Source organism: Thunnus maccoyii, chromosome 3 (assembly GCF_910596095.1).
Source record: "Thunnus maccoyii chromosome 3, fThuMac1.1, whole genome shotgun sequence".
Classification (NCBI taxonomy): domain Eukaryota; kingdom Metazoa; phylum Chordata; class Actinopteri; order Scombriformes; family Scombridae; genus Thunnus; species Thunnus maccoyii.
In genome coordinates, this window is record NC_056535.1 from 6,532,560 (window position 1) to 6,676,738 (window position 144,179).

Sequence of the window (144,179 nt, forward strand, 5' to 3'; positions counted from 1 at the left end):
TTAATTGCACCAAAATAATATCTCATCTCTTGGTTGCTTTTAGATACATATTTGACTCAACAGTTGAAATTTTGACACCTGAAAGTGTTTTTAAATGTGCCTCGGGGTGTAACATGACCTGCACTCCAAAATGTAGCCACAAGAAAGATTCCCAGACAGCTGGCTACTGGACGAACTGAACTGAGCTGCACAAGATTGGGCCAAAAAAGAAAAACATTTAAAGCCACATCAAGATATACAATGAGACATTGTAACTATCCACAACATGGTTCAAGGTTCTAGTTCCTGCTGTGGACTTGACCATCAGATCATTAAATTAAAGATTAATTTAATCTTTAAACTGTAAAGATACAGTTTGGGATGATACTTCATACTGCAGCATCATGATGCTAAAAGACATGTGAGGATTTTGTTTGTGGACACCACATCAGCATTCAACATCATCGTAGCAGAGTTGTTCCAAACTTCTCCAGCTGACCATGTCTGTGCCTTTGTGTATCGCCATCTTCACGGCACTCACTCCTCTAATTTACAGACGACACACCACTTACTGACATTTGAGATAAACCTACAAACTGACATCAACTACCAAACACAAAAACTGTGTCTTTTAGGTGACGTATTCTGTCAACTCCACCTTTATGTGTGTATTCAGTTTGTGTATGAGATAAAAGTCAAACAACATAACAGATGCCACCACATCCTTGATCATTTTGGATAAAGATGATCATTTAAGTGCTGAAACAATGCTGCTGGCTTAAAAATAGCCTGGTCGCCGCGCAACCAGCCCACGGCCTGACTAGCAATGTGGCAGTTGCTAATTTCTCTTCCTCTTATGTGCTCCTTGGTGGGTATTTTCAAAAAATTATTCATCCCTTAAAGAGATATTAAACGAGATATCATGTACACCATTTTGAATTATTTATACATTCCTCATGCCTCTTAGTTATTAGTGGTGAAACTATAGCCAGATCAATAATCAATATGCCACAGTGTGCATTATGTGTTGCTGCAGTGGTGTCACCTGCCTATTGTTTCTTGCATTAATTATTACTTAGTAACATACTGCAGGCCTCATTCTACTAGTCTACTGTATCAGCAGTATTCTATTTTTGTGTTGCAGTCTGTGCTATAACTTCTACTAGTGCACCCTCACATTTCATAAGCCCTGTGATCTTAGTCTAGGACTGGGCCTGCTATGCACTACAGGCACGTGCCTCAAATGGAGACAAACATGGATCTCATGCAGCTGAAAAATTCAGATAGACTACGGAGGTCCAGTTCCACAAACTACTGTCCTCAATCCTTGTCTATTACAGTGTGGATCAGCTAAGCTGGGCCACACATAAACCTGTCAGCTAAAATCCACTGGCTGCAACTTGTTGTTCATCCACAAATGTTATTTCTGTGGCCACGGAGCAAAATCATCTCTCACTCCTCAAACCTTGGCCAAGAACTCTTCCAGGCCCTCCAGTGGGAAATGCCTCCGGGCAGAACCACAACATTTAGACACACTAACAGCTTCTTCCCCCGTGCATCTGCATTGCAGAATACTTTACACACACAACACTGGACTGAAGCAGATAATGTTTGCTTTCTAGCATGACTTAAAGTAAGGGTACTGTGTTCTTCTTTGATATCAGAATCCACGGTTTGCCTCCTGTCTCAGACCAACTATTAATATCTTAACAATAGTTCATTTAGAATAATCATGATTTTTCCCTAAACTTAACCAAGTACTTCTACTTTCCTAACCTTAATCATACTGAAGTTGGATATTGTAGGAATTTTTTTTTTTTTTAATCCAGGGTTTTAAAGAATCATAAATTATTCACAATATGCTGGATAAATGGGTTACTAGCATCCACTGTCTATGCCAGGTCACTTTCACCACCTACCCAGTGCAATAACTAACTGTGCAATATGTCACACATGTATTACTGTGTACCACTGTGTGATATTACTGTATGTGCACTGTGCCGTATTGTAACTGTTGCCTTAAATAGCTTACTCACACACATTCTTGCTCGTCAGACTCTCATGCTACTCACACTTGACTCTATTTTACACCTATACAGTACTTTTTTTCAGTGGAGCCAGATTGCTAGTGCAGACAGATTATTTGTGGCAAACCGCATAGTTTGCTGTGCCAAGAACTTTAAACCCATCATGGGCTGATGGTCTTTACGAGTGGAGCCAATGACTGAAGGCAACTGCTGCCATCAATTATGGGAGAGAAATTAAGTCTAAATTTCCAAATTCCAAGCACTCTGTAATACAGAAATAAAAATATATATGTATACATATAAAAAATGTGGAATAGTGGTATCTCTTCACCACTATAGCCATCAGAAAATTAATTTCAAGTTCCCTCGTTTTCTCACATACATCATTCTACAACACTGGCTTACTTTTTTTTGATCAAACGATATTTGATTCTATGCCAAGAATGTAATTTTACTGCAAGAGGCCCAGATAGCAAAATTGCTGTGGCCCAGATCCGGCCCACACCAAACACTTTCAGCACTTTCACCCGGCCCACATACCGCATGGAATGATGGCACTTGGGTGATCCGCTCCTGTTTCCCAGAGTTCTGGACCACAAGCAAGCCGTATGTCAACCAAGAACAAACCAGATAAACCAGGACTTGCTCACATCCAGAATATACATACTTGAGAGCACCGCATACCAAAAAAGGCTCAAATTTGATTTGGGATATGTGGGCCATTTCAGGCTCACATCCATTTTGTCTGGGCCAGCAGTGCCGCATCATCGCTTGAAGTGGCCCACTTCCATAAGCTATCCAGGGGCCATGCCAAGTGTATGCTAGAGGAAACATTACTTGAAATATTGTAGAAGTCAACTTTTATTGATGATTTTATTGATTACATCACAACTCTCAACACTGACAGTTGGTAATCAAAGAAATTAACAAGCTGACACTAGTTCATGTACCAGCCATGGCATTTTAAGACATTGTATTCTTTGTTCCTCTCTGGAACAAAAGCTGTAAATGTAAAGAATAAAAGTTATAACCAAAATAAGAAAAAAATAAGAAGAATAAAATAACACTAAAATAAAAAATCCCACTGGGCCTGCATCAGGACTTTTTGACATACCTTCAAACAAAAGTTTCTTTTTAAAGATGTCCCACCCATGGGTTTTGTTGTGGAAAAAGTTTGTGATACGTATAAAATAATATTCAGCCATCATTAATGTTCTTGTTAGGAGTGGTGGAGGAAGGACACGTAAAGGCAGGAGTGATCTAAACCTGGTGTGTGTTTATTTATAGAATATACCAGATAAACAAAAGCAGTTCAAGCCAAAAAAAAAAAAAAAAAAAAAAAAGCCAAAAACTTCTCAACAGAATATATAGAAACTCATCAGTAGACCAAAATAAAATCTAAGCTAGACCCATGACTTGGGCAGCTAGCACATGCTACAAAACAAACAAAAAAAACACCTGAGAGCTTCTATCTTTGCCTTTTTTACAGGGAGCCCCTCCTCTTCAGACAAACCAAAGTTAAATTACAATCAATTAAGTCAAAAATAACCTTTCTAATTAAAAACAAGATGGACAATTTCTACCTGTTATTCTAAGTGTCCTAACATAGAAAACATTGACAAACATATTGTTTGGGGTACTTTAAAAGACTAATTCCCCAAACAATGAATAATCCCCTGTGTACTCCAACCCACCTGGTACAGTCTGGGTTCCCCTACTATAAAGTCCTTTGGATTCTCCCACTTCCTGTTTGTCAGTTTGGATTCTTGGCCAGCAGGTAAAATGAAGTGGAGCACATGGAGCACAACTAATATTTGTGTACTGAAACATAAATGAATGTAGCATAGAGACCTGACTACAAGGCAAAGAGTCGTGTGATGGTAAGTTAGTCTAATTATACACTTAGAGCAAAGTCTATCGTGCCGGCTTGATGGAATAAACTCAAGAATTTGACAATGCAGTGCATGTTTGGCCAGAGTGCAGCCCACTCTACAGAGAGCATGGCCTAGCACCATGACAGTTCTGATAACTAAGTTTTGATTTTAAAATAACAAACAAAAAAACATTGGTTTTGTACAAGAATGAAAAGTAATTAGTACATCACTATCACTAGATAGGCAGTGGTATAGTGACACAAGGACAAAAAAGTAAAGAAACATGCTGCTTCACCTGAGAACTTACAACCCAGTCACCAGAGGAAAACGTTGACATTGAACGTTTCTGCAAACCACAGAAACGTTGAATATATACGTTTCAACACGTGTATTACATATCATATCAACATTTCTACAAACATAGCATATTAACATTGCTAACAGTTGAATAATGATGTTTTATGGTGTGACAACGTTGTGGTTAAGGTCTGGTTAGGTTTAGGCACAAAGACCACTTGGTTAGGGTTAGGGAAAGATCATGGTTTGGGTTAAAATAAAAATAAAAAATAAAATGAAAATGGCTGATGTCTCACTAAAAAAAGCTGGTTTTCTCGCCAGAAAAAACGGCTGCAAATGTCCTGACGTCTCGCTAAAAACACTTGCTTTAGTCGGTTGAAACGGGAAGCGGACATTGGTTTCGGTTTCGAGGTGGTCTCAACCATGTTTTCTGCTGATTTCCAACTTGCTGCTGCCAACAAACTTACTAACCATCCACCTGCCCCTCCTTCTCCTATATAGGAAAGATAAACTCATATAGATCACATGTGAACTACGTCTCCTTAGAAATGTTAAGATGATAATATTTTGGAAATGTTGATATAATACGTTTTGTTGACATTTTGATATGATACGTATTGTTGAAATGTTAATACGCTACGTATTTCACGTGTTGAAACGTAGATATTCAACGTTTCTGTGGTTTGCAGAAACGTACAATGCCAACATTTTATTCTGGCGACCAGGCTGGAACTCAACAATGAGCACTGGTGACATTGTTACCTTTGGAGGACGTAAGACTTTATTGATACACTTTATTTCTTTGAAACTATGTAACCACAGAAACCACCGAGAACACATGTTGTTCAGAAGCTAATTGAGGAGGTCTGAGGTTGCTCCAGAGTTGTGTTGAGAAGCTTGTTCTGGTTTTAATTAATACCGGTGGGCCTCCAAAAGCTTCTGAGTGAGAAGTCATGGATGACGGGTGCTTGATGAACCATAGAGTTTCAGAAGTCTGCAGACAAAAGCCAAGTGTATTGATATTTTGGTAGAATGGACTGCATAGTGGGAATATACTGTATTGATGTTTTGGTTGTTGTTGGTATTGTTTTTTTTTAATTAGCAATGTTACACTGCCCACTGTCAAACACCCATTATCTTTTGATGAATTGCGTAATTGAACACTCTCATTTCAGTAATTACAGCTGAGCCCAAAGCATTTAGCGTTTGAACTCTGTCTTTGGTCCGTGTTGGTTCCATGTGGTTTCTTAACAGACAAATGTGCTGTTTCCAACACAGTCAGCCATTCCATTAGCCTACCATTATTGAGATTAATGTTGTTGTGATTGTTATTACCTGTAACATTGTTACGGGCTGAGAGTGGATCGGTGTGGTGGGGCAGTCTGGAGTGGAATGCCTGACTTCACTGTGAAGCCTGCGCGAAGTGTTGGAAGACATCTGTGACGGGACTGTTCACTTGTTAACCCTGATGGCTGACCCTGACACCCCACCAGCGAGCCAGGTTTCTACATTTCTACATCACTGGAAAAACCCATTGGCAGAAGAAATAATTAGTTAAATTCGTCATTTGTGTCCAGCTGTGCAATATTGTCTTAGCTGACTTTGGACTAGATCACTCAGCTTTGCTAGAGGAAAATGTTTGAGATGTCTGTCTGATCCGTTTCTCTTTTTCTCTCCTTCTTTAGTTGGACACCCAAATTGTACTTCTAATGGAATTTTTTTTTTCAGATTAAATTCTGATTAGAAACAAGATAATTTAATTGCCACCGCTTATAAGGCTGCCTACTGCTTCTGTATCCTATGTAGGAGAGTGATGTATTGGATTCTTGCAAGATACTCTTTGAATTCTTGTTTCTCAAACTTTCTTGCTGAAGCTACACATACCGAGCCGAGATCGTGGATAAATAGATACTCTCAGCTTACAGAGAGCACTGAGGCCCGGGGGTGCGAATGTGCCTTAATAGATGGGTGGTGATATACATAATATTTCAGTTTTGACAGCAAATCTGTTCTTAAGTTACTGTGACAGCCACTCAAATCTATGCCAGAAAGCTATCAAATGGAATAGATTATTCCCTGCATCCCCCGTCTACAAACCAGACTGAGTGGGGCATGACACAGTTCATCTGGCAGTGGTTTATGGGGTGGCATGCTGCCAGGGAACAAAGGCCCCAGCTTGGCAGGGCCATGTGATGGAACAACGGGAACATCTTCATAGCTCAACCTTCAAACCTGTGCAGGTAAAGAAAAACAGCTGTGCTCATTCACAGCCTCAGACGATCGCAGTCTCACTCCAACGTGAAAACACAGCTGCTTATTGTGCTCAGCGCTGGACTGAATCATACCAATTAATGTCCTCATGTTCCTTCCTTCCTGGCAAATTTAGATGAATGCTGCCATCGGTTCTCTCTTGGAATCGCTGAACGTCTCCGAATATCAGTATATCAACATCTGCAGAAAAGGCCATGTGTAATCACTGAGAGGCTCTTAGCTTCATGCACTATTTATATTTCTCCCTGAGAGGTCTCTGCTCTTCCTCGCCATTCATGGAAATAAACATCCAGTTCATTCCTTTTGTACTGTAGTCATGATTTAACATGTCCTATCATTGCCTGTACAAGGCAGTTTCATTAACATATGACAAGACATGACAAAACTTCTGTTTCATTTGAATTCAGTCCGATTCAATCCAGCTAAAACTTAATTGGCCTCAAAAGAAATCTAGTTTGCAGACAGGGTTTCTGTAGAAGTAGGAAAAACACAGTATAAATAATAAAAAACATGGTCCAAATGCAAGTCAAATTAAACAAAATAACTAAAATTAATGAGAAATGCTGCATACTTAAACAAGCATGGGAAGCCACATCCCTGCATGTTCAAATGAAGCAGTTTACAAGAGCCAGACTGATTCTTTTAGTCTTCTGTTAACACCTACATTTGCACCCAAGTGCTTTCAGTGCAGAAGGGAAAAGCATTAGTTTTCTTCACCATCACCATACTCCTTGAAGACTTACTTACACCAAGTTCCCCAATCTGTTTATTACTGCCTCAGAGAGAAAGCAGCCAAAACATAAACAGGCTACTTATCAAATTCAGATAAAACTAATTTATCATTGTCCCTGTTCCTGCAAAACAGTAGGAATGAAAACATAAGACACAAATGTGATAAAATGTCTATCTAAATATCAAAATATGCAAGCATGTGGGAAGAGCAGAGCCCAGGGGGGAGAGTGAGTCGATGAAATGTGCCGCTATGAGGACACTACTGACCCAGATAGTGAAATGTGTCTGTAAGGAAGCCCAATATCCTGTTCATAACGGTCATATCTACTTGACATGTATCTGATTTATCATTTGAGATAACATCTGGTTTCTCATATACCGCAACTTAAACATTTTATTTATCCCTCAGAATTCGTTTCAGCTCTTGATAAAGTTTGCAAGTTAAAAGCTCTTTTCCAAACTTCACCGACATGTATTTTCTCTCTGCATTCCATCTTTACAATCTCCCTCCTCTAATTCCAGTGTCTGCCTGCAGTGAATTACTTTGTCGAAGGCTGCTTCAAGGTGTGTAACGGCTAATGTTTTCCAGCCAGTCTAATTTGTTCACATTTTATCTCCATCTTTATGCCTCCCTAACCTCCTAGCCCATTTCTCCCTACTTTCTACTCTTTTTGCATTTAATAGGGATGCAGCGTTTGATCGGCATGACTCTGCAGCACTTCTACAGTTCAGTGGTCATAGAATGTTGCTGAAGTTCATGCACAGGTCAGTGAAGCAACAGTGTTCTTAAATGAGTTGAACACGACTGTACATAGCCTAGAGGCTGAGACAGAATAAACTCAATCCGTTTTGTTTTTTGTTTTTTTTGAGGAAATGTGAAATATCATGAATTATGCTTCCCTACAAAGGAAAAGTGCAGTGACATATTATTTTCACCACTTATCTGGCCAAAATTGAGTTCTTGAAGTGTTTTACTGTACGAAAAATGATGCCATAGAAATGAATAATTTTCATGAAGAAGTATGTAAAATGTGGAGTAACTTTAGCTAAAAAAAAACAAGCCAATCTGCACTAAGTGCAGTATAGTGTAGTAACTGCATTCTGTCTTTTTATTGCTGCCCCCACTGCAGTTACTACATGTCTGGCATGGTATTCAATCTGTCACAGAGAGACAGTTGACAAGACAGCTAAAGCAGATGAAAGCTAGCTGTGAGCAGTGTTGCCGGCTTTGCAATTTTCTCACTCAATCAAAAATAACTAGCTTACTGCCGTCTGAGTTTTTTAACTCTAGGATTCATGTAATTTTGTTTAAAGTTTTGTAAATTATATATATTTAAGTGTGTTAAACTGTAGATTAATTTATTCAATTGAAGATTAACATAACTACACCATGAACTTTAAGTACAATCAAAGTTAAAATGGACAGGAAAGCTGAGAGAGAACATTTTTTTGAGATACAGATTCTCTCCTTGAAGCTTATCCAAAGGCAGAGTGCAGTATCTGCATTTTTTAGGTATTATGTAGGTTCTACGGCTTTTTGGTAAAATAATCTGCCCTAAAAAGCTATAAAATTAACTTTCTATCTCTTATGCACTTTGACAGCCAGCCTGAAACCTTTAAAACCCTTTTTTCAACTTAACTTGCTCTGTAGTCACTGCTCTCTGCCTTTGCAGGACATGATTTATAATGATTATAATTTGGTGATGCTACAATATTAATATATGGCTGAATAATATTTTGCCATAATAAGTGAGTGGCTGCTAATAACATACATTAAGCATCATGTAATAAAAAAAATAATGAGACTGTGTAATTAAAATAATTAATATATTGACTGCCTGGGGGCACCAGGCCTATGAATTCACATTTTGTAAGTCCAATCAGTCAGTGTAGCTACAGTATATAAGATATATAAAAGATATTTACTATATGTCCCCTTTTCAGAAAGTGTGTCTGATTCTGTAGCTGCATAGACTTTCATTCACTTCCTCTTCGTGCTGTATATAGATGTTCTGTATTCCCAAAGATAACTACTGTATTTTACACAATACTGAATTAAATTTTCATGACTACAACATGTTCCAGCATATATTGTGGCCAATTGTTGGCTTAGTAGTGATGAATAATTAATGACAATTAAGCTGTTTGCACAGTATAGTGTTATTTTACAGTTTGGCATCACCTGTTTTTCAAGATGATAAAGATGTGGTTGCTTGTCACATGATTCCCTCTTGTTTTGGCTTTTTCACATTTCTAACTGAGATCATAATGAAAAAAAATTTGCCAGCAATAATCACATGATAAGCACTGGGGACTGTTGTGTCCCAGATATCCCGGTTGTTTCTATATTACAGGGTTGGAGGGTCATATGCCTCTATCAAAACAAAGTGTAACAATATACAGTAAAGCAGAGGTGATTCATAGCTTCAACTGCACAGATTAAATAATTCAGATGTACTCAAACAAATAAATATGAGGCAGTTCAGTGAGAACTATCAACACTCAACAAGGTTTAACTGAGAGTGGAAAAATACCATAGACACTGATTGCCCAACCACTGCAAACAAAAATGAAATAAAACACATATATTTATACATTTTCAGATGCACATATTCACTGACAGAATTGGTTAGTCAATGCAGTATTTGGAAGCACGATGTGAGCATTCAGGCTATTGCAACACCAAACAGAGATTCAGTTTTCTACTAAAGGAAAAAAACCCAATGAGAGGCATTGCAGAATGTGACGGAACAGTTGTCAGACTGTTGTTTTGCACTGAAACAAGAGACTAGACATCACTCACAGCAATATTTCAGTATTTTAAATAGACATCCTGACCATTTTTGCTGCTTTACAGTATATTGCATGCAGTTAAGTGAGTACTTATAGACCAGACATCACAACACAAGACAGTGCTTACCAAATTTCCTCAAATAGTGGCCAGGGCCTTTATTTACTTCAACTACAGAGGGTACCAGGTCTTTATTGGAAGCAGGCTTGTATTAGAGACAGGTCTTTATTTCTAATTCCCTCTGTTTGATAAGTATATTTGCTCATATTTTAGTACAAAACTTCCTTGTTTTCTGATTTGCTTCCGTTTGATCTGTTAAAGTTTTGTCACTGCATTACCAGTAATCCACTTAATTCAACATGCAGAACAATAATTCTAGCTCTTGAGTTCCACCCGGGATGTTTTGGCAGTGCATCACTTAGCTGTTGTTAGCGGTATGTGGGTAGCATGCTCATGGATGTGTGCTTGCCAGCTTAGCCAAGTTACCATAGTTACCCTGATTACCCACGCTCATGTAGTGTCACTGCTGTCATTATTATTGAAGTGTGCCGTTATCACCGTATATAAACAATATCACCCCTCCTCCATCCCCCTCCCCCCTCCCTCTCTGTAACAATCAGCTTGAGCAGTGATTCTCAAAGTGGGGTCTGTGGTGCTCTGCCGGGGGTCTGTGGGGTTTTTTTGGGTTTTTTTCTATAAAAGGCTTCATAGTTCAATATATAGTATTTTAATTTTTAAATCCGAAGTAGTGGCTGGCTGTGACCAGTGGTCAAAGGAGCGGCTGTAAAACGGCGGATAAACACATTTCATTTCCTATAAATTCTTCATAATAAAAGTCCTCTGTTATTTTGTTATTTAAAAGCTTTTAATACGAAGCAGCAAAAGTAGGAAATGTTGTGTTTTCATCAGCAGTAACTTAACATGACACAAACAATAAATAGCACCGCTAACTAAGCAATAAACACCTTTCATTTCCTAAAAGTTCGCAGTAAAAGTCTTCCGTTAGTTTGTCGGTGGAGAGCTTTTAATATGAAGCAGCAGGCCCGACTCTGGAGATGGTCCATCTCGGGCGTAGTTTGGCGAGTTTAAACTGGTAACAGAAACGCAATTCAACACGGCATGGTTTGACTTGGAGCAGCCAAAATTGTCAATGGAAAAGCCCTATTATATGCCTGCAGTGTCTTGCCAATGAGGCAATGAAGTCTTTCAAATTGAAGAGACATCCTGATACCAAGCATCCAGATTACATAAAAAAAGACTGGTCTTATTTTTTTGGGAGGAAGGGTGAGAACAACTGCGTCTGTTCCTGCTAAAGCACAGCGGGCCCCCTACCTGGTAGCACAGAGGATCGCTAAGGCTCAGAATCCCCACATGATAAGGGAGGAGCTGCTGTTCCCTGCTGTGGTGGAGACGTGTGATGTGATGGTGGGGAAAGATATGGCTGCCAAAATGAGACGTGTACCTCTGTCTAATGACACCACCAGATGACGATTTGAAGACATGTCTTCCGATATCAACTCACAACTCCTGGAAAGATTGAGAGTGTCTAAATTTGCGGTTCAATTGGATTCCACTGATGTCTCCAGTTCAGCTCAGCTCATTGAGCTGGTTTGTTACCCGTGGGAAGAAAGGATTCAGGAAGATATTTTATTTTGTCAAGAGCTGACAGGGTGAGCAATGGGTGAGGGGATTTTCAGTGTAATAGATATGTTCATGGAGACTGGCAATGTGAGTTGGGAGAATTGCATTGCAATTTGCACGGATGGGGCAACTGCCATGACTGGACGCAAGAGTGGGGTGGTTGCTTGGGCCAAGGAGCATAATCCAATGATGCTAGCTACCCGCTGCATGGTGCACAGGCAGGCTCTGGCGTCAAAATCATTGAGTCCTGAGCTACACTGTTCAGAACACCGTGGTGACTGTGGTCAACCACATCATATCTAAGCCACTGCAGTCCCGTTTATTCGGCCAGCTCTGCAGGGAGATGGGCAGAGGACAGGACACCCTGCTGTTCCACTCAGAGCTGAGCTGTTTCTACCATACAAAAGTGCTACAGCAGGTGTACAAACTGCGCTCAGAGCTGTGTGAATTCATCCAGAATGACAAGCCTACTACTGCAGTGCTCTTCTCGGAACCCGAATGGATCGCACAGCTTGCCTGCCTCACAGATGTATTCAAATTCCTGAACGAACTCAATTTATTACTTCAAGGCTGATATGCCTCTATCCTGGAGGTAAGCGACAATATCAAGGCAACCTGTGGCAAAACAGAGATCTGGAGAGGGCAAAATGGCATTAACTACATGCTCCCCCAACTCATGGAGTTTTTGGACACAAATCAAATACCAGCTGAGATTGTGAAAAATTCAATCGGTTCACATCTTGCCTCAGTGACTATTTCAATGACTATTTCACTGACGTTGACACAGGTGCCTGTGATTCGGTGCGTGACCCCTTCGTTGCCCGTATATCAGTGCGGAGTCTCAGTGGAAAAGCAGAGGAGGAGCTGCTGAACCTAGCATGTGACTAGACGTTAACAATCTAATTCAGCCTAGGGGCACATGTGGACTTTTGGCCTAGGGTTGAACGGGAGTATCCAGAACTCGTTGCTGTTGCCATGCAGATGTTGCTCCCCTTTCCACCCACATACCTGTGAGTCGTCATTCTCAGCGCTGACCACCATGAAGACCAAGTCCAGGGCTTGGATGGGAGTGGAGATCGACCTATGTGTATGCCTCTCATCTATTTCTCCATGGATGGAGAAGTTGTCCAGCGAGAGACAAGCCCATCCCTCACATTAATGGTAAGAGGGCGCTATCTCTCTCTTTGTCTCTCTTTCTCTCTCTCTGTCTCACTCTGTGTGTGTGTGTGGGGGGGGGGGGGGGGGGGGGGGGGGGGGGGGGGGGGGGGGACTATATGTGTGAGCAACAGAGATGTCACATGTTGCATTTATTGATTTAGTTTGTTATGTGTGTCTTCACTTGCAGAGAGAAGCAATCAGCTTCATGGACAGTCTTTCATTACTTCAATAGTGTCCAGAGCTGGATGCCAAAACAAAATAGTGGTTTGGGATTGTAGCAATGTTGCAGATGTTTTGCAACTACTTGATACATATGTTGCAATGCAGGCATGTGTTCGGTTTGTTATAGCCTGTATTTACTGATTAGACTTTTATCATTCATTACTTATTTACACAAAACGATTTCCTCTCTACGAACAATTTCATAGGCCCACTGGCATAGGAATAGGGGGAACAACGAGACTTTTTGTCCCCCCACTTCCAGGTGTTATGGTAATAAAATGCTAACGTCTAAGCCAGGTATTACAGTCACGGCGATAACGTCGAAGCCTACTCCAACATGTTGGACCTTTAAATCCAATCATAATCACAACACAGAGGACCATGAGTAGCCTATTATGGCTGCCAGTTCAGACTAGTTTAAATCATTTGACCACCAAATACAACATTGTGCCCTATTTTTTCGTGATAGCGCAATGACGAGCTCAAGCAGCACACGGACAGTTTGGTATTGTGGTTCCCAGCGCTGCATGCACGGTGAACTGCCGGGAGGAGACGCGCAAATACGCAGCGCTGAGAGAGTTGTTCGTGTTTTTGTAGAAAATGGGTCTTAGAAGTTTCAGAATTACGTCTATTTCTGGAGCAAAGTCACTCCGCTGCCACTTTGTGATTTTATCAACACGTGCAAACTAAATACTTGCTATAAATGTGTCTGTACTGATCTGTAAATGAGTGATTCTTACAGTATCTGCCGTCCACAGCTGTTTATACTGTATGAGAAGCTTCTTCTTGAGTTCATTAAATCTCTGCAGCATCTGAAGGCAGCAGGACTGAAATGTTGAAAAATCTGCAGCCTCTGAGATGCTGCGTCAGAGCGCAGTGCCGTTACGCACATCAGTTCACTGTATTTACCTTCATTAAATCGGCTGAAAACCAGGGGCCAGATTCATAAATGATGCATATCAACAAAAAACATGTATACACCATTTCCCACACATAAACTGGTATTTATAAAAACAGAATGTACGGTGAGAATGTGCGCACCTCACACATTCTTCAGACCGTACACATGTTCTTCTGAAGCAATCGGAGGGTGATGTGATGAGGTGGAGAGGAAATATAAGCTGAGGCAGAATCTTTCAGTCAAACATTGTTTATGTTGATAACCAGCTGCACTGATTGTGTGGTTGTTTTTGCGTTTACACTGAGATTTGTAAAATGCCAATCAAAGGCTCATTTAAAGGTAACACTGATTAATTACTTTGTGTGAGTAATTTTATCATTCTTTTAATTTACCCAGGAGTCAACATTTTATTTTGCTGTTAATATTATTTTTATTTTATCCTTAGTTGTGACGCACCTTGTAAAGTCGGTTTAGAGATGAGCGCTGCAAACTATGATGAGATTGCTCAGATATCACCGATGAGTTAACTGTAAAGAGCCACACGGCTGTGCGTAATGGTCATGCGTAATGACAGCTGTTCCGCTGTTGGAGAACCTAAACTGCACTTTATTTCCAGTTAGTTTCACTGGCAGGTGCACAGACTGGTGGAGCAGGCATCATGTTGATATGAAAACAGCTGGTTCAGGGTGTATCTTCATCCATTTATGGCTCATTGTGGGGGTGGAAATCAGGCTCGTGCACGTGCGCCCTGTTCCCCAATGACTGAGTTTTATAAAACAGAACCATACGTACGCACAGCTTTATAAATCTGAAGAAAAGAATCCATCTTCATTTTTCTAGCTTTGTGCGTACACACAGTTTTAGTCATAAATCTACACAGTTTTATGCATCTGGTCCCACGCTTCTGCAGAATAACCACACACACCTCTACACACATCAGCTTGGTCGGTTATAACTCATAACACTAACACTAACTGTTTATGAATGACACGTGGGGTTAGCAGCTCATCAGCCTCTTTTCCAACTTTCTTTTCAACAAAAGTAGCGTCTCATATTTTATTCAAACGCTGTTGTGTAACATTAATTGATAAACTATGTGACCAACTATGTGTGTGTGAGGTGAGATGGGCATCATCCAAAGCTGGATGTCCCCCCACTTCAAAACTCATTCTGGCGCCGCTGCATAGGCCTATCACATTCAAGTCCGAGGCTAGGCCAGTTATTGTTCTTTTTATGTCTTTATTGTTTTATACTATTTATATTTTATATATTTTATATTTTTTACTGCATATTATTTAAAATAGTCGTAATCCACATTTTATCTAGTCTATGTATGCACAAAGAGTGAAAGACTTTGTCTTGTGCGTGTATGTTCTGAAATGCACCCTTTTCTCTTGATTTGCCTCTGACAATTTGTTTAAGTGTAGTGTTACTTGCAGCTAATTGATTGATTGTTTTATACGTATTCTATGTTGAGATGGTATAAATATTTTTTTATATGTAATATCTTCGTAATATCTCTCTAATACATTTCTCCTGTGTTGTTCTTTCATATAACTAAGACTACAGAAGTGTAAAAAATAGGCTACATCAGATTAATCTAAGGGACTTACATGTCAAGTCAACCTTTATTTATATAGCCCAAAATCACAAATCAGAATATGCCTCAGGGGACTTCCATGAGGGGGTCCCTGGCATATTCTCTATCTTGTAAGGGGTCCTTGGCTGAAATGAGAATCCCTAGGCTAGAGGACTACACATGTACTCATAGAACTGGAGTTACATCCAGGTAACTACTATTTATGCTTAACCGGCATGATCATGCAGGCGCCAGGAGGTCATCCACCCTTGCTTTTTCCCTGGCCTGTTTTTGGGGCTGGCCTTTATTTGTTTGTGTTGACCACGCCCCCAGTCATTATCAGAGACCTGGCTTTTAATTGACGACTGTCTTTTATTTGAGGAAATACAGTAATATAACATGTTAGAAAAGTTGTTGCAACAACACAAAGTTAGCAGTATATTGTGAGTGCCAAAGTGTTAATGAGGAGGATCGGGACAAATGCTGGTGGGTTTATTTACTGTGGGCTAACTAACATCATTGAGTCTGGCTGTAGCCTGAGGTGATAGAACTGTGCACTTGCAGTCTCTCTGTCTTCACATACAAATACAAACATATAAGTAGAGGAGTTAATGAGCGGCTCTTCTCCAAAGTGGTTCAGTGCAACCTTGACCTGCATGACATTCCTAAAGTGGGTATCTAATCAAGTTTGGCAGCATTCAACACATCAAGCTGAAAATGGATCACTGGAATAAAAGAGGTGGCACTCAGAAGATATGGATTAAAAAAAACAACAACAATGAAGCAAGATGCAGACAATGATTGTGTGGTTTCAACAATACTTGTCCACACAAAGAAAGAAAAGGGCACTCATACACACACTCAATGATTCAAAACCAACAGCTGTCAAACAACAACACTGTCTCTCACAGCACAAGTGAATAATCAAAGCAGTGAAAACTGTCCATTTTACGAATTAAATGACTCATTCTCAGTTTTAAGTAATTTATATTACAACTTGGACTTCCAGAATTATGCTGCCATGCAACAAAAGAAAGGAACTGAATTAAAGTACATTTTCTACTGAGTGTCAACCGCTTAAACAAAGACAGAAAACTGTCCAGAGCAGCAAAGCAAAGAGGAAAGACCAGGGGCCACATGCATAAAACTCTGTGTAGATTCATGACTAAAACTGTGTGTATGCACGAAGCCAGAAATATGCATAGGCATTCTTTTCGTCAGAATTATAAAGCTGTACTTACACCCTGTTCTGTTTTATACATCTTAGTCATTGTGTAATTGTACGCACGTGCAGCCTGATTTCCACTCCCACTGTAAGCCATATATGGATGTAGACACTAGGGGTGTGCCAGAATACAAATACATTATTCGACAAAGCACAAATAGTGGATTTTTTTTTTTTTTTTTTACAAATATTTGTTTCATACAAATATTTTAAAAATGATTTGTTTTTGGGAAGAAAAAAAAACCATGTTAAATGCCAGCGCACAGGTCGGTCACATCACTATCTCAGTCTCTCTCCTCTGCTCCACTGTTACATCTATCAGCAGAGTCACATCCACCTGCTACATGACGCACATTTCCTAATTTGGACATCACTCCCAGAGTTGGGGGTGTTCCCCAGAGATAAAGCTGAACTACTGACACAAATGAAGTGCTCCCAAGGGAACACTTCATGAACACTTATTGTAACACTTTAATTTTCTAAAATTAAAAGCGTAATAAAAACAAAAACAGGGTTTTTAAACCTCTTTCCACTTTTATTCAAATACAAATACAAATAATTTTGCTGCTTCAACAAATACAGATACAAATACAAATACTGGGCCCTCTGCACATCCCTAGTAGACACTCCCTTAAGCAATCATTTGCATATAAAAATGCTGTTTGCGCCACAAGTTATCAGGCAAGGCAATGAAAAGAACATCAAAGAAGTGACAGAGACTATCAGCTCTGTAAGTTCTGAGCAAAGAACCCTGGCAGAAGTAAAAAAAAGGTTTGGATTATAAACAGGAAGCAAAAAAGCCCATCAGTCTACACAAAGAAAGCATGAGGGCAACAGGAGGAGGGCCGATGTTACAAATCAACTGGTTTTCCTGTTAACTTGTTATCTTTGTAAATGTTGGATGTTTCTCATGGCGACAGCAGATGTTCCAATCATGGAGAGGAAATGTTGCTGACCTTGCAAATGCTTGATTGTGATATTATTATTATTATTACATTATTATATCACTCATTATTCCATAGACTAGACTATCCATCTGATTAATTCAGCTTATTGATGGTTTATGGATCTACCAAAAATGTTTAACTTCAGAGGCGCAACAAACTGGGCTTGTGTGGCTGCTATCATTGCAATAACAGTGGTCACAAGTTAAGCAGAGGTATTTTAAAACCCAAAGATAATATACGGTTGTTTTTGCTTCAAAATAGGCTGTGTGTTTGGGTATATTGGTAGTGCTCAGTGGTGTAGCACAACATACCGTAAGTTTTCCTTTAGATTTAACACCTGGTGTCGAAACCCGGGTGGGGAGTTTTTATTTTGAAGAAAATACATTAAAATATGGTTAAGAATATTTCTGATCCCACAGTTTCATTGAACTCCATTAACCATAAACTGAATTAATCAGATGGATAGTCTGCTGTCGCCATGAGAAACTCCCAAGGTAACCAGTTAACAGGAAAACCAGTTGATTTGTAACACCAGCAACCCCTGCTTTATCTAGTGTGGATAAACACATTGCTTCTAATTTGGGCCATTCAGCTTTGCATGGAATTGTTAATGACCAGGAGGGAGACACAGACACACAGATGGAACATGGTATGTTGGTTGTTTTATTAAGATGGTTAAATTAAGCTCGACAGAACTGTTTATTAAACAAAATGTTCCACAGCTTCAGGCAATGACCATTAGGGATGGGTATCATTAGGATTTTATTGATACTGATATTGATGCTGATACTGCTTATCGATATTGCTACTTATCGATACTCTTGTTGATACTACTTTCCATAATTTGGTGCAAAAATAAAGACATGATATGAAAAGTTGTGAAAAGATTCAAGAGTAATTTAATTATTACTTTTTTGTAGAAATAACTTGAATTGTTTCCTGAGTTTCCTGTATGTATAATAACGAAGCTGTGTGATTTAATAACTAAAGACTTATTTTTATAACGATAGTGAGTGTTATCTTGAATTGACAAGGTTGAGACAGTCACATTTTTAGTTTGGCATATCCCATCAGCATCAGAGCCGGAAGGCTGCACTGAGGACGCAGGTGGAGCAGCTGCTTTGCTAAAGCAGTCAAACACGCTGCACTGCTTCAGATTTAAAGAAGTATGTGTTTCATAAAGTTGCTGATGTTATCCCCTTTACACGCAACGACCTTTTGCAGATATTGCATTTAGCTGCATTTTCATGAATTTGAGTAAAGTAATGACTGGAGAGCACAGAATGTAAACACACAGTTATGCAACGTCAAACGTAATCACCTGATGCCATCAGCTTTGTCATCATTAGGGGACTAGGGAATTTGAAAATGTCAGCTATGTTAGAATGAATCAATTTTACATAAATTCCACTAGCAGCACTGTTTGTCTGAGAGCTTATCAATATTTCAGTACTGACCAGTCAGGAACCGGTACCAATTTAGTACCAGTTCTTGATACTCATCTCTAATGACCACAGTGGCTCCCCAGGGACACAGGAGATGGAGGGTGAAGAGGCTGCATCTACGGCCGGTGCCAGTGCACATGGGGAGGCTGCTTCCACTGCTTATGCGCCATCTGTGCCATCGCATAACCCTGCAGGTCAGTCTTGGATGCGTGTCCTTCCAGATGCTGTGTTGGAGTAACAGAGAGACATTATAAATGCAATCGACAATGTTGCAATGGAGTTGAAGTTAAAGAATAAACTTTTTTATGAATATTGGATGTTTTCTATATGCTTTGAATTACACACATGAAACTTTACTAACCTATTGTCAATGCATCACATTAAGACACATGTCAATAGGTGTTTGAGCTTGCTCATGTGGGATCCCATGATTCTGATGGTCATCAGGTCATGGGTGCTCAGGGGGGAAGGGAACACCATTCTTTTGTGCCACATTATGCAACACAGCAAAGGCCTGGATAATCTTGCACACCTTTTCTGGCTTATATAATAATCTACAGCTAGATGCATCCAGGCACAGCCACCTTCCCTTAAAAAGGCCAATGAAGCATTCTACAGCAGAGTGAGCACGGCTATGCACTATACTGTAGTGTGCTTGTTGCGCCGTCTGAGGATTACTAAAGGGGGTCAACAGCCAGGAATGCAGCGGGTAGCTGTTAACCCCCATAAAAGATAAGCACAACAGATTTTATATTGTAGACTGCCAAATCTCAATATTAAGCATGTATTTTCACTGGCACAAACCTTACCGAGAAGCTATCCATCCTTTACTGCACCAGCTTGCTGTTTTCTCCCAATTCTGCTCTGAGAGAGTATAAATGAGTCATGGGCAGGGCCTTGCCATTTAGCTACAACGTTTGTTAGCACCATTTGCGCATCACATATTATCTGGACATTGACAGAATGAAAGTGCTTTCTGTTCATAAATACATATTCATCCTCCCGAGGTGCCCTTATAGCAACGTGTGTGCAGTCAATTGCTCTGATCACGTTTGGAAAACCGGACATCGCTGCAAATTGCATTTTGATGTCAGCCTGCCCACCCACATCATATGGGAATCTGATGTATCTCTGATTTAGATTAATAATGCCATCCCACACTGTGGGCTTGACACGGCTTAATGTTGACTGAGTTGTTATCCATCAGCTCCCTCTAAAATGTCCCTGTTGAAAGGAGTCCAAGCGCTGATAAAACCTGAAGACAGACAGAATTTGTGTGATTTCTTTGGGTCTGGTGCTGTAGAGCTGGACCCAGTTCCTCACACAGCTCAAGGAGAACAGCCCTTGGAAGCCTAAAGAAGCACATGAGCCAATTATCATTATCCATAAAAATCTGAACAATCTCTAAATACTCGTTCTCATCTTATAGCCGCATTGGCAAGGTCCTCCAACAACACCAGAGCTGCCATCCTTGTCACGACCATTACATTAAGCACGGCTGCAGCTATTTATAACACCCACAGTGTCAGCCTCTGCAGTAATGTCTTAATTATCAGCAAACTGAGCAATTATTAGTTAATTAAAATTGTATCGAAACAGTTTAATAAATGCCTCATAATAAAGGATTAGGATATAGGATAAAACAATGCTAGAGGAAACAAAATAAGAAGAGGCCTGATCAAATTGAGCACACAAACAATTATTTACAATACAGTTCATGAATTGAAGTTGACTATTTTGTTATATGTTAAATTCTGTGTCGCCTTACTTTGCATTTTCACTTCACTGTATCACACTTGGCTTGCTTTAGAAAACCGTATGTTGCATGGTCTAAAGAAAGCATGAAGCGACACATTCTCACCGTACATTCTGTTGAAATGGTGTATGCATGGTTTTTGTGCGTACACATCGTTTATGCATGTGGCCCCAGGTTGGTAGCTGAATCAAAGTGTTTTTCCTCTGTACATGGGCCATATTAGAACATTTCAGACTCAGCTTGTCAGACTCTGCTTTGCTGTATGAACAGTAGGTAGACTTTTATCAACTTCAGAGGTACTTTGTTAGGTGCAGGTGTTCTTACTGGGAATCCACATCAAAAGCGAGACGTGAGCAGCGTGTAAGTGCAATTGAAGCGTTCTGTCCATTCAATCAACACCATCTCCTAGCTGCGCTCAGCCGTCTCTGCCCACAGCTGTCTGTCAGCAGCAGCTCCTGAAGAGCTGAGAAGACAGCTGAGGGCCGAACCGTCTTCACCAGGCTGACTGGTTTTTATATAGGCTCCACGGGAAGAAATATGCAACGTTTGTATTCATTGATTCATATGTTTTATTTCCCTGCCCGCTGCAGTGAGCGAGGGGAATGTGCCTACTGTGAAACAAGCAAGCTCATAGGCAGACTGGGAGTCTTGATCAAACAATATAGATACTGTTAATAGGTTCAGAATAGACTAGGACTTGAAAAACGTGGGGGTCCCGGAGTGACATGCATCCCACGTGTCTGTCTCTGAGTCAGTGTGGATTGTTACATTTGATACAATGTATCTGTCTCTGTGAGATGTGTGAGTGACAGATGTCAAAAACGCTTCTAAAAAAATGGTTTCTATGTGGATTAGGTTAAGCTGCGCTTTGTGCGTAATTCTTATTATAGAATTCTGAATGTTAGCATGTTACAGATATGTTAACATATGTTGTGACATCAAGGTCTGCTTAGAAATGTACACATTTTAAAGTAAAAAGCATTTTTAGTGGACTTTCAATATGTTTTTTGCCTTGCAATTGTGTCAAACACATGGTTTTCCTGTTAAAACCCAAACTTGTCAGTGAGAAAAACCCATATTTTCATATTATATTTGATTACTGCATTCACAGATCCCACAAATACAGTATCCTATCACTGCTCACACTACATGTTTCTCCATCTATTTAACAGCTCAGTATTATGTATATATCTATATGTGCATCGATATATTTAAGCCATATTAATTATTTTACATTTTCTTCGTCTGAAACACTATCAACAAATAGTCAGACTAATATCATCCATGGCAAATGTTTCTCTTAAGTTGTTAAAGAAAAGGTCTTTAGCCAACTGTGTCTTTAGTACATTACAGTAATAATAGTTTTGCTATACGTATTACATTGTGATCACATTGTGTTTTATATACAGTATTTGGATTTTCTTCCTCAGCAACCTTTGCACTGTATAGGCACCATCATACAGTGTATAACAATGCGGCCTTCTTTTTCTTTGCATTTCCTTTCTTTTTTTAATCTTTCTACTTTTTCCACTTGTTCCACCTCTGACAAGTTCACTGTAAGGTGCAACCCACATCTCTTCTTTTTTTCTTTGCAACACATACCTAAAGTGCACCAATAAAACAAAGTGTTATTCTCGCCAGTGGATGTTGTTATACCCCTAACTTTAGAGAACTGGCAGTAACAACAATGAGAGCAGTACTGTATGCTGCCAAGCCCGGAGCTTAAAAAACTCTCACTGGGAATCACTGTACAGCTTCAGGTGAATTTCATCTTTCTGATCACTTTCCACTTGTTTTCTTTTCCTCTAACTTCTCTCCTCATGCAGTATCCTTTCATAAGAGCAAATTCAACTCAAAATATGAAGAGGGAGAAAGCGTAGAGCAGCATGATCCTTTAATAATTATACATATTTCATTTTCTTTCCATGTGCCGAAGAATGTCAGAGGAGCCAGTCAGTTACAGAGCAGCATGGGAGTCATATTTAAGAGCAGCAAGCTGGATGTTCTCCAGCCTTTTGACCTTAGCCAATTTTCAACTGATTTGCATATGTTTATGCCAGCATATGGCTTCTTAAAGAATTCCCCAATTTGGTACAACAGCCCTTATCAACCCAATAGTTTGTACAGCAGTTAGGAACACACGGAGTTAGTATTGGAAATGCACTGCAGAGGAACCACAGTGATGCAATTTGAGTCGAAAATCTCCCAGCTTCTTCTCAGAGTCCTAACTGAAACCAAACAGAACACATGTCAATCAAATCAGTGTGACTCACTCTTTCCATCAGTCCCTGTTTCTCCATGTTTATCAAGGATCATATCACAAGACACTATGTAACTTTGATCTTTCCTCATCATAATCAAATATAGACTTTAGTATCAAGTATCAAATATAAGCCAGAGGATTGTTGCACCTCCATGGTTGCATATAATTTAATACAATATTGATTCATCTTTAGGGTAAAAATTGAGGCTCGGGTATTGCCCACAGCTTACTCACTGGGTCTGTCCCAATTGCCACATGTGGTATTTGCCAGTGGGTGCCAGCGTGTTGCTGGTTGCTGCCAACAGTACCCAAGAGGTTTATGAGAGCAGCCTGGGACACGCTTGGGTAATGAGGCCATTCTGTCACTCACCAACATACAAACATGGCTCACTCAAAATTCAGATGCTGTGTTGGTTTCAAAAATTTCTGCACAGAGAAAAAAATAAGTCACATATACCATACAGTATGACATATGATGTGAAAAACACATGTTAAGGAGCTAATAAAGAGATTTAATTATCTAGAAGCATTTGTGTGTACTGTACATAAAATAGAATAATTGAAAAAAGTATTATATTTAATAATTATGTTGATAATATTGATATTCTTATCTGCCTCATCAAGTACAGTATATCTCGATATTACGTGAACCAATCTGGGAATGTTCTGCCCTAACTGTGTAGTGTTTGGACATGAGTAATAATATTTATACTAAATCCAGCATGACATAAACTTCACCTTCTTCATGTCCATTGATTCTCAGTTCTAAAATCAGCTCATAGATGCATCACTGTCAACAACTGGACTACTGTGGCAACAGTACACTAGCAACACATTTTTAAACTGTACAAAGTCATTCAATGTCCAACAAGGATATGAAAAACTAACACTCGCTTCTATCCATTCATATGCACAGAAGTATTTTAGGTGAGTTTAATTTTTTGTTTTGACTATTGTATAAATGTTTTTTTTTTCTTTTCATAAAAACTGCCTGATGATTGACACCAAATGGTTTTAGTAAATTTTCTCTCTTTTTCCTCACAGTTAACCCTGACCACAATCATCTCATAACCTTGTCCATGTGGTTACTATGGTAACCATGATGACAAAGATCTCTCAATCTTAAGGAAGTAATCACAAAGCGAGATCTTTTCCTAAAGCTAACCAAGTGTTTTTGTGCCTAAACCTAACAATACAGGAACTATAGCGTTATCACATCATAAAACATTTTTAATTTTTCGACAGTGAATAGTAACAGTTAGTAAAATTTGAAACAGGCATAGACAAATGATGTCCTGGCACTGTTGATAGGGTGTTCAGATCAGAAAAAGCTTGTATGTGTCATTCTGGAGTGTATGTACCAAGGACGTATTCTGTCATTTCGTTTGGAGGACTTTGTGATTTGGGGTCCGTTTTTTCTTGGAAGGACTCCTGTTTTCTGTCATTTTCAAATGCTGAAATTTGACATGAATAGGTTTAGAGACAAAATGTTCCCATACTCTGTAGAAATGTGGCAGACTCTTTTGGTATTTAGGTTCAGATTCAACAATAAAGGAGGTCTAGTTCTGATTGGCCTTCAGCGTCTTTCTCCAGGACACTTCAGCAAGACTCTGAAACTGGTGCTCACCTGTAATCAGAATGGTCTCATCAGTTATTTCACCACTTTAATTACCCATGGATGCAGGTAGATTATTGGCAGTGGCGGTGAATGCAGTTGCCTCATATCTCTGCTGACTTTCAACTGTCATCTTTCCAAATACTCCCCCCCCAACCCACCTCTCAACAACCAATAAGATACGAAATGACCTTAATTAATACCATTTCACCTCCTCTATATTTTCCGTCAGTCTCTCTTAAAACCCCTGTGGAGTTCTCCTGTGCCCAGAAACATTAAATATTCATATCTTCATCATTTTACTATTTAAGTCAATCAAATGGATTGCGTCAGATAAAACTAACAGCAATTATCTATGCAGTGATAGGGAGATTTATTTAGTGTGATGAGTGACAGTTGGTGAAACATGAGGCTGAATGTCTGCCGCTCTTCCTCTTCCTAGTGCTTATTTTTTATTTATTTATTGTCTCCTGTGCTTCTTTCAAGGCTCCCCTTAACTTGAAAGAGAATTGCTGTCACAGCTTATGAAGAGTTTTGAAAATGAAATATCCACTTTTAACAAAAAATTACACTTACTCTTTTATGGGGACTGACACTATAAGAATTACAAACTGTAGGGTCATCCATTTGACTGTTGTAGGATAAAATGACTGAAAGAGCCAAAGAGGCAGCTCTAGTTTTTATTGGGATTTAATGATAATGAGTCGCACATGTGTGATTCAACTAGTGCTCAGGTTATTTGGATACACACGCTTCATACACTGCACCAGATCAACCTGAATCCAGGCTATATTATTTCCATTTCTTATATATCAGAAATCAGAGATACAGTGGGTGATTTAATTGTTTGTGCCTCTCCTGCAAGAAGATGTTAGATCTCTCCATTGGGAGAAAATCTTGGTCAGTTTTGTCAATTGACCCCAAAATAAGAGACCTCAATCAATTATTCAGTACAATGGTGAATTATATTGGTAGTCGGTATCAGATGTTTTTCAGTATTAATGCTGAAAGGTCTGGTTCACTTCCTTATGCATATAGTTCACAAATAAACACAAACATATGATGGATGAAATGAGAAAAGTAAATAATATATAATAATATATAATTCTTGAGGCCTTAATGTTAATGGAGATCATTTGGCAACAACTTTATACATTTCTAGATACACTCCAAAAAAGAAGGTATTATAAGTGGCAACATTGCTCTGAATCGGCTAGTATGACCTGTCTGTATGCTGCTGATTTAAAGCTTAGAAAGGATGTGAACAGGTTCAAAATAAGCCACAAGATACCTTTTAGGTGTAAATAAACTTGCCCTAAACGTGGTTGTGAAAGGCGACGTGCACAGCTTGGGTACCTTGTGAAGTGCATCGGGATGTTTGTAGGAGCAGACTGTGGAACAGACTGGTTGCAATAAACTGCAGTAGACATGTGCAAGAAACTCCTCATGAGATTTCAAAAAGGACAGGAGGGTGTGAGGTGTATACATTTTTCAAACATGTGGTTGAAGCAAAAGTGAGTTTCATACTGAAAATGATGTGAAATCAAACAGTTTCTGTGTGATCAGCTGGGGTGCGGAATCTTACCACTACATTTGGAAACTGGAGTTTACAGTATGTAACAAGATTTTGTCAATTATGTGAGTTAAATTAGATAGAAAATTGAATGCACTTTGTTTTATATTGTCCTTTATGACATGATCTATAAAAGTTCATTCAGTCGAACTAAAGAAAGATTTGTTTTTGTTGGAAGACTGTGAAATAATACAAAGTCTTTGAAATGGACACTTTTACGCTGTCAGAGGTTTAACAGATGTTTTCCTAGGGTAGCTTTTATGTTGTGTTTCTACTCTGTTTCTTTGTAAAACATTTATTTTCCCTGGTTTAGGAATGTGTAGGCTACAATTATGTGTTCTACAGCAACGATTGGTTGTTGAACATAAAAGTCAGTTGATGGAAGTCTTTTTCAATATGTGTCATAACTGTGTGTCATGTTATCCAGTGTAGATGGGACATTCCAATGGTATTGCACTCATATGCAGTACATACATTTCACAAGACATAGTTTTTTTATGTGTATGTCCACATCCCTGTGTTCAAACAAGAGCCAAACAAAGCTCCCATATATTGAACCATGCTTTTATATATTTTATATGTGAAGTGTTGAGGAAATTATGCACCAGCAGAATTACTGTACATTTAAGACCTTGAAAGGAGCTGTGAAAATACTCACAAATGATTTCAGATGCTTGCATCATGAAAACAATGAAATGTAAATCAGGTGACACATATTTAGAGACCCATAGGCACTAAAGCACCTGTCTAAAGCACTGCAAGCTTCAGAGTGAGGTGGTCCCATTCACACTCTTCAGAAACACTCTATGTGGACTCAGTTGGACATCTAATAAAGATGATTATTGATTATTGATTATTTGATTTTTTTTAACCCCATAAAAACATCTTTTGGGATATTTTAAAATAAAAAACAAAAAACAACAACGTTTTTACCGACTAAATATCAGAAATCAGGTTGTTTGGTAATTGTGATAAATGATTGAGTTCATTTTCAGAATGTTCCCCTGACTCTTTCTTTCTTTCTTTTATTCTAACCGGATATGATTTCCAAAATCTTTCTGCAAATTTCCACTTGATCTCTTCTCTCCGTAACACTAAATATCAAGGGAACAAATGTGCACTTACTTAAAGCCGAGGAATGGCAGGTGCCTATAGGCTGGTGGCGCATTACTGTGTGTGTGCTGCGATGGGTGTTTTCACGCGTCACCAGTGGGCGCTTCTTCCTGCGCACAAAGAGAGCAGAGCCCGGGGATGCGCACAATGTGAATCTCCGCTCAGAGGCACCGCTGTCCTCTCTGCTTCTTGGCAGCGTCTCGTGGAGTGTAATACGAGGAGGTCGAGGAACATCCCGGTGCATAGCGCGTATCCTCCTCAGCCAGCAAATTCACCGATTTTGGAATTTACCGAGGCAGAGGTTACTCCTGTTAGTCACATCCTCAAACACCGAGGGACGCACTTAGACGGAGCACAATTAAGTGCAGAGCGCAAACACTACTGGAGCACAGAGCAACCTCTTCTTTTGGCTTGTGAGAGAAGAAGAGTTGCTGTGAAGAATGTTATCCGCTCATTAGAGCCCGAAATAACACATCTAACCGATAGTGGAATTACAATCAAAGCAGTTTAATGAAGAGGAAAAAAACTGCATCCTAGGACAAGTAAGTATCCATCACATCCATCAACTATCCATCCATCATCCAGCATGTTCGCGCGTTATTTTCCTGCTTTTCTTTTTAATATCTACTAAACTGCGTGCTGTCTAGTTTGCTGCCTTTGCTTTTGCAGATAAATGCAACTTAATGTGACTCATGGAGCAATATAATATAACCTATAAAGCTATAACCCCGTGGTGAGATGTCTTTATCTAATTTTCTATAATCGGGGGAAGGGGCACTGAGCAGAGTGTGCATGCTGATAGTGGTCACACATGCATGATGCTGATGATTGCGTTTTTAGTCGAGCCTCAAAAATGGTTCGGAGGGTCCTACTGGGAATATTACTGATGGGGCTAATTTCCCTCATCTAGGACAAAGTCCATATGGTGCTGCTCTGCTCAGTCACACAGAGAAGCACCATCAGGACTGTACGCCTGGAGAAAAGCTCTCCAACTTGTTAAAGGCAATTTTTTTTTGTCTCTGCAGAGTAAAAGAGTTTATGTGGATTATTTAAATACTGGTTTTATGTTACTGAATTGTATTTGTAAGCCATCTAATATCTAACCATGCTGATATTTGTCTAGCATCTTTTTAAAAATCCTCACAGGATTATATAGTTGCAGCCTACAGGGGAGTGTTATTAAAGACATTATCTTAACAGCTGAGCTCCACTCTCATTTCTCTGGAAAACCAAATATTTGGCCACCAGTGGTCTGCACACAACTATTTTTTTTTTCCACGCAGACTGCAAAAGGACAGACCCAGCAGCAGGAGAAAAACACTCAGCCTGCTGCATCTTCAAAGTATCCTGCTATTCAGCAGGGATTGTAATCGTTCCCCCCTTCTATTCATGTTTATTTATAGATCCTTTGCACATATTTGGAGAATAACAAGCAGTAGCCAAATGAGAGGTGAAACGTGTCTTTGAAGCCATGCAGCAAATTATTCTATAACGCAGTAATATCCAGCATGGCAGTGCAGGGATGAGTTTGTAGCACCATTTGCTTTGAAAACCCTTTTGATTGAACTAGAGTGGCAATTACATTGTACAGCCAGTTTCTTTCCGGAAAGGCTGTAAAATTGATTGAATAGCACATAGACACACACCAAAAAAGTAAAGAGCCTGTGTGAGTGTCTCCTGCTCCTCATCCTTGACCTCCAGTTGTGTTTGCAGCTGTATCTAGGATGAGGGTCTGGGGATGTGCCTGGCTGATGATGGGGTTGAGAAATGGATCGTTGCTTCCCTCTCTTTTAAGTGCACTTACTCTCCTGCCCTGCGTTAGGCAGCAGCTGAGGGATGCAGCCGTGTTTAACATCGGAGGGAGTCACTGGGGGCGTCCTGCTGTCTTCCAGGGATTCAGTGATTTTTCGCATGAAAATACACAGCTGTATAAGGTCTGAGGAGCGGCCTGCCCAGATGTTTAGTTGTACTATGGTAAACAGATATTTAATGTATTTTAAAAACGATGTGAAAAGAGGAATTAGAAGTGAATGAGAAATGACAGTTTTTATGTATTTTGTGTGAAAAAACATGTTGAGTGTTAAGTGCTATAATGTCCCTGTTTTTCACTGGAGTGGCACATTTCACACGAATATTTATTTTCATGGAGCCCCGTCCATATTCAGCATTCATACCTTACTACAGCCACAGTCCTAATCATGCTGTCTTATTCATACATGCAGTGTGACATGTCAGTCACACGTGTGAAGTGGTTACTTTTTTCTTTTTTTTTTTAGCCTGGCTGCTTGAAATGAAATAGGAGAAAACACCTCAAGAGAGAATATGCATTCAACCAATTCTTTCATGAATGTTAATGTAACAGCTGTTGAGATTGAGTTGTGGTGGGGTGGGTGGGGTGCAATTGAATGAAATGGCTTCATATTTGAAACCTTAATGCATAATTTGTCATGGGAAGCATCATTCACTCACCTAAGATGATGCGTAGTTATGACACAATCGATACAGAACAATTACTCCTTTGCTCCTCTTTTCATCAAGTATTTCGCTGCAGCCGAAGCCGTGAAATACAGATATTGTATTGTAAGCTGTGCCTTTATTTGTTAATCACTCCAGTTATTTTTTTAATCTTCCCTGGCTCATGTGAAATAGACTTGTGCAGGTCTTCAGTCAGTCAGAGTAAATCAGAGGCATCAGTGCATGGTTAATTGTGAATTCTTCATTCATTGGCAAAACCACAGAGCAGCTGCGTGTTCAGATTGAGTCCGTCCTTGGTGGCAGATCCTTGTCTCCCAGGTTCTCTTGCTGAGTGATTTAATGGAGATGGCAGCACATTGTCATTAAAGACAATAACTCAGTGGGAATGAATGCATCATATACTGTAGTGAATACATCCTGCCACTGGTCTTCAATTTGAAAGGAGTATGAGGGGTTCTTACAATATCTGATATATCTGGTCCCTTCAGCTCTGTGTTGCTTGTGTGCTGCATGTGATCTGAATACAGACTTTGAGTTTGCACACCCCTACGATAGAAACTCTCTCCTTTCCTCCCTCCCTTATTAGATTCTTTTGCAATTATGCTGCCCTAGGGGGGAGAATGGATGCCTTTAACCACCTCTCCTATCAATTATGTGCCAAACAACAGCCCCACTAACCAAGAAGTCATCTCATTTACTCTGGAATGCGTTTAGCCAATGACTTCCATTATGTTTAGCTTCTGTGGAGGTGAAAGTGTGATGCCTCATTACATTTGGCAGAGCAATCTTTTGCTCATCATTTCAGTTGAGAGAGCCAAGAGAGAAAATGCCACCTCACCTTTATCGCCACAAAGCCCAGGAGGAGTTGCTTTCAGTTTTATCAGTGTCCACTGTTTGTTTCTTTCTTTTCCTTTTGAAATTATTAAAGGCTTCAGCTAATGAACATTACTGTAGGGTTTGCCACTGATGCAGGCTTTTCAAGGTCAATAGTGGAATTTTTTCCTTTAATTTGAGCATTTATTCTCCCGAAAAAGACAACTCTTCAGTGTGTTCCCTTGAATTATAACTTTTAACTGTGACTCAGCTGAGAGCCGCTGAATTTCCTGAAAGCAGAGTGACACACCCTTCTTAAACGGCGGCTGGAAAACTGGCATATATTGGGCCCTTTAACAAAGCATTAATTCAGAAATAACAATTATATGAGGAAAATGTTCAAAAAATGAAAATGTCAGTGCAGGTTTTACAGACTGCAGGATAAAGCTGCACTCAGAGAAAAGTATCCATCATATCAGTGGAGACACTGCCATGAACTGTGTAACATCCAACTTGCAGAGAAAGTCTTTTCGAGGAGATTTTCCTCTCAGGATCTTGGAAGCTTTTTGGACTGATGGGTTGGGATGACGAGGTTGGATCCTCCAGAAAGCGGATGGCAGTTAATACTGCACTCGAACTGAAAAATGCAGCACACATTTTTTTTCCTCCAGTAGAATCTCAAACCGTGTAATCCAATGTGATGGGTTTTTAGAGTGGCAAAACGCCCCCTAAATTTTGAGAGACACCAGGAAATCCACTCTGAATCTCGCTGTGCCTGCAATTACACCAGATGAAGAACAATTACTGGCACCAGGACAGTTGAGCTAAGCCAACACTGGCCATTAAGTTATGATCATGCAAATGGGATGATTTATCCTCCCTGTAGATTCTACTGTGTGGCTGCTCAGCACCACGATGCTGCTTCTTACTCCTCCATAAGATTATGTAGCAATGCTTTTCATGTCAGACCACAGCCACAATCCTACAGTTACAAGTTGGTGAAACAAGTGAGTGGTGGTATTTAGGTCTGTTTCAAGTATTCCAAAGATAGCCCTGGGTTAATCCGCACAACAGGGTAGTGTTGTAAGGATGAGGGGTTGGGTTGAATTCTTAATCCTGAGAGGCGTATCAGTTTCCACTTACTGTGATGTAGGTCAGAGCTTGAGCAAAGCCCCTCCTGTGCCACTGATACTACAATTACAGTCTTAATGCTCCTGGTTCCACCTCCATATGAGAGAAGTTTTAAAGGCCATTTAGGTCATTGATCACTGGTTGGATGGGTTATCTGAAAGAACCCATTATCTGAAAATCCTCTACTTCGTTACATTGATTCAGAATTCTAGTATTGCCATGCAACAGCCCAGCTCTTTGATTTGCAACAATGGCTGTATACTAGAGATATTAAAGGGGTGCTCCAGCAAGTTGGTATCATGCTTCCACAAAGTTGGAGAAGTCACAACAGACATAATGAAAAAAAAAAGTCCAAATGGATGCAGCAGAGGTTGAGATATCCTGAGTTTTAGTCCTTTGTATGAGTCAAGCTACACAACCAATGGATTTTAGTTAATGAAGTTATTCAAAAACCGTAATTTAATGACTTGTTACATATCTCATTTAAAGCGTTATTACAACACTTTACAAATTCCTCGACAACTTTTTACATTAGGTTAATAAGTAATGTAATGAAACGTTTCTTTACATAGCCCCGTTCCGTCAACAACTCCAAAGCAACCATATCCATATGTTAACATGTGTTGAAAGAGAAAACAAGGCATTGGAGGTTTAAACAAGCAGCCAGCCTATTATTTGAATGTATTATTTACTAGGGCTGTCACTTTTTCAAAAAGTCAAGTTTGAAAAAATTGAAACATATTTTGTTAAAATTCATATGAATGCAACTCACGTAACTTCGCTGTAGAACTGACGTTACATTCATTTGTGGTGTCTGTGCTGCCTCACTTGAGTGACAGGTTAATGATACTGTTAGGTAGGTGCGTTTTAAAAAGTCAGCAAGTTTCCACATATTACTTCTCAGATGGTTTAGCGTCAAGATTATCCATTGAGCATGACTCTCTAGTAGTGTTTGCAAAGAGAACAAGATCAGTGACTTTTAGGATTTCAGTCAAGTTTGAACTGTAGTTTTGAATTCAGATTATTACAGAGCAAATATTTACTTGATTTCACAGATTTGAATGGTAGTTTGAATTTTGAATAAAAAATGTCCCAGTATTTACTGACCATTACTGACCAACAGCTAGCTTACCCACGGGTGACTGCCCACAAGCCCTGTCCTGACAGTGAAGCTGCGTGAGAACTCCGCTCCATCTCTGAACCTACATACTAAAATATCTCCTCTTTTCATTACTCTCCACTGGCTTACTGTTGCAGTTTGCATTATGTTCAAGTCACTAATGCTCACCCACAGAGTGTTGCACTAGCACGGCACCCACCTACCTGAACTCCCTCATTCAGGTTTATGAGCCTTCACTACGATCTGCAAATGAACCATTACTAGTCCTACCTTCACTGTGAGGCAGGAAATCTAAATCCACACTCTTCTCCTGTGTGCTCCTGATGAGTTACCTAATTGAAATTGGTCAACAGAATCCCTTTCTGTCTTCAAAAATTGCTTGAAGACCTACCTCTTCTCAGAGTACCTTCTCACTTAATATGCCCTCTCTCTTTCTCTCCATCCCTCTCCATCTAGCTTTTTCTTTTTCTAAAAAAAATTAATTTGCCAGGCACTCATGTGTTATTAAGTGTTATGTCACTTATTCTCAAAGGCTTCACCTTGATCCAGTGTGGCTTGGATTATACCTCATTTGTATGTCAGACAAAAATATTGGACAAAAGCATCTGCCAAATGAATAAATGTAAATGTAAAAAATCACTGGGCCAAAATTAAACCAATTTGGGTCAGTATAGCAACAGTTCAATACTGGGTTAACTTTACCCAGTATCCATGGATACCTAATAGGTTTTGACTTAGTATTTGTCCTATTTTATATAACCCTGCTGGGTAATATACCCAAACTAAAATATGGCCTCGGTGCGAACTGTTATAACTGGTCCTCATGTGTAAAACTGGTGGAGCGCCCTTTTAAATAGATAGACAAATTTTTATCATCTTGCCGTATTTTTCATTTATATTGCAGAACCCTATAGGTGAAAATGGCATGTACCATATTTATTGTTTCAGTATGTGACCGTCTCATATGTTCTGTTTATCTAAAGGAATATGTTGCATTTGTACAAAAATGAAAACAGTCATTTTGCTTACATTCAGTCGGCCACCAAATCCTTTGTTGAAGTATGAAGTGGCATTTTGTGGAGTGCCGGTATACACAGTCTGCCAGTTCCTATTATTAGTCAAATAGGGAGAGAGAAGTATCTTTTGAGGTCAATCATTTCCTTCCTCACTTTTCTTTAAAGCGGCAGAATTGAGCTTGTTAGGCGGGATGAGAAACACGCAAGGTAGAAGAAAACATACCCATTTAGCAGCTGTTTCTTCTTCTGTGCCACCTGGTTGTATCCTCAGGTTTTTGTCAGCTGTTTTACCCTATCTCTTCTCACTTCCTCAAGATTCACTTCACATAACTCCCAAATAATAAGAACCAATTATGTAACTTAGAAGTGCTATAATCGTGTTTTTTGCTGTTGAATGCTTGTCGTATTTGGATCAAAATGTCATATTTTAATCACATCCATAATTACTTTCCCTTCAGATTAAAATTCTTGTATTCAAGGGGGAGCATTCCATTCACAAGCAATTGGATGAGAGTCTTATTAGCCCCCAGCAACTAAAGATGATGTTACCATGGAAACAAATTGTTCTGCTATCAATCACTGGATGCCTTGCAGGTAAGATATTTTAACACGTATTATATTTGAGACTCACTGCTCTTGTTGTCATGGTTTATGTCAAGATAACATCTCTGCTAATAAATGTGTATTTTCCAAAGCATATTCATTAGTCAAGGATATTAGTGCTCTTCTTTTTTATGTTGTTCCACAGTACCTTAGACTAAATGCACGTCTCTGAGTTTAGATGTTAAAAATAACATCACATTGTTAGTAAGAAGTATGTGTATGCGATATACAATTTTATCCATTAGTGAGGTAGAGACAGAATCAGAACAGTGGTAAATAACCTCAGAAAACCTCTTCTTCTGGACCAAAAAGGTTACACTGATTAAGCTGCAGTCATTACATGTACAGCGTTCTGGTATGATGTCCTTCACCACTCCCTAGAGCAGTGTCCTGCTGCACATTTACAGTACGCTGTCAGGGACAACTGGGAGTCCAATCCCATTCCTGTTTATGGCCTGTCCAGATCATTATCGGGATCCATGCAATGAATCCAGCCCTGCATTTTAGCACAATCTACTCGCCTCCGTGCTTCACTCTGCCCTTGTGGCCGCCTGGGATTCAAGCAGCAGAAACACAGACACTCCAGCAGAATGTCAACCCTTGTTCAAATGACATTGTAAATCCCAATGAATGTTATTCAAATTGGCTCATGGGTAATTCACGCCCAGCACTCAAGGGAGCGAGATCCGAGCAATCTCACCTTCCTAACGGACGGCGCATGTTTTTAGCAAGGCTATGGTTACTGTCCATAGGTGCTAGTTCTTATTCAGTGTTCAGTGATCATACACTTGAAAACTCTCAAAAATCACTGCAGCTGATAACACTCATTATGACATCTGAAGTGTCATGTTGTCTGGCTCTGTATCCCGGGACAATGTGTCAACCCCACAAAATACAATGACAACCTTAGATGTTAGCCTGCATGGCATTTTATTCAAATTCACATTAGGGAGAGGCTGTTGAATTAAATAAAGGCTGTAGTGAATTAATTTGATGTTCAAGCCATGATGTGATGCCAGTTGTTTGATCATTTATTAGTTCCACAATAATGTTTTCTGACAGTGTCAGATTTCGCCCAAATTTCACAATATTTAGTTGGAGGGTGGTTTGGAGCTAATTGTAACATCTCCATATTTCTCAACAGCCACCAAGAGTTGCTGTGATTTGTTGTCATATCTGGTTTTTCAATCTATCACACAATGAAATATGTGTTGATTCCTTGACGTATTACGACTGGTTAAAACCATGTGTAGAACTGTTAGCCACATGCTGCAATCTGTTAGCAGTAGATATTAATTAGGCCTACTCTGGCCGTCTGCTGACTCTGCTTTCATTTATACCAGATTGTGTTCCACATCCTTTCCTTTTAAGCTGCTGGCAGATGAGTGCATCCTTATGGCCTCAATTAACCGGTGCATGTGGAGTATGACATAGAGGATCTAAAAAAAGATAACTCTGCTTTATTTATCAGTGCTGTCACTTACAAGGAACCATTCATTACCGAGGAAACGTGAAAATTGACTTTCTACTTCAGTACTCAACTAATTGTAGACTTTAGCCCTCATCTTTAGTCCTCAATTATTATTAACTATTATTAACATTAGGATACTGTTTCTGGCAAGTAATTAACAGGAAACAAGTTTAATTGTATCACTCAGTATATGTGAGCTCTGTGCAACCGCATAAAATTGTCCCAAACTCCCAAGCCAGTTTAATATTTACACAGTAATTACATGCATTGTATGACATATTTGCAGGATTATTTATTTAGTTGCATTTTTACATGGGAGATTAATCACTTCTTGCACGCTAGCAACAATATGATGATATATCATTATGATAAAGTGAGAAAGAGTGAGGTCTGGCATCATGGAAATCAGGCTCCGTATGCAAAGCTGGGGTAAATACACATACGTGCCAGTGTTTGTTTGTTTTTTTCTTTACTATTTCAAGTGTCAGGCTCATTTGAAAAATACAGTAGCATACAATGAAACAGTTACCAAATATATCTGCATTAGCAGTTAATGTCACAGATAAGTGGGATTTACTTTACTCACAGCGAGACAAGCAAATAATGTACACATAACATCATGGGAATAATCCTTTGTATTTATTTGCTTGTCTTTGTAAATAACAAAACTGTTCAGAGAATAAGAGTTGCACATATAGTGTATTAGAACTAATATACACAGAATGTGAGAAAGTTGCTGTATTTCAGCAAGATTAACTATTTCTCCTCCCACTACTTATGATTTTGCTGAATTCTTCCAGTATTTTCTCTTAAGGTCAAACAGACAATTTCCTGGCTTGTACTACTACAGACTTTCTCCCCTTTCCCCAGCCTGTACAGAGGATGTCATATTTCAAGGGCCAAGATGGAGGACAGAGCCAAGTGACCTCATTTTACCGATCAACTCCCCAGACCAGCAAGCTACCATCGCTTGCGAGGCAGAAGGGAGCCCTTCTCCGCAGTACAGGTAAATTACCACATCAAACGTTACATCCCCCACGAGCCTCAGCTAGCCATCTACCTGCGCTGTGCTCTACATCCGCATCACATGGTGAAAATCCATCGTCTCTTAATTGCTTGTGAATCTTCATTGCTGCTTCCACGGAAATCAAAGATGGCGCTGATAGTGTTGATTGCTATTGATTTGTTAAAGAACAACGTTTCTGGACATAAATGCTCAAGAGAGATTACACACCATCCAGCAAAAAGACAGGCTTCAAAGAGCTACTGCTTAATTGAGCATCCATTTCTAATTGAAAAAAGCTTATCTATTTTCAGCCTGAGCTGTGATGTAGAGTTAGAGTCAGGGGCCTGCTACTGTGGTTGATGAATATGCCAACTCCTCTGATATGAGTGAGGTTAATTTTATTAATGATAAGATTTAAGCCACTGTACAACTAAAGCTGATGATTTATAATATGGTGCATGGCTTAAGAAATTATTAGGAGAGAAAAGGAGATTCCAGCGACTCATTTGCACCGTAGATCCTTTGATATCTCTCTGGCTATTCCTGGGCGGTGCAGGGAGCCTGCCTGAAAATGGCAGCTGGCGGTGTTTTTTGTGGTAGATTGTGTTTCGGAGCTTGGTCAGCACCATGTAGATGCACAGCAAACAGGAGAGAGAGGCAATAACCTTGTGAGTGACATTCTGTTAAATGCTTACATTTCCTATAATGTGTCTGTGCTGAAAACATGGTCCAGGCACAGCAGTTGGGAGGGGGGCTATCATTATACTTGTTGTGCAACCTGAGCTATTCTGAGGATAAAGTAGAAACCATCACTTGCATTATTTCACCCGCAACTTAAGGGATTCTGACATTCACTTGTGTTGCTCAAGAAGTTCTCTTTTCCAGGTTCAAATGGTGATGTTTTCAATATTATCTGCAACTTTCCTTCCAGCTGAGTAAGCTGAAGTCTGACATAATATTACAAGAGCAGTTACAGTATGCACAGATTATTGTCATAATAAAGCTGCATTAACCAATATTTTATATGAACAGTGGATCAGATGATGATGTGTAATGTGGAAGGAGTCACTGGTAGTGACAAACCCACAGAGAATTATCTTCAATAAGTCTCTTTCATCTCATTGTTTTGGTTTTTACGGCCTGCAACTTTAATTTTAAATTTTTTGTTAATGTTTTGGTTGAGAACCGCTCTCATCAACCTCGTTTCCAGCAGCAGGCACCTGTTTTGAGTTAAAAAGCTCTGATAAGCTGACTGATGAACTGCTTTTTGCCCCACACCAACAGCAGACAGACAACATTAGAGAATAGCTGGTGAACATATAGCATTTAGTGGTTAAAGAGTCAACCTGTGGCAACCAAAACAGAACTAAAAGGAGATCAAATATTTGACTCATTCTAACCTGTAGTTAAGACTATCATAGGATATATCACTGGATGTGTAAATAAGCAATAGTTTTGACTTTAAAATCAGAGGACTGCAGTATATAGGTTTAGTTGTTCATTACAACTTAAATATTTCAGTCATACCACGCTACAAATTATGCACCCCTCCTCTTTCCAGAGCTGAAACGATAAGTTCATTAATTGACTAGTCGATTGTCAGATCTGCAACTATACTGATAAGCAATAAATTGTTTCAGCTTCTCAATTGTGAGGATTTTCTTTAACTTATGTGATATTATATAGAATATCATGTTTTTAAGAATATTTGAAAAGAAAACCATTGTAACAACATCACCTTAGCTGTTCGGATATTGTGATCATCATGTTTCACAAAATTCTGACATTTCATAGACTAAATGATTATTTGTTAGATTAATCAATATAAAAAAAAAATTGTAGCTCTCACTCTTTCTGTTGCTCTTATTTCAGAGTTGTTGGGGTTTTTTTTACCTCATCCTGCTTCTATAGTTAGCCTTATGGCACCTGTCTTATTTTTTTTTTTATTTTCTACCATTTGGGGGAGACCCGGCTGCTGTTTGTAGGACAAAACAACACATATTTCACACTGCTGATATTCATCTAGGTCAGCATTTCCACTGCTTGGAGTCAGTGCCCTCAATTATGAAGAAAAAATCTGAAACCAGGTTTAAAAGGAAGGCTTGGTGTTTGAGTGAGCAAACTCTCACCACTGTGGATTGACATTTCTGGAAATGCTTTTAAAGACACAAGATTCCTGCCCTTAATTTTACTTAGTTGAAGGAGTTATATTTTGAGCTTTATTTGGGTTGCATCAGTTTTTCTGACACTGATTGTCCTTGACTTGTTTCCCTTCGGGCAAGGACAGGACTGTTTTGTCCTGATGAAAAAATAGAAAGCATACATTCTTGGCAATTTATTTCACTAACACTGAAATTAGAACCTCAAATGTCCTGTGCAGAATGAAAAAAATGCCTTTAGGAAGTGGTCATGCTGTGACTTTCACCAGACTCTGAAAACTATGCATGGGCCTAGACCCTGCAAATGAAGAGTATTTGTATAATTAGATGTGCCAAGAAAGAGGGTATTACATTCAGAGCTTTACACTTAATTTCCTTAGTTACTGCTGCTATTAAGAAAACTTCATCCATTTGGTTTAATATCCATACAGAAAATTGGGCCAGACAATATTGAATTTGTCAGAGCAGTTGATGTTAACCCTTGCTGGGAGCCTCACACATGCCTGCAGCATCTAGCAAGGCAGTTCATTCAGAACGGGCTGTTTCAGCTTTCCTGTATACCCCACAGTTATAGATGTACCATCTTGACATCCATCTTAAAACAGTTACCACTGTTAAAATATGAGTTTAGTCATGCATTATCTGGATCCATTTTATTTTCAGAAGGGGTATATTTTATGAAGTGTACTGCATAGTTGGTAGTAATGCTAAATATGAGTAAGAGTAACCTATAGTACTAGGTAACAGTGTAGTATAGTATAGAATAGTATAGTATGGTAGTGGCACATTACTTGTTCTGAGAAGTAGTCTAAGACTGACCATGTCAAATGGCTCAATTATAGATCTTTGCATAGATACACTGTGTAGTATATCTTTATAGAAGTGTATACTATTGCATAAAGAAAAAAAGGCTTAAAGGATATCACTGGTGTTATTCTATATGTTTCTTATTGCCAACAAATCCCTTGAAAAGACCAAAACCAACAATATGCCTTGCAATACTTTATGACTTTCTTGCCCTCTCTGTGGCACTCGGCACCAAGCCCATTTGTTCTTACTGAAGACATTTAAAAGGAGTCAAAAATATAGAGTTTTATTTTTTTTTTTTAAAAAAAAAAAAAAAAGCTCAGTGAATTTCTCCAGCATAGCACTATAGTTTTTAACAAACATTTTTCAGACAGAAGTAAATAGTGCATTTGTTGATTTGTCGGGGACTATTTTCAGTTGTAGACACATTTGGTGCTCAATAGCGGGCATTTACAGTTTATGTAGGATTGACTCAAAATAAATTACAGTGTGTGTTCATGTTAATGTAGGAATATATCAGCCAGCGTAAAAGTGTGGCTCATACAAAAGTTTTTGGACAATAATGGAGCTCTAGGACATAAAGGAATAAGATATATTAGGTTTTGGATACACAGACAGTACTTGTTTGCAGGATTAATTCATTATTGATTTTTGTAGAATTTTTGCAGGATGTTTTGACAATAAGAAACTCATAGAATATCACCAATCCTATCCTTTAATTGGGGTAAATCATTACTGGTATCTCAGTATTGGACTGTCAATCAAAGAACAAAATGCTTTACTGGCTTTACGGACTCATCAGTTTGCACTAATGCTCAGCAAGCATGGAAAAATCAATCACTGAACAAGACTCAGCAGACCAGAATGCATTGCAGACTAGCATTATGGAAAATTCAGGAAACCACTAACTGAAGAAGGCATGGATGATGAAGAGTGGAAACACCTTAAATTAAACATAAAAACGTCCTTATAAACCTTAGTGATTATTCTTGTATCATAAGCTGCAGTGAGTTCAGCTGGCTTTTCTAGACACTGTGATGCTCCCCTCCACCTTCATCTCACTCACTCTGACACGGCAAATATACGAACAGGAAACCTGACAGTTCTCCAGTTGACAAATAGTCCAGTGTAGTGCCAGAGCACACTCCAGGGCTCAGAGCTGTGCGTTATGAATACACCTGTCAATGTGTTTACTATGAATCTGCTGTAACACAGGATCAAGGGCACAGCAGTGATTGGAAAGGGGGAATAAAAAAGTACTCCGGCTGGTGTCTGCTATCATGTAATGTGACTTCAGGCAGATGTATGACTCTACCTTTGTTTAGGGGTCAGTACAGGGTAAAAGGGACATAAATAGAACTGAGAGGATGATTTGAAGATGTAATTTTTTTTGTTATGAATTCAGTGGCAACATAGAGGCAGATAACAGCACTGAATCTAGAAATTGTTTCAAATCAAATAGATTTTTACCTTTTCGGAGGTCATTTGTCCTTTTACAAGGTAGGCTAATGAGATCCTTTTAAAACCAACTGGCTAAACTCTAAATAAAAACTATATTTCTGCTTTTTTTTTACTCATGGATGCATGTGTTTATTTTATTTTACTTTAATGTTAATAAAAGCTTCATATCCAGACTATAAATTGTAGTTATGAAAGGCCTTACCAAAAATGTTTGTGACTGTGTGCATGCAGGTACAAAATGTATGTCTACACTGTGTGCACATGTTCTGTGTCTCTGGTAATGTTTCACTAATTCCATAGGATTTTATAAGCTGATACACACAGATACACATATACACACACACACACACACACACACACACACACACGCACAAAAACACTCACACTGATACAGGGTGGTTTTAGGAATATTTATTATGTTACATTTGGCTTGAAAGTCAAATGAACATCAATCTGTTAAAAAGCAGCAGCAATAACCTACTAAACATAATTGAAGAGAGTACCCTGGTCAGCAGTTGAATCTCCATTACCAGCTCTAAGCTCTGCATGTGCGTGTGTGAAGTGTGTGTGTGTGTGTGTGTGTGTGTGTGTGTGTGTGTGTGTGTGTGTGTGTGTGTGTGTGTGCGTGAATGCGAACGGTATGTGGTCTGTGTGGTCACTGCCGTCTCTGTGGGTGTCTGGCCTCAAGGAGAGCCAGGTGAGCCAGTGCTGCAGTACAATCCCCAGTCTATTTGATGAGAAGAACTCATGCAAAATTGATGTGAACCTCAAGGTCACGGAGAGTTCATTCAGAGCATGCTCAGATCAGCCTGCGCCTGCAGCACACCACAGCAAATGGGACTGTTCTCCTGGACTTACTGTAAGCTTCTCTCGTTCTGGTGTGGTGTTAGATTCAATGTGTCAGTTTGGGTTGTGCTGCCATTAAGACCTTTGATCTGCCTGCTGCACCTTACTGGTTTACTGATGCGGCTTGAGTTTGGGAAGGAATAGTAATGTAGACAGAGGATAAATATTGCTAGGATGGTTGGCCACAAGTTGCAGGAAACTAATTAGTGATTATTGTTATAGTTGCTTTAGTTGAATTTCCTTTATCAAAAAGAGTGATGCATCGCCAACCAAGATTTATCAATACCACTTTCCAATAAAGCTCCTCATAATAAAGGGTTTTAAGTTGTGAGTAGCCAGGTTGTGACTGCTGTTTGTCCTCCATCAGCATGACACTTGATTTGTCTCTTTAGTTCTTTAATTCATATGAAGACTCCTCTAAATCCATTATGAATGATTTAACATTAACTTATTAACGTTTATGACTGCAGACTCTGATTGCAGAGAGAATGCTTTATTAACGACTTATTAAGATTTCTGAGTAACTTCTGCTGTCAGCTTATCAGAAAGTGAGAAACTAATAACCCTTTATCAATGACTTATTGACATTTAAAACCAAAGACTTGATTGTATTTTATATTTATACCCATTTATTAATTACTATTTATAATTACAGATGACTTATAAATGTGCAGTTGGCTTATTAGACTTATTATTTTACCTTTTATGAATGACTTATTAACATTTAGGACCGCTTACTTGCATCCCACAAGTCGATGTTATTAATGTTTTATAACTGATCTATAAAGATAGTAGTAAATAATTTATTAACCCTTTATAAAGACTGCCAGATGAAAGCAATGACTTGAGAAGTGTCTCAAATAATTTTTTGATTTTGCCTTCTGACACACAAAATAGTTCTCTACATAGAATACCCTAGTGGGTAGTGAATAGTTAATAGTGAATGATTTCTAGTACGGCTATAATCACTTGGATTCATCATTGAGGCGTTGCAAACAGACTGAGATTGAGACAGATATTGATCCTTTCTTTCCAAATTGAATAACAATGCTGTGTATTATCACTAATGGGAACATTGTACAACCAGTAGAAATGTCAAATTTCAACATATGCACAAAATTCTAACAGTGCACCAAACAGCAGTGAATGACCACTCCTCCAAGAAAAGGTTACATTTCACACCAGTAATGTTAGATTGTTTTCCTTTCTTGTCCCCTTGTTAATAAAGAGATTAAAGACCGCCTGTAAAGATGCTGCAAACAGTTTGTTTTGCTGATGTTTTTTTCACATATTGTGATGGTTCACATTTTTTTCCACTTACCTCACACTGCCACCCTGTGAGAAGTTGCCAAGTGCAGGTTTATTTTTGTGTTCACAAGCGGTCAGTAATGACAAAGACTGAAAAAAAAAAAAACTAAAAGGCAAAATGAAACTAGCCCATTAGCTCCTGTTTATGCTTCCTTTTCTGTGTTCATGTGACAGAGGTAAACATGGGCTTTCTGATGACAGGTTCCCTGTGTCTTCTATATCAAAGTCACCATCTGCAGCAAGAGCAGGGAAGTGGTTTACTGATTGTGTCGACGGTGCAGAGACACCATCACACTCAGCCAGCTGTCTGCTCCAGGGGTGTGTGATCTGTCCATGCTACCCACCTTCCTCTCCCATTAAGTTCAATCATGCTGGGTGGCTGCAAGTATAACTAGCTTCCCATCCCTTTCCTTTTAACCTCCTCCCCTATTGCACATACAATAATCCTCCCTTTGGGACAAACAGAGCAGGAAAAGGACAACTGAGAATTCAAATCAAGACATACAAGAAATACTTCATCTAAAAACACTGTAATAGTAAAATGTGTGTTTTATTTTAAATGCTTACACAGTATGCATGTTCATATACTGTATATTCTTAGAAACATGAGCTTTGTCATGACAAGTATAGAACATTTAAAAGTAATATCACTGTTGGAACAGTGACAAAATCAGTCAGATTAAGTGACTGGCACAGACTGTAAGATGAATAATGCAGGCTACAAGATGAAAGACAGCTTTGTCTTTTGTAGTCTGTCAGGCAGGAAACTAGGGAGAGCCATGACTTGCTTTAAGACTGTGCGAAGCATCATTCTAACTGCCTGTTAGTTTGCCTGGGAGGAAAAAAAAATATATTATTGATTTTCTTCTCCTCCTTATCATTGGAATTGTCATTTCACAGACCTCTCTCTGTGGCAGACTTACACACAGCATTCCAACAACGCTTTGTTTCTCAAACTCTAATAGAAAAAGTTAAAATAATCTTTCATTGTTGCTAATATTCTGAGATAAAGTCCTGTTACCCTCTCTGCTCCTATAGGTATCACATCTCCTTCAAATATGTCACCGTCAGACTAGATTTCAGTGATGGTCACATATAAAGTAGTTTCATTTTTCAGTATAAACATTATTCAGTCTTTTGTCTGTGTTGGTAGCTGTGATTAATAGTTGTCACTTCCTGAACTGAGCTTGCATGACAGAGTATCTTGTGACCTTTCTTTGAAGGAAATGGTCTGTAGACAATGCAATATGAAAGTGTCAGAAAGCAATAAGTCAACAGCACAAAAGCACAAACATAAACTAATTAGAAAGCACTCAGAGAGTGCATAACTCTGCCAAGGCTGTACAATCCTTTCCTTTTAACAATACAAGATATTTAGACATTTTTAATCTGCATTTGGATTCAAATCCACATCAAATTTCATCCGGAAGAGAAATGCAGTTGTGGGATTCATTTTTCATTCAAGTAGTGATTGATGAACACACAGAAAATAGACTTAGAGTCTACAGCCATGCTAGCAGCTCTGTGAGGTTGTACTGAGGCACAGTGATGCTTTGAGCTAAATGACGATGCTAACATGCTAATGTTTACCATGTTCACCATCTTAGTTTAGTGTGCTAACAGTTGCTAATTAGCACTAAACACAAAGTACAGCCGATGCTGATGGAAATTAGTTTTGGTCGCAAACTGAAGTTTTGGACAAATTTAAATGAAGTCCTGATGGTGCTACATAAAATGATCAAAGTTACAATTCATCCTGGCGGGGAGAAAAATGTCTGTCCTGGTAGTCCATACCATAGTTGTTAAGACTTTTTACTCAAAACCTCAAAATGTCCACCTTTTGGTCGCCCCAGAGGAAAAGTCAAGGGATCACCAAAGTCATAAGGATTTATCCTCTGGTGATCATGAATGTCTGCACAAAATTTAATCCATACAATACACATTGAGATATTTCTGTATGGACCAAAGTGGTAGACAGACAGCCCATCCCCTGAGCCATGCTGTTAGCATAGTTAAAAATAAGCAAAAATTTTCAAAAAGCTCACTCTTACTGTGAAACATAATTTCCTTGATATCTACCTGGCCTAAATTTACCCTAACCTTAATGAAATCTATGAACATGTTATTCAGATATCCTCCTGAAATTTCCATCAAATGTCAATAAAATGTGTTAAAAATGTATTTAAAAAAACAGGTTTTTGAAATATCCTTCTAACTTACAAACAGGATCAAAAACATAACCTCTTTGGTGGTGGTAATTAAAACTGCAATGAAATAAAATCCACTTCACTATGCAAGTAGGAAAATCAATGCTCACCACTGCAGATTTCCTCAGTTTTGGAATTTTGCCCAAATTAAAAAAACAAAATACTTAAATCAAGTCAAAGAGGTGAAAACTGGTAGCTATAGCAGTTCTCCATTTCATTTGTCCCCCTAACTTGCTGTAAGGGAAATACACAGCATTCACCTTTCTCTGTTAATATTACAGAACCCTACTCTTATTACTCACCTTTATCTTCTCTGCATGACGTGGGCGGCCTGATCGAATCGATCCCTGTGATAAATACTGTGAGCGTGCATCTCCAGGGGGCTCAGCTACTGATTGTGTTTGCGTTTTTCTAGATGGTCACTAAACGGAACACTCATTGATCTGGGGAATGACTACCGGCGTCACATGTCTGGGGGCAACCTGATCATTAGCAACCTGGACAAGGACCAAGACACCGGGATGTACCAGTGCACGGCCTTCACCAAGTGGGGGTCTATCCTCAGCCGCAGAGCCAGCCTCCAATTTGCATGTAAGTGATCCTACAATTGCTAACATGTTTCTGGCACAACTCTGACACAGTTATGACATTCTGGCATCTCTTTGTATTTGCTCTGTATTGGTCTGACATGCATGTAATATGGTTGTGGCCCAGGCTTTCTTTCTTTCTTTTTTTTTTCATTTACTATTCCGATTTCTCATTTAGATTGCCTGGGAATAGATTTTCGAGAGGGGAAATGGTAATCGAATGAAATGTCAGTTGCAACAAACACAGTGGGTGAGGCAGCTTCTGACTGCCTCTGAACTCCATTGATTCTCATTAGTGGTTCCAGCTCTGACAGCATCTATGCTCAGTCCAAATTGACTCATATTTTGCCAAGTGATATGCCAGCTCCTGTGATCCTGACTTTAAAGGAGACTAACACAAATAATGCTTAAGAAGTGTTTGTATCTTTATAATCATCATCCACTTTTTATTTATAATATATACAGCAGATTGTGAGTGGATCAGACAGTGACAGGCTACTGCTCTGCCAGCCTACCGCTTAAAAGACAAAAGGTGGGTTGGAAAATGCTGTGGAGTGGGGTCCTAACTTTCAGACAGGAACTCTAGAGGCACCTCTCCTCTCTTGATCAAGCTTGCTGACTATTGATCATGTCCCAAGGATAGAGAGCCTTTCACTTCCTCTCAGGAGATGGACTGCCATTATCCCTATAGCCGGTAATGAATCTCACTTGTGGGGACCGGGTGAAGAGCAGAGCTGCTTGACATTTATTGTCTTGCCTAATGCACAATGAGGGAGGTCTCGGAGATCAGTGTGGCTGATACTCTGTTTTTCCTTGTAATGAGGCCGCTGCCCTAAGATAGAAATGCCACGCTTTCTTTCGGGCTTTGTTTGCTTTCAAAATTCAGCTGCACCAACTATAAGCAAATGTCCACCCATAGGTCATATCAGTAATAAAAACAACTGAATAAGATGTAGACTTACACAAACTTGCAAACATCAGCATTGATATACATATTAAAATTGATCTGTTTCACACTGCCTTAAAGGTGCAGTGTGTAGAATTTAGTGGCATCAAGAAGAACAGACTTGGCACAAATGGAATATAATATTCATAAGTATGTTTTAATTAGTGAATAATCACCTGAAAATAAAAATCATTGTGTTTTTGTTACCTGAGAATGAGCCCTTTATATCTACATAGGGAGCGGGTCCCCTTCCATGGAGGCTGCCATATTGCACCACCATGTTTCTACAGTAGCCCAGAATGGACAAACCAAACATTGGCTCTAGAGAGGGCCTTTCGTGTTTTTTACGAGTTTCACTGCCACCGTAGGTTGTCCTACACACTTGGAAGAGGAGGGGGAGGGGAGGGGTATTCAGTTGGTTGCAATCTGCAACCTAATTGCTAGATGCCACTAAATCCTACACACTGTTCCTTTAAAGGGAAATTCTGGTTTCATACAACCTGGTTCTTATCTTCACAGTTTTGACCATTATCCTTAGTTATGATAACATTGTAATCACCATATTAAACTGTGAGATCTGGGAACATGGTGACACTGACACTGACAGTGCAAGAAACTTGACCACTGAAATGATCACACAAGCACTCATTTAGACCGTCAGTAAAATGATTACCCAAACTGTCTGCTTTAATCATACATCACAGTTCAGCTTGGGTTTATTATTAGAACTGAATACCGGACTCCAAGATGGCATCCATTCATTAGAATTAACTACTCGGCCAACACATGAGTCAAAAATGTTTTCTACCTTCTTGGTTTGATTCTGCATTGTGCGGCCCACTGCACATGTGCATTAATGTTTCTCTCCCCAGCCCTGTCCACTCTGCCCATTGACTTTACATTGGAATAATGTTTCGCATATAAAAATAGCTTTTCCTGGCTATTAGTTTTTATAGTTTTGCAAATTTGAAACGCTCATGGTTTAATATTTTAAAATACAAATATTAACAACTGACCCTGTTTGCAGATAAAGATGTCTTGTCAATAGTTTTACAGACATCTTTTTTACAATGGCAGTTTATGGGGAAAATGCTTTTTGGGCCACAGTATTGTGGTTGGTCACTGGACCAAATTAGCAACAAGGCTAAGTATCAATGCCACATCCAACTCTGTTTGTACGTCCATGCAGTTTACTGATTGACTTCCTGCTTCAACTTTGATCTTGCATAATTACTATAGTTTTGTGAAATATGGAAACTTAGAATAAAGAATAATTGCCAAAGTTACAGTACCAAAATAAGACCCAATAATTTTTATTTAAACTAGCAGATATACATGGACAGCTGCATTTTGTTGTCTCTGGAGCAGGTAAAAGTAGATTTCCTCAGGAACTCTTCTGGACACAATAAATAACAGAGAATGTCTATAGAGTGGCGCCACTGCCCAGACCAATCATCTTCGAGCTGTAATGGTTGCTCTCTGTAATCTCTAGGCCAACCATTCTTATACGGCAGAGACTGATTCTGCTTACAAAGGAATCACTGCAGCTACAGTGAGTTTGGCCTCTAGCTCTCAGAGTTACAGTGTGTGGTCAGTTCACTCCAGTGAAGCCCATTATTCTTCTACTCAGAGGCCAGGGAAAGTATATCCCCTCCAGCACGGAGTCCAGCTACATCTCTGCCCTCCTCTGTGCCATTTTGCGGGATCCGGGTGAAGGAGTCATCCTTTCCTCGTCCCCTAAGTAATTATTAGTAGCTCTCTGATTCACCTCCCACTGCTTCAAAAGCATTGCTGTTATAATTATCAACTGCTGTTATGCTCGGCTTTTTCAATCTGTCAGGTTTGTGAATCTCGCTCCAGCACTGCTTCTCAGAATCATAACTGTCTATAGGAGATGGACCCTGTATTTACTAAGGCAGCCTGGTGAGATCAGAGGGACATCGCCTCTGTCTGTATTTCAAGTCAGCCATCCCCTCCTGTGGCCTCCTCGGTGTCCTGCCATGACTTGGCTCTGTTTGATTCCACTGCGGTCATCAGAGAGCTGCTCATTAATCTTACCAACACTCTGTCCCACTTCTCTCCATAATCTTCCCTCTCCTAATTTCCCTTATCGGTCACACTGACTTTCTTTTGTTTGTGTTTGGAAGGCTTACTCTAGGCTGTTAGCCAGAGGGTGCAGACAGAGTACAGAGCGGACTGCGGCAGCTTTCCTCCATCAGTCATGAAGCCAGGGGTGGTTTATCATCCCAGGTTTAGGTTTTGTCTGCCAGCAACTGCTCATTCATTTGCAGGGGATAGATTGTGCTGAGAGTATTGATGGGGAAGCTAATGCTTTTAAGTGCAAGATTACACCACATTTAATAATGATGTTACTTATTGCTGCTGGCACTGCAAACTGTCATTTGTCATGCACGTTCCCCAGTGTTTGTTCAGTCCACGCACAGCGTTTCCTCTCCCCCCACTCATTTTATCCCATTTCAGCCTAATCTCTTCCTCGTGCAAAAGCGTAGCGTTGCAGGGTAAACGTCACCAAGTCAGATCATCTACAGTATTTCATCAGCACCCTAGATGCCTTTGAAAGCTTCACGGGCTGTCAGGAGGTGTCCCAGGGCAATCAATGATGCCCTATTAAAGTCCCAGCGCTCAAAATGTAACATCAAAAACATGCCTCAGTGAATCAGTGAAGGGAGGGGAGGGAAAACTTATGTCCCTAGTTTCAGAACTATCCTTTTCAAAGAAACCCTTGAGAATATACGCTATACAAAAACAAACTTTCAGCTGTCAGATATTCACCCCTATATTATTAATGATTTAACCTCTTTGAGCTGCAGTCTTATTCTATTTCGACCTTATCTGATTCATCAGATCTCGATACCTTCAAAACCCAAACGGTGAGAAGTGCTGTCAACGTCCGTGAGGGCCAAGGCGTGGTTCTGTTGTGTGGACCACCTGCACATTCTGGAGGTATGTTTACCACATGCCACTTTTGTGCCTGTCATCTACTATTCATGCATGACTCGTAAGAACTAATTTCACTTGTTTCACATTGCATATTTTAATGGAGAAATACTTCCTTACTCCAAACTATGTTTACATATAATCTTAATAATCATCCACGCATGTTGTTCATATGTAATATTGCTAAACCAATCTCTACTGGGATGTTTTGTTTGTGTTGTTTCTATATTCAAACTACGTTTCTAATTAAAGCAATGTGTTTCTTAAATAAGTCTTAAAGGAATAGTTCAACATTTTGGGATATACATTTATTCACTTTCTTGTGGAGAGTTAGATGAGAAGAAGCTTAGCATAAAGACTGGAAACAGGGGGAAACGGCTAGCCTTTGTCCAAAGGTAACAAAATCTGGCCACTAGCACCTCTAATGCTCAACACAATTAACACGTTATATCGCATTTGTGTATGTTCATACAAAAACTGAAGACTAAAAAACAAGTAGGGGTCATGTGCTGGACTATTTCTTGACCTGTACATAGTGACTTCCAGGGGCCCGTTGCACCAGTTAGACGTACACTGCTAAGTCGTAAGTCATAAGATGTAAAATGCGTCTACGTGGAATTAATACCTGTTGCACCATCTAGGCATAGTGTTACATCTGAGACTAAATCTTATGCCTAGTCAACGGTAGGTGTAAAATGAAGACTCTTGACAAGTCTGCAATATACTCCAGCTTTCATGGTTCTTTCACCTGTTTCGGCAGAGGAGCGTCACCGGGTGTGAAGGAGCAGCATGAACCAGCAGTAAAACTCAAGATTTTATTCAAATCAACTCAGTTTAGTGAATTTAACCTACGCCAAACAGAGTAGTGGTTTAAAAAGCCTCATGCAAATGTCCTAATTCATGTTTTCTTTGGTGTTTGCTTTGCCACTAAACAAGAATATATTAAACTAGCAGAAATTTGAATACAGTCTGTCTATCTATCTGTCAAAATATGCTGAATTTAGAGGACTTAAGCTATCCAATTTACTATTTGTTTGTTAAGTTTAAATCAACTGATGCTGTAGGGCAAGATTTTAGGAGGGGGTCCCCCACCCGTTGGGGGGGAAATGCACCTCCACACATTCAAATCGAATGCTTTGATTGTTCAAGCTAAGATTGTATTCTTTAAACAAGAGGCTACAAATAGGAGATAAAGATGCAGACTTCTCAGTCCTGCCTTTCTGAATATCTGCAGAAAGCTTAGGACATGGACAATGGCTGCTGCCTAGCTTGTCTCCCTCTGGATACAGTAGCTTGCACATTGGAACAACCAATTTCCTTTAGAAGAGAACAGTTTGTAGAGCAGTGCATTGTACAGCTGGTCTATGGGATAATGGGTCGGAATACTCTGTGTGAAATACATTTTGACAGCTTTCCTCTCTGACATAGGCTTACACGCGGTTGGCTGCTGTAACCATAACGCTATTGTGTTTTCTCACATTTTCAGAAGTGAATGAAAGTAAAGTAGTGCAAGCCTTCTGTCCCTTTCTTCCTTTTTCGCCCTGATGCTCCCTCTCTGGTTTTCTCTCTCTTTCTATTCCTTTCCACTCTTTCTTTCTCTTTCTCTCTTGCATTTTGAAATAATTGATGTGCTAAACAACCTTGAACTCCACTGAACTTCATCCAACACCTATGAGGCATCCCTTCTGGTTTTTACTGCGCTTCACTGGCTTTGGCTTCTGCAAAAGCCTTCTCCTCCACTACCACGTTAGTTATCACATCATACAGATGACGGGCGAACATACTGTCACATCTGTGCTCAAAAATAGACATTTGTTTACTCTGAAGGATTTTTTGATCACACAAGTCTTTTTTCTATTGCATGTTTTTCTACTCTTCACTTGACTTACAATTGCTTGGCAAAATTCTATCACTGCTCATTACAGCCACATAGTTCAGATGGAGGTTATGCTGACTCTGAACTATGTGGCTCCTGCTTGCCTAATCAGAAGGAGCTTTGTATCTGCATCGCTGCACCCAGCTCAGATGCGTGATCCCATCCAAAGCCACGAGGCTCGCTCCCTCAGGGGGGCATCTGATATGATTGACAGTCACTGCATACACCTTTTGACTTGGAGCCCCCCACCTCCAAAGTGGTAGATTACACAGAGCATCTCACTCCTGCAAATCTGTGCAGTGTGCGCTTCTCAAAATGACACAGTAATTCATCATGGCAGGTCTCTCCTTTTCCTATGGTAGACCTGCTGCTTGTGAGGGGGCATGACAACATATTCCTACTTCTGTAGATCAGTCTGTCCATCCATCCATCCATGTCTCCCACAAACAAAGTCACTCAGGGACCTCGTGAATGGAGGCCATGTGTCAGGGGAGGGCCACTGACGCGCTGTAATCCATTTTGTTTCGCTCCCTTTCCTCAGGTCTCCCATTTCTTCTGCACTGATAGTTATTACATTTGCCATGTCTTGGTATCTCATCCCAAGGAAACTGTGATAAGGGGAGGACAGTTGTGTTATATGCTAACATTTTAAGTTCTAATAAATCTAATAAGTATGGAATCAGTCGTGCGGAGAACAAGTAATGACAGTGGACCAATGCAAAGTTTAATGGTTTCCTTTATGTTCCAGGGCTGACTTTTGCATGGATCTTCAATGAATATCCATACTTTGTCCAACAAGACAGTCGTCGGTTCATCTCTCAAGAGACCGGGAGTCTGTATATCGCCAAAGTGGAACCCTCAGATGTGGGCAACTATACCTGTGTGGTTAACAATACCGTCACAAGGGAGAAGGTGCTCAGCTCTCCTACACCACTGGTCCTCAGAAATGACGGTAAATGCCTTACACTACAGGGCTCCTTTACTTTCAGTGTTGCCAACTTATCGACTTTGTCGCTAGATGTAGTGACTTTTCAGACCCCTTTAGCAACTTTTTTTTTAAAAGCAGCTAGCGGCATATCTAGCACCTTTTTGGACGGACCTTAACTCCTCTCCTTGAAGGGAGTCACCAGTATTTCTCAGTGAATGAGCGCTGATGTGGCTCTCTGGATTGACTGTTCAATGAGTGGGACAGAGCAGCAGCACGTTCAGTGGATCACTCATCAGCCAGATAGAGTTGTCAATGAGCTGTGAATGTGTGAGTCTAATGACCAATCATTGATCCTTGTTTTTATTCTAAATGATTTAACTTAACTAAGTTTGATTTTGTTTTGTCTAAATAGAGAGTTAACAAAAGTGAATTTAATCTAGTGCATGATCATCTCTCTATTCATGATACTTCAGTTAGAGTTGATACAACGGCCTGCATAAATATAATTATTAGAGGGAGATTAAGATGCACATTGGGGAGCTGCTTGAAATGAAAAATAGCTAATGAAATAGCTACTTGCAGTCAGTTTATTTTAATTAAATTTAATTTTCTTTAAATGTTTTAAAATCTTGTATGTATGTAATTACGTCTTGATGTCATATGCAAATTAGCATGTGACATCATCTAGCGACATCTAGCGATTTTTCCTGCAGGCTTTAGCTACTTCCATTGAAAATAGTTGGCAACACTGTTTACTTTGTAGCCCACTGGTTCATCCCACTGTGAACTGTAATGTTCATTGAACAACATGTTTTTATGGGTTAGATTCATGTGTAACATGGATTCAAAAGTAATCCAAGTAATTTAACTTTTACGTCATCCATCACTCTTCATGTAAAAAAATATATAAAAGGAATTTAAAAATTCTATCACAGTGCATAGCCATCTGTAGTTGTGAGGCGTTGTTGTCCAGTAAGCACTGATTTGGTGACTGGGAGGTCAAAACTGGGCTAAGTTAAAAGTTTGGACACACTTTCCCATTCACTTGAATGAGGAAGTTTTTACTGCTCATTGATTCCATAAAACAGCTGGTCACTATAGTTTTATAGCAAACATTACTCAGACAAGAGAAAGAGTGCATTTGTTGGGGACTATTTTCAGCTGTGGATTAACACACAACTAGTGTGCAAATGAGTATTTATGGCAGCAGGACAGAGTATGTGGGACTGAATTAAAATAAAATGCAGTGTCCATGTTCGCAGTAATGAAGGCACATGTCACCCAAGGCTCTCTAATGTTTTTTTTTGGATTATTCAGGTTTTTTAATGGAACTGTATTGACCAGAGGAATAAGATGTATCAGGCTTTGGCTACACAGAATACTTGATAGTAGGATCAATTAATGGTTGGTTTTTGTCAGTTCATAGTATATACAGTATGTGAGGAAAATATAGACAATCATCAGACTTTTATCCTTTTAACTTCCTTTTCAGGGGAGTGCATTTAACTTTTAACCTCCTAACGAGTTATCAAGAAAGTTCTTACCTGCATATTGCAAGAATTAGCAATAGTATAAATGAACAGCCTAGTATATATAACTGTAAATAGCATAGACTACATTTTGCATTTAATTACTCTTTAAATGCTGTTGAAATAACGGTTACATATAACCTTGATAAAATATTTGCCCAGTTTTAGCCTAGATGTCTAGATGTTTTTTGACCCGCACTTTACCAATTCAGTGTTTTTATGTTCCTCTTCTCAGTCAAACAGTGTGGTCAGCACTGTGATATGTTTTTACTTGAGTCTTCGGTTTGCACTTCTATATTTCACCATTGCACCAATCAAACCGATGATTGGAAGCATAAAACCCTAAAATATCAAAGCTTTCATAAGCTGAGTTATAGGTTGAATTACTGTCATGCTGTATCAATCAGAGACTAAATGGACCTTTCTATTTGTGAAAATGCCATTAATCATTATTAACCAAACATTGAGATGATCAAAGTGTTGTGTTGAAGATGCATTTCCATATTCTTCATGTTTTCCACTCTCTATGTAAGATGCTCACAGCTTCTCAAAGTCTCTAACCTTTAATCTAAAACATTGTGCAGGACTGAATCAGCTCTTACTGCCAGACTGTGGGGTTGGTAATGGTAAAGGGTACATTAATGTCTCTGCGAAGAAGTCTTTGACCTGTTCTAGTGATGTGAATATAAATAAAGTCATAAATGAAGTCACATTACCACAGGTGATGAATCTCTACTAAGCAAGTCTTTTCCCTGATGTGTTCCTTGAATCTTTTATAAGCCATCTCTGATTTTTTTTTCCCTCTTTAGCAGCCCTACGCCCAGGCCACACCACCTACCTGAGCAGCATGTGTACGCCACAGAACCTCTTGATTTTCATTTTGGTGCCCTTGTTAACAGGTTAGAGCAGCCACACAGCCCATGTGAGCAGTGTGGCTCAGTGGTGCGTCATCTAGAGTTTCGGCATCGAGCCTATTTTCTCTGCGTGAGGCGCGTGGTTCTCAGCAAAAATAGACAGTGAAAATGATCAGTTGATAGTCATACTGACATCATACCAGCAACATTACATAACTGACACATTTCACAATAGTTCCAATTTCTATATCTGTAGAATATGTCACAGACATGAAAAAATATATCATTTTTTATTTTTATTAATTAACCAGGTTACTACTATTTAGGAAATGCAAATAGTCAGGTAGCCTAATCAAAACTATTTAAAGTAAAGTAACATTATATATAAAAAAGTAGAAAATAAATAGATAATAACAAGTTGTGGTAAGATTATTTACTTCATGATCAACATGCTGTTTCACAGAATATTTTTCAATTAAACAAATAACAGAGGAGCGTACTTACCCATTTGTGAGGGTAAAAAATCTTGAACTTGAAGCAAGATATAGTGTCAAGACAAACGCACAGCACTTATGATTCAGCAGAGTATGAACCCAGAAGATTTGCTTATAAAGTTTTAGATTTGGTTTGGCAGCTGTAATGTAAATTAAGGTCCCACTGCTAATGTAAATTTGATAGTTCTCGACAAGCCCACCTCTGAAAATCTGTAGAACAGTAACCCAAAACCCCCCTTGGAAATGGACTGCTATATATTTTTATTTATTTATTATTATTATTATTATCATTATTATTATTATTATTATTATTTACAATTGAGCACATGCTTCTTAACCTTTTTCAGCTTAAACTAAATATAAATGAAATTTATAATTAAATTAAATGAAACATTCTGTTATTGATGGCCATTGTCAAAGGCAAACTCAATGTAGAGAGATGTCTGTGAAGATTCTCAGTCATCCAGGTTGTGGTTATCCAAGGAGGGTTGAATTGAGTACAACTGGACTTGGAGATAGATAACTTGGAGACGTTTCGCCCCTTATCCCCCAGCTACAATGTTTTCCTTTCATCCCTTCCTAGGAGATTTAACAACCATTCACATTTGGCTTGATGGGACAACTCCAACAACTGTCGTTTACACTTGGCCTCAGGTGACCCCAATGACTCTTAACGACTGTCATTACAACAACCACGAGCACTAACGAACCAAGCTGTATCAATAACCTTGATAATGACCCCACAGAGGTTAAATACCTGTTAGTTAGAACCCAAGAAGCCCCTTGTATGAGAGGTGAAATGTCTTCAAGTATCTACAGCCAAGTCCAGTTGTCTTCAATTCAACCCTCCTTGGATATCAATGTAGAAAGAAGAGGGCTGGCAGTAGCAGCGCTGCAGCAGCAATGCTGTCTTAGTGGACACCAAACACATGTGAGCTGCAGCAGTTCAGTGAGGTAGCCATCATGCACAGGTAAAGGTAGGCGGTGTGGCCCAGGCTCTTCATTGGTCACTCTTTCTCTGTACGTACAACATCCCTGGGGAAAGGGATGTCATGGGATGTGGCTCTGTGCAAGGCCAGCTTAGTAGCACCCTTTCCATCAAATGGGGGCATTTAGAATACCTCTAAATGTTTGATATGACATCATCAGACAGGGTGAAGGTAGGGCTGGTATTATAGATTTTTCACATTGTCAACAAATTCCATGACAGCTCCGACACATGACCAGAACCACCAATGTGTAAATACATTTATCAATACTGTCAAACTTCCCTTCCCTCTCTGTGGCTCTCAGTGCCACAAGTACAGTACCAGTTAAAAGTTTGGACACACCTTTCCATTCACTTGAATGAGAAAGTTTTTACTGCTCAATGATTCCGTAAAACAGCTGGTCACTGTAGTTTTATAGCAAACATTACTCAGTCAGGAGAAAGGAGTGCATTTGTTGGGGTACAACGACTTTTGTATTTGCTGTCACACTGTGTTACTGTTCTCTTTTTGATGCAATGTGTGAGCCATGTGTGCAGTTAATCATTGGTGTAAAAAGCTTGTCATCTTTTGTCTCCCTTTTGTAGGAGTAATGGGTGAATATGAACCCAAAATAGAAGTTCATTTCCCTGATTCAGTTCCAGCTGCGAAGGAATCAGTGGTGAAACTGGAATGCTTCGCTCTGGGAAAGTAAGTCAGCCTCATTGTGTATGTGATAAGAGCTGTGGGCTCATTCATGCATGAATTTGTTACTCAAGATGATTTAAGGATGCACAAGCGTAACATTACTCATTCTCACATTCATCAATCCATAGGAGAGCAAGGGCAGCAAAACGAAAAGACAAGGGAGCGGAATTCAAAGCTTCTGAAATCTGAGCAATCCCAGTTTTGATTTGTAGGGAACAATAAATTACGATGCTCTTGCTCCATCTCCTTTTCTTTTGTGCTTAATCACACTTTGATCACTGCGACTGACAGCTGCCATCATGGGAACTTTTGGTCCCTCTCTTGCAGCCCTGTACCAGAAATAAGCTGGAGGAGAACCAGTGGAGTCCCTTTCCCCAGCAAAGTCAAAATGAAGAATTCAAACGCCGTCCTTGAAATCCCCAATTTCCAGCAGGAAGACGCGGGGACGTACGAATGTGTGGCAGAGAATAGGCGAGGCAAAAATGCTGCGCGGGGTCGTATTTCATTCCACGGTTAGTGAACCATTGCAAATTGAATGACAATAGATCCAGAGAGACACAGCAATGAATGTGTGTCTGTAACAGATATACACATTTGTACAGGAAACATGCATGTGACCAGCAGCTTGAATCTCATTTGGTTGACAGAAAACCTATTTGTTCGTAACATGTGGGGCATAATGTCACTATGAAATTACAGGATAGGCTGTGGATCCTGCCTGTAAAAGTGAATATTATTTTAAAGGCCACAAAAAATTTATTCCCAGTCAATCTTCAAGCTGGCATTGTGTTAAGAACATTGTTCATACTTGTGTTTACCAACCTGTATTTCTCATTATGATGATAATCCACTTGTTGAGTTTAAACTTTGATGATTTAATGCAAGGCTGCTTTTAGAGCTTGTGATTCCTGATACCATTATTTACTAATCCAGAGCTTCTATAATTAAAAACACATGTTTGAAAAAAATAATCCTCTCATTTATTCCAAGCTAAACCTCACTGGCTCCAGACAATGGCGGACACAGCTCTGTCCATCGAGGAAAACCTCTTCTGGGAGTGTAAGGCCAACGGAAAGCCTAAACCATCCTACAGCTGGTTGAAGAATGGGGAGCAAGTTATGGCCGAGGTATGGAGATCTGCTGGATTTCTCCTACTATCGCAGACAGGAGACAAATTAAAGGATAAACCTGAATAAATTAGCGCAGATACTTAACGAATGCAAATGCTTCCGTAAGTATTCACTAAATGAGGGGATATCTTTTAGATGAATGGTGTTCATCCTTCCAGTAGTTTGACAGACTTGTTGAATCTGTGCAAAGGAGCACTGATGCAGTTCAGAAGGCTTGTAATGACCCAGCACCTCACTAAGACACTTAATGTTGGTTTTTCCTTTAATTTTTTGATGCTGCCTGAGGTAGAAAGCTTGAAACATGCTGCAATCCAGAGTTACCGCTAAGCCTTTTATTATACCTTCTGTCTCTTGGTTCCTGTTTTAGTCCACAATTTTTTCACTTCCCCGCACTGAACAGCTCTCTTCATTTTTTCTATGTAGTTTAATTTGTCATCCATCTGTACATGTGGCTCATCTTCTGTAGTATTCGACTTGTCTCTCTTTTTACACACTTGGTGGGAAAGGCTTAAATTGCCAGTGTCATGTCTTTTTGACAGCTTTGGTATTGTCTGTGCTGTTTTTATGAGCTAACACAACTACTGCCTCAAATAAGGAAAACCGAATCAAATGAAGAGAAAGAACAGAAGTAGTTGCAAGGATTATTTTGACATTTTGGGAATACACATATTCACTTTCAACTGAAGCATAATGCATTCACTTGAAAATGCCCCGTTTTTCTGAATTAACAAGATAACTATGTCAGAATTCTGAGAAAAGTTTTCATGAAAAAAAAAATTCTGCTCTGTTTTTCTGAATTAATGACATACCTCAAAATCCCAAGAGAAGTTCCCATTCCTACTTGAGAGTTTGGTTTCATAGAAGCAAACATGCCTGTTTAGTGTAATTCGGTTTTATCTTGGTTTTGGTTTGAAACATTGGGAGATAGTCGTGTCTTTAAGTAATATAGATGGTATTGTTATTAGTTTGACAATTTTGTGCAGGCACCGCAGGACAGGCAAAAATGTTTCATCAAAGCCCAAAAATAGATGAAACAAACACATCAGACTGCCTACAGAGCTGAGAGGTTATTTTAGTTTTCAATTTCCTCAAACCAGTGCAGTGAGATGACTCAACATTAATACTGTTAGAGAGGACATCTGGACCAGCAATCATTAAGATTCATCAAAATGAAACTTATAACCGGTCAAACCTGAGAAAAAAGTGCAATGAACACGATGGAAAACATGTGTATGTATTTTTCAGGACCTTCGCTTCGCCCAGAAGCCATCCTTACTGTAATTACACTACTTTAGGTGCAACGAAATTCAGACGGCAGTGTTACCACAGTCAGGATTTCAGGTATCTTGTTAATTCAGAATAACAAATAATAATAAGGGGAAAACAGCTAGTTTGGCTCAGTCAGAAGATAACAAAATTCACTTACCAGCACCTGTAAAACTCACTAATTAACATGTTATATCCTGTTTGTTTAATCCATACAAAAACCAAAGTGTAAAAATGGCAATTTGCCATTCTATGAGGGGTCGTGTCGTCAATTCTTGGCTGGGAGCAGTAATTTCTTGCAGTGTCTGCTGGTTGCCTGGTAACTAAGCCAGGCTAGCTGCTTCCCCTGTCTCCATGTCTTTGTGCTGAGGTAAGCTAACCGTCACCTGGCTGTAACATTATATTCAACGGACAAATTTGAGCAGTATCTCTTTGAATAAGTGTATTTCCCAAAATGTCAAGCTATTGCTTTTAAAAAAGTAAAATAAAAAGCTTATGCACATTCTGTATGGAAGCTGACTTTTGATGGTTACGTTTCCCACAATGCAACCAATAGCTTATTTTCATTAACCTGGCAAATGCCTACATCTTTCAAACCCCACACTTCCAATTTATAGGCTTTTTTGCCAAGCCCAAGATGACATTATCCTTGCTTATTAAACTTGACAAAACAGAAGACATATACAGACTGTTTTCACTCCTCATGACAACTAGACAGATCTTTAGTCAGTGGAGAGCCCCTTTAAATCATATGAGAAGCAAAAAAGTGCATAAATACAACTATCTGTTGAAACTTGCAAAATCCATGCATCTTGTTCTTTCTAAAAGTTAGCAATGTTTATGTGGTAAGGTGACTTTGCCTCACTAATGTGTTCTATTTACTAAGCTCCGCCTCTCATCTGCATCTATAATTAAGAGTGCACGGTAAGATACCACGCTCCCTGCAGCATAGAGGATCTCTGAGCAGCTAATCTGGTTAAAAATCTGTCTCATCCGAGTCATCTGAGCTGTCACCACAGTTTTTCCAACTGAACAACCACAGAAAATAAATGACTTTTTAATATGCTACGAGTGCTATTGTCAACATTGCTTCTTTCTGCCTACGTAGGAAGCAGGTTAGCAGTTTTTGCCAATGCCTCCTCATCTTTTCCTCCATTGCAATCTGAATATACCACAAGGCTCTTTAGGCTTTTTTCTCTTTCTCCTCTCCTGCTATCCTCCTCCCCTCATGGTGCATCAGTGATTGCTGCTGTGCCTTTGGACATAATAGACTGGCATTGCAATGGATATGCAGAACTGTTTCTCTTTCCTCTGCAGGGCCGGATACAAATCGAAAACGGAGCCCTTTCAATAGCTGCGTTAAACCTGTCAGATTCTGGGATGTATCAGTGTGTGGCTGAAAACAAACATGGCATTATTTATTCCAGTGCCCAGCTAATGGTATTAGGTAAGACTGCCTCCTTCCCTTTGCTTTTATCTGCTTATCTGTCTGTGCGTTTGATCATCTCCTAAGATAAAAACCAGCAGCCTGCTATAGTTCTCCTCAGCAATCAGTCTGCAGACTCATTTGATGTCACTACAGGCTCTGCCAGCAAAAATATGAATCTGATGGAGTGTCTCATTTTACTTTCAGTCGTTTCATCATATTGATTTGAATACTACAAACACATTGCTTTGTGGCATTGTGCATGCTTTCTCATGTAGATGGGGTATTGATTTATTTGAAAAGCTTTGATGACTTCCATCTGACTGGCTCAATGAGAAATTCAATTCTGTCTTGATATACGTGATGACACTTGGGGGTCCAAACCATGGCTGACAAAATGTGATGATGAGTGTAGACAATGGCTGGAACATCTGCAGGTTGGATGCTTAGTGAAGGTGGATTATGTGTGTGTGTGTGTAGTTGAAGGGTGGGGTTGCAGTAGGTCCGTAGCCATGAGCCCAATAGGCATTTCTGCTGAGTTCATGAGATTTTGAGTTGCTCGCATTGAAAGCTCTAGGAGAGTTGATCTTAATACAATAGGCCTGACCTGTAAAGGTTCAGGTTGCCTATATTTTCTAATCTCATGCCTTTCTCTGTTCCCTCACACACAGCTTCACCTCCCAGTTTCTCCAAAAGTCCGTTAAGGGCCTTGCTAAAAGCTCGCTCAGGCAGCGAAGTCATTCTTGAATGCAAGCCTCAGGCCTCGCCCCCAGCAATTAGCCTGTGGAAGAAAGGGAATGAGATCCTGCAGAGAACTGAAAGGTAGGATGAAAGTCCAAAGTGCATATTTCCAGCAGCTTTCATTCACATTCACTGCAAGCGGACATGTTTGAATAGTGTATTTGGCATTTGTGCAGATGCATAGAAGGAAAGGCTAATGAGGAGAATGAGAGCAAGGCACCCACCAGGAAAATTGTGCATGGCTAATATACTGCATGCACCCTCATGTGCAAATAGCTTGGTATGAGAGATGAAGATGCTAGCTGGTCGTATCAAGACTGCATGCATGAAATATTTAAGAAGATAAAAGATTAGCAAATGGGGTTGCTGCTGAAGACACAGCCTGTCTGCTTTTAGATAGAGGAAGGAATTAAAAATCTAACTGAAGCTGTTGCACCTGTAATTATGAGAGGTGGAAGTGTTCTACTTTATCTTGACATACAAATAGAGTTGGATTCATACAATCACCAAGGCTGCAGAAATAAAAGCCTTGTAGATTGGAAAGCAGAGACGTTGCACTAGACGGGAAACTCACACCCACAGACATAATCCAGACAATGAGCAAACTTCAAGCACCTCTTAAAGCAGCATGAAGTGGTGCTTAATTTAGTTTGTTGTCCTTCTGTGTCTGATTACTCATTGAATACACCAAAAGCTGAATTTGAACCACTGAAAAGATTTCACACAATAACAAAGAACCAATTAAAGGTGGAAAGTCTATAAGCAAATCAGCAGCAAGAAATGACAAACTTAAGCAATCCATCGTGATTGGAAGGAGAAGAAAAGCTTAAACAGTAGCTAAACCCTGCTCCAAGTCAGGGCATGCATATCGAGAATTCGTAGCACACACACACATGTGCAAAGGGCAGGACAGACTGAACAAGAATAACTCAAACATAGGCATCTCAAAGCAGTGAGGAAATGCTTAACTTTGTGTTGTTTGAATCACTCCCATGCTGGTTATTCAAAAGGAGGTCTGAAAGAGAACAATACAAGCAAAGCATCTTGTCAAAACAGCACTGCGGCTCCTTAGTTGGCTCCAGACAGGGAGCTGCATCTACAGCTGTAGAAAATTGGTAAAATTCCCAAGTTGACTGACATTTAGCACACTGTATGTGAAGCCCACATAGTCTTTCAAGGTACACAACACTTAATGTATGCAGACACCGGATGGGAAATGTGTTATGCAGGCATGCTGTAAATTGGAGCAGCGTTTAGAAATTGAACTGTATGCACATTTTGTCGCTGAATACCAGACTTGTTAAAGGGTTTGTTTTACCAAAATAATGAAAAACATATTTTTTTCAATTACCCGTCATGGTATCTTGTCATGCAAATAGTTGTGGTTTAATTTACCATGGTTTTGAGATCTCAGAAATATCTGCCTTGTCTCCACTGTCTCCGTTACTGTGGTTAATCTACAGAACACACTGTCAACAGTTCTCTGGATGAAAGTAACTCCAATGAAAACTGTTTACAGTGAGGTCTATGATTTATGCAGACATTGTTCCTGGAAAGACACATTGCTGCTGCTGCTGTTGTTTTTTTTTTTTCTTTCAATGTAGCTTTTCAATTCTTTGATCACCACAAAGAAAATTCTATTCAGCTCCATTGTACTGGGGATGGAGGCAGAAATCTCAGAGGCAAATATCTTAGTCCAAAACCTGGACAAATAAAATAGAAAATATCTGTGTGGCTAGATATGGCATGAGGTAAGTCTCAAATTATTTCTTTGCAAGACTATATAACCTTTGAAAGAAAGAAAAAACATTCTTCCTTTGACAACTGAAAAGTTGAATTCATAATCAATCAAAAAACCCAGCTTAATTCAATATACTCACAGGTTTTGTTGCTATAGTCTTACTTGGTCTGGTATGACCAGTAGCTTATATTAGATAATGTTAGCAAACTTAAGATAGATGTTGCTGTATAACAGACATTACCGAGTCAGTTCAACTCTTCTCCATTTGTGCTACTGTTACAGTAGGTTTTAGTATTTAACATTATCCTGTATTTATCACTTGTAGCTGCAGTGGCCGCTGTTCACTTTAACCCTTTAAGATGCCAAAATCTGATGCTGTTTTGAGAAGATGGCTATGGCTATATTTACAGCATACATTTTGACTTGTCAAAGCAGGAAAAGCATGGGTGTAAATAATAACATTAACGATGGCTCCATTCCATTAATTGTCCCAGTAAGCCATGTCAGTGAGTGAGCACACACAATACCAGAGCGCTGGAACTGGCTCTCCTAAATGGAATGCTGCCATCATTCATGTTATTAATTCCACCTGTGCTAAATGTCTAGTGTGAAAAGGGTCTATTTTACAAGCAAAACATTACACTGTTATTATATTTATTGAATGTATAAATAGTAACAAGACAATATATAGTTACATCTAGTTTTATTTCTTTACAATTTTTATGAATTGCCTTTAGAAATGTTGGTTATTCTAAACTTCATAGTCACTACTTTCTTGTGCTTATGCAGCACTGTGTTGTATCATGTCTTTAGCTTACTGAAATATATGTATAAGGCTTTTATTAAATATCTAGCCAGTGACCTCCCAGAATGATAGAGGATTCTTTCTGACCTTTGCAACATAAAGCCTGTAAACCACGATTTATCTATTCATTGAGTTATTCAAGGTGATGCTGTTTGTAAAATATTTCCTCATTTACTAATGTATTTAGTCTACCACTGAGACAGCAAAGGTGGGTCACCCTGCCTGCTACTAACCCCTCTCAAAGAATTTCATTTTCCTGGGCTTTAGTGGAGAGCTTTAAAGTACCACAAGGGTTAAAGTGCTTTTCTGAGGCTTTTCCATTTTGACAAGAATACAATTCCGGTAGAAACACCATACAATAAATTTACTACATGGAGAAAGAAAAAAACCAAAATAGTTACATGCGAAGATATTGACTATCACTGCAAAATAACTACAGGCAGATTCAATACAAAGCTGAGCTCCTATAACCTGTACACTCTCCATTGCAGTCAATACAGTGAAAAGCTGCTCTGTTTTCTGCAGGATTACTCTGCTTCCCAATGGAACATTAAAGATCGCCAATGTAACCAGACGGGATGCAGCCAGCTACACATGTGTCGCTAAGAATCAGTTTGGGACAGCAAGCACAACAGGCAGGCTGCTAATCACTGGTGAGTCTTCTCAATTAACCACCCCCTAAAAACAAATTGCCCCTGATTGACCCTTTGCTAAGCCCCAGCCCCCTTGGTTACTATTGCTTTGCCCTTCCATTCTAGCACTGCACGTACACAGCTTGTAATGGTAATGTAGGATTATTTCCCACTTGAGATTTGTGGTAATATTTGAAACAATGGGCCCTTGACTTCTTGTTTGAATGTTTATTTTGCTGGCTGAAATAACAACTGTCGCTGGCAGATTTAGTTAGCAGGCAGTAGATATAAGCTGTAGCTAGCCTGCTAACTGACATGCATGCAGTGAGATGGTTGAAAAGTCTCCAGGCAGCTTTTTTCATGTTTCTTGCTGTCTGGTATAAAAATGAGAAATACACAAAAGGTAAGGCCTTTTTGTGTGTTTCTCATGCATTTAAGTCAATCAAATGCATTGGTTGGCAACATATATGAAATCATAATAATTTAGTTCCATAATAATACAAAAAAGACAGAAGCTAGAGGAAAAACTTATGGAAAACATGGAAGTAAAAGGAGAACCATTGTTCTTCATATTAACATAGTTTCTGGAATTCGCTAATGATATACTAACTCTTGGCATGTGATGCTAGCTTACTATTGTAGGTAACACCCTTGTTAGTCAGCCATGCTAACGTTTGCAACTTATGGTAGTACAGACAAACTCAAACATTTTTTGCTCTTGTATTTTTGGTTTTGAAAAGTTAAAAAAGACACGCTATTTAAACATCCAGTTTCAGAAATGCCACGCCGGGTTATGGTTGAAAAGCTTTTTGGAGGAGGGGGTTAGCAAATGGTCAACTTTCCCTCACTTCTTTCAACATAGAGGTCAACCATTTCTCATGATTCTATGGCTTGAAAATACCCTAATTTCTGTTCTTTTATATTCACACTATAAGCCATGTGTACCATTACCCAAGGTTATCGTCAGATTAATGTTGCTAGTATACAATTTGCAAAACAGCAGTTAAGCAAGCAACAAAACGTTATTCTTTATTTAGGTAAAGGTCATTATTTATGAATGCAGTGACATAACACGTTCATGTGCTCCTCCGGTTTAATCCATTGTGTGTGTGTGTAGCCACCTGACTTATTTTTCTCATTAGCTTTTATTCCTCTCATACACTGACAGCTGAACCATTTAATGTCATAGAATTTAATTACTGTGACCTTTCCTCAACATACTCTTAAGGCTTCCAATCCACCACAGTCACCAATGGGAATGCGCTCCCATCTCTGTAATCCTGTTTCATACATTTTCTTCCAAATTGATCCCGGAACATAAAGTGTGAACTGGAGATGTCATTAAATGTTGCTAATGGACAGGCTTGGAATTTAAGTGCTTATTAAAATCAGGAATAGCACACAACTATGGGTAGTTTAATGATGGTGGCTTGATTTAGCCGTGAATTGGAGGGAGATGGCAGTTGCAGGGGTCATGGTGGTGTTAAAGGTTCCCGGGGCAGAGATATTAACATGTGTACACTGTCGTTTGTTGTCTGGCCAGAGCCCACCAGAATCACCATGAGGCCTACTAACATGGAGATTATTGTTGGCGAGAGCATCGTGTTACCCTGCCAGATTGCCTGCGATCCAGCTCTGGATGTCTCTTTCTCGTGGGCATTCAACGGCCAGCTCATCGACTTCCAGCGAGACAGCGATCATTTTGAGAGAGTGGGCGGGGTGAGTCATCTCAAGCATTAAACTCAGCTACTTTCCAGCTATTCTGGAATTAATTGGGACATACTGTGTGATGTGCAAGGGTATGCTCCACTGCCCTGCTGAGGGCCTCTTAGACATCAGTAACACCCAAGCAGAGAAATGTATGCCAAGACATATCCATTGAAAAGTTTCCTTGCAGTCAGTGGTGGATGGAATATAAAAAAAAGTATATATCCATTAAGATCAGTTACATTCTTACATTCATATTCTATAAAAACCTCAACTAATGGCACTATCAGGTCAATAATCGGGATCCTTACCTTTTGAATTGGCTGTGTGAGCTGCCATGTGCTACACTTCTAAAAATATATTGGTGATATGCCATTTCAGTCATACAGAGGGTCCTCATTTTATACTTTTCATCCCTTCAACTTCTAATTTCCTTACCTCAAGGGAGAACATTTTCTTATCATCTCCCTCTGCCATGATTGAATTTGCATACCTATTTATGAATCTTGAGCCCCGAAATAATTAAGTAATGAGCTGGCTGGCATTCACCAAGGGTAGGCCTAGTATGTATAAATCTTCATTTGAAATCCTTATGCCTTGAAATAATGATATGTGATGACTCTTTGAGAATATTTGTTCCTTTTGATGAAGGGCAAAGTCAGTTGTTCAGAGCCTGTCAGTATAAAATTACTTTACACACTCTCTTTTGCTTTTTATAGTGCCAACTTATCATCTAAGGTCAATAGTCTGATCATTGTCATTCACGTTTTAAAGGCTGACATCATGTCTGAATGCCATCCAATGCTCACAGTATTGTGGACATGCCAAATTCATATCTTCATGAATGCAAATGGAAATTACTAATGATGCTGTTCTGTGTGTAGGGATATAATGAGATATAGTTTTCATATAATCTTTTTCCCCTGTCCAGAGAGATTACTGTATTTCTTCAAATAAAAGATTATAGTGTAAGTCTCTAATAATGGCCGGGGGGGGGGGGGGGTGATCGACACAAACAAATAAAGGCTGGCCCCAAAAACGGACTGGGGAAAAAAACAAGGGTGGAAAAACTCCTGGTATCTGTTATATAATGTGCATGCCAGTTAAGCATAAATAGTAGTTACCTGGATGTAACCTCAGTTCTGTGAGTCCATGCGTAGCCCTCTAAACGACCATCAGAGAGAGGGGAGGGGGGCAGAGGAGACGCAATATCATTTAAATATGGTGATAACGGTGCATGTTTTAATAATAATAATGGCAGCGACACTACATGAGCATGGGTAACCAGGGTAACCAGGGTAACTTGGCTAAGCCAGAGAGCATGCATCCATGAGCATGTTACCTGTGCGCTACAGCCAAGTGGTGCACTGCCAAAATGTTCCAGGTGGAGATCAGGCGCTAGAATTATTATTCTGCACATCGGAGTAAGTGGATTACCGGTAATGCACTAACAAAAATTTAACTGAGCAAACGGAAGCAGATCAGAAAACAAGAAGGCTTTGTACTAAAATATTAGCAGATATACTTATCAAACAGAAGGAATTAGAAATAAAGGCCTCTCTCTAATATAAGCCTGCTTGCAATAAAGGCCTGGAACCCTCTGCAGTTGAGATAAATAAAAGTCCCAGCCACTATTTGAGGAAATACGGTACCAGTCCCCTGCTCAACAGCTTCTGATGAATTCATTTACATAATTAAAGCAAGCTCTCGGATCGGCCAGGTGGTTGCTGACACTGGAGAGAGAATCAGACATGGCGAGCTGCGCCTAAAAACTGTCAGGCAAAAGGAGAGGAGATGAAAGGGAGGGGAAAAGAGAGAAGGAGAGGTAGTCTCTTTAGCCGATGGTCGCAAAGAAATGCCATTTGGCTCAGTTCTGCTTTGTCAGGTGCCTCAGAGAGGTGGAGATCCACGGGTGTTCATGTCCAGTTGCTGCAGAGTGGAGCTATGATCACTACCCGCTGGGGGTGATGAAATCTGCTATGACTGCAGCAAGCCTTGCCTGGCTCAGCCCCAGGTGACTCGTTTCTAAAGCAACACATTCCTTTTCACAGGCTGACATTCTTTGTGACGGACTACTTCAAGAGGTGACTTTCAGTAGGCAGATCCCCATGAACAGACAAATGAGAACAGGATAACAGTGTCTGGATAGAATGTGTTAATACAGCATTGTAAATTACTTTTTACCCCTGAATACATACTGCATGTCGTTGAAAAGAATAAAGACGGGAGATTTTCTGTCAATTTTCTGTCACCAAATCTCATGAAAAGACCAAGAGCAACAATGAATTGATCCCACTAAAGGATTAATTCACTGCATATACACAGTGCAGTCTAACAGTTTCATTGCTTGTGACACTGTGTAAAATTGGTCTACTGAAAATCTTTGTTGCAATCCGTGTCAGCCTTTACAATATCAACTTTTCAACATGCCGGGTTGTGAAATGAACATATCATGTTTTGAATGAAATTGAACAAAATACAAGCTTTGGCTATTATAATGCTTTTTAAAAACGTACTATACAGCAATGTAATATCCATGCTTATATTTCTATGGGCACTTACAAAGTGGTGTTGGCCAGTGTATTCATGTCATGCCACATTCTGATTGGTTGGTTTTATACATGTGTCATAGTTAACAATCACACTGTGAGAATTGGGTCCTAAATTTCTGACTCTGTGAGACTTTTTAAACAAGCTGTTTTTTGTTGCCAAAGCTCAAAATCATCTGTTGTGACTGTGTCTCACAGTGCAGAACCAATATTTTGTGTTAGGGCTCCATTGTTGTCCAAAAATTATTAAAATTGCATCAGTGAGTCACACTGTTGCATGGGGTGACATGTTCTTTCATTACAATGACCATGGGCACTGTAGTTTATTTTGAATTTTAATCCCACATACAGTGCTGTAAACACACCAGATGTGTATTAATCCATCGGTTAAAATAGTTCCCCAAAACTGACGGTTTATTCCTGCTTTAGTAACTTTTGCTAAAACCTACAGTGCCCAGCTGTTTTAGGAAGTTACTGAGCTTTTTTTAAAATAATAAACTGTATACTGTGTCTGTTATTTACTTTTAAAGATTTACATCTTCAGTAGAATCACCACAGTAGGAGTGCCACTGAGAGGGTAGGGAAGATGTTAAGAATAACATCTTCATTGTTGGTTTCAGATTTTTCATGGGATTTTTTGACAGCATGAAAAATTCATAATTAAACCATGCCTTATCCTTTAAAATATCTCCTTCATAGAGTTACACATGAAAGTAATGTTCTTACACAGATGAGAAAGTTGTTGTGATGTTTTGTTCTGTTCCCTCATGGCCATAGCATGCATGCTGCTCATGTAAAATAATATTTGTTCTTTACACTGGGAGTTATACTTACATCTTGCTTGATCTTATGTAATTACAGAATAATTAGGATTGTCTTGCCAATTAACAAGACTATGTTTGTTTTGTGTTTCCTGTGTGTAGCTGGTAGGTGTTTGTAGGGGATTGGGGGACTGGTTGGTGGCGTAGCGCCTGAAGGACAGCCGATTTGTGCAGAGTACATCTGCCCATTTCTGTTGTTGGTGTTTGAAGAGATGCAAAACTCAGTGGCCTGGAGAGGCTGTGATCGTGCATTCTAAATGTTAAAACATCCCAGGGCCAAAAGCTAAATGATGAAATGAAACTACATCTCTTACTTTGTCTTATTTTTTCACTGTTCATATTCTCTTCTAGAGTATATCAGGGGATCTGATGATCCGTAACATCCAGCTGAACCATGGAGGGAAATATGTCTGTGTTATTGACACTGATGTGGAGAGCCTGTCCACCTCTGCCATCCTAGTTGTCAAAGGTAAGAGAGCCTATTGATTTTATGAATTCAAACTAGAGTATGAATAGACCAATGTGTGTAGTGTAAAATAATGTGGCATTGAAGCGTCTGTAGAAATAATGAAGATGTAGGGAAGTTTAACAGGGAGGGATGTTAAAAATCTCTGAGACTTGCTGTAAATATACCTTGCAGGACAACGTGATCTCATGGGATGGCGTATAAATAGCCATCCCATGAAGCATCTAAGCATTTTAAGCTTTTCACGTGTCTTTTAACGCTGTTGGTTAGGTTTAGGCACAAAAACCACTTGGTCAGGGTTAGGGAACGATCATGGTTTGGGTTAAATTGGTCAGTAAAATGCAGTAAAAATGTCTGATGTGACGGTAAAAATGTCTGGTTAAAATATCTCGACATGACAGTTAAAATGTCTGGTTAGTCCCACTTCCCCCTAATAAGCCAAAATCACCTTATAAAAGAAAAGAAATGTGTCACTTCCCATGTCACTCAAACATAATTATAGGTTGTTTTTGGCGACTGAATTTACAACCTAAATGGCGTGAAATGACATGCAAAAAGCAAAAAATGCGTTGTCATAACACACAAAATGACTTAAGAAATTGCCGTGTAATTCATACGCCATTTGCTGATACCAGCACCTGCTGCATCATTTGATGTAGATATTTTAAAAGTGAATCAATGATAAACATGATATAACAATGTTAACAAAAATGTGTATTATCAGCTTTTCATTTCCATTTGTTAAATGTAACTAAGCTATTACTAAATTATTAAGCCTTTGCATTTTAGTGTATTTGGACTAAGGTTGGGGACATTTGCACTCTTTTGTTTCTGGGTGCAATTTTGGCGCCTCCCTCTGGGTGGCACCATAGGTGGCCGCCTATGTTGCCTATAGGAAGCGTCGCCCCCCTGTTGGTATTCATGCTCTTAACAAACTGCAATAGCTGTCCCAGGTGCTTTGAGAAAGCAATGTTTACCACAGAAAATGACTATAATTGGCTCATTTACACATCGGCAAAATATCATGGAAAACATTTGAATAATGGAGCAGTAGAGCAAACAACAGCAACATCGTAACGCCCGAGTGTGTAACAGTCATAAACACACTCCTCTCTCTTTCTCTCACTGTACTGACTTCTCTTATTCCTCTTCCTGGTGTTCCCTCCTCACTCATTACCCCTTTCATAAATGATCCCCTCCAGTATCTCTTTCCAGTGCTGGTGTTCAGTAATCACTTTGCAGCCCAGCACATCGCCCACATAGTGAATGAAAAGTCCCTGCATGCACACACCAAGGACGTAGCCCTTAATTAAAGGGAGCGTGATGGCCTTGATAAGTTTGATGAGGGGAGGCTTCTTGGAGCGGGAGGGAAGCTCACCTTGCTCATTGTCTCATTGATTTAGGTCCACCAGGTCCTCCGGACAAAGTGGCAGTGGAGGAGATCACAGACAGTACAGCCCAGCTTTCTTGGACTCCCGGAAGAGACAACGGCAGTCCCATCACAGGCTACATCATCCAGGGCCGGACGCCTTTTACTGTGGGCTGGCAGGTTGTTGACACAGGTAGCTTCAAACACTCCACACATCCCCTTGTAGTATTAATGTGGATCCTTTTATTTATTCATCATTCAATTTCTGTCATGTTGTTCACCAGCCTGATTTTCAAAAGATTTAATATCCAACTTGCAGTCCCTGAGGTGGTCAACGGTAACATGCTCACAGCCACAGTGGTGGGTCTGAACGCCTGGGTGGAGTATGAGTTCAGGGTGGTGGCACGGAATAGCGTGGGTCTGGGAGAGCCCAGTCCAGCCTCGGCCAAGACCAGGACAGAGGATGCCAGTATGTAAAACTTAACTCTTAACTGCACACATGTATGCATATAGACAATAGTATTTCAGTGATGGATTACTTAAGCTTTATTTATGATCGCTCAGGGCTAGTTCTTACAAAGTTTTGTACATGTTGGAAATCAAATGTGTTCATAGTCACTCAAAGGCGGATTGAAAAGCCGACCATTACAGAGAGGGGAGGGGGATGGGAGAGACGCAATATCGTTTAAATACTAGGATAACAGCGCATATTTTCAGACAGTCTCTCCTGGAAGGCAGTCATAGCATTGCACTCATTTGTTCACATGAAAAGTGAAATAAATAGCTATGTCAAGAATGAAAAAGGAGAGCTAGCGGGAGACGTTGAAACCCTGACTCCTTTCTCACCTCCGCACAGCTGGCCAATCACTGCATGAAGTGGGTGTGAATGTCAGCTTGTCCGTTTTGGAAAGTTACAGAAATGGCCCCTCTTATCCGCCGTTGGAAAGGTGCAAGGGAAGGGGGTATAATGGGCATTTACCACCGTCCAACAAGCATACAGCCATCTTTACCCTGAATATATCACACTCTTCCTGGGCTTGTATGCCATGACAATTTGATTTTAATCACAGAACTGCAGATAAGTAATTATAAAGGATGTTTATTCTTATTTTCTGATTTTTTTCATAATCGTTTGATCCTGCTGTTGTGTAATGGCTACAGGTATTAATAAATTCAAAGGAAAGTGTACAAACAGAACATTACTATTGATGTTTCTGCAAAACCTAGACTTACATTCAGTGAAACGTGACATTATTGGTTATCCAAACCGTTACAGACTCTGCCATAATAGCACTGAAAGACAAATTTTAAACTGTAGTACCCACAAAATTGTACAGACGCAAAGTGAGAAGCAAAACTCAACATACATGAAGGTATTCATGCCCTTATTTTTGGAAAGGTCTGTGTGTGTACACCTCTGTCAGTGAATTGTGGCTTTTGCACACCTGTGTACAAGAGGTAGCTTATATAGCTAAATTTTTAATCAAGGATTGGCTTTGTCTCTTTCTTTTATTTGGCACATTTGTTAGGGTGGTGTTAGAGCAGGAGACAGAGCCTGGAATTTGAGCATTAGCAACCGTGCAATGACTCTGATGTATTTAACACTTATATTACCGTAATAATGGCATTTCAAGGTCGGAATAAAGCTACGGCAGTTGTTAACATTAATGACATTAATCTTTGTTTTAGTGCATAGACATCAGTATGCAAACACACAGACACACATACTACAATTCCCAGCTTCTTGCAGGTATTTTTCCTGTAAAACAGGAACAGATTTGGCAAGAATTCCCAGGAAATAACGGGATCTCAGTTCCCGATATTCAGCCCAAACAGACAACCATACATCGGGAGCTCAACGTCAGAGATAAATGCTGCTTCAACCCTTTGCTGATATGACACATTAAATGTGATGCTCCACTTACTTAAAGATACTATAAGGATATGCGTGAGTGCTCCTCCACCTACACTATCAGTTTTGCCATCACACCTCAGTGCATAAACAGCTGAGTGGGAATACGAGTGGAGTGGGTTGAATTGAATGTCTTTTGCAAAATATTACAGATCTTGGCCTGCTGTTTATGCATGGTGACATTTCTGCAATATTGGTAATTCACTTTTCTCTGGAATGTTTGTTTTTGCACAGAGTGAGGGATTTGTGGTGTGTAAAATAGAAGACAGTCTCTGCAGCAGACAGCCTTGTCATGGGGCTACAAGTACAGTTGAGGCTTGCCGTTGAGCTTTGTAAACTGTGTTCTAATTGCTCCCCTCTGGGCTTTGCCTCTCAGTTCCTGATACAGCTCCCACTGATGTCGGAGGTGGAGGCGGCACAAAGTCTGAATTAGTGATAACATGGGAGGTAAGTCATCTGTCACATTTTACTGTTCCCTCCATCGCCGAGTAATGGTTTTGCTTAATTGTGCAGAATTGAACGGAGCAATTTTATGACCCACATTAGAGCGAGACACCTCTCCTCTGGCTCAGTCTCCGAGTGCTATTTCTCCCTCCAAATGCAGGGACAGAGAGCACTTCCTTCCACTTCCTTTTTGCACTTAAGCCACAAGTACATAGCCATGCAAGAGGAAAAGATAAGGTAAAAGGTGATTCTGGAATGTTATGAGTGGCAACAGCAAAAAAAAGAGGCTGTGTCTAATCACAGCAGCCCATGGTCGAGGTACAGCGCAGAGAAGGGCCTGTCTGTTTCTTTGTCTGTATGCATTTTAATATCACTATAGTTTTGTGTTTTGCTCCCAGCCTGTGCCTGAGGAACTGCAGAACGGAGAGGGCTTTGGCTACATCATCGCCTTCAGGCCCGTGGGCATGGTCACGTGGACGCGAGCGGTCATCTCCACACCTGGCGTGGCACGTTACGTCTTCCGCAATGACACTATCCCTCCCTTCTCACCTTTCGATGTGAAAGTGGGGGCATACAACAATCGAGGGGAGGGGCCTTTCAGCTCTATTGCCACAGTGTTCTCAGCAGAGGAAGGTACGGTACAAACTTCAGCAGAGAGTGACGCTCAAATAAGCTATAATCTCTCTCCTTACAACTATGACCTTGAATAGTAATGATGAAAAAAAAATTTTCAATGCTGTTATTTCCCTCCCCTCTAAAGCTTGGAATGTCAACTTGATATTAGTTATCGTGCTGGTAGATTACAGGAAATCCTAGCTGACACTTACCACACTGTGCTGTCAGGGAGGTATCCTGTTAATTGAATTTGCTGGGCAGATAGTCTTCCCTTATGTCAGTCACAGATCCCATTAAAAGAGAGCGGGGGAAATAGCTTTTCAGTGAAACTACAGGTCTATTCTGTTCTTCCTTCTTATTGCTATTAGTGTGTGTGTGATAGTGTTGGATGAGTCTCAGGGATTCTCACCAGCGCTCTATTTCTGCAGTCCCCAGTGTGACTCCTAAGAGGGTTAGGGCTCGAAGTGTGTCTGCAGTGCAAATTGAAGTGATCTGGGAAGCTCTCCCTGCCATCCCTGAAAGAGTGCTTGGATATGAGGTATGTTATGACTCACTGCTAAATCTTTTTCTTTTTCTTTTTCTTTTTTTTTTTTCCAAATAACATGATAATTGAGCTTTTCCCTATGGCTTGTTTATCACTGCGTAACCATCCTTTATTGTTCTTGAAATTAGTTTTTTTCTCTTTCTTTTTTTTTTACTTCTACTCTATCTTCTTGTGTATCTCTACAGAGATTTTGTTTTAAGAGTAATAATATCATGAGATGACCGCAGCACTTTGGTGCACCAACAGCAAACCCACAAGAGGAGACTAAAATCCCTCATCCTTTCAAGAATGCAAAGAGGGCTTTGCTGTTTTCCTCTCCCCCCGGTGCTCTTTCAATATCTGTCACCTTGAGCCCTCGGCACAAAGCTCTCCAGTTGCCATAGCGCTGGCCACATTGTCCTTTTAGAACAGAGCTCATTTCTCCAAACGCAGTCCTGAAGTGGATTTAAGCCAGTGAATCTCAATAGGCCACCAACAATATGGATCTGCACATGTATGGCGCTCAGCCTTTAATTAGACTGTGTTAGGATTGCAAATGCAATCCACTTTCAGTTTAATGTAATCACTTATTACTGCTCAAAAGATTACATTACTGCAAACTGAATTCTGGTGCTAATCATACACAGCTTTAATTGTTAACAAATTTGAAATACAATAATTTTGGACGATGCAATAGCAAGAGATCCCCGAGGACAGACTTCACATTTCACTTTAATTATTTATTGACTTAACTCTTATGTCACTTAATACCAGATGCATGAATATTGAAGATGACTCAAAGCAAGCGGCAAATTACTCTGTTTGCTTTATCAAATATCGCTTCACCTGCACCTTTAATTTGAGGCTAATAGCCTGAAGGGAAGCAAACTCTGCATCTTGTTTTACAGAGTAAAGAATCCTTTCCTTGCTGTAGAAAGTGGTGATTTAGATAAAACATTTCAAAATACACTTTTTAATATTCAGTTTCCTCAGACAAAAGAGTTATTTTCATGAAGAAAACAGACAATAATGATGATTTTTTTTTCTTCCTGGGTCAGTTATACAGTGTGACCCACTAATGCTCTATTTATATGACCAGGGTGGCTGAGAGGATGTGCATCAGTAATTGAGACTCCACTAGAGAAAAATGTATTATTCATTACCGCTCCCTCCCTCCCTGTCTGTAATACAAACAGCATTTCAGATTTCATGCTGGAATATGAATTTCAATAATGCAGTGAAATGCACCACTGAAATCTGACTGTTTGTGCATGTGATTGGGACTTTTTTTACCCCGCCCCAACAGGTTGTGTACTGGGAAGACGACACCAAGCCTGACACTGTTGGCAAAGTGCGCATATCTGGAAACTACACACTGGTTAACATCACGGGGCTGAAAGCGAACACAGCATACTACCTCTCTGTGGCAGCTTTCAATACAGCTGGCCCCGGGCCGCAGTCGGCGCCCATCAACACCACCACAAAGAAACCACGTGAGTCCGTCCCCCAAGGGGGACGTTGAAATAATTTCTAAATGGCACTCGTTCATGAACCATGTCAGGCTGCTCAGATGACGTTGTTCTGTCCTCAACATGATGGGCGCAGCATTCTTCAGCTTTGTTGGTTGCGCTAATAAAATTCAATCTGACAAGAAAGCTTTGTATTTACCTTGGGAAAAAAATATGGAGAAAAAAAGGACAGTGGGTTGGTTAGAATGTAGCTGCTGAGGAAAAAGTAGGTGTTTAAAAGGGATGTTAAAAGTGATGTTAAAGCTAAACTAGACAACTGCTGCACAAGCTACAGTAGATTCTTGAAATTTGGGTATTTCAGCCTTTAGACATACAGAAATATGAGTAAAGAAAATAGACACCAGCATCATTTTGTTTCATAGCACCAAAAGAATCAAAGAATTCAGCTTCCTCTGGCTGTATCTCTTTTTCATTTCCTGTGGCAAGAGATTAGCTACAAGTGACCATCCAGCACTGATGCTAGAATTTTATTTTGGAATATGGCGAGAATCCTCTCTGTCTCAATAAATGAGGGTGCATTGCTGCAGCCTCAATGTATTATTCAGACTGATAGGATGATTTTTCTTGTCAAATCTTGGATCTGGGAAGTGTTCTATTTATGTGCATTCCTTTAGAAAGACAATCACAGTATCACAGTCACAATCTTTACTTCTGGATCTTTTTTCTAGCACCAGATCGGGCTCCACTCAACATACAATGGACCATGATTGGCTCCACCCTCACGCTGCACTGGGACCCTGTAGTAGCCATGGAGACAGAGTCAAAGGTCACTGGATATTTGGTAGGTCCCGATTCACTGTGGAGCTCTGATTTATCTACAGTATCAAGGATGACGCTCTTTGCATTAGCTCATTTTTATGCATCACCCTCCCCTGCCTCAGGTGCTGCTGAAGAGACATCGTTACAATGACATCAACACTATCTTGACCAACAAAACCACTGTGGAACTTAGCCTTTCCTCCAATGACAACTATCTCATTCAGATCAAGGCCATGAGTGAAGGGGGCGAAGGTGTGGGCAGTGAACCCATCCACATCCACAAATTAAGTGAGTTTACTGTTGTCTTTCCTTCCTCATACCATTTCCTTTTTGACCACTGATAAAGCTTAAGTGAGGATTCAATAATTCAGAGAGAATTTTTAATTTTGCTTGATTGCATCCCTTTCCAACCATGTGTAATAGACTTATTTCTAGTGCAAGAAAAGCGACCTTTTTAGAAATGCGTGCGCGGTGTCATCCATCTCTGCCATTGGGTTATTATTCCTTGTTGACTGGCTGCACAGCGCTGCAGCATATAAAGCAGTCCTGTGCTCCCATACCACTGCTGTGCAAAACTGTGAGGCGGCCCAGTTTGCCGCTCTCCTCTTTGATGTGATATGAACTTTATCTTCTCAGGATACTTAAATAGCCTCTCCTGTTGAAAGCAGGGAATAATATAGATATGGAAAAGAAATCACAGTTGGCTTTTGATTTATAACGACTTGTCAGAAATTTAGAGGATAGTACAGCAGAATGCAGGTTTCTTGCTTTTGATCAGAGGGGTGTTTCTGGTTCCTCATGAGCTGCTCTGCTGCTTTTGGTTGCAGGCATGGGAGCGCGGGGCTCAGGAGCGAGCTGTCCCAGCTCATTGTACCTCTCTGCAGTCATCACCAGTGCGCTGCTCTGCTCCGTCTGGTGATCAGAGCCTACGGAGCGCCCTTCCTCCCACCCGTCCCTTCAGTCAGCCTGTCCTATGTTAACCCTTCACTGGACTGGCAGAAAGCCCAGGCTTCAGTGGCAGGACCGGGAGAGACTGGAAAGGCCTGGACTGCGCCAAACTCTTAAGGGACCACACCACTAACTTTAATGGACCATCAGATAGAGACGTGATGATTTGCCTGCATGATATCTTTTGGTATTTCTTCCAGCGTCATAAGTGCCAGCGTGCTCTAGGTTTCATTTTAGAAGTTATGATGTCTACAAGACTTATATTTTTAGTATCTTTTGGAGATACTAATGCCTTAAAATCCATTTTTACACATACAGTCCATACCAAAGTAGTTGACAGAGGCTGCTTGCTTTATGGTTTCTTTAGAACTATTTAAAAATGTTTTGCAAAAAAGTGTACTCAGAAAAACGTATCATCTCAAGGTCAACGTCTCAACATAAAGATTAGCCTGTAATCATTGGTTGCATTCATATTTTATTGTCTCGAAAAGGAATTGTAGAGGTTAAACTAAGTCAATTTATTAACTATTATCAGCACTTATATCATTTTTTGCAGGTTTTCCCAAAAGAGACATCCCTTGCATGCTTTGAAGTTTTACCAGGCTTTGTCAAACATACAGTATAAAGGATGCATAGCAAATTGATCAACTGTGTCTCAAACCGACTTATCTCTACATACTGAAATAATATTAGGTCTGTTCGAGAGCCACAGGCTCCTGAGCTAAAGGCTCTCTCTACAATACCCTGATAGATCTTGGCATTTTGTTCTCTATCTCATGCTCCTCTAAATAATAAATGCCCATCACAGTCTGCATTCTCAGTCTAGCGAAAAAGCCGGGATTGCAGAGAACAGAGATGTGTGGTGTTACTATGTCAAGCAGATCCCATGTGTACTGTTCCTCCTCTACATTTAGACAACCTCTGTTCTAGATACGTATATCATATTACAGAACATGTACCATCTACACCCTAGATGACCAGCTGGCCCAGTGCACAATGGACTACAGGATAACAGTGCCTTCACAAGAGCTCACTCTGATTTTTTTCCTCTCCTTTTCAAATAGCTCAGAAAGATTCATGTTGCAGAGGAAGTGTTGTTTGCTTTTCTTTCTGAAGAAATTAGCAACAAAGGACAGGAAACTCTGTGGCAGAATGTAGTGGAAGCCCATTATTGGAAAGGGTATGTTGATTAAATTTTTATTGAGATAAGTACACCGGAGCACCTAGGACAAAAAGGGTTGGAAGCTTTAGGAAAGCCACAATGGATTGAGATATAAGGTGGAAATTTTGGTCCCAGTATTTATGGTCTGTGGTATAATAAATGTATGACTCCATTCATGGCATAATTTATGTGCTATTAAGGCATCAGAATAATTGATGCCAATACCACGGTGAAAGAGCCCTGACTGGAAATGGAGCGAAAGGCACGGCTGTCATTTCACCCTCCTACCCTATCACCGTCTATTGGACACATACCAGACTGAACAGTAACAAAAGAACATTGCTACTCTGCTGAGGGAGCTACTTTTCACGCCCTTTTATCATGTGGATGAGTCTGTCAAAAACCACCCAAGTAAGAGCCGAGGTGTGATTACTGGGGTCCTGACAATGTTCATGTGGATGTGGAAGGATACAGTCAACTGAACTGCTACACATTACTGTGCCTTTGCCGAACATGGGGCTGTGTACGGTCATTAGCTCGGAGGCTGTTGTCGTCTGTATTTTGCACTCCCCCCCCCCCTCTCCAAAGTCGAATGAAAGCACAAGGAATTGATGCAAGGTGACTGGATGTCCTCACTTAGCCATCTGAACAGGTGTGCAGACCCCAGAGGCCTCGTAAAAAGTCCAAATGGCCGACATAATCAGGCTGTCCTATCTGTTCCTTGACTGGTTACATAAAGCCCTGCGCTTGTTGATTAGACTGCTGCAGACCAATCAATGGGATATTGATTTTCCTGCCCCATTATTACAGCTGTCATAATTCAGCTGCTTGATTGACTGATGGCCACGTTCTTATTGCACTCGTTCTATTGTGTTACAGTCAATGATGTTTCAGATGTCTGCTACTTCTCTCCCTATCAGACGACTTCAAAGGCATTATTTTTTGTGTGTTTTGGTTTGGTTTTGCCAGAAATCTCATTGTATTTGCTCAATTTTTCAGATTTTTAAAGTATTTTGTAGTTTAGTGGTAGATAGTGACTTTGAAATGGAGCAGTGACCTGAAATTGACTGGCTGGTTGATTCTTTTGAGTTACGTCGAACACAACCATTGTTGGGCTGTTGTGCTCCATTGTTAGTGGTACTGTATCTTTCTTTCCAAAAGCATAAAAGCCCAGTCACACCAGCATTTTAAACGGCTAGCTTTCATGCTGAAATCAGTTCATTTTAAAGGTACTGCTGAGATTAGGGGATTCACTTGCAGGGTGAAGCAAATCTGTTATGTTTGTTCAATCTCTTAAATTCAATTTTGGTGAACTTAGATATGCAAATTTGTGCCATTGATTAATAGCAAACCAATGTGACATTGCTTACCTTTGAGGGAGTTTCAGTAGATCTATATAATGCCAGGGGAACAAATGGCACACTACAAAGAAAATATAAAGAAACTTGAAAAGCTATTGGGACTAACTAGTGCTTGCGTGCTCTCAGCTGGCTAGCGTGTTAGCCATTAGCTCGATAACTACAGTAGTTCACCGGTAAGCCCTGCAAGTATTCCTAATGTCACCAAGCCCCTAGCGCCGCCTATTTCATGAGGACATACAGATGAATCTTGCTATGCCACTCTCTGGTGTGACTGGGCCCTAAAGCAGCTTGTGTGTGCAAATACTTGATCCAAGTGGTGTAATAATATTTATGTTAATATCCAAATAAGGTAACCTCATCGCCAAATGGCCAGCTCATAGGTTATTAATTTACAGTGCTTTAATGTGTGGCAGTTTCTCTGAGCTTCTCTATTATTTACATAGTTGTAGTTCAGCCTAATGTTTCTTACCTCTGCTCACGCTCACATAAGAAATCAAAACCACTGTTTCCGACCTTCTGCATACATATTTCAAGCCTTCTGCACACATACTACAAAGTACAATCTAAATAAAAATGAAAGAAGTGATGGAAGCCAACCGCTAGAGTGGTTGAAATACTGATGACAAAACAACAACATATCTATTTATATCCACAAGGTTGATTTGATTGGATTGGTTTCTGTGGTTGTTGTTGCTAGAAAGGAGTGTAACTGGTGCAGTGTAAATAGCTTGCATATATTTTTTAAACATGGCCATCCAAGACAACCTTATTGCTTTTATATAGTGTGTTCTCCGACCTTAATACTGGTGTATTAATCAATGATCTCTGTGAGATACTGACATGTAGAGTTGCATTTTCATATTGAAAAGTAACTGTTTTGTCTTGTATACTAAAATTGTGCATGTTAGTCATTGTTTGTGAATTTGTGTTGGATTTTTCTAAAACTATAACTTAATAAAAATGTTTATTCCAGCCAGCAGTCTGTTTACTTGCTTCTGCCAAACTCACTGACACACAACCAGTCCTCTTCCACTGAAGATATGAAGTATTTCCTCATGCTTATTTTTTGATCTGAAGTGGGGCTATAAGGCTTGATAACAAAGCGGACAACAACCCCGGGGCCTAGATCCCCAGGAGCTTTTATTTTCCTACTGTATATCAATATATATCACAATATGGCAAAGATATGCTAAATTGCATGAGATACATTTCCATGAGACACAACTCTTAACATATATAAAACAAATCAAATATAGCTTGTTCGGAATCTAAATTTTGATGAAAAATTTGTAAGACCCTAGAATGGATGAACTGAGGTGAACTCAAGACCAACTTTGCTCAAAAAGTGCACATATACCAAATGTAATGACAATTGAGGGATTCCTTAAGGACAAATTGAGATATAGTTCTCTCTGCAGGAGCTCTAGACCATTAAGCATCCAATTATGCATAGAAATTGACCAATTAATGCATGCAAACATACTGGGATTTCTACAGGTGAAAACCCTCACAGTGGTTGTGGTTCTGGGTAGAAATGTTATCAATAATATTAAACCTTTTAAATGCTACATAGTACATTTTAAGTACTAGAGGACCTATAGATCTATACACCCTGCTGTTGAATAATTAATAAAACCATTAATTGCCAATGCATTACAGACATACATTGAAATTTGATGTGTAAATGAGATGAATAAACTAAATGGTAAATGGTGACACCACAGCAATGCCTGATTGAACTAAAGGTGCCTCCTTCCATAATCCAAGGCAGGAATGACAGAAAGCTCCTCTGCTTGTGGGATTCACATATCAATGGCAAGCAGGCCTTTTTAGTCAATGAGATCCAAGCAGGATTACTTTATGCCACAGCAGTTTGTAGAGCAAAGGAGTGTTTCAGAATATAATCACCCGATTCATCAAAGCACAGCCTTGCACTGCCTTCTCTGCTGTGCATTTTACCCATCATTAGCCCCACACAGGCACAGTATCTATGAGGAATAAATGCTTCTTTATTTCTGACCAGAGGTCATCTCTAAGTAATACACAAGCCATGTGATGTGAACTTGTGCTCATGTGTCAGAAAAGGTTGCTTATTTGCTTTCACCCCTTGTTGACCTCCTTGTTTGGGTTTTACAGTACCTGTGAAGAGATGCAATCTATTATGCATGCAAATGATCACCACTGAATGTCCTGTTGTAATGAGAAATATATGAAAGCTTTTCTTTAAAACACCACTGTTCATGCTCTTATGGTCTATTCTAAAAAGTTTAAAAGTGATGCTTCTTTTAGTTTGGAGAAATTCTTTTTAAAGTATGGTGATAAGCACAACAGAAGGGCTGTAAATTATATTTTCATAAGTTTCACAAAATAGTCATCTAATAGGATTTCAAAGTAAAAGTTCACTTAGCTTTTTTGCAAAACATAGCAGCAGAATTGCTGCTGCACCGCACAATTATTCAATTTTCAGTTCAGTTCAATTCAATTCCATTCAATGGGCTTTATTGTTTAAAGAACAATGTTGCTAAAGCATCAAAATACAATTTTTCCAAATATTTGGACAGTACAAAATGACAATAATATGAACATTAACACAAAATTAAGATTGATATATATTAATTATATATATACAGTATATACTATGCACGTGTGTGTGTGTGTGTGTGTCTAGGTCATTCTCTGTCCCTCAGGTTGTGGCATGTTGATACATATTCAGCAACAAGATATGACCTGTCTCTTTCTCCTTCGAGTATTTTTAATTTTGAGAGGTATTAAGCTCTTTGAAATCTGAAATTACAGAGTTGAACTTGTTAAAGTAAATGTTCCTTATTTCATTGAATGTTTTATTTTTTCATAGGAGGCTTATTACAGTTGAGAGCTTTATGAATAACTTCAGGTCATTTTATGCTTTTTATTTATTCCTTTTACATGTGTTTATCAGTGTTTTATGATTAAAGTCTTCTGATCTTTTCACACAGAACGACTGGCGTGCTATTGAAATTGATTACAAATTGCATTTCAGAGACAAAATGAAATGGATTTTAATTTTTATGCTATCTCAACAGTTTATTTCCCTCAGAAATGTTTTACTTTTCATAGAAAATCACAAGAGTCTGAATTTGCTCCCATGTAATTGATTTTGATTTTATTCAAAACATCAAGACAGAATGTTGCAGCTGGTGTAAAATACCAAAGCTATGTGTTGACACAATCTGAGAGGTCCATCACTCCTCCTGCTATTTGCTAGAAGTTCAAGTCGTAAATATACATTTGTTCCAAAGGGGAGGGATATAATGTTAATGCAGGATTTCAAGAACATGTTCAAAACTTAAAAATTTGGAAGAAACTATTTTAAACAAAATAGTTCAACATTTTGGGAAAACACTTTCACTTTTTTGTCCAGAGCTAGATGAGAGGAATGATACCACACTCTCATATGAGAGTGGTTTCGATCTTCTCATCTAACTCTCAGCAAGAAAGCAAATTAGTGTTTGCTGCAAAATGTTGAATTATTCCATTAGAAATGTAGGCAATGCTGAGTATTTATCTTTGGATTTAATGGAGTAAAAGTCATAATTAGTTCAAATTATAGTGATGAGAAAATATCCATTCAGTAAGCTCAGTACATTCACATCTGTTAATGGTTATTGTAGTAGTAGGCTAACACAATCAGTAGCAGTAGTGATAGTGAGAGTAGCAGTAACAGTGGTACAACCCTCAAGAAAGTAGAAATGAAATTAGCTGCTATATTTGGCAATTGTACACTACTGTTGAATGGGAATACCATCAAAAGTGAACAATGATTAATATCTTTCTGTGTGCTGGTGTCTGTTCATCACACTCTTGGAAATTCATGCATATTTGCATGCAACCTCTGTTTTGGGACCAACTCCTTCTTATCACAATGCACCAAATGTCACATAATTAAGTAGGTGAGTGACACTGAGCATTTCACTAATTAAGGGAGAAAATGTCAACTTCATCACAGTGTCCAGTGTGAACTACAGATTTGACTGGAAAACACTAATTATATATATTTATTTTCAACAACTTAAAGGCATCACAGAATATTTGATTGTTAAGTCAAATGGCCATAAAAATCTAAAACCCTGAGATAAAGTATATATATTCTCAGGCTACATCCACCAGACTTGCATTATAAGCTACAAACAGATGAATGGTTCTGCCATAGTGACAATTCATGGATTTCTTTTCAACAGCAGCAGTGCTCCTTAGCTTTGTCCGTGGCATTATACTGTAGATGCTCCATCAGTGTTCACTAATTAGGAGGGTGCCTTTTTTTAAAGACGACAAAAGAAGGGACACAGGAGGGAGGTTTGGAAATTAATCATGGAGGTTTATTAATGAGCTGGTATGTGCCCTGTGTGGCTGGAGAACAATATGAGAAGGGGGGATCAGAGGCGAGCTCCATCCATCACTCTGGAAAGTGTGGAGGCACCGACGGCACAAAGCTTTTAGAGGCACTCTTTAATATGGGCACAAGTGAAGAAAAGAAAATCATCATCTCAAATAGCATATAATTATTTAGTTCAATATGGACCTCTAGTATTAATGTTTGCTATTGTTCAAAAGGCAAATCATCTGTATACATTCGGCTTGAGTGGTCCTGATTTTGAATTTCTGTTTTAAAAGCTCCTGAAAGTCATACTGTGACCTTTCCGGTGCTATTTTCACCCCCGGTGACAGAAGTATTTAGAATTTAGTCTTTAGAATTTACTGTTACTGAACTGTTGGATACATCCAGGAGCATCACATTAGGCACAGATGCAATATATTTTTTGAATGGGCTCCTGCTTTTTTATGACATGACAAAATGTCATCTCCCCTGCAAAAATTACATTTTAGATTAATTCTTGCTCAATTCCAGCTCCCACTCTCTGTAACATCCAGATAACACAAAATCCTCAGGATGGTTACATATTACATGATGTGCTATGACCTCATCAGCAGAGTCTGCGTTTGCATAGATTGTCTTCTATTTTGTTAGTTTCACATCAGCAGCTATGTAAAAATGAGTGATCCATGCTCAGTATCTCAGTGACTATTCAGCACACCTAACAATGGTAAAAAAGAGAACTCACCTGTGGTATTTCCGTGTAATTGTACAGCTCAGTTATGCTTTAAGTGTCAAAACAAAAGTGTCTTATCATTGTTACAAGACTGAAGAGTCTGTTCTTTATGCTGTGGGCAGAAAACTTGCTAACATGCTCACAACGAATCAATCACTGTATAAGAAAATTGGCTGAGATTGTCCTTTATAAAAATGTCTATAGTTGAAAAAGTGTCTTCTTTATACAGGGAATGCAAAAGGACTGCTATGGGCAGCAAAATGTCTCTTAACTTCAGTTCCTTACATAAAGCCTGTTCTGAAAATGATTATGTCTTCCCTCTGAAAATCCCTTCCATAACCACATCAAACATTGTAGTGCTATGTGGATGACATTTTCATGGTTTATTATGGTCATGTTGACAGTTTACTGCAGTTGTATGAGTATGTCAATCGTTGACATGAACACTTAAAGTGTAACTTCCCCCCCTGGTCTAAGCCTAACTCCAACCACTGCATAATTTTGAGAGTGGGCAAGGGGCTGAGAGGGGACAGGTGGTGGTGGAGTGGTGGAGCCTTCCAGATGACCCAAGCATTGTACACTAAGATGTCCAAGATGTTGAAAAATATCAAAATATCAGAAGTGGCCAGTGCGTCTTTTGCAGCTGTGGTCAGTCACCATCTTGTCCAAACTGTCCACCCCTTCTTTTGTGGCATTGTAATCCATTATTATTTTGGGTTCTTGCTGCTCCTTGCCACTATGCAGTGTACTCATGGATACCATATTTTTGCCTTTCTTTGCCTCGTAGTACATCAGGGATGTGTCGGCCGTGAACACAAACTTGGATGAATTGACGGCATGTTCAGTGTAGTCAACAGCGGAGGTGGGAGTTCTGGCTTGTTTTTTGTACTGTTCCTATCATCATCAGCTTCCTCTTTAGGAGCTCCTGTCCCAGCTTGTCTGAAGTAAAAAAGTTATCACCTGTGATGTTGTGGCCACAGAGTCCATGTGTCATGTCCAGGACAGCTTGCATCCCTTGGTCCTTTTCAGGAGCTCCCCCAGCTGGCTTCCCCTTACACACTTGCAAGTTCAACACATATGATCACAGGCAGCACAGATCTTGATTCCATATTTTGCGAGTTAAGACAGTATATACTGCCTGAAGGGGCAGTAGCCCATAAATGACATAAGCTGCTCATCAACAGCAACATTGGGCCCAGGGTTGTAAAACAGGGGAAGGCAGTCCACCCACTTGTCCCACACTGACCTGATGGCAGCTAGCTTGTCTCTCTGCTGCTGAGCTTGTCTAGTGTCTCAGTTATTCGAGCAGATAATCCTGGAAATAATATGGACGTTTTCCAGAGACATTGTTGCACGGAAAAGTTCTCTGCCAGTTTCTGCATCCCACAGGGATTCTGTGGATTCTCCATTGGATCTGAAAACACCAGCACGGATAAGAACCCCAAAGTATGCATGTAAATGGATTTGGTCGATCTCCTTCCACCTCTCTCCAAAAACACGTTTTCCCTCCAAATTAGTGCAGCCCAGTATGATTTTCTGGATGGTGTCTGGGATGAAAAGTTCAAAAGAAGATTTTATGTCCTGCACATGAGTAACTACCATCTGCGTCGGGCCTGGTTGCATCCTTATCACATTGGCAGCTATGCGTGGTGGCTCATTCTTTGGGCAAGAAGACCATTGAATTTCACCGATTTGACATCTATATTTCTCCTCCTGCAGGCTGCTGACGGGCTGGTCCTGGGGCCGGCTGCTGACGGGCTGGTCCTGGGGCCGGCTGCTGACGGGCTGGTCCTGGGGCTGGCTGAGGGTCAATCTCATCCTCTTCTTCAAACTCACTGTCCGACTCTCTTGCAAAGCTTCTCTCTTCTAAAATCATTTCCAAGGCCCTCTGAGCAGAGAGTCTTTTTGCCATATTGATCAATTGTGATAAGGAGCCACACGCACAAAGCTTTGTATTTGTTGTGCCCTGCCCCCAATTTGCAGCTGGGATAGAGTGTAGGAAAATATAGAATGTTTAGAATGTCTTAAAATAATGTTGTACAGGTTCTCGCAAGACATTTTTCACACACTACAGAGGGTAAAGTGTGCGGGAATATGTGGGAGCAGACAAGTTCTTGGTGCTTGAAATATAACAATGTTGCAACCTTGACTGTGTGTGTGTGTAGTTTCACACACTACAGAGCAGAAAGATTCTTGGTGCTGAAACAAAAGTGTCTGTCTGTGTGTGCATGTTGTCCACAAAGAAGCTGGGAGGTGATTTCTGATTTTGAAAAGAAAAGAAATAAGAATCCTTATGGACTGGGAGAGTGTGTGAGGGGGTGTATTGGTGGGGGTGGTGATGGTAATGGGACTAAGCTTGGGACATCTGACAATAATGCCTATAAAATGCTGGAGATCATTCTATGAAACATGCTGCAAATCTAAAGGAACACATTCACACACTGGCACATTCTGAGCTCTGATCCACTACTTAAAAATGAATTCAAAAATCCACCAAAAGTAGTAGGTAAATGTCCCCCTAACATGAGACATATGCTGGTAAAATCTGATCTTATCCCTGCTAAGAATACAACTCTCCTTGTTACTCCACCAGGGAATCATGGGTGTGGTTCATGCACCCAGTGAAATTTTAGATATAAGTACACCAACAATGAAAGTAAGAGGTGCTATATCTTGTTTCACAAGAAATGTAATCTACTATATGTAGGAAAAAGACAAAGGGTTAGGGTTGGGCCGGTTTCACCAGCTGGATGTAAAAAAGTTGGATGTAAGGCCTACACTTGACTTAGCTACGTCCAGCCTTGTGATAAATATTTACACTTGGTGCACCATCCAAAACTAAAACTAGGCGCAGCTACGCCCAGTATAGACACGTCCACACTGACACATTCTACCACAGTGATAGTTGCCACGCCATTCATGTTGCTATGGTTTCAAACTTACATTTACTGGTACCAAAGAATAGATTAAAAAAATGACTGCTGAGCTGAAGAAACGAAAATGAAATTACTCATTGATTGTGAAACGGGAAATATTATTGAACTATACAGGAAGTACATGCATATTTTAGTATGCAAACAACAAAACAATGCTGTAACTAATAAGAAAAAACAAGACATCTGGCAGATGATGACAGTGGCAGTCAATGAAGCAGAGGGTGGATTAGTAAGTAGGACAGCTGACACAGTGAAGAAAAAATGGAAAGACCTTCTTCAGGCAGCCAGGAGAGACTCTAGCCTGCTCAAAAACCCCCCAATGGGTAGGGGACCCCTTCCTCAAATCTCACCCTACTATCATCATGGATATGATTGGAGATGACTCGCCAGCTTTCAACGGGCTAAAAGGCTGTGACACTAGTGCCAGCTATATAGGCCTAATGGAAGAAAAGCAAGTTGAAGCTGGAGAGGCCTCAAATTTTTTTTCCACATAAAATGCAAGTTCATCAGACACCAATCATGAAAATAACATGGCCTCTTGAAAATAGTAATAAATAGTAATAGTAATAAACCTGTTTCCACTGGGTGTATGGTGTACGCTTTATTTATGGAGCAAGTTTTATTTTAATGAAGCTGTATCTCTTGCAGAGGATCCCAACCCGACGTCAGCACCATGGACAGCTCTGGAAAACAAGGCAACAGCACCTGCTCAAAGGGCAGAAGATCTGGACCTTCAATCTGTGTTACTGGAGAAAGAAATTGTAAGAGTGGAGATGGAGACAGAGAAGTTACGGGAGGAAAAGGAGACGCTTGAGCTCAAGAAACAGAAACTTGCCTTAGAAATTGAGCTATTAGAGCGAAGGGCCAGCTACACAATCGAGAAAGACAGTGTGTTTATGGACATCTAAATAATCGTATACATCCCACAATTCTAAATAAATATAAATCTTTGAATAAATACATACATCTAAATCAAGCAATCAGCAATCTTATTTTATTTCTCAACATATATAATTTAATCAATAAAAAATATATTTACAAGCTGTTAACATGTATTTTTTCACAAAGACATAGGCAAGTTGCTATCTCTTCATTTGGAGCATGGGTTGTTTGAGGGAAAAGACAAATGCCAGATTTAGCCACGTTCTTTTATAGGCTGATCAGCTAATATTGCTTCTGATGAGACGAGCCATCACATCCTCCTCTGCAGCTTGTTCTCTAAGTGTTCCACCTAAGTGGCAACCTCCAGAGCTGAAAAATGAAGAAAACACAGAAGTCCCAAAAATTGCAGTTCCTCGAATAGCCACTTGAGGCTGGCTCCAATAGTGAGTCAATCCCCATAGACCTCTATGTTAAAATGCGTTTAACTTTACAGCAGAAATAAACATGTTTACAGCCTGGTACAAAAAACGGTTTTGGTCTCTATAGCCAATTTCCCTATTCATGCCAACTGTACAGGGGGTGATTTTTTATATAACTCGCCCATTTAAATTTTATTAAAGCTTAAAGTTATGCATAATTACAGGTGAGTGACAGGTGGGTGCCATCACAGGCAAGTTGCTACCACGGCAACAACGTTTATTAGGTAATGTAACCATGGCGTGACCCCGGATTCACAGATATAGATGTAGCCGTCGCTATTTCAGTGTGTTTTCAGTTCATGAAAGTTGATTGTAACATTTTGGATGCCTAAAAAAGTCTTATTCAGTGTTTCGTTGTACTTCGTGTAAGACACTCTACAGAGTTGGATGTTCAGTTTTATATGGTAAGCACATTTTTATGGTTTTAAGGCTGTTTTTTGCAAGCGAAAATTAGCATTAGCATTATCACAGTTAACCATAGACTGTAAATGCACTATGCTAACCAAGTTAGCAGCTAGCAGTAGGGTCAGCTCCACCCTCTCGTCCAAATATGGTGAGTTCTGGCTTGAAAAATCCAAGATGGCGAAGGTCAAAATGCAAACTCAAGGCTTCAAAACAGGAGTCCACAAACCAATTGGTAACTTCACGGTGGCTATGTCCATGATTTTTTACAGTCTATGGTTCTACCATTGTCTCCACTGGTCCCAGATCATCCACTGGGAGAGGCACTCTCTTGGCTATGCAAATGTTGTGCAGCACTGTCTCCAAGTATTATGCCAGAAAGCCAGCCCTCCTCACACACTCTTGCCAGTGCGCTCTCCCTCAAGATGTGTGCGTCATGGTGATGACCCCTGGTGTCATCTCATGTTTGCTATGCGCTTCACCTGTCTGTCTGCTTTTACAAGTGATCGTTGGAGCAACTGGGAATACCTGAGGGTGTTCCCAGCTTACTTAAGCTTGGATGCAGCATAGCTCTCTCTCTCCTCTGCCACTCAGCTGTTGCTGCATCTCTGCTCTCTTCAGGCACTCCTTGGTTTTGGTTATGTTATTTTACTTATTTGTTTTGCTTTTATACATCTTACAACACTTACACGCACGCACACACTCCATTTATGCATCACATACACCACTGATTTCCACAACCCATACTTTAAACATTTAGTTAACTCTTTAATTTGGTTTATTTTGGTTGAATAAAATATCTTTTCTTAAACTCCCTTTTTCTGTGTCTCCCTTTTGTTGTGGCCACTTGAGCCAGGTCATAACAAATCAGGGATTCCATTAGGGTTAGTTTAGAAGTTTGTTTTGTGCCTCAGGTAGCAGTTGGGCGCATGATGTGATTGCACAGCTGATGAGGTGATTTGGTCCAGTTGCGTGCTGGTTTTGTGTTGCGTGTTTGTCACCGGGACTGTTTTGGGTCTTTGGTTTTGTTCTGGTTTTTGGGAGATACATCGTGTTTTTTTGCAGGAAGCATTGGTTTCTGACCTGGTGTCGGATTGTTGTGTGCCACTCAGAGGGTAAGTGTTACTGTTGATTTCCTCATTAGGCTGTAGTGGCATTTCCCCTTTGGGTTGCGTGCGCTTGTTTCTTTTGTAGTGTTGTGACTTGGTTAGTGTCAGCGGTTTTCAGACAGCTGTCTTGGGAGCACATCCGCAGGATTTTGTAGGGTTGCCTGCTTGCAGGTCATTTTACAAGTCCGCTGGTTTTTGGTGCGTAAATACCCACTGCAAGCCGCATGACTGGGGGTGAGTTTTTAGCAAGTTTTGGTTAGGCAATTAGGGGGGAAATCTCTGTTGAGGGTTGTCATTTGCCCAAGTGCATGTCTGGCAGTGAACACAGTTACTGTCTGTATTGGTAATTTGTAATTATGCCATCTTGTCAGTTTTTTGATGTGCGTACGGTGGCATTTGTAAATGTCTGTAAAAAACAGCAGTTAGTGCAAATAGCTGACCATTATAGCTTTGTTGTTGCAGAGAAAAGTCGTAAAGATGAGGTTAGAAAAGCAGTTTTGTTGTCTTTGTTTGACTGAGGTGTGTTGCGAAAGAGTGAGTTTTGTCTGGTTGCGGCGGAGCTAGCACCTGTGCCAGTGTCTGTGCCAGCAGTTGTGCAGACAGCTGGTTTGACTTTTGAGCAGCAGAAGTTTGAGCAAGAGAAGTTACAGAGATAAATGAACAGGGAAGAGAAGCAACTTGAGGTGGAAAAGCAGCTTGAGTTGGAGAAAATATGGCAAAACACTGAGAAAATGAAATTGGAGTTAGAGCAGTCCAAATTGCAGCTAATCTGAGAAGGCACATTTCCTCCAGGGCAGTCTAGTACAGAGGATTCTGCTTCCATTAGTTTTGCATCAGGCAGCGTTGATGTTATTGCTAAACTGCGTTTGGTGAGTTAGACCCTAAAACTTTTTTCACTCTCTTTGAAAGTGTTGCAAATGCACAAAAATTGGCCAGATTCAGACAGCGTACTCACTGGGAGAGCTCAGTAGGTTTATTCAGCTATTTGTGCTGAGGATGATTTGGATTGTGATAAGGTAAAATTAGCTGTATTTAAAGCATATGAGTTGGTCCCTGAAGGCTATCATGAGAAATTCAGGAATTGGGTAAAGGATGATGAGCAAACAAATGTGGAGCTTGTCCATGATTTGGCTTCCCATTTTCACTGTTCTCAGTCGCTAAAGTTGATACTTTTGACAATCTTTGTGAGCTGATTGTGTTAAAGTTTAACAGTTTAAAAATCCAACAGCACATTGCTACTTATGTAAATGAGCAGAAGTCCTCCACCACACTTTATGCAGCTGAATTAGCTGATGATTTTGTGTTGACGCGCAAGGGTAGTTTTTCAGGACACACTCCTGGGGTGATTGGAAAAATGCGAATGATAGCTGCAGTAACTCCCATGGTGGTGCTTAGTTTTCGCCTGGTTCCTTGCGTAAGCCTGCATTTAAAGGGTGGCCTGAGGGTGCCAGATTGTGTAATTACTACCATGGGGAGGGTCATTGTAAGTAAAAGTGTCCTTTGTTGAAGTCGAAAGCTAAGCGTCAGCCACCGTCACCTCCTTATTATTTGCCTTTGCACCATTCACTGTCATAGGCTCCAGCTTTGCTATGCTCTACAGTTTTGGAGCAGAAGCCGTTATGTGTGGATTTAGGTACTGGTTCTGGTTTTGGCCTGATTCCCAAAACTGGTTCTGGTTTCGAGCTGTTCGTTGGCAATGCTGTTGTGTCCTTGGTTGGTAGTGAGGAGCGTGTCCTGAGTAAGCTGTTGTGTGACGCTGGTGCTAAACACTAATTTATTGCGGAGTTGGTGCTGCCTTTTTCACCCGCTACAAAAAAGGGGGATATTGTACTGATGAAGGGTATGGAGCTGGGCTTAATTACTGTGCTGCGCCATTATATTGTGCCAGATTGTGGGCTGGTACAGAGCACTGTTCCTGGATGGTAGTGCTGTCTTGGCAGTCTCCTGTGATTATTTCCAAATCACTAGCATCTGGGGAGCCGGATGAGAGTGGTCAGAGTGTTCCAGGGGTTTTTTCAGCCTGTGCCATGACATGTGCACGGGGCCCTAATGTGTCTGCTCCAGACCCACCTGATCCAGGTGTTTGCTCAGCCTGCACTGTGATGTGCACACAGGGCTGTGACATGTCTGATCCAGACCTGCCTATTTCGGGCAGTAGTAAAGGTATGGTGAACATGTGGTTTCTCTGCCTAATCTTCCTCCATCAGTTTCGAGGGAGGAATGAGTGAAGAGCAAAAGAGCTGATTCATCTCTGTCTGATTTGTGGGATGACACATAGAAAAAGTAAGAGATGTGGCACATGGATACTTTATCCAGGAGGATTTGCGGGTGAGGAAGTGTTAAGTGAGTTTTCAGGTTGTTGTGCCAAGTAACTTCTGTGATGTGGTGTTGCAAACTATGTATGACGGTTGTGGACATTTTGGGATAAAGAAAACTTGTGTGCTATTTCTTTTGGCCTTGGTTAAAGCGTGATGTTTCTGCTTACATTAAGATGTGCAATACATGCCAGCTCACAGGGAAATCAAGTCAAGCTGTCCCAGTCCAGTCGTTAGCCAGTCGTTCGACTGTGGAGTTGCATGGAAAAATTTAGAAGGTGCACAGGCTAGTTTGAAAAACCTGTATGATCATCAAACTGAGTATCAGCAGTCTAGCCCTAGTGATGCAAGCAATTCTGTAGCTCTAGAAGTAAATGTTACTCCCACACTTGTGATTGTTTCTGTGCTTTCAGATCTTGATGTTCCTGATGAGAGTTTGGACGGTGAAGGGGATGGTAATGTTCCTGATGTTCCTGTCACAAGCGGTAGGCTAAACAACTCTCATTTAGCTCTACAGGGTGGGATCTGACACCAGCTGCTGAAGCCTCAGGTCCTCCCGTTGCTGGCCAAACTCTTTGTTCCAGCTGGGGTTGGGTAGTCGGTCCCAGTGGACTGAGTGAGAGTTTGTTTTTTTGTAAATTGTTTCTGTTTTGTTTTGTAATTTGTTTGGGTTTTGATATAGTTTGCCATTTTATCCTGCTTTTTGCATTGCTGTTGCCACATCTGTTCTCTTAATTTGCTCCTCAGGTACAAGGGTGATGACCCCTGGTGTCAGGTACGAGGGTGATGACCCCTGGTGTCAGGTACGAGGGTGATGATCCTTGGTGTCAGGTACGAGGGTGATGACCCCTGGTGTCAGGTACGAGGGTGATGATCCCTGGTGTCAGGTACAAGGGTGATGATCCCTGGTGTCAGGTACGAGGGTGATGACCCCTGGTGTCATCGACGCCTGACGGTGTTCACAGCTTACTTAAGCTTGGATGCAGCTGCATCTCTCTTCTCTTCAGGCACCCCTTGGTTTTGGTTATGTTATTTTTATTTAGTTATTTATTTTACTTTCATGCATCTTACAACACCTACACACACAAACTCTCCACTCATGCATCACATACACCACTGATATTCCTGATTTCCACACCCCAACATTAAACATTTAGTTAACTCCTTAATTTGGTTTATTTTGGCTTAATAAAATATATTTTGTTAAACTTTGACATGGTGTGTCTCCCTTTTGTTGTGACCACTTGAGCTGGGTCATAAGACATGGGCAGATCCACACCACCGCGCCACCACATTAATTAATTTCATGTCTGCATCGCACACGACCTGAACATTAACTGAGCGACATCCTTTCCTGTTTACAAAAAGGTACTTATAATTAGATGGTGCCTGGATACGCACATGAGTACCATCAATACAGTCAAAAATACCGGGTATGCCGGAGTCTCTGCGAAATCTCCCCCTGTTGTTTGTGGCCTCCTGCTGGGTGGGTAGATGAACATATTGGTGAGCCTGATCTTGAAGGGCCAGAGAAACTCATTGTATCACCAGGCATGCTGTACTTCCTCTTACATTCACCATGTCAGTGACTATATTTTGGAAAGATCCACTGGCATAAAATCAAAGAGAAATTAGCACCTGCTAGGCACATGCATTGACAGACCTCAAAGGGGGCTTGAACACTTACATGTTTGGCCTCCTAGAGAGAAAGTGCCTCTTTTCTGGGGTGTTTTTTTTGATAAATGAATAAATTCCTGTTATTCCTGCCACATCCAGCGTGTCACAACAATATACACAGTACCTCATCTTGTTTCTGAGTGTAGCTGACAGAGAATTTATATTAGTATATCTTAGTGTTGATAGCTTACTGCAAGGTAAAGTGACTGTAGTTGACAGAACTCAGTAGCGTTAAACTGACGTTTGGCAGGACTGTTATTGTCATCGCACATGCAAAGCAGGTATGGATACTGTCAATTAACACGTTTCTCCAAGTTGTTTAAGCTAATTATAAAGCTCTGAAAAAGGTTTGCATCTTTATCTCCCACAAGCTTCAACATAACAACGATATGATGCACTTAAAAAAACGATGAAATTAAAGACGTTTTGGTCCCTTCTGTAACAAGCAGCCAATAAGGTGTGTTTAGTGTCAACTAAATTAATCCGAGTTTCATTCAATTGTGATTGTCAGACATTAAAGTAACACCTAATGTACAATTATATGTACAGTAAGCATACATATCTCCTGTCTTCGTATTTTGTCATGTTTGCAACAGGTGAACATGTGTATAAGGACAGAGAATGCAACTACATTTGAGTGAATGTTGAATGTTAACTGTTTACTAAATGTCATTATATATTCAAGCAAATATTTAAGTTCAAGCACTGTCTTCAGTATTTTTGGAGGAAGGGAAGGAAGGGATGAAGGAATGTTAACTGTTAAAATCTTTTATAAAGCAGTGTTTAATACACCTTATCTAAAGCTGATGTGTTGCTTTTTCAAATTGTGGCTTAAATGCATGATGTCTTCCGAGCCTCAATATTATGATTTGATATGTCAGTTATATTTAACTAATGTGTCGGCTTTGCATGTATCATTAATTAACTGTCATGTAGCAGTGATTGCACCAACCTCAGTCAAGGCTCTGTTCCTATCCGTTACATGTTGCAACTGTGGTGATAACTTGTCAATTAATTCAAATAATTCAATCCTGCTGAAACAAAATTTCTCAATAAGTTCTCTATCTCCGTATATATCCAGTGGATTGGTACTGTCTCTCATTACTCTTTCACATCTGAAAGCCTGCTAATCATATAACCTGTATATTGGATGCGCCATTGTATCAACGTTTTTATTGTCACCTTGGAAACATTGGAGACTTCATTTACACCTACCTTTGACTAGGTGTAAGATTTAGCCTCAGATGTGGCACTTAGCCTAGACAGTGCAACAGGTGTTAATTCTACGTAGGGCTTAAGGCACATTTTACATCCAGCCTTGTCTTACGACCGGGTGTACGTCTAACTGGTGCAACTAGCTCCAAAAACTAGGATAGCAGAACACAGCAGCTGCATTTGAACCCAGGACCACCGGTGGCAGTGCATTTCAGAGAGGCAATTCACCCAGTAGCCTCTCTCAGATACATTGGCACTAAACATGTTAAAAGAGAGGAAAGAAGAGGAGAAGAGGAGGCGATTTGAATAGCCTCTTTCTTCTTCAAAGAGAGAGTTTTTATATTTTCACTCTTCAGACTCTTACACCTAGAGGTCTGAATCAAGAATATGAGATTAAATATTTTCTTTAAAGTATAAAAACTGTCAGTGGCTTCATGATGGATTTATATTTTTACATTTCTAGATCCTGACACACACATTTGAAAATGTAAAAAATTGTCAATTTAACAGGTGTGTCAATTTACTTATGTTGTTTCATCTAGTTAATATTTTATAAAAGGGTGTTAAGACGCCTTTTCTGGATGAGAACATAAGGTTTGTTTTTTTCTATCTTACGTTGGTATATTTTTGAACATATGATTCTGATCTGATGTAATGTTTATATTTAAGATGTATGTTTTGACATTTGTGATATTTCTGATGAATTGTTTTTAAAGTAGTTACTGTATGGCCTTTATATACCCACTCTTTTCAGTGTACTTTATTGAAGTATTAATTGCTTTGAGATGTTTATCACCCTGTGTGGGTTGAGTGATTACTCACACCTGTCATTATAGAGCTTGTCAACATAAAGCAATATAAAAGACATTTAAATACAATTAAAAAGAGTTAAATAGAAAATAAAAAAATAAGCTAAAATAGGGTAAGACAGATAAAACAGGAGAGTAAGGCCCTGTTTACATCTGGCATTAACATGTGTCTCAGGTGATCCGATCACAAGTGGACAACTCTAAGTACAGGTGTGAACGCACCCAAGACGCATTGAGGACGCATTGAGATCCGATCACTCAGACCACATTCGGAGGTGGTCTGAGCCACATGTGGCCACATTCATCTAGCAGTGTAAATGCAATGCGTCCAGGGCCACATTGAAGGACCGCCTACTTAACTGATATCCTCTATTTTCTGGCAGACTAGGCACGGGAATTGCATTGCTGCCTCCTGTGTTCAGCTTTTTTGATAACAGGGTAAAGAAATGTATTATTTCGGTTTCCGTTTTTCATGTGAATTAAAAAAAACCGTAATCCACCTCTCATCTTTTCCTGTTCGCCCCAGTCCGCTAACCTGTTTTCCTCATCAAATCGACAATTGGAATAGAAATTAAACCAAAAACAAATAAGAACTTGTTTTTCGCTTGTCTGTCTAAAAAAAAATTAAGAGGCTTAACTTTGCTGGATAGTCTCTTCTGTCCTGTCAAGTTGATAACGACAGTTTTTAGTTTTACTTCGCTGCTCGCTGTTATATATATATTTATAAGTAGCCGGGTGGGAAAACGTGACTGTAGTTATTAACACCACCAGATGGCACTGTCTAAATTTGGGAAACCCCCTGTGAGCGCAAAGGATGTTGGGAAACGGTTTGGAGAGAGAACCGGAAGAGGAAAGCCATCTTGTTTACCGCGATGTGAGCGTGCAATGTTTTCCGGTTATTATGGACTGTTTCTGAAGGTAAATATCATGTAAAATATGATTGTTGATACGAAATATCAAATGATACACATGTAAGGGTAATGGATACCTACAAATTGTAAGATGTTGTACGCTGACGTTTCTGTATTTGTTGGCTGTTTACAGACATGCAGACAGCGTATAGAGCATAGTCGTGTGGGGAACCCGATGTAATTAGTGTCCCGCCATCACGCATCACGCATCATGCTCCTGGACAGATGCACAGGTCAGTATGTATTTTAGTTTACACATTCATCCGTAAAATTTCAAGAACTGTGAATGTATGACTGTTAATTGTGAATTTGTGGGCTCTGTGTGTTATAGGGGTGAGCCACTATAGTTATTTTTGCACTCTTTTGTACTAGCATACTTATTTCTGCAGTTTTTTGTAGTGGGTGGTTTAACTCCAGTGGTTCATGCTTACCGATACTCCGACTATACACAAAACAAGCGACTAGATAGATTTAAGTGTTACAGTGGATAGAAGAAAGTCCTCCGCTGGTACAAGAACACATGTTAATGCCAGGTGTAAACAGGGCCTAAAAGTTACAGTGCAGTGTAAGATATTAATCAAATCAAAAGCCTCAAATTTGATTTAATAAAAGGGAGCAGCAAACAGAAAAGTCTTCAGCCTTTATTTAAAAGAACTGAGAATTGCAGCATACCTGATGACCAGTTTATGTGGCGCATAAAAACTGAAAGCTGCCTCTCCATGTTTAGTAGTTAGTAGTCTTGACTCTGGAGACAGAAAGCAGACCTGTCTCTGACGACCTGAGAGGTCTGGATGGTTCACAACGTAGCAGAAGATCAGAAATGTATCTTGGGCTTAAACCATTCAGTGCTTTATAAACTAACAGCAGTATTTTAAAATCAATTTTTTGACAGACAGGCAGCCAGTGTAAAGATCTGAGAACTGGAGTGATATGATCCACTTTCTTGGTCTTACTAAGGACTTGAGCAGCAGTGTTCTGAATCAGCTGCAGCTGTCTGATCGATTTTTTTTTTTAGGGAGACCTGTGAAGACAACATTACAGTAGTTGAGTCTACTGAAGATAAATGCTTGGACAAGTTTTTCCAAATCCTGCTGAGACATAAGTCCTTTAATCCTTGATATATTCTTAAGGTGACAGTTGGCTGACTTTGTAATTATCTGTTGAAATTCAGGTCTGAGTCCATGACTACACCAAGATTTCTGACTTGGTTTGTGGTTTTTAACATTACTGACTGAAGCTGATCGCTGACTTTTAATTGTTCTAACTTGGCTCCAAAAACAATTACTTCAGTTTTAGCTTTGCTTTAAATTTGTGTGTTGTCTGCATAATTATGGTTACATATTTTGTTGTTTTCCATAATCTGAGCTAGTGGGAGCATGTAGATGTTGCTGCAGAATGGAGCCTTGGGGAAGTCCACAGGTCATTTTTGTCGCTCAGATGTGTAATTACCTATAAACACAAAGGAGTCCCTGTCCTTTAAGTAGAATTCAGACCAGTTTAGTACAGTGCCAGAAAGTCCCACCCAGTTTTCCAGACTGAAATTCTGCTGCTATCTATGTTTAAGTAGATGTCACTGAAGACCTTAATAAGAGCAGTCTCAGTGCTGTGTTGTGTTCAAAATCTTGACTGGAAGACATCAAAATAGTTGCTTAGCACCAAGAAGTTGTTCAGCTGTTGAAAAACAGCTTTTTCAATGATTCTACTTAAAAACAGGTCAAAACTTACTTGGTTTTAACCTTTTTTACTCAGAAAAAAAGGTGTGATATGGGCCTATAATTGTTCATTAGTGAGTTGTCTAGATTGTTCTTTTTTAAGCTTGACCACGGCAGTTTCCAGGGCATGTGGAAAGAAACCTGAGAGACATATTTACAATTTGTAGAAGATCTGAGGCCATGCAATTAGAAACATTTTTGAAAAAGCCTCTTGGCAGAATATCAAGGCAGCAGGAGGAGGATTTCAGATGTTGTATAATGTCCTCCAAGTTTTTATGGTTGATCGGATAAAATTGTGTCACACTACTTCAATTGATTTTAAGTGGACACAGTGACAACACATATCCTGTACCTGATATGGAGGCACTGACTGCTTGTCTGATTTCCTGAATTTTGTCAATGAAGAAGGAGGCAAATTCATTGCAAGCCCTGGTGGATATAAGTTCAGAGGCTACTGACACAGGAGGGTTTGTTAGTCTGTCGACAGCAGCAAACAAGGCGCATGCATTATTATTGTTTTTGGCGATGATGTCAGAGAAGAAGGACTGCTTTGCATTTCTCAGTTCCAAATTGTAAATGCAAAGTCTCTCTTTACAGATGTCATAATGAACCTGGGCATTTGTTTTTCGCCCACCTGTGTTCAGCTTTTCAACTCTTTTTTTCTATTCTGACCAGTGTGGCATTTCTCCATGGAGACCATTTTCTTACCAGAGACCATCTTCACCTTACTGGGTGCAATGGCATTAATAACATTAATAACATTTGTGATTTTAGAATAGAAATGATCTACAAGCTCATTGACTGAGACCCAAGAGAGGGTTGTGTGGTAGAGAAAGCCTGAATAAATATTTCACTGGTGTTTTCAGTGAACTGTTTTCAGTACTGTTTTGTGATTACCTCTGTTTGAACATTTGTGTGCATGGAGATAGCATAATCAAAGAAAACACAGGAATGATCAGAGAGAGTAACATCAGTCACCACAGCCTTAGAAATGTTCAGAACTTTGGAGATGATTAAGTCCACAGTGTACTCCTTGTTTTGTGTGGGCTCTGTCACACGCTGAGTCAGTCCATAGTTATCAAGAACACAATACAATTCTTTAGTTCCTCTGTCCTGGGGGTTGTCAACATGGATGTTAAAATTACCAACAATACAGTCAAAGTCAATACAGATTATAGATATCAGTCCAGCAAAGTCAAGTCAAGTCAATTTTATTAATACAGCGCCAAATCACAACAGAAGTTATCTCAGGGCACTTTTCACACAGGTCTAGACCGTACTCTTTAATTTACAAAGACCCAACATTACCCCATAAGCAAGCACTTAGCGACAGCGGTGAGGAAAACTCACCTTTAACAGGAAGAAACTTCAAGCAGAACCAGGCTCTAGATGGGCAGCCATCCGCCTTGACCGGTTGGGTTGAGAGAGGAAGAAGGAGGGGGGAGAGAGAGAAACAGAGAAGCATATCAACAACAACAATAATAATAATAGAAATATGACTTATAATAATAATGGTAACAGTGGGCATAAAGCTGGACCAAGGGGACAGCAGGCAGTCCCCAGCCAAAGGTCATCTGCAAGACGAGAAAGCACAAAACTCCAGGAAAGATGCCAAGTTAGTAACATGCTGTAATAGGGCATGAATGTGTACATATGGAGAGGGGGAGGAGGAGAGATGAGCTTAGTGCATCATGGGAAGTCACCCTACAGTCTAGGCCTATAGCAGCATAACTAGGGGCTGGTCCAAGGCAAGCCTGGGCCGGCCCCATTCTACTTTGGAGACTCTAAGAACCATAAGTAAGCCTGCACTCTGGGAACACAGTGTTCTAGTGGGGTAAAGGGGTACTATGAGCTCTTTAAGATATGATGGTGCCTGACCATTAAGGGATTTGTAGGTGAGGAGAAAGATTTTAAATTCTATTCTGGATTTTATAGGGAGCCAGTGCAGAGAAGCTAAAATGGGAGAAATATGAGTGAAGTCATCAAAAAAGTTTGCACAGTATGTAGGTGGCCTATAGATATTTAGAAATACAGCTTGAGAACAGAAATTTAACTGAAGAGCCACATATTCAAAAGAAGCAAAGTTTCAAAAAAGATATCTTCTTGCATTGGAGAGAATCATTAAACAAAATGGCAACTCCACCTCCTTTTCTTATGCACTCTAGCTTCACTCATAAAACTGAAGTTGGTACCCGGCTAGAAATTGTTTGTTCTAAAAACGTTCTGAGTAGAATGCTCTAGGATAATGTTCTCTAAAAACATCCTAAAATGCTTAGTGATAACATTGTTAAAACAATATTCCCAAACGCTCTTTGTGAAACATTTTCAGCAGGAAGTTTTCTTTTGGTTCCTGGTACGTTCTAGGATGACGTTCTCTAAAAACATCCTAAAAATGCTTGGTTATTATCACTTAACATGTTTAGTGATAATATTGTCATAACATTACATTAAACTGTTATAATTACTCAATTTAGGACCCAAAATGCAGGACACAGACTCAGACAGAAGCAGTTTAGAAAAGGGTTTATTGCAGACAGTGTGGTTGAAATCACCAGAGTCCAATATCGGAGTGGGGCAGAGAGTGGCAGCTGGGGTGGAGCAGGTGAGGGGTTCGGTGTTGTAAAAGCAGGTTGGAGACAAGAGGGTTTCTTAGTAGAGTAGGGCAGGCAATGAGTTGAGGGTCCAAACCAGAGACAGGTGATGAACATGACGCTGTTCGTGGCTGGAAACTGAGGCAAACTGGAGTGTAAACTGCATGGTAGACTGAACAATCTGGCAGGGTCTTGATGGATGAGTCGGGGTTTTATGCTGCAGTGGCTTGTTGAGTTGATTAGGTGGTCAGCTGCAGGTGCACTGGTTGAAGAGTGGGAGATGGAGTCAAGGGCTGTATCCCAAGTCTCTTAAATTGCATCCACGTTTCCCTCACTTGCGTCTTTTCTTTGCGTCTTAGTCCCTCCCACTGTGGATGCATGGAGAGACGCAAGGAAAGGAGGAGGAGAGAGGAAACGAGGAAATTTGTTTTAAGAGACATGAGACGTGCTTTCCTCTGAAGCGTCATGTGAAGGGACGTCCGTTTCTGATTACAGCGACAGCTGATCACGTCAGTCGGCTTTTACAGCTGTAGAAACTTTTGATGGAGTTTGTGTCTTTACACATGTGCACTGTGCTGACACTAATAAAGGTGCACAGTAATTACCGCTAGAGCAGCTGTTTTCTCTCTGCAGCCTGTTACCTGTTAAACAAACACCTAAATAAAAACCTGCATTCTGCATTTATACTGTGCCCGGCTCAGAGGCACAGGAACCATTTCTACTCGCAGAATGCGTTTATACTATTTATTGATTATTTGTGTCTGTATTTTTTGATAATCCTGATAATGAATTCATTATTCAATAACCCAGAATATGATCAGGGTGTCTTCTGAACACTGGAAAATATGTATTTGGCTAAATGTTTCAGGGAAAATGGAAATTATGTAACTCATATCAAACCCGACACTCAGGAATTTTCAGCCTCACATGTGAGTGAATGGAAATGACGATAAATGATGTAAAATATAAATGTGTTTAACTGTTATTATTGATAAAATTGAAGTCAGGAAGAGTCTGTCTGTCAGCAAGAAACAGTTTAATGGAGAAAAAAACATCATGAAAAGAAAAATCTTTCTAATAAATAAAGAAAGTTGTTTATGGTTCTTTTGTTGATCAGACCGACAATTATATATGATGAATCAGAAAACAAGTAAAGCATAAAACTTGGGAGTTATACACTTAAATTTAATCTGTAATCTGTCTCCACTTCGGTATGAAACTGCAGTGATGTATCAGATCAGTCTGATCAGCTGCAGCGTCCAATCAATAACTGATATAAGGGGGCGTGTCGGCTGGTAAAAGACTTCCGTGAAGGCTGCTCTCATGTTTCCTCGCTCCTCAGAGACTTGGGATGCCTGTCAAAATGGCGCATCAGGAACAACTTCCGGTTAAGGCGAGGAGCGAGGAGACATAAAATAAAGAGACTTGAGACGCACCCAAGGATGCCACGCCCAGCATAGACACATAAACATAGACAAACTGGGGACAAACCCACGCACAAGGGAGGGAAAAAACAGAGGTGAGTACAGGGAATATGGGAGACCTAACTCAGCTAGAAGGGAACGTTCCCACAACATTGGCTAATGTTACCTACAAGTTCTAATCATTTTTTAAAGAAAATGTTTCAAAGAACATTTTAAGGATGTTTATCATTTCAAATAATGTTCCTATAAGGTTAAATGTTATCTAAGACATAATGTTTTAACTGCTCTTCTGAGGATGTTTTGAGGACGTTGTTGAGGTAACATATTATAGAATGGTCTTTTATAAAACATTCCCACAATATTACATGGTAACAAAGGAAGAACATTCTCACTGCAACATTCGGAAAATGTTGATGAGAGTGAATGAGAATGTTAGGGCATAATGTTCTAACAATGTTATCACCAAACATTTTAGAATGTTTTTAGAGAACGTTAACCTAGAACATTCTGAGAACCAAAATAAAATTTCCTGCTGATTTAGCATTTAACCTTATTAGAACATTATTTGAATTGATAAACATGCTTAAAATGCTTTTGAACATTAGATTAAAATTCTTTAAAACATTATTAGAACTTGTAGATAATGTTAGCCAATGTTGTGGAAACGTTTCCTGCCAGCTGGGGAGGGGTTGATTCAATAAGAACAGCTGCACTGTTTCAGTTAAAAAAAAGTCAAATTAAGTGTGCTTGATGATAAAATCATTGATTAAAAATTTTCTTCCTGCCAAAGACCTGACATTTAATAATGCTAAAGTTAGTGTGTTAAAAGCATTGTCTGCCCAATTTTTTGTGGCAGGCTGTGGCTGATGAGGAATGGATGCTCAATTTGATAAATTTGCAGAATTGGTTGAGTGCTACCTGTTTCTTAGCAGATCCGCCATTCTTTTTCTATTACCTATCAAGACAGGAATTGAGGAAGCAACCAACACACTGGGCCCCGGCTTGTCCTGGGAAGGAATATTCATGACCATCAGCCTTGTAGTCTGGACCCAGCAGATATCAGTTAGATCTTGCTGTATTTTAAATTTCATTTTAACAAATAATTGGAAGTGCTGTGCTTTTATCACGCTGGGGAGACAGAGGATGATTCTGATGCATGCCATGGATGGGAGGGAAGGGCAGGGGGATGGGAGGATGTGGGGGGGGGGCGTAACTGTGACGAATGTGTCAAAACTGGCTGAGGACTTAAAGCCAATGATGGAGGTGGACGCCGAGGGGGGGTTTAGGGGAGACAAAATGGGAGTAGGGCGGGGAAGGGATGGGATGTAAGTTTGGGGGGAGGAGGGAGAAAGAGTGACTGGAGAGGAGGGTGACCTGGTTGGGATTTGGGGGGTTGAAGAAGATGAATCCTTACAGGTAGTTGTTGGTGAGGGGGTGGAGACTCTTCTTCTCAGCTCTGATAACTCTCATGTTTGAAGCTCTCTTCAGGCGGGGGCTCAAGTGGCTTTGTCAAGGTTTCTGCCGTGTTGTGTTCTGTCTTCTTCTTGTTTTGATTCCTCTTGTCTCTTGTCCTTGACGGAGGGAACATGTGGGTGACACAGGAAGTAAAACAAGAAATAGGGAAAGTGAATGAGGACTGTTTTTTTCTTCCCTCAACCACTACCATATAACTGCTCTTGATGTAGGAACTTAACCCCCATTTGCCCTTGTGGAGCTGCTCTGTGGCCAACAGCAGAGAACTGTGACTCTGCTGGGCAGCTCCCAGCTGTGAATGTAAGTGAATGAGTGGGAAGCAGTGCATCTACCATCTACATAGATAAGGGATATCAAATTAGAAAAACAAGGTTACTCTATGCTTCTGAATGCTAACAGCGTTTTACTTTCAAAGGGTGACCTTGATCAGATAAATTGAGTTTTTCAAGCTCAGAATGTGACCAAACAAGGACTTGAATGTTAAAGGGATTAAAAACCACCTCTGTAACCTTCTTTTATGAATTTCTAATGTGATAGAAATTTCAAGAAAACTTAAAATCACAGGCAGCAACTAACATTTGAACTCAACTTTTACTTTAGAGAATAATTCCACTTTATTAAAAGTTGGATCTTGGGGCTGAAAATTAATTCTGGACCTCCAGTTCACTCAGTAGCTGCTTTGAAGCTTTTGATTGTGTTAGAAATTTTAAAAATCCAACTGTTTAGTCTGATTGTCTAAAACACTTTATTAAAGGGGAACTGCTCCAATTTTACTCATCAAGGTCAGTTTCCAGCTCTTGGGAAGTACTACTGCATACGTGAATAAAGTTGTATAAAGGAGCTCTGTGAAATCTGATCAATTGACTTAAGTGACATGTCAGTTGGGACTGAAGACTAAAAGTTTGAAATGAAAAAGTTAGTGGAGTTAGGAAGAAGTGAGGTTAACAGGCCTCTGTAGTACACTTTTTATCTCTGCTTGAGGCTAGTGGCTTGAAGCTACTTTAGCCGCTACTAGCATAACACACATGGATCTCCATTTAAACTGATGGCAATATCTCTGGTGCTGCTGCATTGATTTTGATCCTTTTTTAAATGTCTGTCATGAGAGCGACAATGTTAGAAGTGCAATGCTAAATCTGTGGAGTACTCTATCAATGGGTAAAACCGAATGCAAGTGCACCCAAAATGTTGGTAGTAATCCCTCATTGCATAGAAAGTATGTGTGTGTGCACAACTACAATGAGTACGGTGGGTCAGTATAGTGGGATGTCATCTGTAAATTGTGACAGATGTTTAAAAGGGTAATACTTTTACAGTTCATCTTGCTTTTCCCCTCCCTGTATGATTATCTGACTATTTGTGTTACTTTTGCCCCCGCACTTGTTTTTAGCCATGTTGCCACAACTAAACAGTCACTTTAACTCGGTGAATAGAACATTATCAACAAGTCCTCCAACCTAAACGACAAAAAAATGTTTGTCATCGCCAAAATGGCCATGTGAGCCATTTCTGATCTGACATCCATACTGGCAGGATTACTTCATTTGTTAATGCCTTGCAAAACTGTTACAAATCACTGTTATTAAAATGATTCATATTAGTGTTTCCTGTTCTGCTACCTCTATGGTTAAAGCTCAGTTAGGTTCAGGCACCTAAATCTACTTGGTTAAGGTTAGTAGACAATTGTGATTAGAGTTAAAAGAAACCATCACTGACCGTCGGTAGGAGACTGGATATGAACAGAGGTCTTAAATATCAAGGTCACCCGCTTTGTTGACCCCAACTATCCACCTGACCTTCTTTTGCAGCACTACAACATCACACTACTCGCACAGCGACAAGAGATCCTTGTCAGGAAAAATGTAAATGCTCGTTGCTCTGTCTTTGCTCAAAACTGCTCTCACATCATGTGTTATCTGAAATTACCTGCTTCACCCTCTCTCAGCATCTCTCGTCTCTTCTCCCTCTTCTCTATTTGAATGGTGTCCTTGAGTTTTGCCTCTTGTGCAGTGTTTGTAGAGTCTGTTCTCTTTTTAGGTCTTCTTGATACAGAGAGGTTTTTGTGGTCCAGGTGCCAATTTTCCCATAAGTTTCTTGATATTGTCACGCTGTTTCTTCATATTTTAATTTCTTTATACACCCAAACAAAGATATCCTTTAACTCTGTATTCTATGTCAAACTCATTAATATTTATCAGCTCCACTTTTTCCTGGGAAAACAAATATCATTGAGTCTGATCAGTCTGTGAGTGTGTTTTGTTTTTTTATCAAGATCCACCTGAGAAAAAGAATTAATTAAATAAATCAATTTCATCAGCCATTGTTGCTGTAAGTGTTAATCCTTTGGGTCTGGATTCATTATCACTCCACAGTGAATGAACAGCAGCAGCTGTCATTTACAACTGTTCAAATAACATCTTGGTTATATAATATGTAACAAACAGGTGCACATGAGCATTCTTCCAGATTATACCATAAATGTCACTGAGAGTTGCATAACCATCTGAACATAATGTCAAAGTGTAACTCTAGATGAGCCGTTTTGGAAAGAGCAGCGGTAGAAATGAAGCGGCTGATATTTATAACATATAGCCTATGTGCTCCCTTTTTTGTGAACTTGTCCAATTGCATTTTGGTGAACATTTTTTCATTAATTTTTTTTTCTTTTATTGTCATTTTTATTGCGGAGCATTACATGGCTGTAGATTATACCAGCACATGCACCTTGGTGATCAAGACAGTGATAGATGATCTTTTTCATGCTTTATAATTTGTCCAATAGCATGAAGAATTCTCTGCTAAAACAACTTAAAAGGATTATGCCAAAGCTCAAATAATAAACCTTAATGATAAATCTCTCCCTGGATCCAAGCAATATGTTGCTGAAACTAAATTATAGATAGACTTGTACACCCTAGACACAGCATAGTTGATATACTGATATACTGTTTTCAACTTGAAAGCCTTAAAACAAGAAGGCTCGTTACTGTAGTTTATCCTGCTCTCTCAGCTTGTTAAATCTTAGAAAAGTTCATTAGAGAGGTCGACATTTTATATTTTCAGGAAACTTAGTATCCACAAGTACAATTATAAGTTGTCTTCTCTTTGTTTGGAAGCTAATCAGCGTAATTAAAGGTTGATCACATCTACTACAGCAAATGCCAAGAAGTGCTAATCAGGCAAGTGGAGGAATTTGCCAACCATGTAACACTTTTATTGGATTGTGTCACAATATGAATGTTTAAAGTTGTTTGGTACAAATTGGAGCATATGTTCTACATGCAATAGTAATAACTATCATCAACCATCATCACACTTTCTTCATAGGTTTTCTAATAGGATTCAGTGATGTTCTGCAGATTTTCCCAGAAGGGTTCCAATTGAAAATCATTTGTCTCCCTCAAGTTTAGCTGATTATTTCAAATAAGTGATAATGACAGCAACACTTGGGTGAAATTATACATCTGTGTCAAAATGTATAATATTCACACCATGGATACATTAAGCGTAGGGTTTGATTTCACCTATTGATAGCACCACTGCTACACTAGGGGATGTTGCATATTATCAGGCTGTATCATACTTAAACGATATACTCCACAATAATTATGGCAAAGTAGTAGTAGTAGTATTCGATTTTTCAGGACCTGCTGCACAAGCTGTAAACACAAAATTTACATGATGGCCTTATAAAGATAAAATGGCGAACAGTTGGCTACTTACACAGCCAGCAGACACGGACCAAATATTTACATTCATTTGGCTTTGTGTTACTGGCCACCTGGTTAATGCAAATCCAATACTCACCCTCCATTTAGCTCTGTTTTGGTACTACTCCTTATACAAATATCAGTTCATTTAGCTGCAAATGTAATATTCATCAGCTAACAGCTACCTTTGTCTGTCTGCTGCAGGTGCTGGGCAGATAGTGCACAGTGGGTTTATTAGAGCTTTTTTGTTGAAACCCCCTGCTTGCTGCTGCTGGGAACAAAGCCGATGAGACCAGTGAGCCTGACCCAAAACAGAAGCTGAAAGACGCTAAAACACTGTAGAGCTGAGGAGAACTGTGGAGTTGGGTGACCATGATCTGTGTTTCTGTCATTATGATGAACCCCTTTCACACTACACATTAATCTTTTGATCCATTGTTTATATAAAACTTTGATTTGTGCAGCTTAAAATCCTTTCATTCATGTTGTGATAAAGAGAAGCAGACTGCCAAGCCACATTGACAGCTGAAGTACTCATGTTCTTTCATTCACTTTGATAGTGAGCACCCTTCAAAGCGAGCAGAAGTAATACACATTCGGCTTTGCTTACAGAAAAGGAGAGGACTATAATACTGAGCCTTTCATAAACTTTACTCATGTTTACCAAAAAATCAATATTCAAGTGCACACCAGGATGCTGGGTTGGACACTTTTATTAACAGATTACATTCAAAAGAAAAAAGGCCCTTTTTATTTTTAATGTAATCTGTTAATAAAAGTGTCAATATTAGTATCTTAGTGTGCACTGGAATATTGATTTTTTTTTTTTTTTTTTTTTTTTGGTTTACTGTGGTTTACTGTGAGCCGTCTGGCACCCAGGAGAGAAGCACTGCTGTGCACGGGGTGCCTTCAGTTTCTTTACTCAAGTTTCTTTATAAACAATCTCCTTTAGCATCAGAACCTTGTAGGAGAAAACACAAACATCCCAAGATGACCTATCAAAGTTCTTGTGGCTTCCATATGGTATTCTGCAGCTGCTGCGGCCCACAGGCGTTGTTACATTTTTGAGAAAAGTCTAGATGCTTATAAATTCCTTTGCTGGCTAGCATTTGCCCTTAATGCACAAGTATAGATCCATCCTGCCTCAATGACACATCCTATTATCTGGCATGTGTAAATCATGACTTCCACCAAGTTATCTACACATGTTGCCTACATTTGGCACTTCTGAAACAGCTTGGTAAATGGGCTGAAATTACATGCTTGTGATTATATACAGCACATACAGTATAGCCCTTTGAGTTGCATGCATCATAAGAAGTCATTTACAGAGTCTGGTACTGCACAAGATGGTCAGAATGGCAGCTTTTAAGAGACGTGAATGGAAAACTTGAACAGGCACTGAGCAGCTAGCATAAAACCAGAGCCTGGCAGATGACATATGTTAATATGTCACTTCTTTTTCTACACTGTAATTTGTTCTCTTGCACACAAGCCTCAAGCAAATTAAATATGTATTTGAATTATTTGAATTATACATTTGTATTAGCGGCACGCCGAAGCAATGGATGGTGTGGCGATAACATTCCTAAACTGCTGTTATGCTAAATCAACTCGTGTCTACACATGTGCAATTTCATTTATATATTCTTGAATGATAATATGTGTCCAATGATAAATATCTTCCAGGGAAATTTCCATGTCTCAGCAAAGTATTAGCAACAGGATCAAATTATGTAATTTCTCACAGTTTATACATGTGGGGATTTTAGTGTTGCTTGTAGTCCTCTCAAACATAATTTCTTCAGTCTGTTCCTGGTAGTTCATGTTTAGCCTACCTGAGGTTTCCTGAAGACCGAGGTGCCAATCATAGAGCCTAATGGTATAAATGAGGTCTGACACTGGGCATTAGAAATCCCTGAGCTGGATGTAGCATCCCAGCTTCTTCATTATGCCTTAATTAAACCAATCAGACACAGATGTGGATTCTGTATGCTGATGGTGTTGAAATTCTCAGTTAAATATACTCAAAGGAACTTTTTCGCTGTAAGAGGGACAAGGTGGCTTTGCAGCTTTTGTACGCATCTGCCAAGATGTTTATATCAGCACAAATATCCGGCTGCTGCTGCTGCTGCTGCTGGTAATTGTTGTGAGACCCAGCTACACTGGGTCGGATAAACTCGCATGCCTCTTCAGGCTGTGGCAAAAGGACACTGCAGTGTGATGTTGCGTATCATTACACTAATTTAATCCCCAACAACCCCTCGGAGTTTAATTTCGATATCACTGCAACACAATTTGCACAAGAAAAATGCAGAGAAGAGGTTGTTATATATGTCACACACATCTGCTGCATCCTGAATAAGCCATGAACTGAGAAGATATGTCTTAATTTTCTTTTTTTACAGTGTAAGAATTCATGCACAGGCACATACTGGAGCACTGTGGAAGGCGACATACCAATTATTGGTGCCAATATCATGTGATGGGGAGGCAGGGTGAGTCGATCATTGCTAATCTAGTTCATAGCACAGTGGCTCTCCTGTGGTTTCAACACAGGGCTTCCTTGATCAGACGCCAGCGTTTCATGGCGGGACCTGGATTTAGTGAGGCCTGTCGGGGCAGGAGAATGTGAATTACAGCTCAATGTTCCTCGACAGTGCTGAGCCGGTGGCTTCATCTGTTCTGACAGGCTCTTGACTGTGTGTGATGATGAGAGACAGCTCCGGGTTGGCGCTCCGCACAGAGTCTTCAGCTGACAATATGAATTATGGAGACCCGAAGGAGCAAGAGCATGCATCAGCAGACCCCCCACTCCTATTAATCCCTCTCTCAAAAGGTTCCACCGCAGAGACCCCAGACGTACCTCGCTGCGGCTCGCACGCACTTCAAACACTGGCTGAAACATGATGGAGGCAATGGACCCAAGTGCTCCATTGAGTTCTGTTCCAGCAACTTAAATTTCTCTCGTATCTATATATAATTCTTCAATACATTCTGTTTTCTCTGGGATTTAAATACTTACTGTTAATAGTTGTTAAAATAATAAATGTTAAGCTTAGAAATATAATATTCCATCTATTTTTATCCACATATTAATAATTTCAGTGTTTTTTTTATACATCTGCAGCATTATGCAGGCCCGAAGTGTTCAATATCAAATAAAAAAGACATAAAAGAAATTATCACATACATAAATTGTGAAACGTATATAAATGAACCAATTATAATATACATAATACAGAATTTTAGAACTCATTAAAACTCAACCTCAACACTTTTTAAATGTAATTTTATTGTTCTTATTTTCATGTTATTTGAGTTCATTTTGGGGTTTTTTTTATAGAAAATGTTATTTAAAAATTCAATTAAAAATTCCAGCCAATCACATGCCCCCCTGCCTTTTTTAAGCAAGTTAACTCAACAACTGCAAACAGATTTTAGCTTTAGTTAGCTCCTGTTAACAACCATGTCTAAGTCCTGAATCAAACAACTAAAATAACAGTACATACACATTATCTTAACAAAAACACACACTACTCAGCCTTCTAACTAACTAGGCTGGGTTGTGCATGAGCTTGGCTTGAGCTGATGCTGTTAACATTCTCCTCAGTTTCATGAAGAGTAATAATCCAGGTTTACAACCAAACCCATAGTTTGCCGGCTAGTTAGGTAGCGTGTGCAACCTTCTTAAGCTAACTAAAAAGAGAGGTTAGTGATTGTGTCTGTATACTGTGTTTATTTACAGCAGCAACCTCTTTTTTTTTCTTTTTTTTTTCTCAATTAGCATGTATTGTTGTATTTTTAGCTAACAGGAGTTAACTGGTTAAATATGGTAGCAGTTTTTGAGCTTGCTTGTTTTAGAGAGATAGGGGCTATGTGATTGGCTAAAAAGTGAGAGGCAAGGACTTGTGACAACTTCACTGATATGAAAGTGAAATAAAATCATAAAATATATGAAATAAAAAGGCATATAAGGGGAAAATATGGAATAAAAACAGACTTTTGGAAAAGGGCATTTTGAAATAAAATCTATAATTTAAAATAATGAATTCATTTATTCATTCATTCATGTGATTACTTGTTTAATAATGACTTATTTACTCATTTAATATTGAACACTTTGGGATTCCATACACTTCATCAGATTGAAAGCACAATTCGTCCACCTACAAATCTTATGTTCCAAGCTCACAAAATCATAATTCACAAAGTCAAGGACTGAGAGGCTGTTTTTTCAGCTAACATCATAAATTAGTGCTCTCTACTGTAGCTCATGTTTTAAATTATATTTGTCATACATTTCCATTTATTTAGGAATCCATTGAAATAACAATCTTGCGATCCCGACCATTTGTTGAACCCTAACATGAGCCTCTGTTGAAGGAGATATGAAAATTGAGCCAGTCTAGAGAAAAGACAAATCTTGTTGCGTGTTCCTCACTAATCCTCCCTTTGGACGGTAAATGCATCGCAGAGCTTAGAAACACACCACCCAGACTGAACCGTGATGTACAAGGAGACAATAGAATTGGTGAGTGTATTTTCTCATCTCATGTCTTTGCCAAGTTCACATGCCCACACACACACACTCCGGTGCCAACTGCATCCCTCCCCCCCGCCCCCAGCCCTCACAACCCATCCGCCACCGCAAACCACCATAATATGACAGATTTATATGCCGGAAGGTAATGTTAAGAATATATGAAAATAAGTAAACCTTATATGAAGCATCTTACACTTAGTGATAGCTTTCTGCACAAACTGAGCTAGTAAGTGGTCATAAATTCTTAGATCCACTGAGAATGTGTTTGCTCTTATCTCTTAATCCATTGAATCAATTTAAATACCTGTTAATTCAATGATAGTATGAAAGCTAATGGATACTACATTACAATACTGGAAGGCTATTGGAATTGTGCAACAGTAAATCTGACCAGCATGCAGGATGTGCAAAGAGTGCTTTGCAACAGAGACTATCCTGTTGCACATATGCTGTCAGCTAATCTCATTACTTACAAAGAGCAGTCTCCACTGTTGGCATGTTGTCTAAGGTTAACACACACACACACACACACACACACACACACACACACACACACACACACACACAGAGAATGTGTTGTTATTGAATGTATTCATTTCACTTTCAGTACATTTGTACGTGTTGATAGAGCTCTTTGCTCCACTCTAATGAAGGTTGCAATTGATTTTACATTCTGTGCATTCTGTGTTTTCCAGATGTCAGACTGTGATGTTCCAGCATCAAAATGTATATTGTTGCACTAATCAGTGCATTTGTGTGAACAATTCCTACCTGACTGGAATTTGTATGAAGTGTATCACATCATGGAATGTATTCCATTAATATGATTTGTGGTGCATAAGCTATGAGTTTTTACAGTATTGTATGTAACAGCTGAAGTAGAAGCTAATACTTCTTTTTTCATCCAATTCAAACTAGCTAAACACACATTATGAATGTGCATATCTAAAAGCAGCAGGCATTTATTCTTTTCATTGTTTTGTTATATGTCATTTACAGACAGTCTCTCCTGACTGTCAGGAACAATTAGATTTCTGAGGGAGAATTGTCAAGTCACATCATTGGGATTTAACCTCTGCTAAATTGAATAAGACTCTGCACCAATATTGAATTGACAGCTCCATACTAGTTTGAGCCAAACCTCCTCCCTTTTATACAGCACTATATGCATTTGATTCCACAAAATTAGATTACTTTGATATCAGTCACATTTCTTCCACTCAGTGTTTTCACACAACATCAGCATCATCTTTCATTATCTGCCACTACTTTAGAGGTCCTCCACTGCACTCATAAATTCTGTGGATTATACAATTGCTGTCAAACTGTCTGCTACCTCATAAATTTACTGCCACCACAAGAGGGTCATTGGATTCAAGGGGAGAGCTCCTGAATCTCAGGTTGATTTTTGTGTGCGGGAGAAGGGGTGTGGTACAGTATACTGTATGTGAATCACTCTGCATCTGCAGCCCATGATGCAATGGAGAGGATTCACTTGCCTAGGGCTGTACCTGATCTGTGCAGTGATCACATGGATGCCACCAGCCTTAAACATGTAACTCCAATGAATTATTAACAACGTAGGTGGGGAGAGATACAAAGGGCAGGCAGTCATAAATGGTTTATAACACATTATAATAAGTTGTAAGCAAATAAAAGTGTTTAAGATGCTTATTAATGTGTTTGTCAAGAATAACTTATTACTATTATTCATTAGAGGGACCTGGCGTATAAACAGTCAGTGAAATATGTATAACAGTTCTAATCATATTTAATAGTTACACACATGAATAAATCCTCACAGTGTTTTATAAACCTTTCATTTTGTACAATTCCCCAAAGCATTAATCATTAACAGTATGAAACTGAATTTTGTATTTCTTTTAAAAAATAAGAAAAAAAACATTTTTTATTTCATTCAACTGATTTAGAGGGGAAAAAAAAACACACGGCAAAGCCAAAGCAGGGTTTGGTCTCTGTAACATCAGCTCATGTTTTAAGAGACTGGCTGAATTACTGACTGCCATCATGAGGAGAAAAAGAAAATGCTAGAAGCAAGTTGGGGCTTAAAAAGTATTTGTATGATTGTTTCAGGTTTTGACAGAAAGAAGAGAATGGTTGTTGACCCCCATGAGAAGAAAAGAAGAAACCTTTTACTCACATCAGTTTCTGCCCCTCTGAGTAGTTTATAGTTTTATAGTGCACTTTCATCTAGAAGGCAAATATGATCAAACGGCCTTACTGGTATACACTAAGATGATGCAATGCTTGCAGTGAATATCTGTGTACCTAAAAACTATCCAAGATAGTTGAAGAAAAATACTGTCTCATGCAATTTTTCTCCTGTGATTGTGGCAATCAAATAGATCTTAGCTGCATGCTGGAGGGTTGTGATGTAACGATTTTGTTTTTACAAGGACTATAAACGAGTGTATTTGTCTTCAGCACAAAATTCCAACTATTTTCTCATTGTCCTGTCAGTCTACTGTACATGTGAGATACAGATGACAGACATCTTGAATTATGCTGTTAAGTGCTGGCAAACTAAACCTCTGAACCTCTGGTTGATAAATCCCACAGAGCATAATACTGAATGAAAACTGTTTTCTTGCATGTGTACTCTCTTTTAGATATTGAAAACTAGAGTATAATGTGGGAGAGTCTGGGTGGAAAAGTAAACAGTTCATCCACAGGTCAGTATGGGCAAATCAACTGTGACACAGATCGGGCTTTTATGTCCGCCAGTCAATTGTCTCTTTCACAAAAGAGTTCCAAGGTCAAATAAAATGGCTGCTGCAGAGACTCAACACAATGTGCTCTATTGTATTGTGCTGCTGTCTGAGTCTGACCTCGAAGGACTTTGCTGCACTCAAATTTATTCCATGTATCATGCTGAAATGCATGTGTCAAAAGTCAAATTTGGAGCTTGAAGACATTTAAGATTATAAACTGAGTTAGATGAAATGGGTGCACTAAACAGCTATAGTATATAGCTCCTTCCCAAAAAAACTACAGCATTTTCTTTGCTGATCACTTCACCTCTCCTTTTTTAGGATGTTTTCACACCTGCAATTCTTTGTTTGGTTAAATTGAACTCTGGTTCATTTTCCCCCTTGGTGTGATTCATTTGGGCAGGTGTGAACACAGTAATCACACACAGGTGTGGACCAAAACAACCACACCAAGACCGTTTAGAGGAGGTGGCCTCGGTACAGTTCTAAACTCCAAACTGAACCAAGGGAAAAATGCAAAAGTTCACCAACTCATCAACTGATTTGGACAAGAGCAAATGAATTATAGGTGTGAAAACGTCCTTAGACTGAGCTAAAGACTTTGGGCAAACAGCGGCAGCTCTCAGATTTTTCCAGTGGACTAAAGCTGCGTGTTTGTTTTACCATGGCCTTTCCCCCTTGGCAAACACTGCTGCTGTCACATAGGGTTCCTGAACCTCGCTGAGCTCTGAATACAGACATGGCTTGTCTATCAGAAAGGCTCAGTCAGCACAATTCCTGCAGTGCAAAGAGACTTCATCCAGAGGCATCAGTCCCCACCTCCCCCCACCCCTCCTCACCCCAAGTATTCTCTAATAGCACTCCACTTGATGTGTGAGAAGCACAGCTTGTGGTAGACCACAAAGCATTGAATCATTGTTTGCTGATAAAACACTCAACACTGTGAATGCGTACAGGGAGTCCATCTCCAGAGTGCCAGCAATGACTGCAGATGAGACAGAGTAGCCCATGCTGGTCGATTTCATTACAGGCAGATATAATGGCATTGTGTTTACCAGAGAGAATGGCAACTTCACTGGATACTGTTTCCCAGGTTTCATTTCATATTTCTTAAGCCACCACCAGCAGAGGTTATCAACAAATAGGATTGCGGAGGATTTTGGTCCATGACTATAAAAGGATAATCGCTTGACTTCTGTTACAGTTCTCTGTGAAAGGCTCACGTTTAGTAATTGGACTGGCTTCCAAAATGAGACGCAGAAATGCAGTATGAGGGGTGAATGTTTGATGCAATGCCCCGTCTCCATGTATTTAGGTTTTCTCCATCTCTTGAAACACCATTCTCTACTGCATTCACATTATTCAAACTTAAAATGATACAATTGTTGTGACCTTATTTTATTTAACCACATCATTATCGTGCAAAAACATTCCCTCCTCAGCAAGAAAAAAAAGGTTACAATGCCATGCGAGGCTCCCCGACTTTGATGGTGATGCAAAGAAGGGTTTCAACAAGCTTTTACCTATTAACAAGAGATGTGCACTCAGATAAAAATAGCATGCAATACACACAGAGCTTGTTCTGCTGACTGAGAACCTGCAGGCAAAACAGGCTGAAGTGAAGACTGTCAAATTAGGCACCAAATTATGCATTAGATAGCTAAGGCATGTCTGGTGACTGGTGTGCTGCAGAGCAGCACAAGTGCTCCAGGAGGTGAGGTTAGACGGTTGTCTCCCGCTGTAATGGAGCCTGACAATGATCTGTAAAAGAGAAGAGAGAAAAACAAAGCAAATCTTTTTACCTTTAAAACAGGGAATTCCTATATTTTAATTATTTTAGTTCTTTAATCCTCCAATTGTTAGAGTTAAGATTTTAAAAGATCTATTTGCATTTGCTTTTATTTGGTTCTTAAACAGCAGTGATTGTAAACTCTCTCGTAACTCCCATATCAAACTCTATCTACACTAAATTTGCTAGATGTACAATGATGTAATTAATTGATGCCAAATCGATCAAACGTCTTAATGAACGTCTGCAAACTTATAAAAACTTTGGCAGCTGGTAATGGAGGTGAAACCAACCAGAAAATCTTGAATTTCATTCCATCTATGTGGTTTTTCATTATTTCCTACAAATCAAACTTTAACATAACTAAAAGTAGAGCTCATGGTCATAGCATTTTACTGAAATTTGTTGTTCAAATCCATAACTGATATTAAAGAGAAAAAACAATCAAAATGCGACACAGTTTTTTGATTTACATGGGTAAAGATTTTTTATCCAATGTAATGCATGACAATAGAACACAGTTCATTATACACAGTGTACGGTTCATTCTATCATTGGCCACGCTATAGCCACACAACCCAGTCTCACAGCAATTCGTGAAATAGTCACGTAATTTAATCTATTGATTCGTGTACATGGACACGAATTTTCCATTTTTTTCATGACACTCAGCACAACTTTCAAATTAATGTATTTCAATTAGAAGTACCTTTCATGCCTGCAGAATGTTTTTTTTTTCTTTTCTTTTCTGTAAGTCGGGACTCAGGAGCACAGAAGCTGTTTTGTTTTTTTTATTTGTAATTCATTTTGAACTATAACTGTTATATTACTCAACATTTAATCACAAGATTTTATCCTTGTTTTGCGGACCGGATGGCACGCTACTGGGAAGTAAGTTATTCTCACTGCTGATCGTTATGATATCCTCAACATTTCTCAACACGAGAACATGAAAGTGACCTTGATAACTAGGCAATATTATGGCAGTTTTAATTATTTCACCTTCAGTTTTGAGAAATCAAGTTTATTTGTCAGTTTTGGACAATAGCGGAAGCGGCTGCATTAGCCTACCCATGATCTTCAGCGACTTTACCATGGTGAGGACGCCACCTAAAGCCATGACATAACATATATTGTGTAATTGTAATAATATTGTATATACGTTATATAGTACTGCAGATTGGTGCTTACAATCAGGAACAAAATAGATAGATGGATAGATAGATGCCTACGTTTTTGTTTGTTTTTTATACCTATTCTTTTATTGCTCTGCATCCACATCATGTGACTGTCAAGTTTCTGTCTGCTCAAACAAACAAGATGGCTGCCATTCCTTTTATTCTTTGAGGAAATTGCAATGTTTTAAGATAGTTTCGGCATTAAAATGCATTTTGATAACATTTCAAGTGAGAAATGTGCAAATTATTTTCATAATATCTGTTCAGTGAATGTATATGATATTTAGTTTGTCACTTATTACGGAGATTCTTGCAGGCTTTCTTTAGTTTCTATGGTGGTTGCTATCAACACTGGTATTATAAAACCACATAGTTGTAACTGTTTAATGTTCTAAAAATAAAAAAAAGACGTAGATTTTACAGCATCCCTGGGATGAATCAAATTTGAAATCCCATTTTGTTTGTTTGAGCAAATAGAAACCTGACAATCACGTGATGTGGATGCAGGCTAATGGAGGAGAGAACCCATGAGACTGGGTTGAGCCACACTATTGCTCTGTTAGGCTACAAAGCTCATTACACTCCTGAGGGAACATAACTAATGATTTTACAATTTTGTTATATATTTTTCATAAAAAATGGGAAAAAAAGATGGTCCAAGAGAAAGGAATTCATACATTATCTCAATTAAAAGGAGTTATTCTCTTAACAGTCTCCATTTTAGGCTATCTCAGATTCAGCTCAACCTTCATCAGTTTAAGATATACTTTGTCAGTAGCATGTGCACTAAGCATTCTTATATGCCAGGCTAATGGTATTGTGTTAACATTCTTACAGATAGCATGATAATGTGCTCAAGTCAGCATGTTTGTGTAACATGCTAATGTTTGCATTTTAGCATGTATTGTGATGTCAGCAGTCCGTTACTCTGTTACTCTGTGATTTTATCCCATAGAGTTCCATGTGCAAAACATAAGATAAGAATCACACCATTAATAATTAGGCTTATCTGTTATCCAGCAGCAGGTTGTGTCTTCAAACGTATTTTAGTGATCTCACAGTCTACAGTCTACCTTGGGCAAAACCAATATACAAATCCAAAATTTCTCTCAATATGGAAATGTTGGATTTAAATGTTGGTTTTGTCCCGAGCAAACTATTTTATCATTCCAGGCATACAGTAGACATGGTTGGGATCACAAAAATACCTTTGAAAATGCAACCCTCTGCTGAGTAACATGTAAAAATAATGTTTCTACTTTTCCCCTAAAGTTTGGGTAGGGAATGCTAAGCACTGAGGGCACAAATGTGGCTATGGAATGTTCACATTGATCACTAAGTATAGCTGAGGCTGAATGAAATTTAAGGAACATTACATGAGAGGGTGTGCTATACTGTTACTGTTGGCACAATAATGATGCAGAATAAAGTGCTTGCGCCAAGTTCCATAAGCATCACTGAATATCTGTTTACATATATATATTTTTTTTTTTTTTCAGGATTGTGACAGTTTTTCTATATAAATTTTAGCCCATCTTATACATTTCTTAATTAAGTTGTGTTGGAAATCTAATACACAAAACACAAATAATATCTTTCAGGGGTAGAGCACAGCAGACTGAATGACAAACAAAATGTTTTTTCAGTAAGTGAAGAAATGCTCTGATCTCTCACGTGTGTGTCCAGCATAGTGAAGTCATATATGCTCCTACAGTATAGCAGAAACAGTCACATAACGTCTAGATGGCGCAGCAGCAGCCAGTTGTTTAGGGGTGCTGATGCATTTAGGGCTATTTGTAGAAACTGAATTGCATATTGTCATTAAAAGAACAGGTATCGAAACAGCTGTCCATAAAGTCCATGCTGGATCTCTGCCGTTTAGCAGGTGATGCTGTAGAGCTGTTTGAGGTGCTCTCCTCCAAAGGCCTGACATTTCCACGGCTGGTGCATAGCATATTGCTCCACCGTTTTCTATCATCCAGACAAGGTGCCCGGGAGCTGTGTAAGGAACTCTCAGACTTGTGTCCACTAATGGACATGATTTCTCTCGCTTCCAGTCCATCCATGGACAGTTTCTGGATGGTAGTGCTCCTGATGCTGTGATTTGTGTAAATCGCTGATGTGCCTGCCTCTTTAGATACATGTGAGCATGGAGCCCATGTAATTGACACCCACTGGCTCCAAAGAGTACCACAACCCCCCTAACTTTTCTCCTCTATTTGGATGGAGATAGAAAGCTTTAGCCTCTTGAGGAATTTTAGAAAGGTAAGTTTCAGATGATGAAACTGGGCACAATTCACTCCCTGAGTTTTCAAACATGGCCCCTCTTCTGCTTTGACGATCCCTTTCATGATGGTTTTTGTGTTTTTTAGTTTCCTCGTTGAAGGCGAGTGTAATATATTTGGTACCTTAAGGTAGAAATAAAACAGTAGTCATTAGGCTTGTTTGACCATGTTTCTTCATAACACATACTATTATTATTATTTCGTAATTATTATGCTGGTATGCAAGACTTTTAGTCTGTAGGCTGACCCTTAGTAACAAGCTAGTAACAGAGATGATTTCTACTCCCTGTTGAGTCAGCCAGCCAACTTGAGCTACTGCTTTCTTGAGATTGTAGGATTTCCCAAACTGAATAAATACCACATTTATGAACACAAAACTGCTTTGCTAGCTCAATCTTGTTGTAACAAAGATTTGTTTGTTCTGATTTTTTTTTCCATGGACAGATTTAGCTACTACGTCCATGAACTTCACATACATTTTCAAGCTAGTAGCACCATGTCACTGACTCACTTGCACAGCTGATGGAGGATGCCAGAGTGGAAGCTGAGATATACTCATAACTGAAAGGAAAATGGTCTTGTTATGTATTGGGGTTCCGGGTAACAATAAAGAGTGGAGAAAGGTTGAGATTTTTCAGTGTGTGTGAGTGTGTGTGTAACTCGTCCCACAGCCTCAGAGTTCAATTCACTCCGTAAAGGGTCTGTTTTGTTTTCCCCACAACCGCGAACCAGTTCAGTTCAACTCAGTTTCACAAACATAAAAGAAATGCAACTCAAAAGTCCGCTCTGGATTTTATGGCTGATCCCCACAAAACAAAACAAACCAAAGACACTAGAGAAGCAACAGAGTACATATAATAAGCACAGCAGAAACATCAGATAGGTTGAACCACTGTGTTTAACTATATATCTTCAAATGTCACAGTTACCGTTGAAAATGACAACAGAAATAAACAAGTTTCCCGAGTTTACATAACTCTGGAACTCAAATCAAATGCCAGTTGTCTACCTTGAAGTGACGGTTGTCGTTAGTGTGACGTAGTGGTCAATTGTTCTAATCAATGGTGGAATAATATTTTTAGTGATGAGGCTTTTTTCATTTGAGCACGGCTAGGCGTGCTGTCATGCTGATTTGATCACGTTATAAATGTCTAGTTGACCAATCAGATTGCTTAGTTGGAGCTACTTGTTGTATAATCTGTTTTGATAGGACGCCTTGAATAAATGGAAACAGGTCACAGCAGTAATTTGGATTAATTTTCTGAAGACTATGCCCCTTTATGTCGGTATAGCATGGAAATTCACTATCAAGATTATTCCACTCTGGCCTCAAGTGTTTGGACCACACTGCCATCCCTAGAGCACCACTGCTAGTGGCTAAAAATACATGTATGTGATGAAAGCACTGAGTCCACCATTACCACCTCTCTCATCAGTCTTCTGTGTCACTTTTTTTTTTTTTTTAGGTATTTTTGTTGATGTGTCATCACTGCTGTGAATGTGTATGTATCGTGTCAGTGTTACAAAGTCTTGGAGAGGGCATTGTCTGTCTGATTTTTGACTGTCAGCTCGATCCATTATTAATACATCTATCGTTGAAGGGGGCATATGATGCACATTTCCAGGTCTATATTTTTAATCTGGGGCTCTACTGCAGTATCTGTGCATGATTTACAGGTTAAAAAACTCCTTATTTATCCTATACTGGCCCTTTATCAACCTGATCTCACGGCAATATGTGAAGTGACCATGACCTCTTAACACTGCATTATGTGGTGGTGACACGTAATGTCTTAACATTATGTGCCGGCACCATGGAAACCATAGCCAATGGAAAGTTAGGATCCTTTGTCGTGTTAGGTTGGTGGTTAATGTTTTCTGGTGTAGAAAACTTTATTTTACTGTTATTTTTATTGTCATTTGACTGAATTTATTATAGTGCCTTAGTTACAATTTTTGTTCTCTAAAGAACAGTCTCTCAGAACCGAGGGTGGGAGGACCCACTGTCTGGAGATACACTGTATTGGCTCACCTGCCTTGACTCGCATATGAACTTATGTGACATCCCATTCATAATCCATAGGGTTTAATATGACGTTGGTCCACGCTTTGCAGCTATAACAGCTTCAACTCTTCTGGGAAGGCTTTCCACAAGGTTTAGGAGTGCGTTTATGGGAATTTTTGACCATTCTTCCAGAAGCGCATTTGTGAGGTCACACACTGATGTTGGACGAGAAGGCCTGGCTCTCAATCTCTGCTCTAATTCATCCCAAAGGTGTTCTGTCGGGTTGAGGTCAGGACTCTGTGCAGGCCAGTCAAGTTCATCCACACCAAACTCTCTCATCCATGTCTTTATGGACTTTGCTTTGTGCACTGGTGCACAGTCATGTTGGAACAGGAAGGGGCCATCCCCAAACTGTTCCCACAAAGTTGGGAGCATAGAATTGTCCAAAATCTCTTGGTATGCTGTAGCATTCAGAGTTCCTTTCACTGGAACTAAGGGGCCAAGCCCAGCTCCTGAAAAACAACCCCACACCATAATCCCCCCTCAACCAAACTTTACACTTGGCACAATGTAGTCAGACAAGTACCATTCTCTTGGCAACCGCCAAACCCAGACTCGTCCATCAGATCGCCAGATGGTGAAGCGCGATTTGTCACTCCAGAAAACGCGTCTCCACTGCTCTAGAGTCCAGTAGCGGTGTGTTTTACACCACTGCATCCAACGCTTTGCATTGCACTTGGTGATGTATGGCTTGGATGCAGCTGCTCAGCCATGGAAACCCATTCCATGAAGCTCTCTATGCACTGTTCTTGAGCTAATCTGAAGGCCACATGAAGTTTGGAGGTCTGTAGTGATTGACTCTGCAGAAAGTTGGAGACCTCTGTGCACTATGCGCCTCAGCATGCGCTGACCCCGCTCCATCTACCCATAGACTGTATAAAAATATGGACGTAGTTACCTTGACGTCACCCGTTGGTTTCTGAAGAGCGGTTTTGAAGCTCAAAGTGAGCCGCTTCAGCCGTCGCCATCTTGGCAGTGCGTGACGCTGCATAACTCCCAGCCAATCAAAAATGGGCAAAGAGGCGGGCCGAATGGCTGAAACAAGCCACCTAGCGGCTGGCAGACCTGTCACTCAAAGCAGCCATGTCCTTCATTATGGATAACTTTACGGTTTAATAAAATTTAAACAGGTGAGTTATAAAAAAAATTCACCCCCCGTACAGTTATCATGAAAGGGGAAATTAGCTATGGAGACCTAAGCTGTTTTTTGTACCAGGCTGTAAACATGTTTATTTCTGTTGTAAAGTTGGGCATTTTAACATGGGGGTCTATGGGGATTGACTCGCTTTTGGAGCCAGCCTCAAGTGGCCATTCAAGGAACTGCAGTTTTTGGCACTTCCACATTGGCTTCATTTTACAGCCCCGGAGGTTGCTGCTTGGGCCTACCACTTCGTGGCTCAGTTGCTGTTGTTACCAATCGCTTCCACTTTGTTGTAATACAACTGACAGTTGACTGTGGAATATTTAGGAGCGAGGAAATTTCCCGACTGGACTTGTTGCACAGGTTGCATCCTATCACAGTACCCCGCTGGAATTCACTGAGCTCCTGAGAGCAACCCATTCTTTCACAAATGTTTGTAGAAAAAGTCTGCATTCCTCGGTGCTTGATTTTATACACCTGTGGTCATGGAAGGGATTGGAACACCTGATTTCAATTATTTGGATGGGTGAGTGAATACTTTTGGCAATATAGTGTATTTTACCTTCTGTCGATTCCCATGTTAAGGTTTTCTTTTACCAATGATAAGACATCCTCAACATTTGTCAACACAAAACACAAAAGTCTACTTCATAATTCATCAATATGATAGGTTAGTGTTATGGTCATCAGTTTTAATTATTTCTCCTTTGATTCTTAGAAATTTTTTTTTGTCAGTTTTGGATAATGAAAGGCTACATTACCCATGATCCTCAGCCACCATTGCTATGGAGAAGAAGCCAGTTTGCTCTGCGTCTCCTGTTAAAAAACATAATTACAGAATTTATTTCAGACTGAATTAGATTTTGTGTGCACCTGGTTCATGGAGCCACCCCTCCCCCCACCACCATTTCACACACACACACACAGAACATTAGAGTGCTTTATTGGATGACATGGTTCAATATTAATTGAAGGAGACTATGTTTTAAGAAAGATTATCCCATATTAAATGTCCTCAGCCATATATTCTTGGAAATATGAAATTGAATTAGCAACTTCCCATTTTACGATCACAGGCCTTTTGTGAACAGAGATAGTGGTGTTTGGATTCCTGATTGCAGCTGACCAGCGGCAATTTAAAATGAAATGAAGCCCACCCACAGCAGACAACCCAAAACAGGAGTTGAACATGCCAAGTCCACCCACAACACAATGCCCTTCCCTAACCCTAACCTGTCTTTGCACTAAATTGCATCAAATCTTATACCATTTGTTTTCATATAATTTCAAACCCAAGAATATGATCCAAAAAAAAGATCCAAAAAATCTCCAGGGTTGTGTAAGTAGTAGCCTATGCATTCCTGTCAAAAGCCTACTGGATATGCTTATATACCTAGGCATCTTTGCAGCCTGGTTTCTTCCCTTAATGATAATTAAAGGTGACCTCACAGAGCACACAAGCTATAAACAACAAATTACAAACAACTAGCTGCCATCACTTTATTGGCTGAGGAACTTCAGTTGAGGTGACACCCTTTTATAAACATCTGCAACTCAATATGTACAATTAAGATACAAATCTTGCTTCATAAGCAGCATACTACATTTGTCTGTAATCATACAACACATGAGGATCCATGAGTATTATATTTATATATGATTTGTCTCTTTGTATAACCAATAACTGTGCAAATAAACAAAAGAAAGAAGTATGAATGTATGATTTATTAAAATCTTTTTTGCATAAATAAAGCTAAAGTACAAACCTAAATAAATGATATTTCTAGTTTTAAATTCCAATTTTTTGAATTCCTTTTCAAATTGAAATTAAATTTTGAGGAGAAAAAAAGACACAAAAAGGAAATGAATCAATAAAAGTGTATGAACATTTATTTTTTTTAATTATTAAAAAAAAACATTTTGGAAATATGAAATTAACTCCGAATATGTAATCAATGTAATTGTACTGTATATAAACATGATAGGTGACAAATTAAAGGAAGAAACCACCGTTGGGCCCCCGTGAACCATCAGAATAGATGAAGATAGATAGATAATAGAACTTCAGTTTGTATAGTTATTGCTGTGCTGGTTTTCAGTCATCCCACACTTTGCCACTGCCAGGAAAATGAAAGAAAAAACACATACACACACACACACCAATACAGGTTAAAAGGATAACCTCAGTTGTGACATGGGAGAATTTCTAGGTTGAAACGTGTCCTCTGTATTCATTTGCTATGCCACAGACAATTTCACCTTAAAAGTGAAAAAAGTTTCCACATTATGGACTGGCTTCTGCACCATAGCAACAGTGGCTGTGGCTCATGGATATTGTAGAGCCTTCTGCTGTCCAAAACTGACAAACCTGTTTTATGAACTGGAACACGGTATGTGTAATTAAGATAAAAATTTACTTCTAATTGTAAATGTGTGCAAATAAACAAAATCAAGCAGTATGAATGAATGATTTGTGCATGAACTTTACTTTTATTATTTATCATTATGAACTTTATTAGCAGCTTTGCCTGTACCATGGCCACTTGTCAACAAAATGCCATAGGCTATATTAGCAAATATGAAACATCAGTATCAGTGTATATGGCGTTATGATCACTTTAATTATTGTTAAGGGAAGAAACCAGGCTGCAAATTATATAAGCATGTCCAGCAGGCTTCTTACAGGAATGAATAGGCTATTCACACAACCCTGGAGATTTTTGTTTGATTTTGTAACTTTATGATTCTTGGTTTTGGGATTTTATGTCATCATGACATACAGTAGCCCATTCAGTCAGAATCTGTTTTATCAGCCAATGCAAGCATACAATGAATGTGTCTTGGCGTTGGCTCCCACAAATGCAACACAGGATAATAAAAATAGACAAAAGTAAGGTAACAATAATAATAATAATGAAATAAACAAAGTAATATTAAAATTAAATTGAAATGTTAAAATCTATTTACAGAATGGAATAGTGGAAAAATGGGATATAAAACTTGAAATGAAATATTGTTTGTACAAATGAAATATGGTCTGTGCTGTGGACAAAGAACTGAATTGTATGAAATATATGAAGGTAGCAAAAGCAAAAATTAAATGTGACGTGCATAAATAATGAAATGATGTAATCGTGGCTGTTGAATGCAATGCACAATCTAAAGTCCAGTTTGATGAAATATATGAAAGTGATAAGTGCAGAGATTAAAGGAGGGATGTGAAATGTGAATCCAGTTTGATAACACTGTCTTCATCCCGTTTATATGGCCATGGTATAGGATTTGATGCAATTTAGTGCAAAGACAGGTTAGGGTTAGGGAAGGGCATTGTGTTGTGGGTGGACTTGGCATGTTTGACTCCTGTTTTGGGTTGTCTGCTGTGGGTGGGCTTCATTTCATTTTAAATTGCCGCTGGTCGGACACAATCACAAATCCAAACACCACTATCTCTGTTAACAAAAGGCATTTTATAGCCTGTGATCGTAAAATGGGAAGTTGTTAATTTAATTTTATATTTCCAGGAATATGTAGCTGAGGATATTTAATATGAAATCATCTTTCCTAAAACATACAGTCTTCCTCAATAAATATTGAACCATGTCATTTGATAATGCACTATAACATTGTGTGTGTGTGTGTGTGTGTGTGTGTGTGTGTGTGTGTGTGTGTGTGTGTGTGTGAAGGGGAGGGTCGACTCCATGAACCAGATGCATACAAAGTCTTAATCAGTCTGGAATAAATTCTGTAATTATGGTGTTGTAACAGGAAACACAGAGCAGACTTGCTTCTTCTCCTTAGCAATGGTGGCTGAGGATCAAGGGTAATGTAGCCTTCCCTTAGCCAAAACTGACAAAAAAAACTTGATTTTTAAGAATCAAAGGAGAAATAATTAAAACTGATGACATTAACCTATCGTATCGCTGAATTATGAAGTAGACTTTCGTGTTTTTGTGTTATGAAATGTTGAGGATGTCTTATCATTGGTAAAAGAAAACCTTAACATGGGAATTGACAGCGGTCCTCCCACCCTCAGTTCTCCAATGAACCAAAATTAAATTATTATTATTAAAGGAAAAATGATAAAAGAGGAATATAATTGCCTTTTTAGTAACAAAAAAAAGGGAACAACATATTTGACACAGCTGAAGCTCTGGCATTCCTTCAAACCTACCTCATTATATAAAAATGAAAGTAAATAAAGTTTTATAGTCTAGACAACAACATTAACTACTGACCATTGCATGACATTGTTGAACCAGGGCATTCATGTGTCTACCATGACAAAGGATCTTTATTGACTTTCCTTTGGCATTGTTTCCATGGTACTGGCATGTAATTTTAACACATTACGTGTCACCACCACGTAATGCAGTGTTAAGAGATTGTGGTCATGTCACATATTTCTGTGAGAACAGGTTGCCCTTACTCAGTTCAGCCTCTGTCTGAAACAGGCTGTTTTAGCTCCAGTCTCTTTAAGCTCCCCCTCCTGAAGAGCTCTGTTTGTTCTGATTGGTTAGCTTCTAGACGCGGCATCATGGCCAACTTCCAGCCACTCTAGAGGCTACATAAAAAAACCATGAAACAAACTATAGTAGCAGGATTTCACTACTTATTATCATTCTTTACTTGAAACGTCAACTTCTTAAATACATCTGTACATGATCAAGCCAAAATCCAATCTGAAATATGAGAGTGGACAACGCGAACACATGGAAAAACCTTAGCAACATCCTTAGCAACCAAGGCTACGGAACTGATGTCATCTCGTCAGGAAGATAGAAAAAACTGTTGCAAACAAAGTGTTCAGCAGAGGTTGAAGCCCTGGCTTTTGACTTGCAGGGAGCATTTCTGCATATGTTAACCTCAAGTTTTGGAACTTTAACAACATTTAACATAGATATCCGACATCATAACAGTGTATAGATAACAGAAAATCAAAAAAAGCATAATATGTTCCCTTTAACCAATGGTATAGCTTTCATGTAATCTTTAACAATGGTATCACTATTCTGTACCTCTGCTTTAGAAATACTTGACCCTTATTTTCTAAGCAGCTACTGACTACTGCCATTCCTGCCCAAGGTTCATAAAAAAAGAAGCAAACTGATTAGTTTACTCTTTTGAGCAGTAATAGTCTCTGAAGAAATTTCAAACTGCCTTTCATGCACCTCATAGCAGCAAGACAGCTTCTCTCAAGGTGATGAATGACTTGCTTTTAGTAACTAAGGTGGAAAATCCTGTTTTAGTTCTCCTAGATCTTAGTTCAGGTTTTGACACAGACGATCATTCACTCCTACTCTTTGGGTTGGCAGAGAGTAGGAGTCACTGCTTTAGGCTGCTTTCTCTCTATCTGCAGCACAGAACTTTATCTGATACCATTGGAGAGTTCAGGTCATCACTGTAGTATCGTCCTTGGGTCCATTCCAGATTCAGTTCCTCTCCCAATATATATGTTTACATTATGTTGCATGCCCTCAGGATCTAGAACAACCTGATTTCTCAACATGTGCTTTGAAAATATTTAAAAAAGCAGCGTAGAACTGCTTTTATTTGTGTATGTTTTTAGCAGTATGTTGAGGGTTAGGTTAAAAGAATGCCTAATGTGGCACTCAATTCCAAGTCACATATCATTTCTATTGCCAACTATCATAGTTACAGTCTCAACAGGCATGTCCACATCACAGATACATTTAATCAGACACCAAAAATCAAGTGTTTTGTTCCTTTTTATTATTACATTTATTCAATCAAACCAGCAGTAACATTTTTCTTGGTCACAACACTGACATGTATCTTGTTAGCAGTCATCTGTTTACACATCCAACAGATATGGAGGAACATGTGATCGGATTAATATAATTCCAATATTCATCGTCAATGTAACTTTCTCCTAAATTCCTAAATCCAGAAAAATACAGAAGACATGACCTTAGTGACAATTAATTGAGTTACTCTGATTTAGCCTGCAAAACAGAAAAAAGTATCTTTAGTAAAGGTTTTCTTCTAAAATTGTTTTTGAGGAAAAAAATTACTATATCATAGCAAACAGTACTTTCTTGCAGTCTATCTTGCACCTCACATTGTGCTCTATACAACTGAATACAAAAGATAAAAATGCTGTGCAAGGTGTCTCATTAAATTTTTTACACAAAGTCACATCAAGCTCCTTTGACACGGAGAACAATATTCTTAGCTCATGATGCCATCAGCAGTCAGCTTAATGGTTTCCCATCATTGTCTCTTTCTGTGCATAAGAATTGACATTGCAATACACAGAGAGCTGTGGTATATTTATTGAATCACCCCGCCTTCGTGTTCAAATCAATACTCAGATTTATGAGCAAGTCAGCGACCTATTTTTACTCTCACCTCCAGACTGGAGGGCACTTTAATTGGTGAAATCTATTCCTCTGATTAGACATAATTCACATTGGGCATTGTTTAATTCACTTGTAATTAAAGAGCCAAGTAAAGAGACAGGGCTGTTTAATTAATTAACACTCGGATGCCTCACATGTAGATAAAATCAGTGGCACATTACTCCATTTATAATTCAGAGCCGAAAGTGAAAAAGTGCTGCATGTCCCTAAAGTGATAACATCAACTCAGACAAGACACAGTGTCTGAGACTGCAGCACATGGGTTTGAGAACATGTGTGAACTTGAAGTGTGATGATTGGATATAAGTCACATGAAGAACCAGTCAGCACATTGTTAATTAAAATTAGACAAATTTGCATTATGAAACAATTTAGACATGAACCCCATAACCCAATTCAGACCTAGTATTAACATGCAATCTGTATATGGAGATGTTATCTGGATGAAAGAAAATATATGATGGATAAGTAAATGCGCCCTGAATGCTTTGCAATTGGAATGCAATTGGATTGGTCAGAGCACATCTGGAGGTGGTCCCCAGCACAGGAAAAATAAATACAGCCCTAACAGCAGCAATACTGTAGAAGACTCTTGAGTGACCGTTAATGTGAAAGATGAGAGTCACGTCACCATTGGGGTAGCTGAGCTACCACAAGGGCTAGCAGGCTTCTTCACTGACATTTATTACCTTCATAAAGGATTAGTAATGTTAGCCTAGTTAACAAAGCTTCCAAAAAGTAGCTAACATATTCCTTTGGCTGTCTTTGCCCGTCATATGACTGATGTTTATTGTGTCCATGAAAATTATGACAAAATATTAATTCACGAAAGACTCAAATTAAATTAAAAGTAACATTTGAAAACTAACGGTACATATATTTGTCCCGAACTGTTTGGTGCAGGATGTTCGGTTCAGGGAGCAACTTTCCTCAATTCGATATACTCCATGACCCAAACAATATACTGTCACAATAGTTCTACAATCCATTAACTCTGACATGCAGAAGAATAATTCTAGAGTTCCACCCAGAACATTTGGGAAGCGAACCACTTAGCCGTAGCATTCTCATGGATGTATGCTAGCCAGCTTAGCCAAGTTAAACAATATGGTGTCTCCCCGTCCTCCTCCCCTCGCTGTGACAGTCAGCTTTTCACTCTGCCTTTGAGTGAAACTGTTCAGAACAACTATAAATACATTTGATTTCTGGTGTGGTTAGACAGCACGCTGTAAGAACCAGTTCTCAGCACCCATGAATCAAGCTTCAGCGTCACAGAAAGTAACCACTGTCAGTAAGTGTCCTGACTCCTTGCAAGAAACAAAAGGGTTTTCTTTTGCAGCATCGTAACTGTTTCAGTAATAGTTTGACCATTGTTGGATGCTTACATTTCTCAGAATAAAGAACCAAAATGTTATTTTCTACCTATCTTTTGTTTTCTTTGCTGTACTGATAACCAAGAATTTTGTTTACCATTACACCCATAATAAACAATGAAATAATGTATTAAAGTTTTAACAAAATGCAGCACGCATCTCCTATCCTCCTATCTATCCTAAACTATTTTCTTCACAAGTGTATGTAGCTGCTTGACCTGTAGCACTAATGAGAGGCATCTTGCTGTTCAGTGATGTTATGTCTCTGTCAGCAATGTCAATCTGAAACAGCTAGGACACACCATGAAAACATGCACGCCAGCACGTCAACATAAATAAAAAGGTAATCTGATGGTAACATAATGTTACTGTGGATGGAAGTAACACATTGTTACCTTCAGTCTGTTATCTTTCGTGTTTGTAAGCCCAGTAGGTTTGTTTAATTAGGTTTAATGCACCTTATGCTACAATCTACATCTTCACCAAAATGTTCACTAAATGAACAGTTTTGCATTAATGTTATCCAACATTTTTGCTGCTCCTCTCAAGCTAAACCCAGACCACCAACAGTATGTTTAGTGAACAAGTGAGTGAATCCTGCTTCTGAATCATCTCACTACTCTACAGTGGAAAGCACAGGTAGCTGCGATAATGCCATGTGGGAAAGAACGACAGTGAGTGAGCCGGCTCTGTTCAAACAACCAAAATTTGGGAGTAAAAATTAAACTCGCTGAGGAGAGGTAGCCTGTTGTATTACTGCAGAGCAGAGTGACATGTGTGAGTGACTGTGTGTACGAACCATTACAGCCTGGTATAAAAAGGTAAACATCGCATATTCCATAAACCTCATGATTGAATAGAGCAGCACCTGTAATAATGCCTGCAACAATGGTAAGTGTACTTTGCATATTAAAGGTTGCATCAGATGTTTCTTCAGAATTCATAGAAGACATAAAAATGTATGCACAGCAAAAATGAGCCCACAGAATATGCACGTTCACAAAATGTTAACTGACAACAATAATCAAATTACTAAAATGTGACTAAAGCTAATTTGAATTTTTGTTAAAAGACTAAAACTAAAATTAAATCAAAGTCAGGTGCCAAAATGAATGAAAATCAGGTTATAGCAGCCCCTCAAGAGTATCCAGCATCTCCTCCCTTGTCCTCAGATGCACCGTGTGTATTGTCAAGTATGCTCTGCCCACTTAATTGGCATATTGAGATTGAATCATAATTCAGGCAGAATTGAGATAACAAGAAAGCTTATTGATACCAGGTGTAAATGCAAAGACCCTTTAATTAGATGTTATTACCCAGATAATGTATCCAGATGCAGATTGCATGTTAATATCAAATGGAAATGGATTCTATTTGCAATACAGTCTGTCTCAGACTATTGCAAACATGAGAAAAACGTGAGAAAAACATGCAAGCATTACTGATATTAAAAAAAAAAAAGATCACAGCATGCAGCAGAAGCTGCAAAATATGTTAGTTAGAGCAACCCCTGTTGATTTATATTTATGTAGTTTTAAAAATGTTCTGACAGCACACTGAGTACATTAAATGGTGTTGTAGTTTGGAGAAGGGAATGAGAACAATATCATCATTGTCCCTGATCTTAGCATATAAAAAGCTCAGTTATAACAATATGCACTGATTTATATTTATGGGATTTTGAAAAGGTTCTGACAGTGTGCTGAAAACATAAGATGGGACCATACTTCAGAGGACAGGGTGAAAGATTTGCCATTACCTTTGAAAATTGATTTCTTTTTGGCTGTAAATAATTTAATATGAGATAAGCTTCTGGGTTTTAAGTTTGCCTCTGTCAGGTCTCGATATCTGCCTCGGCCTGTTGAAAGGCTCAGTTTGCCCTAGTGCAGTAACAACGCTTATCCAGACACTGATGACAGTCACATTAAAATACTCAGCAAGGTTTTAGATGCCAGAAAGTCTGGCGGAAAAAAAACAAGATCAATCTTCAGATGATTAACTACTAACCATTTTCAGATTCAGTGAACTGAGCAATGTGCAACCAGAAAAACAACTTATGTTAAAATCCTTTTACTCTACCTTAAAGAGACCATTATACAGTATAAAATAAAAAAAAGACTAAATGATGAATGAATGCTCATACCTATGTTCAGGGATGAAGGGGTTAAAATGATGAACGAGGCAAAGCGTAGGTGGCCATGACCTATTAATGACGCATTTGACTGTCCATGCTAAAGCAAGACTTTTCATTACATCATCATTGCTGCTTTAACTGATTACTGTCAAACATGGTCAAGCCCTTTCTCCCAAACACCTCATCTCCATTAGGCCTGTGTAATACTCCAGGGACTGCCTTTTCTAATCACATGTGTCACAGACACCAGCACATATTTGTCATGCATAGTGCACCATAAGCCCAATGTTTGGGCATTATGCTGCTAGCTCCAGCACACATTAGGATAACTGGTATTCCGTAAATATTAGTCTTGCTACACATTTTCAGCTTGAGTGACTCCGTTCATATTAAGAGGTGACAAGCAGATGGGGTGTGCAAGCTACAAAAGGAGGCAGGCTTAGGGCTGTCAAATCAATTCTGGGAGAAGTTGTAATGCTGTCTATGCTAAACGATCCCTTAATCAAATACAAAGACTGATGCAGCTCCAACTTTTCTGCTTTGAGTATCTGAGGAAAAGAATCCATGCAGTTAAAAAGGCTGCTTATTATCACCAATAAGCAAGCTGTGTTGGATAATTCAAATCGAATTTCACTGAACCAACAATTAAAAATTGCCGTAGCAGGTGTGTCAGCATAAAAATTGCTTCTGATTACCACATTGTTAAAGCTGTAGCATTGTATAACTTCAGAAACTAGAGTCCCAAGTAATAATAATAATAACTGTATTTACTTTTCAAGCGAGACTTTCAAAATGTTTTTCAGAGGAAGGGAAATAAAGTGCAATTACAAACTATGAAATACAATAAGAACATCAGTGGCACAAAAGAAGTAAAAAAAAACAATTTTAGCCATAAAGAAACAAATCTATCAAAAAAGTATCTATATAAAAGATATAAAAGCAAAGCCAAGAGATTGACATGATAACATGACAAAGCACTATCATGCAACAAAAAAACAGCTATTAGTCAAAAACGCAAATCCATGAAAATATGTTTTGAGGCAGGGTTTAAAAACAGACTGCTCCAAGGCTCAATCTGACTTTAACCCAGACTTTAACCTGGAATAGCTAAATGGCCTAAACCACCGGATTTGAAAGACCTTTTGGGACATGAGAGAGTAAAAGGTTTATGAAATAATCCATTGCCAGGCCATGAAAAGTGTGGTCCGTAATTTTAAAGTGGATTCAGAGAGAAATTGGCAAGCACTGCAAAGAAGTCAAGGTGATGTGAGAAAAACATCTTAGTCAGTATCCTGACTGTAGAATTCTGTCAAAATTGGAAGCTGAGCTGCAGCTTGATTGTTGAGGAAGGCAAGCAAGGAGTTACAAAGGTTCAGGTGGAAGAATATAAAAGCATGAATCATTTTATCAGCATTGCCGGATGACACAATTACTGTGATGTTTGAAATATTCCTAAATTTGATACAAACATGACTGGACAAATTTAGGTTTAGACAACCGTCAAAAATAACGCCAAAGTCCTTAGATACATGCTTGATGTTAGGAAAGAGAGGAACAAGCAGTTCTTTTATGTAAAAAGGAGGTCAGGGCCAATCATTAGGACCTCTGAGTTGTCAGCGTTCAATGGCAGAGAGTTTAGAAAATTCTGATCTTTACCTTTACAGCAATGCAAATTGTAAAGTGTGTCTTGCTGTAATATGAACAAAAACAAAACTCCTTGGGAAAGCTGTGACTGTGAGTCATCTGCAGAGGAGTAAAAGAGAATATTATGATGATGAATTATATGTCCTAATGGTACAAATCTGTCTCCTAGAAATGATGTTCTCACTATGTACTAATTAATTTAGTCAATTATGTAAATGCTGCCTGGATGTCATAGGGAGGTGGTCAGGTTTGTACAGCAGAAACAGATCAGAACAGTTTCCATCAAGAGAAAACTGAAAATAGTTTCAGTAATTTGTTCATATTGAGGTCTGTGGATTATCTTAAGTATCCAGGACATTACTCTAGGAAGATATGTTGCAGATTTTTTCAAAATGTTCCCTCATTTGTGGTGCTGGAGGAAATGTTACATATCAAAACCTGCTATCTAAAGCCTAGTTGTATGAATGTTATTTGTATGTAATTGCTGGAAATTACTGATCAGATCTCTAAAAGTTGGTTCCAGAAGTCTAGAAGAGTTTCCTTCACATTCATTAAAGAAACTACATTGTAGCATGGAGTCAGCCAGTTAGTCACTCGATAAGGCTCTTCAAATCTCAGCCTATTCTGATTAGACAGTATGTATTTATCCTCCATAGAGAGCCTAGAGACATTTTGACTTGTCATAGCTAGAAAAGCACAGGTGGAACTAATTACATTAACGATAGCTCTGTCCCAGCTCAGTAAGCCATTATACACAATAGAAGGGCCCTGGAATTGGCTAAACTGAATGGGATGCAGCATATATTTATGTTAGTAATTATATCTAATAATGTCCAGTATCCATGTTGAATTGGGCTGCAGAGTTCCCGGACAACAACTAATAACCTGGTGAAGATGTTATCTGTACAGCCTGTATGATTTTTTTACAGGTTAGTTAATTGCAAAGGTCTTTTAAATTAAATAGTCTCAGTATATTTTTTTTTTCTGACACCAAAAAAGAAACAAAAAAAATCTGTCAAATTAAAACGTTGTCGCTATTGTTTTCTTTTTATATGGGCATATATTGGGCATGACTCTCGGTACAGTTAAATACAAATTGTAATTACACTATTCCTGACTAAAAAGAAGGCCATGCATATAATCTTGGATTTATTGTAAAAACAACCGGCTGACTGTGAGGTAAACATTCACATAAACCCCCTCTTCATAATTATAAGTAGACCATATTCAAATCCAATCCTTTGCACTCAGATCCTTTTTAATTGGAGCTATCTAATCAGCATCTATTGTGCACCTGGGACCCTAGGTGAATGCAAATTAAATATATGGTAGAATATGAAAAGTAAAACCTGAGTTTACCAGAATATAAATAAAAATAAATATTTATAATATTTACATGAGTATAACCCACTTACTACTTACAAATGCAAGTAAGTTTACTTGTGCTTCATTTCAGATACAGAAATAAAAGAACATATTTAGCATGTGGGTGTTCCAGCACATTTGACACATGCATGCTTCCAAATCCAAATTATAAGTGGTTTTAAAGCTAGTGGCAAATTGGCTTTGTTACAATGGAATAAAATGCCAGCCCTCAGAGCTGTAAAAGTTATTTCATTTTCAACTATAGCAACCAAGTGGTTGTTGATTTAATTGAATGGTCACATCATGTATAAAATCAACTTTAACATATCATTTATTTCACTTTGACAATGTTTGTCCTGTTCCTCTTTCATTTAAGTGAGATACATTAAAGGGATATTAAAGTAGCACTAATTTAACATTATGAAGAATTCAAGTTATACACATACAGTCTCTCAAAAATGAGACTATTGTACCTATGAGTCTACAATCATGCTAGCAGCTCTGTGCTGTACTTAGGCACAGTGGTGCTTTGAGTTAATACTAACGTCAGCATGCTAACATACTCTCAATTCTGATGTTTGGCAGGTACTGTAATATTTACCAGGCTCATTATCTTTCATTATATTAACATTTACTAATTAGCAGTCACTAAAAATGTAACCTATAAAAAACAATAAAATACCCAAATGTTACTGCCTGAGTGTGATGTAAAAAAAAAAAAAAAAAAAAAAAAAAAACATTTTTGATTTAGTTTGTTTTTCCATTTCATTTGAGGATCACTTTTGATATTGGTTCCTGAAAATTTGGAGACATTTATGTCAAATATAAAGTATAAGTATGCAAATATTCTTAACAATGACATTTAAGTTATGTATGATAAAATTACTGGTACTGAGATCAGTCAGTTGGGTCTGTGATTTAGTCCTGAGTAGATTCACATTTGTGAGTGACACATTTGAGTGTGAATGTGTACAGTATGTATCACTACTAACCACAACTACTGTTAGTCCAGTAAGTAACTTGAAAATTGTCCATTGTGTAGGCTACCCATCAAACCCCTGCAATCCTGACCAGGATAAGAAGGTTCACAGAATGGATGGATGATTGATGTATAACACACACAATGCAATCTAAGAAATCTCCCTCCTGTTTTCAGATACGGTTGCTTGGTGACAGACAGACAACACATGAAAGAGGTGCTCTCCATTCTGCTAATTATCTGCCTCCTCCTGTCCTTGCTACATCTTAACCCATCTTAATTCTTATTACTATTTTCTTTATGTTGTGTGTTCTATGTTATGAAAAGTGCAGTACAAATTAAATGTATTATTATTATTATTGTTATTATTATCTTCAGGCCCATAAGCCGGAAATTGATTCCCACATTATGGGCAGGCTCCAGGGGGCCATGTCCGCCCCTCCAGGAATTTGGCCCTCCCAGGAGAAATCAGCATTAAGAGCGGGAAGTTTGAAAGCGGCTAGCTGAGGTTATCATGCTGACTGGTGTTTCAGTTTAACCAGTGAGCATGTTAACTGATGACACAACAAAAATGGTGCTATCCAACTAGAAACACCCTGCAGATATTAGCTCTCCAGTTCTGTTACCCACCAGCTTGGCTGGTGGCTAGCTGCCTAACGATGCCAGCTATCACTGTCTCTGGCTACAGTACCTTTGTTTTTTGGGGGTGAAACAGCTAGCTGCCTCCGTCGACCACCACACATTCACAACAAAACCTCAGCACGTTGCTCCACAGCTCACTGAGCCTACTGGTATTCAGTAAACACGGTTGGTAAACATGGTTGGTAAACAAAGTTGGCAGTTTCTGGGTCGGGTTTGGATGGTTGATTAACGCATATTTTTGCGGGTTGGGCGGCGCGGATAGGCTCTCGTAACAGGTCAGGTAAGTGCAGCCACAACGCAGCAGGAGCGTCTGTGTGTGTGTCTGTGAGCCTGCACACGTGCAGCTGGGGAGAAGGGGCTGACTGGCTGGAAGTGGGAGATGCTTTGCTGAAGCACTGTGCAAAACAACATGAGATCTTTTATGTTATTATGACAAGTGTAAGGGAAAAGACATCACCTGCAACAGTCTCGTGCTGCTGCACGTTTGCGTTGATGCAATGTGAGCGCGAGCAACAGGATGCTGCCTACAGCTCATTTCCAGTGTCACTAATGAGAAGGAATTTCTGAAACTTACATATAGAACCTTTAAACAGACACAAAGGTCCACATAAGTGAGAAAGTTGTATTTTGAACCCCTTCTTCTCATTTCCTAACTTTCTCCTCATTCCATTTCATCACTTTCTTCTTATTCAACTAAAATTCACCAACACATGTCCAACTGATAGATAAAATAAATATATAAATTCCTGGGAGGTGTAAAGGCCCAAGCTTTGGTTCTGTCGCCACAGATGTATCCTCATTCACTCACAGGGATCTGTTTTGGCAGAGGTGGTCTAGTGCTTGGAGGGCTTTGCAAATAGGAGTTCTGAAGTCTCTAATGAGAGACGAGAGAGAGAAACAGAGGGAAGGAGGGCTCTTATCACTATGCTGGCAATTAATCCTTGTGTGCTGCACACCCACATATACAGTACACTGCTCCTGTGTTGCACCCTCTAATTTACAGGCTGAGAGACAGCAGGTGTTCAGGACAAAGTAAACAGAGGGGAAGTTGGAGGGAGGGATCGTTCGACCTGCTCCAGTCTGCTATTATGTGGCTCCCCGCTGGACTGAAAACAAGATGGCACCTCTCTTGGTATGCAAAACCTGTTTAGCCTTCCCTGTCTAAGTACTAGGCCAGGGCCCAAGGTCACACTTCCAGAGTAGGCTTCGCAAATGTTGTTCCACCCCCGAGGCGTCAGCCAGCGAGAAAATTAACAGGCACTTTGTGTTTTGCAGTGTGTTCCTGTGGGAGAGATGGCTGACTGCCACACTGATCCTGTCTTGATCTCCTCAGCCGAACACTCCGGTATTCAAAACAACAGTTTACCCTCTACCCAAAGTTATGTTGCAGTATAAATAACCTACTCCGCAATTAAAGCTCTATGTGACAACTTGGCACAATAACATCATCTTGGGTGAAAGGTCCAAATTCATATACGCACTTGTTAGACAATAAACAAGTGTGAGCTTCCTGCTGATTGCAGATTATGGTGGATCCAGAAACACGTGCCAAATGGTAACAACATTTTGTTCACTTTTAAAATTGTTTTTTGTCAATTACAGATAAATAAAAGCATAATTTTATGCTGTATGCTGCACTAACATCCAATCTACACCATACTATATATTCGATTAGGCCATACGTAAGAGTTTTAAAGGGGTACTCCAACATTTTACGATTGCATTTAGGAAGACAGATTAAACAAGACCAAGGAGGATAATTACTTTCATATTTATTTACTTTTTTAGGTGCTCACCAGTCAAATTTAGTTTGTCCTTGTTTTCTAATAGACCACACTAATGCAAAGGTAAAATAGAAGATAAGCGGTACTTAAACTTACTGCAAATTGCAGGGAAAGTTGCATCTGAAATTTAAAATTGTGGTGCCTAAGAGTCCACAGCCGCTTTTAGATCTATCTCATAGTTGAGATATTTCAGTCTGGACCAAAGTGGTGGACCAACTGACCGACCAAGCGACCATCCCACCACTTGTCTGAATAAAAACGAACAGTCAAAATTAATACAGCAGATATCCTGGCTAGTATGGGTTAAACTTCAAAAACTCAATATTTAGTTAATAAAAAATATTTAGTTGGTAAACGCCCAGATCTTTCCATCTCTAATATGGACCCAATTTGAAACACGGACTTTAATTTATATGTATAGTCTAAAGACTTAAACTGAGAAAACCCTGATCACATCTCTAAGATTATTATATCAGACCTGACACAGCTCCTCCGCAGCCACACACAGGCTGAGTAGTGCTGAGTAGTGCTCACTATGATGAGTAAATTGATCTCGATGCTTAAGATTGATGGATTTCCCCCTTCAGTTAAATGAAATGCTATGGAGTCATCTACAAAACTGGTGAAAAATGACATGTTAATATCACATTCAGCTTCATTTGTGAAACCCCTTGAGTATAGTAGCTCCATCGAGAGCTGTATGAGAGCACTGCAGTGGTGTTGCAGCCTCAGCTGCAGTAGCAGTATAATTAGCATACTGTCAGATGTCATCCAGTTGGCCTCCAGACTTGTTGCAATGACCTTTAGCACTGTTTGCACTTTCTCTCACTGTTAAACATATTCTACATCGTTGCATGCTGCTATTTCTTTAGGCACATTTTGGCTGACATTTCCAGGCATATCACTCAGATGTCCATTTGACCTTTTTTCTTTTGCTCCTTTATCTTATTCTGGGAAACATACCAGTTCTTCTTGGCATTACTTGTCATACAATGTACCACAGTGATCTACTTTCTGAATCATGCTTCACTTTTTTGATGTATATACTTTTAGTGTGAAAGTATATTTCTATTTACTAAAAGGACTTACACAAAATATTTACAGGAAATTGTGATTCCCAGACAATGTATCCTCTTGAATTTGGCTGTTTCCCTGAATTTTCTGCTAGCTCCATTAAAAGGTTGACATTTGTGATTTTGAGTGAAATGATTCCTCTGCTATTAAATAGATGTAATTACTTTGGTGATTTCTAAATATTTTCAAGCCATCATCAGGTCAAAATTTCAATTTGTTCAATATTTTTGGTTTATGACTTAATACCTGCAAAACTAATGACATTCCCATCAACCTCAGCTATACTTTGTGTTTAATGCTATTTGACAAATGTTAGCCTGCTGTGCTGAACTATGATGATGAACATCACACCTGCTAAACGTCACCATGTTTGCCATTAGTCTAGCGTGGCTATAGACTTTTAGTTGTGAGAGAGAGAACAGTGGGCTTACGATAAAATGCACTGATTGTACAAACCAATCCACATTTTATTTCTGTCTAGTGTTTGACCAGAGTTGTCAAATTATATCACATAGTAAAATGCTAAGAATGCTTTCCAGACCAGCAGCTCTTCTTGTCCAGTGGCCTCATTGTCATTTCCAGCCATTGATGTAGAGGCAACGGACTGTCCAAAGGGATCTTTTGTAAGCCATGGAAATAACAATGGCTGAATGGGAGCATGGGGTTGAACATGACTATGGGGGCTGTGGGCCTGAGCAGTGTAGAAAATACAAGGCTAGCAGAGAGTACTCTATGCTGCTAGCAGATGGTATG

The 144,179-nt window shown here is 39.4% G+C and overlaps 1 protein-coding gene and 3 long non-coding RNA genes across 15 annotated transcripts in view; all 4 read left to right on the top strand.

Moving 5' to 3' along the window:
* Positions 1-3,591: 3,591 nt before the first annotated feature.
* LOC121894761 lies at positions 3,592-19,334 on the top strand. The gene is made up of 4 exons (XR_006095602.1): positions 3,592-3,886; positions 7,703-7,744; positions 7,865-7,945; positions 19,173-19,334. It is a non-coding gene; the product is annotated as an uncharacterized LOC121894761 (long non-coding RNA).
* Positions 19,335-27,554: 8,220 nt separating this feature from the next.
* On the top strand, positions 27,555-82,555 carry cntn3b (contactin 3b). 3 transcript variants are annotated; one of them, XM_042407386.1, is made up of 23 exons: positions 27,555-27,951; positions 34,423-34,558; positions 36,909-37,044; positions 46,248-46,423; positions 50,231-50,329; positions 52,948-53,151; positions 57,578-57,680; positions 58,005-58,189; positions 58,668-58,804; positions 61,391-61,520; positions 62,171-62,321; positions 65,312-65,439; positions 66,962-67,137; positions 70,847-70,964; positions 72,365-72,523; positions 72,650-72,799; positions 74,619-74,689; positions 75,085-75,319; positions 75,730-75,839; positions 77,131-77,317; positions 78,022-78,134; positions 78,235-78,400; positions 78,940-82,555. In XM_042407386.1, exons 2-23 carry the CDS (start codon positions 34,504-34,506, stop codon positions 79,029-79,031), a joined length of 3,081 nt encoding a protein of 1,026 aa, XP_042263320.1. In that variant the 5' UTR covers positions 27,555-27,951; positions 34,423-34,503; the 3' UTR covers positions 79,032-82,555. The 3 variants fall into 3 exon arrangements, with proteins under 3 accessions (XP_042263320.1, XP_042263321.1, XP_042263322.1); XM_042407387.1 differs by lacking the exons at positions 27,555-27,951; positions 34,423-34,558; positions 36,909-37,044; ... (1 more) ...; positions 50,231-50,329; positions 52,948-53,151 and adding an exon at positions 56,810-56,981; XM_042407388.1 differs by lacking the exons at positions 27,555-27,951; positions 34,423-34,558; positions 36,909-37,044; ... (1 more) ...; positions 50,231-50,329; positions 52,948-53,151 and adding an exon at positions 56,810-56,975.
* An 8,299-nt stretch (positions 82,556-90,854) lies between these two features.
* LOC121890454 lies at positions 90,855-96,007 on the top strand. Its single transcript, XR_006093797.1, has 2 exons — positions 90,855-92,484; positions 95,207-96,007. It is a non-coding gene; the product is annotated as an uncharacterized LOC121890454 (long non-coding RNA).
* A 2,734-nt stretch (positions 96,008-98,741) lies between these two features.
* LOC121893696 overlaps positions 98,742-144,179 on the top strand; it is a 46,078-nt gene continuing 640 nt past the window's right edge. The window contains exons 1-5 of one of the 10 annotated variants that reach the window (XR_006095405.1): positions 98,842-99,412; positions 99,539-99,638; positions 140,104-140,143; positions 141,572-141,700; positions 141,844-141,913. This is a non-coding gene — a long non-coding RNA (uncharacterized LOC121893696). Of the gene's footprint in view, positions 99,413-99,538; positions 99,639-108,642; positions 108,696-110,519; positions 110,834-112,723; positions 112,814-112,874; positions 116,536-140,103; positions 140,144-141,571; positions 141,701-141,843; positions 142,192-144,179 lie in introns of those variants that run through there. The other 9 variants (XR_006095402.1, XR_006095401.1, XR_006095403.1 and 6 more) reach the window with 9 other exon arrangements.

Coding starts and splice junctions, on each gene's coding strand:
- cntn3b (XM_042407386.1), top strand. CDS start 34,504: ATGATGTTACCATGGAAACAAATTGTTCTGCTATCAATCACTGGATGC. Junction 57,681..58,004: donor GAATGCTTCGCTCTGGGAAA/GTAAGTCAGCCT, acceptor CCTCTCTTGCAG/CCCTGTACCAGAAATAAGCT. Junction 78,135..78,234: donor CAAAGGTCACTGGATATTTG/GTAGGTCCCGAT, acceptor CCCCTGCCTCAG/GTGCTGCTGAAGAGACATCG.